At 55.2% G+C, this 128731-nt stretch overlaps 38 protein-coding genes across 38 annotated transcripts in view; 17 read left to right on the top strand and 21 right to left on the bottom strand.

The window, feature by feature from the left end:
- GGS23DRAFT_615949 (uncharacterized protein) overlaps positions 1 to 4662 on the bottom strand; it is a 5055-nt gene extending 393 nt beyond the window's left edge. The window contains exons 1-6 of the mRNA XM_051520747.1: positions 4543 to 4662; positions 4233 to 4489; positions 3805 to 4193; positions 3253 to 3753; positions 146 to 3192; positions 1 to 88 (exon numbers count right to left, since the gene is read on the bottom strand). The exon at positions 1 to 88 is cut by the window's left edge and continues 393 nt beyond it. Coding sequence (XP_051368272.1) covers positions 1 to 88; positions 146 to 3192; positions 3253 to 3753; positions 3805 to 4193; positions 4233 to 4489; positions 4543 to 4600 — 4340 coding nt within the window. The 5' untranslated portion in view covers positions 4601 to 4662. The remainder of the gene's footprint in view (positions 89 to 145; positions 3193 to 3252; positions 3754 to 3804; positions 4194 to 4232; positions 4490 to 4542) is intronic.
- Positions 4663 to 9764: 5102 nt separating this feature from the next.
- Positions 9765 to 11214, top strand: GGS23DRAFT_313162 (uncharacterized protein). Its single transcript, XM_051512807.1, has 2 exons — positions 9765 to 10244; positions 10312 to 11214. The coding sequence occupies exons 1-2, from the start codon at positions 9854 to 9856 to the stop codon at positions 10968 to 10970; spliced, it is 1050 nt and encodes a 349-aa protein (XP_051368271.1). The 5' UTR covers positions 9765 to 9853; the 3' UTR covers positions 10971 to 11214.
- Positions 11215 to 11803: 589 nt separating this feature from the next.
- On the bottom strand, positions 11804 to 13032 carry GGS23DRAFT_607423 (putative 1-aminocyclopropane-1-carboxylate deaminase; the record flags this gene model as incomplete). The annotated part of the gene is made up of 2 exons (XM_051520050.1): positions 11804 to 12725; positions 12833 to 13032. 2 exons carry the CDS (start codon positions 13030 to 13032, stop codon positions 11804 to 11806), a joined length of 1122 nt encoding a protein of 373 aa, XP_051368270.1.
- A 2084-nt stretch (positions 13033 to 15116) lies between these two features.
- GGS23DRAFT_600258 (uncharacterized protein) lies at positions 15117 to 16528 on the top strand (the record flags this gene model as incomplete). Its single annotated transcript, XM_051519042.1, has 3 exons — positions 15117 to 15234; positions 15363 to 15880; positions 15917 to 16528. 3 exons carry the CDS (start codon positions 15117 to 15119, stop codon positions 16526 to 16528), a joined length of 1248 nt encoding a protein of 415 aa, XP_051368269.1.
- Positions 16529 to 17320: 792 nt separating this feature from the next.
- On the bottom strand, positions 17321 to 18271 carry GGS23DRAFT_313105 (uncharacterized protein). Its single transcript, XM_051512806.1, has 3 exons — positions 17915 to 18271; positions 17672 to 17742; positions 17321 to 17617 (listed from the first exon to the last, which is right to left on the bottom strand). Exons 1-3 carry the CDS (start codon positions 17963 to 17965, stop codon positions 17473 to 17475), a joined length of 267 nt encoding a protein of 88 aa, XP_051368268.1. The 5' UTR covers positions 17966 to 18271; the 3' UTR covers positions 17321 to 17472.
- A 1201-nt stretch (positions 18272 to 19472) lies between these two features.
- Positions 19473 to 21231, bottom strand: GGS23DRAFT_584952 (thioredoxin reductase). Its single transcript, XM_051517352.1, has 3 exons — positions 20538 to 21231; positions 19767 to 20463; positions 19473 to 19695 (listed from the first exon to the last, which is right to left on the bottom strand). The coding sequence occupies exons 1-3, from the start codon at positions 20736 to 20738 to the stop codon at positions 19601 to 19603; spliced, it is 993 nt and encodes a 330-aa protein (XP_051368267.1). The 5' UTR covers positions 20739 to 21231; the 3' UTR covers positions 19473 to 19600.
- A 1111-nt stretch (positions 21232 to 22342) lies between these two features.
- On the top strand, positions 22343 to 23945 carry GGS23DRAFT_615943 (PQ loop repeat-domain-containing protein; the record flags this gene model as incomplete). The annotated part of the gene is made up of 7 exons (XM_051520746.1): positions 22343 to 22387; positions 22649 to 22715; positions 22807 to 22918; positions 23019 to 23109; positions 23173 to 23359; positions 23422 to 23470; positions 23545 to 23945. The coding sequence occupies 7 exons, from the start codon at positions 22343 to 22345 to the stop codon at positions 23942 to 23944; spliced, it is 951 nt and encodes a 316-aa protein (XP_051368266.1).
- On the bottom strand, positions 23928 to 25442 carry GGS23DRAFT_584937 (CRAL/TRIO domain-containing protein). The gene is made up of 2 exons (XM_051517351.1): positions 24779 to 25442; positions 23928 to 24592 (listed from the first exon to the last, which is right to left on the bottom strand). The coding sequence occupies exons 1-2, from the start codon at positions 25237 to 25239 to the stop codon at positions 24145 to 24147; spliced, it is 909 nt and encodes a 302-aa protein (XP_051368265.1). The 5' UTR covers positions 25240 to 25442; the 3' UTR covers positions 23928 to 24144.
- Positions 25443 to 25920: 478 nt separating this feature from the next.
- On the top strand, positions 25921 to 27923 carry GGS23DRAFT_312898 (nitrogen permease regulator 2). The gene is made up of 3 exons (XM_051512805.1): positions 25921 to 26073; positions 26285 to 26728; positions 26822 to 27923. The coding sequence occupies exons 1-3, from the start codon at positions 26031 to 26033 to the stop codon at positions 27787 to 27789; spliced, it is 1455 nt and encodes a 484-aa protein (XP_051368264.1). The 5' UTR covers positions 25921 to 26030; the 3' UTR covers positions 27790 to 27923.
- A 931-nt stretch (positions 27924 to 28854) lies between these two features.
- GGS23DRAFT_584933 (uncharacterized protein) lies at positions 28855 to 31309 on the bottom strand. Its single transcript, XM_051517350.1, has one exon. It carries the CDS (start codon positions 30928 to 30930, stop codon positions 28915 to 28917), a length of 2016 nt encoding a protein of 671 aa, XP_051368263.1. The 5' UTR covers positions 30931 to 31309; the 3' UTR covers positions 28855 to 28914.
- An 82-nt stretch (positions 31310 to 31391) lies between these two features.
- On the top strand, positions 31392 to 32692 carry GGS23DRAFT_615935 (CybS-domain-containing protein; the record flags this gene model as incomplete). Its single annotated transcript, XM_051520745.1, has 3 exons — positions 31392 to 31982; positions 32084 to 32101; positions 32334 to 32692. The coding sequence occupies exons 1-3, from the start codon at positions 31802 to 31804 to the stop codon at positions 32690 to 32692; spliced, it is 558 nt and encodes a 185-aa protein (XP_051368262.1). The 5' UTR covers positions 31392 to 31801.
- Positions 32693 to 33480: 788 nt separating this feature from the next.
- Positions 33481 to 36227, bottom strand: GGS23DRAFT_607417 (Vps53-like protein; the record flags this gene model as incomplete). Its single annotated transcript, XM_051520049.1, has 2 exons — positions 33481 to 36092; positions 36188 to 36227. The coding sequence occupies 2 exons, from the start codon at positions 36225 to 36227 to the stop codon at positions 33481 to 33483; spliced, it is 2652 nt and encodes an 883-aa protein (XP_051368261.1).
- A 1160-nt stretch (positions 36228 to 37387) lies between these two features.
- Positions 37388 to 39644, bottom strand: GGS23DRAFT_312764 (glycoside hydrolase family 18 protein). Its single transcript, XM_051512804.1, has 4 exons — positions 39001 to 39644; positions 38571 to 38802; positions 37833 to 38401; positions 37388 to 37632 (listed from the first exon to the last, which is right to left on the bottom strand). Exons 1-4 carry the CDS (start codon positions 39181 to 39183, stop codon positions 37543 to 37545), a joined length of 1074 nt encoding a protein of 357 aa, XP_051368260.1. The 5' UTR covers positions 39184 to 39644; the 3' UTR covers positions 37388 to 37542.
- Positions 39645 to 47260: 7616 nt separating this feature from the next.
- On the bottom strand, positions 47261 to 48704 carry GGS23DRAFT_600248 (ubiquitin-domain-containing protein; the record flags this gene model as incomplete). Its single annotated transcript, XM_051519041.1, has 2 exons — positions 47261 to 48187; positions 48261 to 48704. The coding sequence occupies 2 exons, from the start codon at positions 48702 to 48704 to the stop codon at positions 47261 to 47263; spliced, it is 1371 nt and encodes a 456-aa protein (XP_051368259.1).
- A 1144-nt stretch (positions 48705 to 49848) lies between these two features.
- On the top strand, positions 49849 to 51803 carry GGS23DRAFT_312595 (uncharacterized protein). The gene is made up of 3 exons (XM_051512802.1): positions 49849 to 50215; positions 50355 to 50490; positions 50594 to 51803. The coding sequence occupies exons 1-3, from the start codon at positions 50183 to 50185 to the stop codon at positions 51442 to 51444; spliced, it is 1020 nt and encodes a 339-aa protein (XP_051368258.1). The 5' UTR covers positions 49849 to 50182; the 3' UTR covers positions 51445 to 51803.
- On the bottom strand, positions 51456 to 52820 carry GGS23DRAFT_312627 (beta-lactamase-like protein). Its single transcript, XM_051512803.1, has one exon. It carries the CDS (start codon positions 52522 to 52524, stop codon positions 51562 to 51564), a length of 963 nt encoding a protein of 320 aa, XP_051368257.1. The 5' UTR covers positions 52525 to 52820; the 3' UTR covers positions 51456 to 51561.
- Positions 52821 to 53187: 367 nt separating this feature from the next.
- Positions 53188 to 55635, top strand: GGS23DRAFT_584896 (amidase). The gene is made up of 3 exons (XM_051517349.1): positions 53188 to 53533; positions 53656 to 55039; positions 55103 to 55635. Exons 1-3 carry the CDS (start codon positions 53493 to 53495, stop codon positions 55361 to 55363), a joined length of 1686 nt encoding a protein of 561 aa, XP_051368256.1. The 5' UTR covers positions 53188 to 53492; the 3' UTR covers positions 55364 to 55635.
- A 380-nt stretch (positions 55636 to 56015) lies between these two features.
- On the top strand, positions 56016 to 57247 carry GGS23DRAFT_600244 (S-adenosyl-L-methionine-dependent methyltransferase; the record flags this gene model as incomplete). Its single annotated transcript, XM_051519040.1, has 4 exons — positions 56016 to 56051; positions 56102 to 56204; positions 56365 to 56505; positions 56661 to 57247. The coding sequence occupies 4 exons, from the start codon at positions 56016 to 56018 to the stop codon at positions 57245 to 57247; spliced, it is 867 nt and encodes a 288-aa protein (XP_051368255.1).
- Positions 57248 to 57582: 335 nt separating this feature from the next.
- GGS23DRAFT_312562 (uncharacterized protein) lies at positions 57583 to 59990 on the top strand. The gene is made up of 2 exons (XM_051512801.1): positions 57583 to 58616; positions 58761 to 59990. The coding sequence occupies exons 1-2, from the start codon at positions 57917 to 57919 to the stop codon at positions 59687 to 59689; spliced, it is 1629 nt and encodes a 542-aa protein (XP_051368254.1). The 5' UTR covers positions 57583 to 57916; the 3' UTR covers positions 59690 to 59990.
- Positions 59991 to 61163: 1173 nt separating this feature from the next.
- Positions 61164 to 63262, top strand: GGS23DRAFT_312510 (DUF1776-domain-containing protein). The gene is made up of 3 exons (XM_051512799.1): positions 61164 to 61397; positions 61539 to 62051; positions 62159 to 63262. The coding sequence occupies exons 1-3, from the start codon at positions 61365 to 61367 to the stop codon at positions 63077 to 63079; spliced, it is 1467 nt and encodes a 488-aa protein (XP_051368253.1). The 5' UTR covers positions 61164 to 61364; the 3' UTR covers positions 63080 to 63262.
- Positions 63263 to 63722: 460 nt separating this feature from the next.
- On the bottom strand, positions 63723 to 64953 carry GGS23DRAFT_312515 (uncharacterized protein). Its single transcript, XM_051512800.1, has 2 exons — positions 64893 to 64953; positions 63723 to 64788 (listed from the first exon to the last, which is right to left on the bottom strand). The coding sequence occupies exon 2, from the start codon at positions 64625 to 64627 to the stop codon at positions 63764 to 63766; it is 864 nt and encodes a 287-aa protein (XP_051368252.1). The 5' UTR covers positions 64628 to 64788; positions 64893 to 64953; the 3' UTR covers positions 63723 to 63763.
- Positions 64954 to 65010: 57 nt separating this feature from the next.
- Positions 65011 to 69537, top strand: GGS23DRAFT_584883 (glycoside hydrolase family 31 protein). Its single transcript, XM_051517348.1, has 8 exons — positions 65011 to 65448; positions 65499 to 65571; positions 65689 to 66616; positions 66673 to 67122; positions 67193 to 67456; positions 67510 to 68041; positions 68095 to 68839; positions 68891 to 69537. Exons 3-8 carry the CDS (start codon positions 65746 to 65748, stop codon positions 69134 to 69136), a joined length of 3108 nt encoding a protein of 1035 aa, XP_051368251.1. The 5' UTR covers positions 65011 to 65448; positions 65499 to 65571; positions 65689 to 65745; the 3' UTR covers positions 69137 to 69537.
- Positions 69538 to 75376, bottom strand: GGS23DRAFT_584878 (uncharacterized protein). Its single transcript, XM_051517347.1, has 2 exons — positions 70846 to 75376; positions 69538 to 70777 (listed from the first exon to the last, which is right to left on the bottom strand). The coding sequence occupies exons 1-2, from the start codon at positions 75271 to 75273 to the stop codon at positions 69596 to 69598; spliced, it is 5610 nt and encodes a 1869-aa protein (XP_051368250.1). The 5' UTR covers positions 75274 to 75376; the 3' UTR covers positions 69538 to 69595.
- Positions 75377 to 76377: 1001 nt separating this feature from the next.
- Positions 76378 to 78212, bottom strand: GGS23DRAFT_312353 (polyketide synthase). The gene is made up of 4 exons (XM_051512798.1): positions 77819 to 78212; positions 77622 to 77766; positions 77297 to 77565; positions 76378 to 77222 (listed from the first exon to the last, which is right to left on the bottom strand). Exons 1-4 carry the CDS (start codon positions 77978 to 77980, stop codon positions 76869 to 76871), a joined length of 930 nt encoding a protein of 309 aa, XP_051368249.1. The 5' UTR covers positions 77981 to 78212; the 3' UTR covers positions 76378 to 76868.
- A 5686-nt stretch (positions 78213 to 83898) lies between these two features.
- GGS23DRAFT_312162 (uncharacterized protein) lies at positions 83899 to 85979 on the bottom strand. The gene is made up of 5 exons (XM_051512797.1): positions 85250 to 85979; positions 85173 to 85192; positions 85012 to 85119; positions 84570 to 84955; positions 83899 to 84492 (listed from the first exon to the last, which is right to left on the bottom strand). Exons 1-5 carry the CDS (start codon positions 85470 to 85472, stop codon positions 84015 to 84017), a joined length of 1215 nt encoding a protein of 404 aa, XP_051368248.1. The 5' UTR covers positions 85473 to 85979; the 3' UTR covers positions 83899 to 84014.
- A 437-nt stretch (positions 85980 to 86416) lies between these two features.
- Positions 86417 to 87629, top strand: GGS23DRAFT_312146 (serine hydrolase FSH). The gene is made up of 4 exons (XM_051512796.1): positions 86417 to 86613; positions 86695 to 86713; positions 86782 to 86859; positions 86928 to 87629. The coding sequence occupies exons 1-4, from the start codon at positions 86572 to 86574 to the stop codon at positions 87437 to 87439; spliced, it is 651 nt and encodes a 216-aa protein (XP_051368247.1). The 5' UTR covers positions 86417 to 86571; the 3' UTR covers positions 87440 to 87629.
- Positions 87630 to 88864: 1235 nt separating this feature from the next.
- Positions 88865 to 90695, top strand: GGS23DRAFT_584854 (acyltransferase). The gene has a single exon (XM_051517346.1). It carries the CDS (start codon positions 89128 to 89130, stop codon positions 90559 to 90561), a length of 1434 nt encoding a protein of 477 aa, XP_051368246.1. The 5' UTR covers positions 88865 to 89127; the 3' UTR covers positions 90562 to 90695.
- A 3545-nt stretch (positions 90696 to 94240) lies between these two features.
- Positions 94241 to 95389, bottom strand: GGS23DRAFT_600235 (uncharacterized protein; the record flags this gene model as incomplete). The annotated part of the gene is made up of 1 exon (XM_051519039.1): positions 94241 to 95389. The coding sequence occupies one exon, from the start codon at positions 95387 to 95389 to the stop codon at positions 94241 to 94243; it is 1149 nt and encodes a 382-aa protein (XP_051368245.1).
- Positions 95390 to 96376: 987 nt separating this feature from the next.
- GGS23DRAFT_312042 (uncharacterized protein) lies at positions 96377 to 96972 on the top strand. The gene is made up of 2 exons (XM_051512795.1): positions 96377 to 96753; positions 96860 to 96972. Exons 1-2 carry the CDS (start codon positions 96468 to 96470, stop codon positions 96880 to 96882), a joined length of 309 nt encoding a protein of 102 aa, XP_051368244.1. The 5' UTR covers positions 96377 to 96467; the 3' UTR covers positions 96883 to 96972.
- A 1282-nt stretch (positions 96973 to 98254) lies between these two features.
- On the bottom strand, positions 98255 to 99315 carry GGS23DRAFT_584848 (Glyoxalase/Bleomycin resistance protein/Dihydroxybiphenyl dioxygenase). The gene is made up of 2 exons (XM_051517345.1): positions 98376 to 99315; positions 98255 to 98277 (listed from the first exon to the last, which is right to left on the bottom strand). The coding sequence occupies exon 1, from the start codon at positions 99110 to 99112 to the stop codon at positions 98465 to 98467; it is 648 nt and encodes a 215-aa protein (XP_051368243.1). The 5' UTR covers positions 99113 to 99315; the 3' UTR covers positions 98255 to 98277; positions 98376 to 98464.
- A 148-nt stretch (positions 99316 to 99463) lies between these two features.
- Positions 99464 to 101233, top strand: GGS23DRAFT_584846 (isochorismatase). The gene is made up of 3 exons (XM_051517344.1): positions 99464 to 100096; positions 100262 to 100726; positions 100852 to 101233. Exons 1-3 carry the CDS (start codon positions 99731 to 99733, stop codon positions 100906 to 100908), a joined length of 888 nt encoding a protein of 295 aa, XP_051368242.1. The 5' UTR covers positions 99464 to 99730; the 3' UTR covers positions 100909 to 101233.
- A 972-nt stretch (positions 101234 to 102205) lies between these two features.
- GGS23DRAFT_600232 (uncharacterized protein) lies at positions 102206 to 103364 on the top strand (the record flags this gene model as incomplete). Its single annotated transcript, XM_051519038.1, has 2 exons — positions 102206 to 102390; positions 102464 to 103364. 2 exons carry the CDS (start codon positions 102206 to 102208, stop codon positions 103362 to 103364), a joined length of 1086 nt encoding a protein of 361 aa, XP_051368241.1.
- Positions 103365 to 103428: 64 nt separating this feature from the next.
- GGS23DRAFT_311992 (pyrroline-5-carboxylate reductase) lies at positions 103429 to 104753 on the bottom strand. Its single transcript, XM_051512794.1, has 2 exons — positions 103997 to 104753; positions 103429 to 103921 (listed from the first exon to the last, which is right to left on the bottom strand). Exons 1-2 carry the CDS (start codon positions 104547 to 104549, stop codon positions 103617 to 103619), a joined length of 858 nt encoding a protein of 285 aa, XP_051368240.1. The 5' UTR covers positions 104550 to 104753; the 3' UTR covers positions 103429 to 103616.
- A 312-nt stretch (positions 104754 to 105065) lies between these two features.
- GGS23DRAFT_311986 (uncharacterized protein) lies at positions 105066 to 108140 on the bottom strand. The gene has a single exon (XM_051512793.1). The coding sequence runs from the start codon at positions 107929 to 107931 to the stop codon at positions 105145 to 105147; it is 2787 nt and encodes a 928-aa protein (XP_051368239.1). The 5' UTR covers positions 107932 to 108140; the 3' UTR covers positions 105066 to 105144.
- Positions 108141 to 110240: 2100 nt separating this feature from the next.
- GGS23DRAFT_615909 (uncharacterized protein) lies at positions 110241 to 111279 on the top strand (the record flags this gene model as incomplete). Its single annotated transcript, XM_051520744.1, has 1 exon — positions 110241 to 111279. The coding sequence occupies one exon, from the start codon at positions 110241 to 110243 to the stop codon at positions 110850 to 110852; it is 612 nt and encodes a 203-aa protein (XP_051368238.1). The 3' UTR covers positions 110853 to 111279.
- Positions 111280 to 112017: 738 nt separating this feature from the next.
- On the bottom strand, positions 112018 to 113621 carry GGS23DRAFT_600228 (uncharacterized protein; the record flags this gene model as incomplete). Its single annotated transcript, XM_051519037.1, has 2 exons — positions 112018 to 112594; positions 112876 to 113621. 2 exons carry the CDS (start codon positions 113619 to 113621, stop codon positions 112018 to 112020), a joined length of 1323 nt encoding a protein of 440 aa, XP_051368237.1.
- A 1928-nt stretch (positions 113622 to 115549) lies between these two features.
- On the bottom strand, positions 115550 to 117355 carry GGS23DRAFT_311927 (WD40 repeat-like protein). The gene has a single exon (XM_051512792.1). The coding sequence runs from the start codon at positions 117235 to 117237 to the stop codon at positions 115645 to 115647; it is 1593 nt and encodes a 530-aa protein (XP_051368236.1). The 5' UTR covers positions 117238 to 117355; the 3' UTR covers positions 115550 to 115644.
- Positions 117356 to 118178: 823 nt separating this feature from the next.
- Positions 118179 to 118880, bottom strand: GGS23DRAFT_600226 (cornichon protein; the record flags this gene model as incomplete). Its single annotated transcript, XM_051519036.1, has 4 exons — positions 118179 to 118271; positions 118325 to 118391; positions 118466 to 118621; positions 118780 to 118880. The coding sequence occupies 4 exons, from the start codon at positions 118878 to 118880 to the stop codon at positions 118179 to 118181; spliced, it is 417 nt and encodes a 138-aa protein (XP_051368235.1).
- Positions 118881 to 128731: the final 9851 nt, after the last annotated feature.

Here is a 128731-nt window from a genome sequence, read left to right as displayed (position 1 = left end):
CCCCCGAAGGGTAGTATAAGCCACCTCATGTAGCTCTTCCCTCCCGCTTCGTCATTTGATAGGGCTGAAATAAGCCATCCACCCAGGTCTTGATGGGTTATAATGTTAGTTGAGTGTAAGTCGAATAGCACACAATAACACTTACCAAATACAAGCCTGATCACGTCCATTGCATTGTAAACGGCTAGTAGAGCTAGCCAAGCAAGGGCGAAAAGGGGGAAACAAAACACTCCTAGGACCAGGTTTCTACATTCGGGCAACGAAAAGGTGCCTCGACTTAAAACACCGCAAGCAATGTCCACTCTCCGAGCTGGCAGCTCGAGAACAACATATACCACAAGGAACCAGAATCTTGAGAGACGGACAATTCCGAGGCCCTTGTCGTAGTACTTCGCATAGACGCCTCGGTGTCTAATAGGTGACGAATTTCTTGGTTGGGGTTGGGTTTCCTCGTCGTCTTTCGACTCCTTCTTGGCTCCTACGATAAGCACACTTTGTCTCATTTTCGATTCCGAATACCGTTGGACGAGATCCACCACACTCCGCACAACGCCCGCCAGTGTCTTTGCGTTGAATAGGATAGAGACCGTGATGGAAAATGCAGTGACGGCATATATTACCAGACTTTTGACTAGGTCTGGTGCCGGAACCGCGTTCATGCTCAAGATGCTCGAAGCGAAGCCAAGGGGTAGGAAGACCACCGTAACATAGGTAAAAAATCGAATGTTCTCCGACCCACGAAGCGACAAGTCGTCCCGTATTCGACTTCCTCCCTTTTCCAGAGTTTCCTTCTGTGACTTGACTTTAGCGTGGAGAGTACGTAGATCCCTAATTTTCTGGCTTGTCGAGCGTTGACACTTCTTGAGGATCCCTCCGTACCGACGCTCGTCGTTCCGAGTCCACCGGGGCTTTTCGTTTCCACGGTCCTTCTCACGAGCTTCCCACTTCAACACCTCTGACTCCACACCTTCTAACTCTTCATAGACAATTCTCAAAATACTCTCGTACCTCTGCCATTGTGCGCCGAAGTAGAAATAATCTCCACTGCTCCAAGTAGCAAATGGAAACGCATTTTGCTCCTGCCGCACTTCAAGCCCTGTTGTGATTTCAGTGAGAATCTCTTGCGTGCGTTGGATTGCTGTATTCAGTATATGTTCAAACCAGTAGAGTTCGAGAATTTTTCTTTGTCTCCAGCCTGGTTCACGTTCGCTGCATGGGAAGGGAGGAATCCATTCCCAACTGTCTCGGTCTTCTATGAAATGACAGGTCCAGTAGCGATCGAAGAAATCTCCAGTGAACCGAAATCCCATAGAGGTCTTCTTGATTTTCTTCTCTCCACTTGGGAAGACAGTTTCATTTAGGTGTCGTATACTAGTAAGAGAATCTCCCTCCTGCTCTGCTAGGAAATAGAAGCTCAGGTGGAGTTCTGTTTCCCACATATTCGTTATAATTGTTGGGTCGTCAAAAAAGTATTGCACGTGATTGTGATGCCGATGGAAAAAAAGAGATATTGCATGCTGTTCTGCCTCCGTGCTGCCAATTGTGCATATCAATGCCGTCTGGGGGTCAGCCATCTGAAGCCAAATGAGGCGCTTCTTCGCACTCTTCGCATTTCGAGGTTCGCAGAGCTTCTCTAATAGACCTTGGTTGGTGAAAGTAGCGAAAGGGCTGAAAGAGCTCTCGATTTGGTTCTCTCTTCTGGGTCCCTCCGACCCCTGAACGTCGACCCCTTGTGATCTCCGGACCAGGTTGTTCGCAGTCCAATCCCGATCTTGATTAAGATTCTGTATAACATAGTTGGCTTCTTTCGCCACAATATGTCTGTTGATATCGGCATCTGTGTACCCTCCAGTTTGGCCTTTTATAATTGCATATATGTCATCCTTTGTTTTTCCATCATTCATCAGGAAGGATGGATAGTTATATAACCATTCCTCTTCCATCTCAATGATATTGCTCCAATCCAAAAGGCGACCAAAAGGGATTGTCTTTTTCATGAAGACGGAGTTTTGAGCTGTGCCCTCATCTAATACTTTCTGGCGTTTTGGCTGGGTATCAGATCCCTCCGGAAGTCCGTTTAGGCGGCCTCCTTGTCTTTCTGTTTTTGGGCTCCCAGTGTTAGCAGTTGAGGATGCCGGCTTTGCCTTGTGTGCTTCGGCGATGGAAACGGCATCAAAGAGGAGGATGAACAGGACTTCGAAATTAGCATGGAAGAAGTAATCTCGATCTTCTTTCCTGGTATAAATCTCCGGTTCTTGCGTATTATCATCCAGAATCCCGGGGCAAAACCCGCTCAAACTCATACTTCGGAAGATGACCTGGAGGCAGGACCTTATCACATCAGGGGCAGGTTTCTTGTTGATGCTCACTCCCCGTAAACCCATCATGATACCTAAGGCGTATCGAAGTATATTGCCCCAGGACATATCCTGGTTGAATTCATATAGCCCTTGTGATTTGAGCGTGTTGTCCCATAAAGCTTCTTGATCTGGAGTCGAAATCCAGTCATATTTGCCGTCTTGGCCATAGAACAGTGCTGTATCCCGCGAGTGTAACAAGAACCGGGTCTCCCTAGAGGAACGAGTAACAGCGAGCATTCGCTTCTTCAAGGTTTCATTCTCAGTTGTGAATCGTCGAAGTATATCCTGTTGAATACCCCCTGGACGCTTCGATTTCTTCTTTCTCTCATCTCCTTTTGACCATGAGTCATAATCTTCTATGGTCTTGAGAGCCCTCCAAACCCATATGTTGTCGTCTAATCGGAACACATTAGTGCCTTCTTGTTGGTCGTGGGGCCAGGCGTAACACGCATGTTTATCCAACTGTTTCAAGTAATCGAACCATCGGTTGCCGACATTTTGAATGACCCTCTCCTTGAGATTCGAAACGGTGAGAGCCAAATCCGGATCGTTGCGGTAGAAATCTGCCCATTCTCCCACCTTCAGGAGTTGGAACGCCGAATTCGTAAAGAAATCATCCGGCTGCCACGAATATTCACTACGGTGCATATGTTTCCCAGTAACCCAATAGTTAGCGGTGAAATACCCGGGTTTCTTTTCTGCCGTTTCTAGCCACTTCATATGGCCCACACAGACTTTGGATATTCTGTCTCTTAGAGACATCACGTATTCATCCTCACTATCAAGCCGTTGTAATCTACGTGCGACTTCAATGAGGAACCGGAATGCAAAGCTGAAAACACTTAGTTAGCTTGTGTTTTCTGAGTAGAAAATGGAGAATAGGGCCTATTACAAGGAGGCAGGAGTACAGACACGGTGACCTGACATATCTCCGCATGTCAAGGCCGTCGGATACGTAAGGTTCTTGCCCTGCACTGGTGCCGTCGATAAGGGGATGGAACACACAGATAATACATGCTCAAGATGTCGTCGAATCGCAAACTCGATATGATCCATAGGTGATGATGTAATTGACGGTACCCCTACAGGATCGGTGACAGGCCTTTTGGAAGCCTCTGCAATGCAAAGGTCGGAAAATTGAGTGTCTTGTATAAGCTGGTTCACATCGACTGATCCCGCTGGGATTAAACCATCTTTCCAGCTATACCCCGACTCTGGAACGGATATCATACGGTATGCGGTAACGATTTCAATGGTGTTCCTGTCAGATTCCTTCCCTCCTACCTTCGCTTCCCAGTCTGGATTGTGTTCAGGTGGCCATTTCAATGCGTTACCGTCACGGAATACGGAAACAACAACCGCAACGGCCACTGTCGGTTCCGCGTTCTGTGCACTATTCTGAGTTAGCGAATGGGGCCCCTTTCGGGGATAGTCGTCGACTTACCCTGCTTCAACTTCAGGCTTGTCGAGTTTGTGATGTAGCACCCAAGAGGAGCCATGTGTACGTGGTTCTGACTCCCAATAGCCTACATATTCAGAATTAAACAAACTCCAATCGAGATAGTTTGAATCCCGAATGTACATGCATTCTTTCTTGGCTCGAAAGCGAAACTTGACTTCCACCTCAGCTTCCTTCGGGTTAGTTAGGACGCATTGTTGCAAAACTATGCCGTTGTGCACCATCCACTGAATGGCGAGCTCGATTTCCTCGGTTTTATACTCGTATCTCGGCCAGCGATAGTATAGGTATGTCAGCTTAGGACGTTTCCTGAGATCCAAATCTGGGAATTGGAGTCCATAGCACCGCTCAGATTCGTCTGCGTCGTTTAGGCCCTGCTTAGACAATGCCTCTAGGTCCATCGCTCTCTCTACCACATAATAGGGGCTTGGTATCTTTCCGTGGTCTGCCGAGAACAAACCAGAACATCCTATGCCGAGGTATGTGCTAAACTGCATAATGTCCCCATACATGTTAACACTTGCTATTGTGCCATTATCGCCGAACGAGGAATAGGTCTCCTGGTTCGGTGCATCGTCCCAAGACCTATAGGGATTGAGGGGGGGTTCCGTGTCGGGATGGGGGTCCCGTTGAGATTTCATTCCCCCATTGACGGGCAGGTCGCTCCCCCCTACATATAATTGTGAATAAACAAACACGGAGGCTGAAAATGAGGATACACACGTTTATTAAGTTTTTCGAATTCCTTGTTGACCTCTGCCGGGAGTCTGTCATTGGCCATAGGTGAAGGTCCTACTCAGCGGAGGTGAACCAACGAGTGTTCAAGTGGAGGGCAAGCTCAATTGGGTCGAAGATAAGTGATGGCGTAACGTTGTGGGTTGAAGAGTCCAGCCTAGTCTTATATAGCGTCAGCTATTTCACTACACAGATGCAAATCATCGACCCCTGTACTGTACTGCAACAGAGCATAATACCTACAAAGTGACATAATGGAGTCCCATTCTGCCTCCACCCACAAGTTCAACGTGGCAGCTGCGAGGATCTCTATATGGGTGTCGGGTATCCGAATCGAGAGGGGATCACGGCTGGGCGTTCGGTGGTGACAGAGTAATTCTTAGTATAACAACCTTTACCGCCAGGTGAGAGTCATATGAGGCAGGTGGTTATTGAATGTGCAAAAACATAAGCCGGAATTTCCATGGGTTCCATGCATCTAATCGCCGACTGATACGAAACACGCCCTATTAATTGTGATGATCAACGACTCGTCATCTAGGAGTAGTTATTGGTGGCCTTGTGTGGAATATGAGTCGTCGACGCAGCTACTACATTGAAAAGAAATTAAAAACTTGCTTTTACTCTTATTAATTCTCGTCGATTTTAAAGGAACTCCTCTCTACTAATTGCGTTTTAGTATCATTAAAAACGTCGCTCGAACACTACCTAGGTATTAGTCGTGCCGGGTTGTGTATGGGGACAACAGTAAGAGAAGCAGCGAAAACAGATTTGGGGTGACACAACAAGTAGGTACAACCGGAGAGTCTTTAAGAATAACTCTTATTAACCCGTCATCTTCTCACTAATCTACTTATTATAGTATCCCAACCGAGGAGATTTGCTGCCATGCCTCACCCCCCTGTTGCCGTTTCCGATCATTGTCCCGCCCCTCCGACACACACGGCACCATCACAGATCCGACATCCCACGTGCCTTTCGGGCAGCCTGCCATAGCTCCTTTATTTTATTTTATTTTAAATTTTTTTTGGGGGGGGGGGGGGGGTTGGCTCTGTGATGGTGGACAGTCCGGCCTCCTGCCTTAGTAGGGAATTGCCTCCGTGGTCCGGCTAGTCCATGTGGCGTCCGAAGACAAGGAAATCCTTGAGCATGCGCGGAACTTTCAGCAGCTAAGATGCCACAGCCTGCTGCTGCGCGAAGCCGAACAGGCGAAGCGAGGAGCTGAGGGATAGGATGTCGGAATAGGGTCAAGAAACCATCACTAAAGCCGTCTTGCACGTAGGAATGGGCTTTCAGCTTCTCGCAGATGTCGAAACGCTCGCATCCAAGCTCAAGAAACCCGGCGTTTCTGTCAACCCCTACGATGCTTTCGGATGGTGCCCCGTCGCGGACGAGCTTGCGGATGTCCCGCGCGAAGTAGCAGCCTGAGGACTTTTCGCCGGGTGGCACACGACGCAGAGCCTCGGGCTAGACGAGGCATAAGGCAGGCTGGGAAGTCAAGGGATTGGAAAAGTCCCATGCATGGGCACAGAAAAGCCTGGGGGTAGTTGGAGTCAACATGGTAACTGCACATTTCCGCCAAGACTTACCTACGTGTTCGAAGCCGCATCTCGCACTTGGAGGATGTGCCCGCAGATTTGTCTTCTGGGATCCCTGAGTAGCCTCGAAGAGCCTCCTTTGAAATCGCAGGAATTCCATTCCATTTGGCCTGGTACCGGTCGGCGTTTTACGACGCCTTGGTTCAGCTGTTCGCCTCGCTTCTGTACTTCGGTCACCAGCTGAGAGACAGTAGGGCCCGTCACTAGTTGGGGGCTTTTTGGGGGGAAGGGAGGGGGAGGGGGGTTCATTATGTTGCGTAAAACGTAGACGCCTACTTTTATAACTTTCGTATGTAGGCTTACATGGTCCGGTTCAACTGCTACGTGACAAATTATGATATGGATGGAATTTAAGGATCAACCGACTTCCTCGATGGTTGGATAAAATGGTCCCATGACTTGCATGTTATCTAAGGATGGAGTATATGCCGATCTTTTCTAGTTATATGTTACGTGGCAATTGAACCAGCCCTTATATGCCTACCTACCGCAAAGCGTAAATATAGGCGTCTACGTTTTACGCGACATTATATATTAATACTGTCACATAGAGAGCCACTTGTACATGGCTCCCTACTCCTTCTCGAGTTGCTCGCTTACCTAACATAGCTCCCAGCTCGCTTATGTAACATAGCTCGCAGCTCCCTATCGTCTATATATAGGTAGCTCGCATCTCCTTTGTTGATCTCCTTCCTTCTTAGATAGTCAGTCAATTCACCTTCTTCTTCCCACCTTCCGTTGCTCCCAAGAAGCAACCTCAGTGCCCACGTAGCTCTCCCGATCTACGTATCAAATACCTAGTAGAGTCTCTGTCCCTCTTTGCTTCTTTCATATCCTGATCCCTCCCACATTTAATGATACCTACCTTTGCGATAAGGGGTTGCATAAACGGACGTGAATCAGCCGCAACGGCATGTAGTAGTTGGCGTCTGCGATATTGCCGATTAGGCTCTTAGCGACGGTGGTTGCATGGAGATAACGGGCGGCATAATATCGAAGGGTTAACTCCATAAATTGCTCAACGACGGGCATATTCGGTACGCGTGGGAGTTTTATATGGATGTTACTTACAACATAAATGTATTCTCCCGTTATTTGAATCGGGAACGCGGTCTGTGTTTAGTTATCAATCTAACCTCTCAGACCTAACCAGTTCACGAAGGAAGCGAGATAGATTGGTGGAGAGTAACTGTTCACCTAGTCATTTAGGGAGTTAGCAGCCATTTTCTTTCCATAGCGCCCTAATCGACATGTCAGCGCGCGACGCTCTCGGTGACACTTTTTAGCGCTTACATCAGAATAATTATAATATGATCTGTCGCGTAAAACGTAGACACCTATATTTATGCTTTGCGGTAGGTAGGCATATAAGGGCTGGTTCAATTGCTACGTGACATGATCTCCATAGTGTGATCATTGACTTCGCGTCGACACCACTGAGGCCGTTTTTTTCTTTCTCGGTAGTCTTGATTCTCGGTGGTTAGGATCATTCCGCAGGTTCAAATTTATCGTCGCGTAAGAGTCTGTATCTGCATACACCTTACGATGTGCATCTCATGAGCTAGAACCACGCCCATTATCTCTTCTAGAGCCTTATAAGTTCAACAGGCTCTAATCCGAACCAACTGGTACACCCCTAATGATCCCAACACGATAGGGGATTACATAGAGTAGGTTGAGTTGAGTTGTGAAGGTGTCGACCTCACTAGCGGTAATATTCACTGGGTGCACCCCTTAGACTTTAGTGCGTACGATTTTACGTCAACCCCTAAACAACTCCCACCGTAAGCCGAAAACGCGCTACGCTTTGCCAGGCATCCTCTATCATTCACCCTAACTCATCCTCGTCGACATCCTCCTAGCTTTAATTTCAATGAGGAGGCGTCAGCATTCCACCATTGTCGCTGTTGTAATCTGAGATTATCCAAGCTCGCCCTATCGGCGAATCCCTTCAAGCATTTCGCAACAGGTTCCATTCTGCCCATCCAGAATGGAGCCCGGACACCCGTGATTCGGACACCATAACGAATCCGTAGCCCGCTTGCGGTGACTGGCAGACTGGCCAAAACCCTACCTCCAGAGTGCGAGGCCGGCGCAGCGTCAGCGCGATGTCGGCGTCATAAGCTACCCTGCTACCCTAGGGATATAAGGCGCTGATCCCAGAGCCTCGTTCCTAGGGGGCTGAATAGCAACCCGGAGCAAGACAAAGCCTCCGGGGATTGATCAGATCTTGCGAAATACGTCGGGGATGTATTCGCTGCCCGAGATACCCGCCACTTCGTCCTAGCCTTCACCCTCTGCGAATCCGTTATGCGCCTATGGGAAATCGACCGCCTCGGCGCCATCGCATCGACCAATATCTATGAAGAAGGGCTCCAATTCCTATCCGTCTTGCTCAGCTTCCTATAGGTGGACGAAGTAACGCTCGGGTTTGATCCTACCGTCGTTACGCCTGACGGTAAGCGGAACGTTACGATCCAGCGTGACGGTGTCTCGGAGCGCATTATATTAATTGACGGAGTCGTGAGGCGGACATTGTGCATTGCGGGACGGGCCACGACGTGTTGGAAGGCCCATCCGGAAAGAGACCGGCCGACTATACTCGTAGGTATTTCGGGGAGCTTTCTCGGCTTTCCGCTGAATCTGAACACGAACTGCTCGTGGGGCGCGCGATGTCGATTCTCGGCTCTGTTGGACAGTCCCTGCGGATTGCGTAGAGGGCTCCCTAAGCCCAGTATGGCCTTCGCTAAATGATACTACTGTGCGTTTTGGTGGCGGTTCCTTTCGTGGCCTCGCTGCCTTAATCTTAAGGCACGCAAGACGAGTTAAAAGGTAAACCTAGTTGATCAATTGAAGGTGTAAAAACTAAACTGCTAAAAGGGTTTAAATACAGCGTTTTACGAACAGTTAGCTGTTGCGTGTTTTTCTTCAATTCCACCAATCACAGGCCTCCATTCTGGATGCCTGAGGATCCACACTACTTTATACGTACATGTACATACACGTTGTATACATAGGGGCAGGTGATTAGTACGGTAGGCCAGGTAAGGTTAGTGCAACATGCAGGTACCCGCCTGGTGACAGATGTACATAGGTACATCGGGTTCGGTACCGTGTGCAACTCTCGCTCTTGGGGACATCAGCGATAGGCGCCACTGTGTGGTCTCTTAGGTATATGTACATATGTATGGATGTATTGGACCTAGCTGTGTACCGAAGACCTGCCGAAAAAGCCATTGACCAATGGTTTCGCTATAATTCGTGCCCCGGTATCCACCTGAGGCTGCAGCACACACAGTATGTATACAGTATTCGCACCTGGCTCCCAAACTAAGGCAGGTACGTAGATGTATTGATGCGACAACGCGAATGAGTGACATGTTTACCGTGCCGTGCATGTCCCGTTCCCATCTCTGGGTCAACCTCCTATTCCCTCCTCTTCCCCATCTTGCCCGGGCTTTGCTGTTGCTCATCTGGTTGTGCTTGGCCGATCTCCGTGGTGCTCTGCATTGGTGGTGGTAAGTCTGGTCCGATCTACCTCGACGCCAATCCTCCGTGTTAATCTGTCTCCCCAGCCTATCACGCGTCGGGTCCTAATACTCCATCTCTGGCCCTTTTTTTATCTCCTTTGGGGTATTCCGAGTCTTCCGCGTCCGCCCTCGCCCTTCGTATCGCCGGTGTAGAGAGACGGGACCACGACCATGTACGCGTCTCGTTCAGCCGTCGCCACGGCGTTGCTATTCTCGCTAGCCACCGCCGTACCCAACCTTCGTCCGAGACAGACCGACGCCGCCCTGCAGCCGTGGGTCACCATCGGTGAAGATGGCAGCCCGAGCACCGTCACGCCCGTTCTAAGCACTGTTGATGGGACGCCCACGGTTATATCTGGCGCGCCGCACGACCTAACCGCCACTGTCTTCACCACCACCAACTATGGCAAGGTTTCCACCAGCACCGGCACCGCCCCTCTGGCCACGCCCACCGGCGGCCAAGCTGGCGCTTTTCCCGTCTGCCACAACAAGGACGGCGAGTTCGCTCCGTGGTGCCAGCCGACCGACGGCACCGAGCTATTCCCGGGCACCACCTATTACTGTAGGTCTTCCGCCGCCCTGCTTTCGGCGCTATCCCCGGCATTCTTACTGACTTGCTTCCTACCTAGTTTTGTGGGATGCCACGTACTTCAAGATCCCGAACACAACCATCCTCGTACAGGGGAACTACCTGAATGAGACTACGGGCGAAGTCACCGATCAGGCCTTCGAATCGCCGAAGACCGCCGCGTCCTGGGGGTTCTGGAGCTACCGAATTGAAGAAAGCCTCATGAAGTTCCAGTCTAGCAAGAACATCACCTTACAGCTCGCCACTCTGACCTTGGACGGAACGCAGAGCGAGATCATCCCGGGTCCCCGGGTCCTGGTAACTCATTACCCCGGCCCGAAACCTGACCTCGGCAAGCCCGCAGACCAGTTGGCGCTCATGATCGCCCTACCCACCGTCTTCGGGTTCATCCTCCTCTGCGTCGTAGGCACCTGCATCTGGAACAAGAAGACCCGCCGGATCGACATCGGCAACATCATGTCGCGCAACCGGAACGGCTACGGCGTCGGGAAGAGCGCGGGCACCCGGATGGGCCTGGGCAAGAAGCAGAAGGCCCACGAGCGCATCCAGCTGATGGAGCGCGAGGTTCGGGCGGACGGCGGCGAAGTTTACCGCGACATGCCCGAACTCGAGAGGCGGGACAGCGACGCGCTCGGCAGCCTGGCCGGCACCCCGATCGAGGACCGGCGCATGGACTTCCACAGGCCCGGGAGGCGATAGGGCTGATCCTGCGGTCGACGGCGTGGTCAAGGCTTAATAACGAGAGAATCTAGCAGAGACAAGGGGTGAACTTTACTTTTGGAAAGCCGTACTCGGAAAGCCACATTTGGAAAGCCGCGCACGACAACGGACGGTGGAACTGTTCGCGAACGAAAGGTACGCATGGGAATAGAAACGCTAACGATGAAGATAATCTTACTGTACGCGCTATGTACGCTTATCAGGATTTACAAGACCCTGTACGTATGATGTTTTTCACGTCACTAGAATGAGGCCAAGGGCACGGGGAGGCCCAGACTCTGGTCTGCTTTAAGAAGCAAGCAAGCAGGCGATCTCGAAATATACGGCATTGATGCATCGACCTACCCGCCTACCCCAGGCTACCTTTACCCTTGGGATCTGCCTGGATAGGTCGTCCCTCTGGGCATTCTAGACCTAAATGCCAGTGTCTCGTGGCAGAGCAGAGCGTGACAGCGATTTTTCTAGTGATGGAGCAGTTGGGAACTTGGCACGTAGGTTATATTCTGGTTCGGGCAATCCTGATCAATGCTGTTGCGGGGTCTTCAATAACGATTCTTAATTGTGCCATCACTGGCAATCTCTTATGGCCAAAAAAGGAAACATTCGATATCCCCAGACCTGCCAGCTTTGGTATTTCAAAGGCTCGCTCCCTGATATTTTTGCACGGCCCGCGGTATCGGACGAGCAGACGTCATTCCGTCGCAGGCGATGAGCGAGTCCCCGTCGACTGCGGCGAATGTGTCTCCTTTGCTCAGCCGCAGGCAGTTCTTCCCTTTCTCTTTCTTCCCTCCCCCCACCTCTCCCTCACCCCCTCACTGGATATCGGGGTACGCATTCAGTGCGAGCTGGCCGCCGAGGTGGGCGTAGAGGACGTTGCTGCCGTCGGGGATCTCGCGGTTGCGGACGAGGTCCATGAGGCCGGCGAGGCTCTTGCCCTCGTAGACGGGGTCGGTGATGAAGGCCTCGGTGCGGGCGCCGAAGCGGATGGCGTCGAGGGTGCGGGCGTCGGCGACGCCGTAGCGGCCGCCGTGGTAGCGCTCGTCGAGCTCGACGTCGGCGTCGCGCACGTCGGCGGGCGCGAGCCCGATGCGCGCCGCCGTCGCCCGCGCGATCCGCAGCACCTGCGCCCGCGTCGCCTCCGGCGCCGCCGACGCGTCGATCCCGATCACCCGCCGCGCTCGCGACCCCAGCCGCTCCTGCGCCAGCCGGAACCCGGCCACCGCCCCCGCCAGCGTCGACCCCGTCACCGCGCAGATGACGATCGTGTCGAAGAAGAAGTCGTCCACGCCCCGCCGCCGCTGCAGGTCGCGCTCCTGCGCCTCCACCTCCAGCGCCCACCGCGCGAACCCCAGCCCCCCCAGCGGGTGATCCGACGCCCCCGCCGGGATGTAGTAGGGCTCGCGGCCGGCGGCGGCGAGCTCGCGCTCGAGCTGCGCCAGCGTCGGCTTGTGCTCGATGCCGAAGCTGGTCTGCGGCTCGAGCCGCGGCGCCGCGCCCATCAGCCGCGACAGCTGGATGTTGCCGACGGTCTCGTAGTGGCGCTCGGCCGCAGCGTCGGCGGGCGCGTCGCCGCCGTCGGCCGCCGGCAGGTCGACCCAGTGCTCCTGGACCAGCGCGCACTGCAGCCCCAGCGCGGCGGCCACGGCGGCCACGGCCCGCGTGTGGTTCGACTGCACGCCGCCGATCGAGACCAGCGTGTCGCTGCCCTGGGCCAGGGCGTCCGCGGCGAGGTATCTGTTGTTTTGCCCCGCCCAGGTTATTTGATCGCTCCACGCACACGCATCTGGTGCGGCACAGCTGCCGCGGCCTACGCTAGGAGAGGGAGGAGGGCAGGCACTTACTCGAGCTTGCGCACCTTGTTCCCACCGAACGCTAGGCCCGAGTTGCAGTCCTCGCGCTTGGCGTAGACCTGGACACGACCGCCCAGAGCGGCGCTGATGCGCGGGAGGTGCTGGATGGGCGAGGGCCCGAATAGTAGCGGCGTCCGGGGGATGCTGGCGAAGGGCTCGGGGAGCCGGAGGTCGAGCTCGACGTCAGTCATGTTGGAGGCGTGTGTAGGGCCTCGAAGGGGAGAGATAGTGGTGTGGTGGTTTGCGGACTGGGTTGAAGAGACAAGCGGTTCGGTCGGCGCGTTATGGGGGATCGAAAATTTGCAACACGAGACTCGCTGCCATTTCGGGGGTCCTCGTCATGGCCGAGCAGAATCTGTCACGAGTAATCCGCTATCCCGACCTCGGTCTACGCCTAACTCCACCATCGAGCCAAGACCGGGCCCCGAAGTCGGATGGCGACGATAACGCGTGGACTAGTACGTGAGACGGCGCCGAGAGCGGGAGCCGACACCACCCACCGGCCAGCAGCGGAATAGGGGAACGTAATACTCCACCAATAGTATCCAACAGCAATCTTGCCTTGTTTCCGGCGTAGACTGCTACTTAAGACGGCTATAATATCTTCTACAAATATGCCTCATATGACAGGTGTGGATTGCCTACGTACTTCTAATCGTACACCTAATACTGATTGACCTAAAATTGGTAAAGATGGGGGCCAAAGCTGGGAGGTTCAACAGGTTGTGTTATAATAGTATAATTAGCAAAGCAAAGAAACAGCCCAAATCAGCAACAGGTGTATATATACATCAACCTCTTCCGGAAATGGGAGTTCTAGAAGTATCGAATCTCAATAGCTGATCTAGCCTAATGAATAAGATATCTATTCGGTACTTGGCTGCAGGCTGGACTAGATGGTACAAGGGCAAAACGATCATGAGAAATTTGGCATATCTTTATAGTTGCTATTACTGCGGCCTTATATAACCATGTTTTTCCACCCCTGGCACATGTCTCAGATACCCCCATATGAATGTACGTACCTTATAACCTTTATACTACACCTTAGAATCGGTTCTGGATCAATATTCACTTGTACTTATTTGTCGATCCTGTGACTCTCCTGTCTCTATGTATTTCGACTTACTTGCCTATGTCTTCCCGTCCTCCTTGAGGCAGGTAGGTATCGACTCATCCCCTTTTTCATATTGATCTTTGTAGAACCCTCTCTCTCCTTTCTTTCTCTCTCTCTCTCCTAGCACAAGTATCCTGTACTGGTACCTGTTACAGTGACCCGTCCTTAATACCTATCTAGGCAGTATACCACGCCCCTGGCTCACGGTGTTTATAAAGAGGGACTGGATGGCTCCGAAGTACCTTTAGCAGCCTCAGAGAGCTACATGAGTGGAAGGAGCGATATACTGCCCAGAGAGTATGTCTAGGTGTTATTTCGTGATTCAGCGTCCCCCTTGTGAGTATATAAGACTACATCCACATCGAAAATTCCACAGACTAGATTTCTTTCCTAGTTATGTTAACTTCTGCAAGAACCTGCCTTTGTCACTAGTACCTCTAGAGTCCGTTGGAATGTTTTCCTGAGGCAGTAGACACTGCCAAAGCGAGTGATTGGAACATATACTCCCTGGCCAAAGCCGGGGCAGAGAATCCCCCCTCCCTCCTTCTTTCGTCTTCCTTTCTCTTTGCGGCGGTTCCACTTCCACTTCTTCATCACAAAACACCACCGCCCTCTTCCATTCCAGTCGCAACTGTTGCGTTGGCCTGTGGTTTCGATCACCTTGGTCAACGCTGGAACCTTTGAGCCACCGCAAACGAGCCCCCTTACGGTGGGTTTAAATTTACAGCATTCAAATCCCCCCACCCACCCTCAAGAAACCCCCAGTCTCAGTATATCTCAAGACCTGCCTGTCGACTGCAAGACGCCGCCGTGACGTACCAGAAGATATCCAAGCATCTTTGACACCGAAAAAACCAGTACCATCAGTCTGAGACGTCCTTATAGATGGACTCAATGGGCGATTGATATCCCTCGAGTTATCTTATTACCGCCTAGCACAACCTCTTAACGTCTATTCTATTACGACAGTCTGTTATTCGGTCACCTAGCCCTCCCATTTAAACCGTGCGTTTACCAATCCCCATCTCCCTCCGCCACCTCCATCCCTCTCGATCCTCTTATCTAACCTTGCTGTATTCTCGTGCTCACCCGTGAGATAGATATCGCCTACTAACGGATACTAGGACGATCTAAACTTCAACTCAACAGAAAGGCACCATGTCTGACAACAATGACAAGAAAACGGAGGAGGTGGTAGACGATTTCTCGCAACTAGAGTTGTGGGAAATTTTCGCCACTAAAAGCTACACTGCTGCCTCGGGCGAGGAAGACCAAGGTTCGTTGCGAGCCGAGGGGGGAGGGAGAACCCCTTAGTGAGCACCAACAATCACTACCCAACCGAATCCACTCCTCTTAAATCTAACCCGCTTCGCTTAACTAACGCTCGCTCCTCTCAACACACAGGCCAGGCTGAAGGATCCGCCCCGAAGCTCACCTCTATCCCATCGCAAACGGGCGTTGACAACAACAACAACGCAGGGGAAGAAGATTTAATCAGCTTCAACGACTCCCCAGCTGCCGCCCAGCCAGCCAACGCCATCCACTTGCCGGCTGATCTTACGCCTCCTTCGGGCAACCCCCCTCACACAACGCCGCCGGCACCGTCTCCTCCCCTCGGCGTGTCTTTGCTGTCGCACTTCTTCCCACAGCACACCCCCGCACCCCGCGTACCCCCCGACCTCTCCGCCCTAACCTCGCTCGCCGACGAGGAGGACGACGCCGGCCCCAGGCCGCCCATGACGCCCGAGGAAGCCGCAGCCTTCTACCACCTGCCGAGCGCGGCGGCGCAGCGCGTCGCGGCCTCGGAAGCGGGCGACGCGGAGGCGCTGTTCGCGGCGCAGGCGCGGCTGGACCTGGTGCTGTGGCGGGTGGCGGGGGCGCTGGGCCCGGGGCACCCGGCGGCGCTGGCGGCGCAGCGCGAGGTCGTGGCGGGCGCGTACGCGGGCGGCGGGCGCTAGCAGGGCCGCGCCCGCGACGCGTGGACCGCCGACGACGCGCGGCAGATGGACGCGGCCGCCGTGGGCGCGTGGCTCGCGCTGCGGGCCGCGTGGGGCGCGCGCTGGGCCGCGCTGCTGCCGCCCGCGCACCGCGCCGCCCTCGCCGCCGCCGACCCCGCCGCCCCCGCCCGCGCCGGCGCCCTCCACCCCGACGCCCTCGACGCCCTCGTCTGCCTCCTCGAGGGCCGCGCCCGCCTGCTCGCCGCCCCCGGCGGCGCCGCCGTCGCCGGCCCCCCCGCCCTCGACCACGTCCTCGCCGTCCTCGCCCGCACCCTCGGCGCCCCCGCCGCCCGCGCCCCCGATCGCCGCCACCACACCCTCTGGCTCTGGCGCCGCGTCGCCGTCGCCCTGGCCCGCGTGGAGCCGCCCCCCGCGGCCGATGTCGATGTTGCCGCGGTGTTGGCCGTGCGGGAGCGCGGGCTCGCCCTCGCGCGCGCCGGCTTCGCTGCCGAGGGTCTTGGTTACGATGGCCCAGCTGGTGCTGACGCTGACGCTGACGCCGACGCCGACGCCGACGCCAACGCCAACGTTGACGGCAAGCAGAAGGGCAAAGAGGCCGGTATAACGGACTAGACGGTGGGACCAGTGCGAGGCTCACACGCATCGCCTGCCCATGTCGTGCTGCGGAGATGAGCGGGGGGATCAAGGGAGGGAATGAAACGCATATTAGAAAAGGGGGGGGGAGGGGGGGATCAGAATGGGGGAATTTTCACTAGGCGCAGACGACTTCCCCCATCTTCCCCTTTCTATCAGACTGGCTACCCATAACGTTTACAGCTACACATCTCCTGTTCTCGTCGCTGTTGCTCCGACTGGGGATTCTATGGCATGTCCGGTTCAGGGCAGGAATCTCATACTCTTTCACCCGCAGACGGATTGACGACGTCTACTTGGCTACCATCGTTAGTGTCTTCACTGTTGCTGTCAAGGTACCTTAGAATATATAGCGCTTTCACACACATATATCGCTATGATACGTAATCCCGCGTTATGGCTTTGTGACATCGCCCTAGGTAGGTAATATTGACGACAGTAATAATACAGCCCTAGGTGTACGTTGTCTTACCTTTGCATATACTCGTACTGCTGGGGGAGTTTGGGGGTTTTTTGCAAGTGGCAGATCTGTAGTAATATCACACTCCCAAGGTATCTCTTCCACCACGGAATGGACGTCTTCTAACGCAAACACCGTGGCCCGTTGCTGTGGTATTTAAATCACCATTGGGGCCACCATGTCGCTGGCAGCGGCAGGAGGTAGAGGCGATCTCGAGCTTCGCATGTCAAGGCCATATTGCCGTCCGCGATGGTGAAAGACGCGTAGTTATCACATGAATAGCACAATAATACTGTTATATTACCCTAGCACCTGCAACAGCCTTTCAGGCTGTTTAGAATAGTGTGGGCGAAAACTCTCCTAATCACAGCATGGATAACCGCCCACTGGGGAACTGGTTTATTCCAACCTCCTGCGTCAGCAACTTTGCGGCGGTCATCCCCGCCACTGGCGACTCAGTGGACTATTTCTTGCCACCACTGCCACCGCTGCTGCCACCGTAGCCGGAGCTATGGGAGCCCCCCGACGGCGAGGTGTAGGTAGAGCCACCCTGGCCGTTATTATAGTAGGTGCTTCCATCCGGGTTGGAATAGTAGTAGGAGCCGTCACTAGCCAGTGTTCAGCATACGTGTACACCAGAAGGGGGGGGTTGTTTGGCTGACGTGTTAGAGTAGTGGTAAGAGTTTGAGTTGGGCGCATCGCTGCCGTAATCGCGGGAGCAATAGTGGTTGCCCTAGGATTCAAGTGCCGGTTAGTGTGAAGCATCCAACAGGTATGTTGTCCCGAGATACTCGGCGGGTAGTGTCGTCATGGACCGGGGGGGGGCGCCTAGCTGTCACGAGTTTTACGGAGCAAGGGTAGAGGGCGTCGACAGAGAGCTCTAGAGGGTTACGAAGAGAATTTACCTGGGAGTTGGTGCCCGAGCTGTTGTACGAATAGCCTTGGCCGCTCGGCATGGTGACAGCGAGGTAGCTGGATAGATCGGAGAGGCGTTGTGTCGTGACTGTTGTGTTGGTATAGGGCACCGAAGGCCAGACGGTCACAGTATCTGAATGACAATGGCGAAGGAGGTGGTGGGTAGTGGTGATGGCGGTGAGAGAGGGGGAGACGGAGGGGGGAAGAGAAGCTCAGAGGGAAAAGATGGTGAGGGGGAACTCGGAGGACGTGGCCGGCCTTTTAACCTTTCTCCTCCACCGCGAAGCAACTACCGCCAGACCAGCCTGCCGATAAGCCGGCGTGGGAAAGACCGAATAGTTTCATAATATCAAACGTGGAATCGATTATACGGTACTTCTCAAGGCCGTGCCCAATACGGTCCCCAATCTGCCTGTGGATCCTATAGGAGGTATCCTTATTGGCTCGTCTTTGTTGACTGCCCAACCATTGCCTATTCACGGTTCACAGCTCCTTGGAAGCTAATCGAATATGCACTGTAAAGGGAGCTGTATTTGAGCTCGTCAATTAGCAGTTCCAGTTCCTAGTTAACCTCCTAATTTATCAGCAGTTCAGGTTCAGCTTCTTACGTTTCGTATGTTTAGACGACTACCTAAGTGATTACGAGGCAACAGGAAGCGACCCGGCCAACGCGTACATGTCCGCCTACCCATGTAGTCTATACCTACCTGCTGCAGGAACGGGTTATTACTTTGGATCAGGGGTCAGGCAAGAGGAGGTCGGCACCTATGTAGGTAAGACGGGGTAGTAGCATCCGGAAAGCGATCCGAGAGGAGACCCGGCGGGGGAAATCGGTGTGCCAAAGACACAAGAGTGACAGTACGAACATAAGTGGGTGTAGAGAGCGCTCCGTGTACGGATACACTCTAGATATACAGACTTGTCGACTTTGGACAGAACCGTATAGCTTGACCGTGGCATGATGTTGTTGTCGAACGATAGGCGGGGTTATGCGAGGATAACAAGCTTATGTTGCGGTATAGTCCGGTTGCGCTGCGTCGCGCATGAAGAGAGGCGGGGTTATCTACTTGTGCTTGAGGCGACAGAATGCAATCGCTAGTCGCGGCATCATGCGTGTGTCTCGACGCCGCGGTCTGCTTTGCTAAATAAAGAGGCGTAATACTGCAATTAACAACACACTTAGAGTGTCCGGCGAGCAAGGTGGCATCCTAGATGGCAGGGTATTATTCCCTGCTGCGCTTGGACCGAAACGGACGCCAGGCCGATGGCGGGGATAGGATAAGGCGGTATGATGTTGTTGGACGATGAGTCCAGACCATCGCTTCCTCCGTCGATGCGCTAGTTAAGATGACGCGATACGGATTAAGGCCAGTGTTCCGTTGCGGTGAGAACTGAGTCGAAGCTGTTGTCGCGAACCGCAGCTTATCGTTGGGGCGGGTCCAAGAGGATCATCGGCCGTGAATCGGCGGATTACGCGGCCCCGACGTCTTCAGGAAATAAGAATGAGGAAGAAGCGCAGGAGAAAGTTGAGACGAAATGTGCCCGGAGGCCGCGATCGACTGCGTTCGATTCTCTTGATTCTGTCTATTTGGTATCTGTCTAATGCGAGCAGGTATGAAGGTAGGTAGATCTCTCTATCGCTGGGCAACACCCCTTTAAAGCTGGGCGGACAACAGTCATTCCGGCTTTCCTGCCTCGGTCCCCTCTCGCTCATCCGCCTCGTGCTCGGCCAAGAACTTCTCCGCGTCCAGGGCCGCCTGGCAGCCGGAGCCTGTGATCCCCTCCTCGTTAGCATGGTGTATGCGGTGCGGGGACTTGTGTTCAAGGGGTATATAGACGTACCTGCGCTGGTGATGGCCTGCCTATATCTCTTGTCTTGTACGTCACCGGCCGCAAACACGCCCTCGATGCTGGTATACGGCGTGCCGGGCTTGGTGACGATATACCCCTCGGCGTCGGTTTCTAGCTGCCCTTTGACTAGGGCCGTAGCTGGGTCGTGGCCGATGGCGTAGAACAGCCCATTGGCATCGATGAGCTGCCTCTTCCCGCTGGCGGTGTCCTCGATGACGAGGTGTGTCATCACCCTGTCGTCGCCCCTGATCTCCACTGCCCGCGTGTTGAATCGGACCGTAATCTTCGGGTTCTTCAGGAGTCGTTGTGACATGATGCTGCTGGCCCGCAACTTGTCCCTGCGCACTAGCACCGTCACATGGCTGCCGTACTTGGTCAGGAACGTGGCCTCTTCGGCGGCGCTGTCTCCACCGCCGATCACCACGAGCGGCTTATTCCGGAATATGGGGACGGCCCCGTCGCAAACGGCACAGGCGCTCACGCCGCTCTGCCAATATTTCTCCTCTCCCGGAAGGTTCATCCTCTTCGCCGAAGCCCCGGTAGCGATAATGACGGCGTCCGCGGTGTGCTCCTCGCCGGGCGCCCATTCCGTCTCATACTTGAACGGCCGAGAGGAGAGGTCGAGCTTGGAGACGGTTTCGGTGATGATCTTGGTGCCGAATCGCTCCGACTGCAGCCTCATGGCATCCTATAAGAAGCACCCCACAAGTTAGACAGGCTTGCAAGAGATGGTGGACTCTTCGGATATCGCAGCTGGCTCACCATCAACTCGCCGCCCATGATACCCTTGGGAAAGCCCGGGAAGTTTTCGATGTCGGTGGTGGTGGTCAACTGGCCACCGGCGGCGATGCCGTTGGCCATGAACCCCTCGTAGAGGACGGGCTTCAGCTCGGCGCGAGCGAGGTAGATGGCGGCGGTGTGGGCGGCGGGCCCAGAGCCGATGACGACAACCTTGCTATGCATGCCTCTGGTTGTTGCCTTGGGGATCTCGTTGTACTGTCGCGTGTATTTCTGGAGGCCGGCGGAGGCGAGGGCTGCAGTGGTGATGCCCGATGTGCCTGCGCGGAGTGACCTAGCGGCTTTGGAGGAGAACACTTTGACGGGTTTTCGACGCTCTATCAACTAGTGATAGAACACGGATCGGAGAAGAGATGGGCGACGAGCGCGAGGGCTACGGTGGCCTTCAAATAAGGGAAGTCTGCGATCGGCAACGTACGACGGAGCCCGGCAGTGCTACGGAGTAAGACTCGACCAAAAACCCCGCGGAATTAGGAAGACAGGGATGGAATCAGGTAGACTTAGTAAGGCTTAGGGGAGATGGGAGGGTATGGAATGTATGGAACTGTCACAGGAGAGCGGCTCTACATGTGGTTCCGAAAATAGACATCAATTTGGAATTATTCCCTAGCGGCGGTATGTCGTGTGTCGTTGTTCAGCGCCTGCTCATTTCTGTAGGTGAGGGGTGAGGGGGAGAAGGTGAGCGCCGGTGACGGGAGGAGAAAATCCCCGCATTATTCAGCAGCGCCATTCCGACGTCTCGTGTACGTAGGTACCTGAAATGTACCGATACTTCCTGCGCTGTACATACAGGCGGGGAGCAAGGCCAGAAGGTACACACCCTCAATGTACTCCCAGCTCCTTTCCCCACCCGACCTCTATACATGGCCCCACCGTCGAAGATCTGAGGTCCGAATCGGAGCTGACTTCCCCCCCCCCCTAACGTGATGTCTACCTGGTAAGACCGGCCGGGCAGGTACTCGAATATGTGGTTACCAGATCGACCAGAGGTAACGGGGACATATGACAGGACACGCAACAATGTCACCCAAGACACGCAGGCAATCCGCAAATTCCGCGGGCTATTCGTAGATGCAAGTCGATAAAACAACCCAGAAAGACTACGGATACCTAGATCCTGAATGAGCGTGAGCAAGTATTAGGTAGGTAGTAAGATAGGATTGTGGCAGATTGTCTTGTCCCATTCTCTTGCTGGAGATTCGTCCCGCTTATCGAAACGCCCTCGCCGGGTCGAAGCCGAGCGATATTTCCTCGAGGGTGCCGGCTTTCAAGCAATCGATGCCTTAACGAACCTGCCTACCTACCTAGGATAGTCTCGATACAGACACGGGATCTATCGAGCTGCTTTCAACTACACCTAGGTAAATAAAAGCATTCTTAGGCAATCTTTCGGACTCACGCGCCTGCTCAGCTACTCGTCCGGTCAGTACATATAAGGCACTTACAACGATATTTGCACGGTAGGTAATAGTTCTGCAGCTCTTTGACAAAGCGGCCGGTCTTCTCATATATTTCCCGTCATCGTCTCTCATCATCTACTGTCTGCAGGCTCCCTGTTTACATCTCTCTTCGTGACGTTCGCTAGCAGCAGCATTTTATTCGGGATTTGGAATACCCCCCCGCCACTGCGATCGTGTACCCTCAGGCCCACCACTCAACCCTGTACTAATGACCCGGTATCGCGGCTCTCTTCATTACGCGCGAAGCACTCCGCCTTCTACCGCCCACCGCTCGGGAACTACCGCCAGCCTCCAGTCTCCCCGAAAGATATGGCGCCGCAGCAGAATATCCCGCTCGCAGCCAACGTCCTCGGTGTAAGCCTCCTCTCCAAGCAGGACGCCCAAGACTACCTACCGAGATCACGGCAGCTCATATAGAGAGGCGATAATCAGACACTCGGCACCGTTTTCTGGTGCATCCAGTTGATACCTCAGATAGTGAGTGTGTTTCCCAACGATCACATCGACGGACGTAGGGCAGGCATTACTAGCTTTCCTGCCGTGTTCCTCGCGAATGGCTTATTCGTAATCATTGCCACGACCACTTTTAGCTAACCTAGCATGTTAATACCGCAGTGGACAAATTGGCGGACCAAGAAGACGGACGGTCTTCCCGGCGCCATGATGTATTTATGGTCCATATGTGAGGCCCCCCCGTGAGCCGCCGTCTCTGGACCCGGTCGATTGGGCAAGCAGAGATGGAAGCAAAGGTCTCGCTAACCGTACCCGACCAGGCGGCGTCCCGTTCGGGGTATACAACATCGTCCAGGGGTTTAACTACCCCCTGCAGCTGCAGCCGCAGATCTTTATGAGTCTCTGCCTCGTAAACTGGTGTCAGATATTATTGTACTCCAGGTAATCTAGCTGAGGCCTCTGCCCGCCGTGCTGCCACGGTGATTTCCTCAAACCTGGTACATACCGCTAACGATTGCTTCCCGAGCCGTAGTAAATTTGTCCTCTGGAAGGTCATCGCGATAGGATTAGCGAATGCGGTAGCTTTTGCTGCCATCGAGACGGTCTTGATAGTAAAGTTACGAGTAAGCCCAAATCGAAAGTGCATATATATCTATGAGACGGACATAAACTGACACCGCCGGTAGCCACAATACGATGCCGGGGACGGAACGGGCGTTTTGGCCATCGGTGTCGTCGCCAATGTCCTGTTGGCGGCTGGCCTGCTGCCGCCGTACGGCGAGCTCTGGAAGCGGAAGGGAAGGGTTGTCGGGATCAACTTCCTCTTCCTCACGATGGACTGGCTAGGCGCGTTCTTCTCTCTCATATCGCTAGGTACGGTACGCTCGGCTTCCCCGTGAGCCCGTTGCTACGTGCACATCGCTCACCAAATCCAGTGGCTCAGAACACTTTCGACATCCTCGGCGGGGTGCTCTACATCGTGTGGTAAGCGGCGATACGCGCGTCGCGCGGAATGGTATCAATATTCTCTGTGATTTCTCTACTGAACTGGGATGTAGCATGTTTCTCGAGTCGGGCATCTTCATCTCCCACATCATATGGCTCATCCGCACGCGGAACATCCGGAACGAAGCGGCTGCGAAAGGAAAGACCTTTGACGACGTCGCAGCTGAGTATAAGAAGCAGGGCATACCGTTCAAGTTCGCGGAGCGGGAGTATGTGAGGCAGAAGAAGCCCAAATTGAATGGCATAGAAATGGGCGGTGGTGATCGGAAGGCTCGCGGGATTACCTCTCTGGGAGTTGGCAGCCATGTGGAGCAAGAGGATGCCTGCGGGCAGAGCACGCCGACGTCTAGCGTGGGAGTGTGGGAGAGACCAGAAGACTTCTCAGACACAACCGCGAAAAGGGGACGAGGGACGAGCAGATTAGGGACAGGGTTAAAGGTAGAGATAGGGTGAAGATAAAGCTAAGGAATAGATATCTCGAAGCCTAACAGGAGCCTAGAATAATCAACGCAATCCGTTCGTGTCTCATTACCGTCATTAAGTATACCAACCGAGAAGCCCAAAACCAATCCGTCATACCTAATTACCCCCAATCGCCACACATGCATGGACGCGCATCCCGTCGGCTATGTCACTCCCTTTGTTCCACTCCCTTACTCGACGGACGGCTCGGTGCCCTGGGTCTTGAGATCCTTGCCCTTACCACCGTACTCGACCGGCAAGCGCTCGCCGAGGGCGGGGACCTTGCTGTCGGGGAACTCGAGGGCGAGACCTGCGCCGTTGGACATGGGATGGAACTTCTTGATGGTCTTGGGGGCGACGAAGAGCTTGATGAGGCCGTACATGAAGCCCATAATGGCAGGCACGTTGACGAAGAACTTTTCCTTGAGCAGCTCCGGGTAGGCCGTCGCGAACACGCGGATCGTCTCCGTGCTCGCCGCCTTCACCACCGGCGATGGCCGCAGGAAGCTGATGCTCCGGTAGTCGTGCACCTGGAAGATCTTGTACGGGTCCCACGACGCCGTGATCGGCTTCGTCGCGCTCGCCAGCGACAGCTCCTGCACCGCGAGCTCCATCAGCGCGACGCGCCACCGCATGAACCTAGTGTGGAGGCCTCGTTAGTAGAGAAGACGACGTCTTGTCTGCGACGTATGTGTAGGTTTATTGTAGATAGGCTAGTAGTGTCTCGCCGTTGGAAAGAGGGTGGTAAGAAGAAGAAGAAGAAGAAGAAGAAGAAGAAGAAGAAGAAGAAGAAGAAGAAGAAGAAGAAGAAGCACAACGACTCACTCTTCGAGGTCCCCAAAGGTCTCCTCCATCGACTTGACGCCGCCGTAGATGTTCCAGGTGAAGACCTCGCGGGCCTCGGGGTCTGCGTTCGCGTCCTGGCCGGTCTCGCCGTAGGTCGTGACGTAGCCGAGACCGCCGAACTTGGCGCTGGAGAAGCTCCTCTTGACGAGCTCGAGGGGCTGCATCTTGGCGCGCCAGGCGAGCGTCGCGGTCAGTTGCTCGCGCGCCTTGACGATGTCGCCGTCGTTGGCGTTGAGGTACTTCTGCAGCACGATCTGGCTCGGCACGTGGGTCTCGGGGTCGGCCAGCGTCACGCCCCAGATCTCGGCGTGGGCGTGGGCCTTCGCCGTCGCCCACAGCTGCTGGATCGGCGTCGTGGCTTCGTCCGGCTTCGGTGCGGGTGCCTCGGGTTTAGGCGCAGCGGCATCGGCTGCGACTGGGGGTTTGGCTTCCTCACTCATGGCGGTGGCGTGTGTGCAGACGCGAGTATCGAGAGATCAAGAGAGTGCCTAGATAAGGTCCTTTCTAGTACGGGTTACGCGAAATGCAAAAGGATCGACGCGGGTTTCGGTCTTTTGTTATTGTTTTTCCAGTATTTTCTCATAACCCCGAGCGATTCGGCGGTGGGAAACGGTAAAGTGACGAAGCCGCTCAGCTTTCTGCAGAGGCTCGGGGACAAGAGCTGGTTGGCAAGGGCAGGCAGGCCGTGCCATTTGTACCTGCCTCGTTGCGGCGCAGTTGCATCGCAGCTTCCCCGATCGGGACACCGTGACGTAATTCGACTGCATGGTGACTAAGCCGACCCTGATCCCTCTCGCTGCCGACTGATTGCAGGTGGTTTCAGGTGATCCGGTCCCCGTAGCAGCCTGTATGAACCTGAGTCGGCCTGTCACCTCCGTCTTTCTCCCTCTACCGCCTCTCTCGTCTTGTCTGTCTGCCAAGTCCAAGTCCACGATAGGTGCAGACACCCACCGACCAGCCCCCGACCATCCCACCAACCACATCCTCCCTTTCGACAACATGGCTTCCTAGAAGCGGCGTTACCGTCCCCAGGCTTACTGTCCGCCATCGAGAACACCTGCCCATCCATACGCCGCGCCCGTCGTTTCGCGACTAAAGCCAAGATCAGACCATCGACCCCCCGGTTGCGCCGCCCAGCACGGCGGTGGGTACTACCCGGAATAGCTTCAATTCGAGTGCGCGTCCGCCGCGATTGAATGGATGGACAGGCGACGAGTGAGCGAATGCCAAAATGATCCAGGGCATCTTCTATGCTAGATTCCTACCACAGGAGGGTAAGTCTGCCGAGCCGTTTTCCTGTCCCGCCCAATATGCGTCACGCCTATCTTCATTTTCCTGTGGTATTGTCCTTCTTATACCTATCTTCGTATGAACTGCATCGTTACTTGAGAGTGTGCCCCTCATATAGAAACCAGCTCACTCCAGGCCCTCGTACACACGTCCTAAATCCCCCTCTATGGAAGCATCCTCTCACATCCATGCCAGGAACCAAGATTGTCGCGCAGTCACCACCGGGATGCATCGTGGCAACCACCTACACGCCGCATATGAAGCCGCCGCTGGTGGACTTCGACATAATCCAGGAGTATATCATCCCGCGCAAGGCTTTCTTCAATCGATTCATCACCGTGAACTCCCCAGATACCAAATATAGCATTCTCGGGTTTCCCGTCTCCATCCCCCATGAGCGGTACCACCGCAACGAGTTCATCTTCAACTTCGGGCTCGTCGTCGAGGCCGACGCCGACCAAATTCCGTACGAGAGGCTTGTGAGGCGTCTCGCCGTCACCTTCGCCGAGATGGAGCGCCAGTACGGGTACTTGAGCTCCGACGGTAAACTCACCGACGGCGAGAGGCGGCCCATCGAGAGCCTGCTGGAGATTATCAAAGAGGACCTCAACAATTATGGCGAGTGCATGATACCCGTCGGTACGTCTTCCATCCCTCGCATAATCCTTCCCTTCCCGTCCCTATCTTGCGCGTCGGGAACGTCTCCGGACTACCTACTTACACAGCCCTAAGACGAGGTAAACATCCTCAACATGAAGCTCTTCCCTTTCCACCCCCCGCCCCCGCCCGTGCGCGGGTGGCATGTCCCGGTCCCTAAGATGAAGCTCGCCGACATCGTAGACTCGACATGGGACCTGACGTTGCAGAAGATCATCCCCCACACCGACGGCGTTAACGACGTGCGTCGCATCGCCTGGCTTGCCGACGTGTCCCTGCCGCTCGCCCAGATCGCCCTGCAGCACCTCCTCTACTATGATACCATCCTGCTGCTCGACATGTTCTTCTTCGGCAGCTGTTACGCGCCGAGACCCGGTATCCACGACTTTATCGCCAACCGCGGCGGCCTTGTGGACGAGTGTTCTGCCTATGTATGCATTAGCAACCCCGTTGCCGTCCCCGGGTCGGGGGCAAGAGAGGGGGGAAGCAGTGGCGATAACCCAGGATCTAATGCTGCTACCTCCCTAGCGCCCCCTAGCGAGGTTTCCATCAGTAGGAGCAGCAGCAGGGATGCGTTGCATGACGCCATCGGCCAACAACGACAGCACCATCACCACCAGACACCTCGGCAAGCAGTCTCGAACTACCAACTAATTAAGCTGATGACGACGTTCTGCATGGGGCGCAGCGTGATGGAGTGGATCAAGCTGCACCAGGACGCCGGGTTCGATGTGCTACGGCACGTGGACGTGCGGCGACTGGTACAGTTCGGCGTGATCAAGGGTCTTCTGTACCGCGTGCACAAGTACGTCGTGTCGAAGCAGTACCTTGAAAGCCTGGCAACGGGGCGGCGCACTCGGGCGCCGACGGGGGCGGGGCCCGGTGGAGCGGACGCGAACGGCGACGACGATCCACTTCTACGGTACGCCGACGGCTGCCACTCCTTTGACCAAATCATCACCGAGCAGAACCTCACCGACGGCGAGATCATGCGCAAGCTCAAGAGCCTTGGGGCCGGCGACCGGACCGTATTCTACAGGTAGACCAGTGGTCGGTTCAGCGGGCATCGTTCGGTTAACACACGCAATGCCGTGCGATAGCACCGGCGGGGGACGGCCGTAACCGTTGAAATCGCCGCGACAAAAAAGCCGCGATACCATTCTTATGACTCTATGTTAGGAAGTGCAAGGGCCTCGGCCGGTCAGGAGAGTATAACAAGAGATACTTCCTATACGCTTTCCGCAGCACTTCCCCCGGATGAGAAGGCGGGCCACGGCAAAGCAAGACTCCCAAAGCGCCGATCCCTGCGCCTAGCCGGAAGTTGTCGAAGACATGCATTTCATCCCAGAGGACCTCGAAAAAGCGAGTCGGGCAGACCCTGAGGTGTAAGGACCGTGCACTATCAACAGCCGCGTTTCGGGGGTCGGGGTTACACGTATGCGTCGTACGGCATATCTGCCCTGGGTACTGCCCAGAAACAGAAAAGAGAGGAAGTTCAAGCAGCCTTTGCTATAGAGCATATACAAGCCCCAGCAGAGACGTGTACATATGTATACCATATGCTACCTATCAAGATAGGAGGATTCCGAGAGAAGGTCTCAGACGCGGGACGAGTAGAGAATATAGCGTCTGCAAGTAGCCCGGCGGAGAAAGAAGAGGCTTAAATAGTCGGGTGGATCCAAAGCAGGTAGCTAGTTCGGGCTTAAGACCGATAAGCAAAGACAACCGCGCCCGACCTTGAAACGTATCTCGCGGAGGGAGCTGGCGATAGGCGAGTAGTTTACATGACGGCAAACTAGAGGATAGAAACGCGGGCAAGGGGACGAGGGAGTGGCGCGCGACGGGGGATAGGCCGTGACTTGAGAGCGATATCTATTATACAACGGATCGCCGTGGTACTATAACATGTCATACACAAGCGTACGTGGGTGCCTTACCTGCCCTGCGCCCCCTCCCCTAACCGTCCACCCGCCCAGCCAGTTTTTCCTCTCCTCCCCTGGCGATCGCATCTACGTCTCTCACTATATTATTTTTCTCGCGCGCCGTCCGCTCCATGTCCCCTTCCTCCCCTAACAAGCAGCTACCCCACGACACCCGCGTGGCAGCAGCACCACCACCACCACCACCACCACCACCATAGCCGGGAAGCAAGGCAAAAAAGCTATATACTACCGCCGCTTCACTTCTTCGTACATCAAGAGCTTCTCCGTCGCAAAATTCTTCATCCGCGTGTGCGCCTGGTCTATGATCCTGTTGATGGCCTCGGTCTTGGCCTTTTCGGTCTTGGCCTCTTCGGTCTGCGGCTCCGCGTCGGGGCTGACCTTGAAGGCGCTCGAGATCATCCCCCGCGCGCGTTCCAGCGTCATGGAGTGCGTGTTCTCCAGCGGGGCCCCTTTCTGGTGGCGTAGGAAGCTTTGCTCGACGCGCTCCATCAGCGTCTTGATGTTCTTGTGGGTCAGCTGGAGCCCCTCCTGGTCGGCCAGCTCCTTCAGCACCTTGCGCAGGACCCGCACCCGTCCCGTCCCCGGCTCCCCCGGGTACATCTTCCCGGTCCGAGCCCACTCCTCGTCGCTCACCATCTCCACCACCCGGATGAAGTGCTTCCCCCGCCGCAGGATCAGCAGCTTTCCGTCTATCAGGAAGTTGCGCGTGTCTGTCGGGAACCAGTTCTTCACCGGCGTGAACATCAGCTCGCCGTACGACATGCCCTTGTTGGTCGCCGCCGGCTGCCCCGGCGCGCCCCCGACGTAGGCGGCCTGCTGCTTCGTCAGGCGGTGGCCTTCGGTAATGCTTTCGGCGAGGCCGGCGGCGTGCAGGATACGACTGATGGATTTGCCTAGAATGAGAGACTCGGGGAGCTGGATGTGGGCCTGGAAGGACGCCGCCTTTTCAGCCGAGGCCGGGCCTTCTGTCGGGTAGGATTCGGTATTGGGTTTTGTTACCGAGAATATCCCACGGTGCTCCAGTTGGGTTGACTGGGCGATTTCGGCGCTGTGAACCAGGCTAATTACGTCGAACGCGACAGCGTGATGGGCGACGCGCGCGGGGGGGTCCTTGACCTGTTTCTCCATTATCTCGGCGATCTGCTCCGAGGACTTGAAGGTAAACAGCTTCAGCAGACTCTCGATCTCGTCGTCCGGTTGCCGCATAAAATAGCCGTACAAGTCAAACGGGTTTGTCATGTAGGGGTCAAACCAAAGGGCGTTGCCGGCGGTCTTCCCAAACTTGTTGCCGGCAGCGTCGGTGAGGAGAGGTACGGTAAAGCCGACAGGATCGTGTAGGGCGTCTTTGGGGAACCGCTCATGTGGATCCGGCTCGTGGTCGCGGATGTACTTGAAGCACTCGATGCCAGTCACGATGTTCCCGTACTGGTCGGAGCCGCCGATCTGCATTTGTACGCCAGTCGATTTGAACATGTGCCACCAATCCCAGGCCTGCATCGTGGGGTATATGAACTCGGCCAGGGACATGCCGTCGCCCGATGCCAGCCTCTTCTTGACGGTATCACGCGACAACAGGGTGCTGACTCTCACCCCTCTAAACAAGTCGGCCACAATCTCGATGAGAGAAAGGGTGTTGTACCACTGGCTGTTGTTCAGCAGGGCGCGACTCCAAATCTTAGACTCCTTTTTGTAACCGTGAAGGTTGGCTAATACATCGATGTTTTGCCATATTCGCTTCAGCTGGTAGTGGATCTTGGTGATATTCATCGTAATGTCCGCTTTCGCCATCCTCGGGCGAGCCTTCAGAAGACCGGTAGGGTCGCCGATCTTGACGGTGGCGCCGCCGATGACAGAAACGGCGCGGTGGCCGTGCATGTACATCCAGAACAGGGGCATCAGCGGGAGGAGGTGGCCGATGTGAAGAGAGGGCGCGGTAGGGTCGATTCCGACGTAGGCGCCTATCCTCTTCAGTCTCATGAGCTCGCTGATCTGTTCTTCGGTGCCAGCGATTTGCTTGACATATCCACGCTCCTTAAGTAGGTTCCAGAGATGAGGCACTTCGCCCTTACGGATCAATTGGGCCTTGGCCGTCCAATCCTCCTCCATCTTCTTCCGGCGCGCCAGGACGGCCAACGTTATCGGTCTGGACTGCTGTCGCACCCTAGTTAGAGATCGCAGGCGGCACTGCCGGCAGAGAGCGACCGGCGTGCCATAGCCGCTAGGGACGGATGCTGACAGCATTTTCTTATTCGATTTGGGAGGAGGGAGAGGGCGAGGATGAGGGCGAGGGGTGACGGAGGAGGACGAGGTATCAACGCATCACCAGCCCCCAAGTAGGGAATCAGTAAGCTGCTCTATGTGATGCTTTCGTAGAAAGCGGTAAAAGCAGGCCGCGTATCTTCTCTGGTGGTCAGGCAGATAGAAGGACCGTGTGGCATGTCGAGGCGACACGGCAGGACGTAAGAAGCCCGAAGGCGAATAGAGAGAGACACACAGACCACGAGAGAGGGAGAGTGAGTGAGTGAGAAGTAGAGAGAGGAGATGTCGAGTGAGCAAGTAGAACGGCCTCCCTCTTTTCTCGATTTGACGATGTCTGGTTTGGACCCCTCCACCAAGAAAAAAAACCAGAGCGAAAAAGTTTCAGTGGAGCCCCCCGCCGTCTCCCTCCGTCATTATTCAATTGAGCGGAGCGAAGCCGATGCCTCGTAGATGCATACAGGACGGCAAAGGGAGATATGCATGTATCGAATATACATCGAGTAATGTACCCACGGACCCCACTCGCCTTACCTAAGCCGGCAACGACCTCAGGTACGTACCTCAAGCAGAAGCACAGGCTTTTTCCGGCCGGCCCAGCCAATCAGAACCGCCTTATTTCCTTCGCTCCCTCGGCAATGCCATTCGGTCCATCGATCGAATTTCATCATCCATCATTCCTCACTCATTCATCGCCAGCGCTCCCAATTCTTCTCTCTCCCTCTCCCTCTCCCTCTCTCTCTCCCTCTCCGAGTCCTACTCCCACCCCCGTCTCACTTCCCATCGACGAGCCTACACCAGGGACGCGATACGCGAACACTACCTCAGCGAAGCCCACGCCCCCGCCCCCGCCCCAATGGCCTCCATAATGCGCCCGACCCTCATCCGGCATACCCTCGCCGCATCAACCCGGCGAGCCGCCACCGCCCCCACGCTCTCGAGACACCAGCTGATCCGGCCAGCCCTTGCCAGCGAAAAGGCCCGCGTCGCGGCTTTCCACGCTTCCAGCCGGAGGAGCCTCCTGCCTCCGGGCCCACGTACGTCGCCGCAGATCGCCGCCAACTCCGCTACGCTTCCTCCTACTCCAATTGTCGAGGGTTGGCATGCTAACGCATCTCTTCGCGCTCCACACACACAGAGGTCATCAAGGGAACAGGTATGCACAACCCCCGAATCTGTGGATATGTGCGGTCCACCATACGGCGGGGGAAATAGCGGCGGAGACGGCTCCCCCGGGGCCGCTAGACGGATATATGAGAGACGGGATTCGGCATGTGGGAGGGAGAAAGAGACGGGAAAGGGAGGAGGCCGCGCGTAAAATGAGGCGGCAACGGTGGAGACCAAAAAGGAAAAGAAACCCAGCCCGCTAACCCCCGCGATCTGCACAGTCAACGACCCGGCACCGGTCCCCGAGACGAGCCCGAGCCACGGGTCCTACCACTGGACCTTCGAGCGCGTCGTGGCCGCGGGGATCATCCCGCTGACGGTCGCGCCCTTCGCGGGCGGCTCGCTGAACCCGGGCCTCGATGCGGTGCTGTGCTCGCTGCTGCTCGTGCACAGCCACCTCGGCTTCCAGGCCTTCGTCGTCGACTACGTCCCCAAGAAGCGCTACCCGGCCGCCCGCCGCTACACCATGTGGCTGCTCAACGCCGCCACCGCCCTCGTCGGCGTCGGCCTCTACGAGTTCGAGACCAACGACGTCGGCCTCACCGAGGCCGTCAAGCGCGTCTGGACCGCCAAGCCGTAAAGCCCCCCCTCGGGAGATGCCGAGACGGCCGCGGGGGTGTGAGGGGGGGACGGCCTGCGAGTTGATAAAAGCTAGAGGTGCTGCGGAGGCGCGCTGCGGGAGGACGCGAGTGGAGGGAGCGGGAAAGAGACTACGGAGACGGAACTGTTTGAGTACATGCCCTACGACGACGAAGTGACGCGGGTGGAGCACAACGACGAGCAGGTGTTGTGGCAGGTGGGGCGGGGAGGGAGGAGAGAAGAAGAAAAAAAGGGACGCGCACGCAGCACGACGAAGCTGCGTGGGAATAACATTCTCATCGCGCAGATGAGGCTCCCTCGCGTCGAGCCGTGTTGGGCCGACCGAGGCATACCAGCCGAGCGGCACCTCTCCGTCCGTGTATCTATCTACAATAAAGCTCCAATAAATCACCCCATGCAAAGATTACCTGTACATCGCTCCTCGCGGAGCGGGGGGCGGGGGAGGGATGATCCGCGTCCTCCGTTTCAGCAGACAAAACGCTTCCGGCGCCTGCTGCACCGAGACCCGAGCCGCCGGGATCAAAAAGGGGTTCGTCCCTTTCTCGGAGGCTTCTGCCGTCCGGAGATACGCCGTGGTACATACACGCGCGCATTCCTAGCCAGGGGGGGCAGACAGTGCGGTCGGCAGAGGCGCGCGGGCACACACATCTATTCCCTACACAACTCTCTCTATTACCGCTCTCTACTGCGCTCCGCCCCGCTCCCTCCCTCACTAGGTAGGTATAGAAAGGAGAGAGGGAGAGAGAGCTCCCCTCTCCTCCCCTCCCCTCACCGCCCCGCCTGCCCTTCGTCCGCAGCGTCCCTCTTGCCGAACCGGACGCCGAGCCCGCCGATGTCGCGGCGGAAGAACTTGCCGAAGTTCTTCAGGTTCTCGTTGATGGTGGCGGCGCTCTGGGCCGCGCCGCTGGTCCCGGCCCCAGCTCCGCCGGGTCCCCCCGCGCCGCCGCCGCCTTGCCCCGCCTCCTGCGCCTGCTGCAGCACGCCCGGCGTGCCCATGCGCTCGACGCCGTCGCGCGCCGCGTTGAGCAGCTTCTCGCCGAGCGCGGCGGCGTCGAAGCGGGCGGCCGCGCCCTGCGCCGCGGTCGACAGCGCCGCGCCGGGGTTCGCGGCGAGGCGGTCGAGCGCGACGAGGTTGAGGTTGAGGTTGTTGCCGGCGCCGGCGCCGCTGGCAGCGCCGCCGCCGCCGCCGAGCCCCGTCGCGTTCATGAGCGGCGTCAGCAGCGGGCTCTGCGCCGCGAGCCGCCCGCCGCCCGCCGACGCGCCCTCGCGGTGGATCGCGAACAGCTCCATCAGGTGCGCCTGGTCCTGCTTGCGCACGCCCTTGAGGTCGAGGATCTTGCGGAAGTTGGTGTCGGACCGGTCGCCGACGTGGATCAGGTACGCCTGCACGAGGCCCTCCGGCGGCGACGGCCGCACCTGCAGCGTCTTCAGCAGCGGGTCGATTCGCGTCATCGTCGCGTTGACCCGCTTGACGAAGCCGGCCGACGGCACGTGCGGCGTCGTCGCCGCCGTCGTCGTCGTCGCAGGGTTGTGGTGTGACAGCAGGTTCTCGAGAGACTTGGTGAGGACGTACTTGTCCAGCAGCATCTGCTCGGCGCCGACTTCGGATATGGGCCTGCACTGGACGATGTTAAGGATGTACGCGTTCGCGAGGTGTTCTACTAATTTATCGGCGAAGGCCCGAGCATACTGCTGCTTGGCGATGACCTCGAGAATCTCTTTTGCTTTCGCGTTGATGTGGCTAACTAGCTCGCCGACGTAGGAGCTCTGGTCGCCGACGCTCTCCATCCTGCTCCAGTTCGTATTCTTCATCTCCCTCCAGGCGCTTTCGCAATCCGCCTCGACCTTGTTCACAAGTGCGATGATCGCGGCGCTGGCAACACCCAGGAACGAGTCGGCTTGCGAGGATAGATCTACCTTGGCAACGAGCTCGCTATCGATGCGCTTCTTAATATTCTCCTCGAGCTGCTCCGTGTTGGCATGCCAGAAGTCTGCCGTGTTCAACACGAGCACGATGTCTTGCAGAGACACCCCCGTGTGCCCGGACCTTTGCAGGATCGTGAGCAGCACCTGTTGCGCGTACTCGTCCAAATACTTGGCCAACGTCTTCGCCAAGTCTAGCAGGCGGTCGCTCGTAGAGAGTTTCGCGCATTGGGATAGGGTAAGTTTATAAAAATGGAAGAGTTCGATAGCGGAGCTGATGACGGCCTGCGGCGAAAACTCCTCGTCGGCCGGAATTAATGGTTGGGTTTTGTATCTGGGCATCATAGCCGCCAACGCCCTGTCCTGGGATTCTACCCACAGGCTGAGGTAGGGTTCGAATGCGACCGAGATGGACCCGTTGAAGCTTTGTGTCCTCTCATCCGAGGAGCTCAGCGTATCGATGCTGGCTCTGGGCTCGTTTGCAAACCTGCGCTCGAGGGTTTGTTCAAAGTCCATCGTCTCTTGCAAACATCTCAGCAGGAGGTTAACATCAATCTTGGTGCCGTCCACCTTTCTCATGCTCTTTTCTAAGATGCCCTTGTAGTCATCTCTCGTGCCGTCGCAGAAGGCCATAGCCAGCGTCTCGCCAACCCTCCAGTGCGGTGGGAAAAGACCGGCATGCTCCTCCTCGTATCCCTTCACCGTCCGTTTAAACCAGGCGTACCGCCTGCCGATGTTATCTAGGCTTCCGGCCTCGTCGTTGCCCCTGAAAACCTGACGGTATTCCCTCAGTTCCGTATTGACATACCAAGTCACCAGCCTCGATCTCGCTGTTTCCCCGAGCGCATCCATGACGCCGCAAGCCTCTACCAGCGTTGCCTTCCTCGGCGCGACCTCCCCTTTTGCAAAGGCGATCTCGAAATCTTCGCACACCTGCTCCAGCAGCTCCCGCTGCAGCTCCCCGACGCCCCGGCTCAGCGTAGCAATCTGGTCGATACTCCGGTAGCTATTAAAGTGGCGCATGAGCTGCAACACTGCCTGGAGTAGGCTCGCACATTCCCTATACTGTCTCGTCTTGGCCAGGCCCCTGAGTTGCTCATATGCCGTAGTCAGCATCTGCAAGCGCTTCAGGGCGGTCATGGAGAGCGTCAGGTTCCGCTTCGTGCCATCTAGCCTCTTGATATCGGCGGTCATGGAGGTTATGTTCTGCTCAGTCTGGATAGCGCGGGAGCGCACCGTCTCGATCTTGCGGAAGAGACCGGCCAGCTCGGCCTGGGCGGATTGCATTCGTTCGAGGGAAGAATCGGGTCCATACGCCTGGGTCGTCTGCAGGCTCGAAATTTCGGCCGAGAGGTCATCGTGCCGGGACTGGAGGATAGAGGATACGTCGCTAATAGAGGACACGGTGGAAGGGTGGGAGAAGAGGAGGTTGAGGTGCTGGACAGGGTCGTAGTCGGCTGGTCCTCGTGTATTAGCTCACCGAACGTCTTCTCTTGGCCGGCAGCCTCGTATCGACGCGGACAGAGTTGGAGAGAGGGGGGAGGTAACTAACCCGCGTCCAAAGACGGTGGTTCGGCCATAAAACCGTTCATGGCGGGCAGCAAGGACGGATTCTATGCCGACGCATCCGGCTTTTCCAGGTTAGATTCCCAAACTTGTTCCCAAGCCTGCAAAGGCCCTTGTCATTGCGCCATCCGCCGCGTATTCTGCAGGTATGGATGGGTATGGCTTCGCGATGTCAAGCTAGTAGCTGGAGAGATACTGGATTTGTGTGTCGTGTGTTGTGGTATGGTACGGGTAGTATGGTGGTAAAAGGCAGAAGAGAGGGATAGGAATGCCCTGCCCGAGTACATACTCATAGGTAGGTAGGCATGTCGCTGCGCTGCCGCACGGTAAATCAATCACGTGTCTTTAATGCGCGTCCTTATCGATAGAGCTCACCTGGGGCTCTCACCTTCGCGACCATACCGATATTGCCCGGGTCTGCTACCTTTCCCCACCAGGAAGGAATCGGCAGCATCCGAACCAATAAACGACGGCAGCATCCCCTGCATTCCGGATACTACGTACGTAGTACGTACTGAGCCCACCTCACTTACCTAGGTGACTGAGTCTCTTCACCGGTTACGGTCAGTGGAATATAGGCATACCTATAGTATCTGCTAGGTGCTACGTAGGTAGGTAGGCTAGGTACCTAAGGTAGGAGGTAGGTATATATGGACGACGTTCCCTGTTACCTTTCCACCATAATCGACCCAAACCACGTATCTGTTTCGACTCCTCGTGCCCTCTCAGATTATCGAGATAGTGCGAAGTATCCGCATTCATATTCATGTTGCCTTCAGATATATAAACCGATTCCCCCGTCATTTCTCCCGTTCCGTTCAGCTTCGACAAAGTCCAACTACGACCACAACAACGGAGGCAGCCCAGAATCCCTTCCTCTCCCCTCTCCCCTAAACCAACCCGTAATCATGCAATCCGCACCACCGTATGAATGCATATATGCTCCTATCTATCCAACGGAATCCCCTGGCCCCCCATCGCGACGATGTTTCTGGTATCTTGGTATCAAAGAGCCTTGTGCCTGTTTATGATGATGGTATGATGATAAATGGGAAAGATGACCCCACCCTCCCAAAACCGATTCCAGGGAAAAGAAATGCGAGGATATAATCCAGACGAGAGGAGAATCGATGACATCTCAGCCTAACAACTCCCCGAGCGAGCGATGCAGATGCGTAGGTATAAAGAATGCCGCGTGAAGAAGATAAGGGAATGCTGAAAATAGATTGAACGACGCCAATAAATGCCACAAAGAAAAGACCACGCAATCTCAACTCCGTCCGTCCGTTCGTCGAGTGGTGAGAGTAGGTATGTAGTTTCGGAGGTGTTGGGAGCACGGCGTCACGAGCTGTGTAGCGCCCGGAACCCGGCCGCGATCAGACTACGAGACTTGTCCCGGGAGTCGGCGGGTCCGGTCCAGTAGAATAAACCCTAGGTTGGTCCGAACGGTGTCAGATAGATCACAGGCACGGAGGGCGTATCGGAAGCGGGAGCAGAGGGGCGCAAAAGAGGGGGCGAGTAGGTTCCGACGGCAGACATAACGGCAACGGCAAGAAGACGGGAGAAGGAGGAGAAGAAGCAGATGTGACAGAGAAGCGTGTTGCAGGGAGAGGGATGTAGGGAAGACTTACACCGAGCCCTTTCTGCTTGCAGAAGGTGGCCTTCATCTTGACGGTGTCGGGGTTGTCGTAGGTGACGAAGCCGCCGTCGCCGCCGACGCAGAACGCGGCGCCGACGCGGCGGTCGACGCCCTCCTTGGCGTTCTTGCGCGGCAGCGTGTTGTACTCGAAGGCGCCGTCCTCGCCGCCGGCGCCCTTGTGGCGGTGGCCGGGGCCGGTGACGCCGAGGAAGCTCCGGCCGTAGAGCGGGATGCCGAGCAGGATCTTGCGCGCGGGACAGCCGTGGCCGACGAGGTACGCGACGCCCGCCCCGCCCGACGCCTCTTCCTTGTGCATCGCGTACAGCTGCGCCTGGTGCCCGCTGCGGTGCGTCCACGGCCCGCAGAAGTCGTACGCCACCAGGTTCACGAAGTCGAGGTACGCCGCCGCCTGCGCCACGTCGATGTTCTGCAGCACCGCCCGCCCCGCCGGCAGCGCCGCCGTCACGAAGAACTGCTCCTCCGGCAGGTGGAGCCGCACGCTGGCCAGGAGCGCGACAAAGTCGGCGCCCTGCTGCGGATCCATCGGGTATTCCCAGTTGACTTTTGGCGGGGAGGGGACAAATTCACTCGTTAGCCAGAGGTGCTCTGGTAGATTCGCGGAAGCGCGGAACAGACGGGGACGTACACGGGTGTGGCAGGAGGAAGAGCGAGCAGGGGAGGAAGGGGGAGGCAAGGGGACGGGAGAGAGGAGGGAGAAGGGACGTCGTACTATCAATGCCATCGAGGCCGGATGCCTCCACCAGGCCTCGTGCCGATCGCGCGAAGTTATCTCGCAACAGGGTGTCGGAGGCGACTATCGGGAACGTCTCGCTCGACGTCCCGCCGCCGATGGACAGGGTGACCTGCAAATGCGGGTGCTTCTGCTTCAGGTGCATCAAGGACCCGAGGCCGCCCTGAACTCCGTCGCAGGGAGCTTGGGTATCTGCCCACTCGTCGCTTAGCTTTGGCCTAAACATCAGCATATTTTTTTTCTCTCCTCTTCGCTCTCCCGCGCACGCTGGATCCTTCAGGATGAAACTGTGTATCATGCAGCTGCGAGCAGCTAGCAGCAGAACACTAGCAGTCTAAGGCAAGCAGGCAACAACGAGAAGGATGGAAAGGGGAGAGACAGGGAGAGAAGGAGAATCTCCGAGACTCACAAACACGGATCCGTCCGCTGCCACATTGGCGAAGGCGTAGTAGACATGGTTCACGCAGGCGTAGTTCATCATCCCAGGCGTCGCGCCGGCGTATATCTTGTAGTTCGGGAAGTACACGGCGTTCGTAAACATGACGTTCGACGTGCTCGCGGTCTTGCGCCTTCGCGACGATGAAGCGATCATGTTGGCGGAGATAGGACCTAGACCTCGAACAACTAAGGCGAGGACGAAGGGGGGTAGTGGAAAGGCGAAGACGGAGAGGGAGCGGCGGTTACGATCGGCTGCGAGGGGGGCCCGGCACGGGAAGAAGATTAAAATACCGTCGAAGGGGAGGAGAGTATATAGGTGCGTGCGTGCGTGCGTGAGTATATGAGAGAATGCGGTCCGCCACAGTTCAAGGAGAGCAGGATAAGCCAATATATCTGACGGAGGAGTGCGAGTGCCCAAGATAGTACATGATGGAATCGCCTCCACGGTGTTATGGAGACGGCTCTCGGGAAGAGCGATGAAGTATTCTGGGCTCGAATTCGTTGTCTCAAGGACCACTATTGAAGCCCAACAAGACGACCAACCTTGTGTGCGAGATTCTTATATGGGAGTTGTCTCTTGGGGGGTTTTTTTTTTTTCCTTGGACGAGCTCCCAGACGCGGGAGCGGTGGAGAAGGGCGCAACATAGCCAAAAATTTTACCTCGAGGGACCATCCAGGTAGATATGTATTCGGATACCCTCACGGAGATCGTCCCCTAAACTAACCCTGCATGACATAATTGCGACGAGGGGGTGTGGTTGGTCTCGCGGAATACAGGGTCTGTCTATGGCCGGTTCGAGCGGAGATGGGCAAGACGGCACTGGACATTTGGCATGCTAGCAAGGCAGAGCGGGATTGGAAGGGGGGAAGGAAATTGGGTTTCTATCCTAGTCAGCTCGTGAGAGATCGCTCGCGAGGCAGACGAGGAGGGAGAGAGAGTTACATACGGCACAGCAAAAAGTTGCTAAGCCTAGTAGTAGCCGGCCGGCCAACGGACCCAGCCAGAGAGGAGAAAGAGGAGAGACAGGAAGAAGCGGTAGGGAGGGGTGGGAGCAGACGATAGGCATGGACCTGCGTGTTGCGGGCTGCCGCGTGGGGAGAAGGGGGTTAGCCTATCTTTGCCAGACTAACAACGGCGCAGGGTATAGTAATAAGGCCGTTTGGGTTTGGTGACCTGCCTCGATAGGGAGTCACCAGCCGCTCTCCGTCTGGAGCCTCTCGGGTTGGTGATGCCAGCGGGCCATCTGACAGAGGGCGGGGCTCTGGAAGATCGTGGTCGACAACGAGGGCAAGAAAGCTCCGGGGGCCACCCCCCTAGCTATTGTACGGTATATAGCCTGTCACACGTTCAACAGACAGTTGTACGTACGGCATCAAAATCAGACAAGCAACAAACGCGGTGCTCTCTCCTTGGTCCAAGTGAGCCGATCTTGACCTCTCTCGGCCATGGGAATGCTATCGGCCATCGTGCTGGAAAATGTGCCACGACATGCTAATTTGGGCTACGGGCAAGCCAATCTTTTACGAGCCAGATCCCGTTCTCGTCACTTTTCGCCTCCTGGCGGCTTTGAGTCGTCCGCTTAGAAATACTCCCACCCAATAAATCTGGCGGTCCATTCGGGAGGTGAGGGGGTGGAGGGAATCATCTCGCCCATTGGAGCGCGGGATGGATATGTACGGAAGGCTCTACAACGTAGTATGCAACGTTTAGGCGGCCTGGACGAGGATCGCTCAAGTACCGAGGTAAGAGGCTGGTCGATATATGGAGAAGAGTAGAGATGCTGTACATAGTGCGAAATCTGGCGAGACGGCCTGGCCGCCAAGGAGGCGAGAAAAAAAAAGAGAGCGTGGTTATGGAAGCGGATACGTAACCGTATAATACCAAGCCTGCCGCTGCATCGACTTGACCTGGTTTTCTTCTCTCGATCGTCAGTCGAGCAGAGACCGACAGGACCTGGGCGGACCGGGATGCCGAGATTTCACCAAACCCTGTCCCGGGTGGAAAAGACGTCCCAGTCACGGAGAAGAGCGGAAAAACGTATCATTTCAGGCGACGCTGCCCGAAGAGGGGGCGGGAAGAGAGAGGAGGGAACGAGACGGCTCGCCCTCGTGAGCTCATTTGCAGAGGTGAAACCTAGGAGCACTCTCCCCACGTCATCAATTGGGTCCAAGTCAGTCTGGCGAGAGGGGGACGGCTCTAATAAGTGGTGTTTTTAGTTCGTAGCCAGGGCCGCGCAGTGCATAATAGCCCGGGCTTGGAAGATGAAGACAAGGATGCTAATATGGTGTCAAGGACCCTCTCCCCCGTTCAGCCTCGTCGCGATCTCACCTCGCTAGACGTGCTGCAAGAAAACTTAGGCCCCGAGATTCGGATGGTGCAGAGGACACCACGAGAGAGAGGAAAAGAGGGGAGGGAGGGGGCCGAAGGGATCGTGAGTGAGAACTGCAGATATGTAGGACTTCCTCCCGCGCCACCCTCACAGGTAAGCAAGCAAGCTACATCGGTTGGCTTGGCTGATGGGGGGGAATGGGCCTGCTGCGAAGCTGGCGGCGACAAGTGCTAACGGCCCGGACACCTACAATCAAGGCTCGCTCCTATGCGAAGGGGGGTGTGAGGGCCCTTTGGACTTGCCTATTCCAGGTCGGTGCTCGCATTGGGTCGTGATGCTTGATGGCGACCCGATCGTGAGATGCCTTCCCTGTTTCCTCCGCTCGAAAACTTCGAGAAGGCCGCCCCGCTTCCTTCTAGGCTAGATGGCTAGCGAGACGGCTCGGGGTATCGGGCCCAGTTGGACTAGGTCGAGGAGCAACGTTGGTCCCCTGTCTTGGGCCTCATGAGATTATGGGAAGGGCCCTAATTGGCAACGACTAATATGCAGCAGCCCTCGTCTGCGGGAGGGGAGCTAGGTCGACTGTAAGTGATGGCAATGACGCATCTGGGGTACATAGGTAGATCCAGCTCGGCGCGACCGAGACGGCGACGAAGGTGTGCGTAGGTCGGTGCGTAGGCTGGTGCGTATATAGGCGCGTGTATAGGTAGGTATACTACGGAGATATAGATCACGCATCTGAAAGACTGCTGCGTGGCTCCCCGTCGATCTCGGCCGAGCGACGAGGGTTAGATTGGCTGCGGTAGAGGCGAGTGGATATCGAGTGGTCCTCGAGGGGAATAGTATAGCACCACACAGATCCTGTTAGTCAATGTTTTCCTGCGGAGTTTCATCTCAATTGCAAGGAGCACTCGAGATGCGCCTAAGAGGGCAAGCATCGGCGGGCACATGGAGCAATCCCTGGTCTGACCCGGGGGTAAGGAGAAAGGCTAGGCTATAGAAAGAAAAGAGAAGTAATAACGAGCCGGATAGGAATAAAAAGTGAGAATAATACCAGACGAAAAAGTGCCGTGGGGAAACTGGACTATGGGTCTCATGCCCTCGATGTCATCCGGCGGAAGAACATTACACCACGGTAGATCACCACCAGCCTCCCGTGGGTCCCTTCTGACTTCGGCGAGCAGGTTCCGAATCCACTTGGCAAATCGCAAATCCCTTGGCCGTATTCCCAGAACACCGGGATGTCTCAGCGCCACGCTAACTCACGAAAGCACCTGATGAATTGATGTGACAGGTCAGGTTCGTGGTCGAATCAAGCTTACCGCTAGCTCCATCGACGCTCACCGAGACGTCAGATGGGTGGTCAGTTCGCCGACGAGATGGATGTGCGGAGGGTGAGAGAGGAAGAGAGAAAATCAGGAGGGGAGGGAGGGAGGGAGAGTAACTCCAGTAGGCCGCCCTTTCAAGTCCAGTCAGTCCCTCGTCTCTCTTCATTTCCTTCGTCCTTCCCAAGCGGACAAACACGTGGATCCACTTGGATCGTCACCGCCGCGATAATTCGCTCGCCCGGACGAGACAAGCTTGACCTGGGCTGCGAGGTCGAGAATGGCCGAAGGATAGTGTTGGGAAGTCGGGAGCGAAGCCTAATCTCTTCCATGGCGGATTGTCCTCTCTCTCTCTGTCTCTCTCTCTGTCTCTCTCGCTCTCGCTCTCTCGCCCGCTACTCCCCCCCTCTGCCTCCGCTAACTCGAGACAGGATCATAATCATACTTGACGACCTTTTTGTAGACAGCCCAGACCGTAGTTAATGGGACATCGCAGTAGACGCCCGTGACATACCTACGGTGCAGCACGAACTATGCTACGTTGTGCACCTGGCCGATGTTCGCGTAGGCTCTGCAGCCTGCCTGTCAGTTGGGCTCGTTTCTTCTTTGGCTCCGTCTCTCCCTGGTTCGGCTTCTGCACATGGTGCTGCTGCGTGGCGTTAGTGTGTGACCACACGATATCCTACCCTACCCCTATTTAGATAGGTACAGAAAGTCTTGGCGGGGACGGCCCAGATGGGCCCTTGAGCACCACCCAAACTCGTGCTGTTGTGCGCCAGTATCTGCCTATTACCACATGGCAAGATGGATGTCCGGATAGATTGAGGAACAGGGTCATTCAGGTAGGCGAAGCCGCAACTGGCAACGGGGACGCCTTTGGCCCGAGGGCGACACCCTTGAGGGACACCATTGGCGCGACGACGACGACGGGTCGGCCGCCACTAGAAACAAGACGCACTAACCCAAGCGGCGACATGGCCACTGTTCCGGGCTCCCGTTCCTCCGTTGAGCCTCCACCCCCAAGTGCAGGATGTAACATTGGTCGAGCAGGAAAAAAAAGAGATGACTTAATAGTACCTAGGTGCCACGGTAATATGTGGCCTGTTGCCAGCACCTCTCTCTTTCGTCTCCAATATTCGTAGCCGAGTCCTCTCTTCCCGCGGATACGAGAATGAGCATAGGCGCAGAGCGATTCGACTCATACATACATATCGCGTGAACCTGGCCTATCCGCCGGGTTCCGCCAGCTGCAGCTGTACACAGCTCTTGTTCCAGATACAGGCAGGTTCGCATCACGCCGCATCGGCGGGTCTGGCAAGGCCTGGGTATTGTGAGTAGCATTGCAGATGAAGGGAGAGGGGAGGGGGGGGGGGCGAACGAAAAGCAGAGCATGGGAATTGGAGAAGCGTCGAGGTTCCAGGAAGAAGATATGTTCGCCTGCACCGGAACCTAGGTACGGTGCATGGCACCCCTTGTCTCATGCGCTGGATCGGAGTGGTTCCAACCACAATGTCTACCATGGGAAGCCGGAAAAAGAGAGAGAAAAAAAGAGATTCATCTGACTTCCCACCCCCGCTACCGTACTCATATCGGTGTACGTACACACATATCGAAATATCGTCGCGCTGTCTCCTTCTCGTTCACCTCTCCGTTTCTCCTCTCCTTGAGACGTGCGCGCGTGTGCGCGTATCTACAGATTGTACTCACAATAGCGTTCGCAGGGCCCCCCCTGTTAGCTGAGCCGCCACGCGCTGAGTGAGGCGGGTTAAGTGAGGTGACAACGGCCTACGGCTATCTGGGAGGGGTCGAACAAAATGTGATATGTGACGATCGTCGGGCAACCCACTCGAGACAATGTCGTCACCGCTGCCGAGGACCACCGAAGATCGACGCCCGGGCGTGAAGCCTCGACCGTCAGGTGCACCGCGTCGACGGGGGGGGGGGGGGCCTAGATGACGAGGGGCCTGGACGAGCAAGGACCCAGAGGCAGGCTGCCGGCGGAGCTGGTGTCGTGAATGCGCACGGCAAAATCAGAGCCTTGCTGGAATTGTCTGCCCACAATGACAACGGATTTGGGGAAAAGCAGGGCGCGCGCAGGCCGACTGTTCCGCCGTCCCACGCGGGCGACATCAGGTCGAGAAGTACGGGGCTCGCGGGATCGCTTCGAGGACCGGCTCCGCGCATTTAAGCGAGACTCACGCCAATCACGGCTTCAGCACGACAATGAACACGACCGAAATGGTGGTGTTTCGAACCCAGCCACGTTAACGCCCGAAACGACTTCTGACGGCCTCGACCTGTGTGGCGTCCTGCTGCCGATTCTCAATGGCAACTCGCGCGCTCGGCCGAAGGAGAACCGCCCAAAAATAGACAGATAGGTACGTCGAGTCTCGCTCCAGTAGGAAAGCCGGCGGGCCGGGGAACGGGGTTGCTGTCTACGTAGGTACCTAATTGTTAAGGCCTTGCTGCGATAGGGGAGACGGCCAACATTACTGGGCGAAGATTACGGCACTCGGCTGACCATCCTCGACAGCCATTCGTGCTTCTATTATAGGTATATCTCGCGAGCGCCGACCCGATGTATGAGACGATTGCTCGCCGCTCGGAGACACCTCGACCACACGGAGAGGGTCTGCAGGTTGTCATCGCAACCCTGTGGGACCCTTCTGGCAGGAATAGAGCGGCGCCAGCACGCCTCTCGGCTGGCATTCGCCGGCAGTTCTCCGAGACGCGGCGAATCACGACGGCGCGGCCGCTCCAGCCAAACGCCGCAATCTATTTAAATACAGGCGCCGTCGTGGCGTTCGGCCAACGGACGCCAGAACCCCTTGGGCGCAGCCGCGCAGCCCAACCCCGATCACGTACCTATAAGACGCGATAGGATCCCGACGCAGCGGGCCGCGGAGCCCACGCGAGGCCGGAGACATACCAACGAACGACAGCGGAAGGGGAGCATCCGGGATAATATTAGAAATCAGCTGCAGCAGCAAATACGTCGATACACATGGCTGGACGTCTTATAATACGGACCGAACGAACGAGACGCGCCACACGTGTGTGTGGACAGACACCCGATCGGACGATCTGAGGCGCGGCGCGCTCAGTCGGCGGCTCGGCCCCTCGGGACGCAATGTAGGTATGAACAGCGATGAAGTGATACGTTGCACGATCCTTGGTGACATATACCGACGTGTATTGACTCGAGGGTCTACCCCCCTCCTCATTGTAGTTGGTCGTATGACGAAGGAAGTCATCCCCATCTTTGACGACACGTCCGACGACCACCTTGTCTCGCGCCGTGCCTGGCGGCTACCGGCATGGCTACGACGGCGACAGCCTGGCCATTGCTGTCACCATCACCACAACCATGCTCGTCGGACTGAAGTGAACCAAACAACGGAGCTGCTTGGAGAGGGTGCCGAGGTGCCGAATGTAGCTTTTTAATATCCCCAAGAGGTCCATGTTGCTTACATGCCAGCGTTAGCGATAAAGAGGCACCGTCTCGTACCAACTAGTACTATGCACTGTTACGGACCGTAGGTATCAACCAGTCTACTAGAGCTCGCAGTATAATGCGATCCGTATAGCAAGCCGGGATGCGATACGACGTATCGTCTTAGGGCCACCTAATTTTCCCCTCCGTTTTCTTCTTCGCTCGACGAAGGGCGGCCCCAGAGGCGTGGGAGCGTGGAGATCGGATCGCCGATGGGCGCACGGGAGTAATTATAATCGTGGCCGAGATGAGCAGCCGGATTTGCGTAGGAGAGGCAAGGCAGCCAAGGGAACACGCGAGACACTGGCTCGGAGGTATTGGAGTAAACTGTCAGCTTCGAGGAAAATCCAACTTGCCTGTATCTTGAATATGGCTACTTCTTTTTCAACAGCACTGTGCTGTTCCCTCGGGAACCGCCCGTGCTAGACGATCCCTAACCTATCTACATGCCTATGACTCTGGTGTGAAAATACCGACTGCAGGTATTGACGTAGACGCAACCCCCGCATGAGAGAACTAGGAGGCCGAATGGACAGGGCAGCCTTACTTCATCCACGCTTCTAAGTCGCTATCGTCAAGAGAGAGGAGGCCTCGTAGGGCAAGCCTACAGCCCCTAATCCGGCTTGATCAATTTACACGCTCCAAAAGACATTCAGTCGCTGCTGGTGACAACATATGGAAAGAGCCCGCGGGTTCAGTTTCATTCCGGCGATTATCGGCCTACGATGGCGTGAAAAAAGAATAAAGCAACCGCGCGAGTCGCCGTCAATGCGGCGAGTTTTCAGATAAGTACGGACGAAGCCGCCAAATATCTCGTTGGCTTCGCGCGGCGGATAGTAACCGTAATCATCAACTCGTGGATGTTCATTGGTATAGCCAGTCCTAAAAACACGCACGCACTTCTACGATCCACCTCTCTCTCCTCTTCTCTTCTCTTCAGCGACGTCACCAAGAATTCCCCGTCGCTCGGCTCTCGTTATGTAGAGTGTCCGACGTAAGCAATCATCTACTTCGGGTGACATTGCGCCGTCGGATCAAAAGGCAAGAGAGTGCCGAGTCTAGGCGTGTAAGAGCTCTCCTGAGTTACGAGTTCAGGAGGTGCTCGATAGCGCCTTGTACGCTCCCACCGCTTCGTCGCAAGGCGGCGACGTTCCTATCGAAGTCGTAGAAGCCCATCTCGTTGAGTTGTCTCAACTGCTCCGCGTATCGCTCCTCCGGAGGTCGGTTGTCTGGCGGAGCGGAGGGGTTAACTCCCGATCCCATACCCAGCGCCTGCATCATCTGCTGTAGAACCTCGGGCGACATGGGCGGTACGCCGAAGGGATTCGCGCCGGCTCCTGCGCCGGCGCCAGGAATGCCGCCGGGGACCGCACCACCGAAAAGGCTGGCAAATGGGTTAGGTGGCTGACTTGACGGGCTCTGCGGGTTGGAACCCTGGCCTGCACCAGCATTAGCGCCACCGCTTCCTGTCTGCGTGCCGCTTGCGGTGTTTGCGCCGGGACTAGCAGGTCCTTGGCCAGCCTGACCCGTAGCTGGGTGCGGGTTCCATATTCCAAACGGGAACGGAAGCGCGGCATTATCGCCTGCGGCGCCGGGGGAGGGGAAGTTTCCCCAAGCCGCCGGGCTGAACGGGTTGACGTTGGCGTTCGGCTGATTCGGGCTGGCGCTGCGGGCGTTGGCGCCCGTCGCACTATCGCCCGCGGGCGCATCTCCAGGGGTGTTGTCGGTGACACCGGGCATAGGAAATGCGTTCTGGGCCGCCTGTCGCCCTCCGAACATGCGCTGGAGCCTAGCCGCGTTCCGTAATGCGTCGGGGTTCGTAATCATCTGGCGAAAGAGGGGGGATCGCACGATTTCGCGGGCGTTCGGGTTATTCCGCAGCATAGGATTCGATTGGATCATCATATCGATGAAGGCGTCATTATTCATCATCTCGTTCATCTGCTGAGCCACCTGAGGGTTGCTGAGCATGTTGGCCAATTGCTCCTCGTCCATCATAGAGCCCACCATCTGCGAGGAGGGAATTGGAGTCAGCGAGAAGAGGATCGCACGGGGGTCGAGGACATAAAGGGGCGAAACTCACACCACCGTCTGGGCCAAACATGTCGGCGGACGGGAGGTTCGTCAAGCCAGCGTATCGCGCGCCCGTCAAGCCGGCCAAGGGGTTGTTAGCAGTACCGGCAGCCATGTTGGTGGGAATCTGGGGAACGGCGGGTGTCGACGACGACGTGGACGAGGAGGCGGGAGCTGGCGTCGGGTTGCTCGCGGCGCTCTTGACCAGGTGGATCGAGTTTCCGGACTTGATCTTATACGTGCTCAAGGGCTCCTCGTTCTTCATGACACGTCCCGAGTAGATCAAGCGCTGCCTCTCGACGGGGATGTTCTCGTAGTCCGGGCCGGCAAGCCTCTGCTTGAGGTCGGAGACGGTGGCGCTCTCGGCAATGGTGATGGTGTACTGAGCCTCGCCCGAAGTTCTCACCTTGAAGGTGATCTGAGGGTCAGAGCCGCCCTCGGCTGATTCGGCCATGGCTGGTGGCGGCAGACGGGCGGTACCGGGATGAGAAGACGGGAAGTTGTGCTGACCAGGATGACGGGGGTCGCGGAACGGGTGCGGGAGGGGGTTATTATTAGATAAAGAGGCCTGGCTTGAGGAGGTTGAGGAGAAGGGGAGGGAAGTCAGAGCGACAGGAGATGCACAATATGTTTTGTTTTCCACCAGCGCCAGATGCCGGAGGAGGGGCGTTGGCCGATTGATCGGGGGAGTACCAGGTACCTTTCCGGCCGCCAATGTGCAGCTTGGCCCGTCAGGTACTGGGTACGTCAGCCTAGGTCCTTCTCGAACGGTAGATTACTAAGATCTGATGTTGGACCGTCGCTCTATCGATAGGGGACTTGCCTATTGTCTGTTATGTACTTACGACGTGTGGTATGCGTATAGCGGAGTATCCACGATTCGCAGTTCTGGGTAGGCCGATACCTACGTTCCGTTATGCACATTATGTACGTGCAATGCATGTATATGTAGGTACCTGATGGGTGGTATCAGCCTCACGGAGCAGGAGCCCCGCTTCCACCTTGCCGACCCCGATAAGCGGCCGCCTCTGCGATTGCCAATGCGTGGAGGCGTCTGACATCAGCGGATCCCCCTCCAGCCACCTCCATCACGCCGCCCACCGTGTACATCCTCAGGTCAGGTACCCGGGTAGAGGTACCTGCTGGCGACCTCCAGGAGAACGAACCTAGGTACCTAAGGTAAGAGATGCACTCCACTGTCCGCCTTAAGAGGTACCTACCTCTATAGCCTGACCTGCCTATACTGGCATAGGAATTACTAATGCGCTCTCAAGTACCTCCCTACCTCCTCCCAGATCGATGGGTTACTTAGTGGAGGATAGGTTCGATTCCTAACAGCGTTACTCGGCAGTCTTCGTTATTTAGCTCATCTCTCCCTACGGCGCCTGCTCTCCGACGGTACCTCCTATACGCCTGCCTTAGGTACCGTGTACGTGTCTCGATCCCTCCAGCCCCCTCTCCCGAGTACCTAATCCTATCCCGAGGATAATTACAAGGACACAGCGCTTGATCTTAGGTAATTATTGGACTTCCCGCGAGGCGCATCGACGTATATCAACTAGGACCCACACACATGCCGAGGTTCCCCATGGGCAGCCGCCGCGGGTCCTATCAATTAATTACCTACTGGCCCAGCAACTTATTGCTGACTCCGTCCAGTCCGGGGCTCCTCGTCCGGTGCTGTCTCTCTCCTACACACGCGACAAAGCAAAGCATCTCTCTATCCATATGTGCTGGCTCGTAGGCTGTCATTAACGAACGCGCATTTCTACCCACCGGAGAATACTACCCTCTGGTCCTTAGCGAACGATCCCAGCCAGGGCAACACTACCAACTATTGTGCTTGAACTCCCTTACCTCTTACACACCCGCTCCCGAGTGTCCGTCTGCTATCACTGACAAGCCTCTTACTAAAAGGCGCAGACCGCAGCGATGCGGGGTATCCAAGTTAACCAATATGTCAAGGTGAGAGGCCGCCGGTGGACGGACCCTGGTGAATGAGAGAGAAACGAAGAGAGTGAGGGAGAGGAGGGAAGCGAACGGATGAAAGCTACGGATTCTCGAGATATGCAGCCAATTGGGAACCCACTAACGCCAACCGCAGGGTCCGAAAGAGCTTCAGGTGACAGAGTTGCCGGACCCGGTGCCGCGGCCGGACCAGTACCTCATTGAGGTGCACGCCGCGGCGACCAACTTCTTCGACATCCTGCAGATCCAGGGCAAATACCAGAACCAACCCCGTACGCATATCCACCCCCCCCCCGGCCCCAGCCCGGTTCCCCCCCCTCTGGGTGTGACATTAGCGTAGCGCGGCCATTTGCTTACGAGACGGATGAAAAACAGCCTTCCCCTGGGTCGCCGGCGCCGAGTTCTCCGGCGTCGTGCTCGCCGTGCCGTCCGCGTCCTCGGCCGCGAACCCGCCGCGCTTCCCCGTCGGCAGCCGCGTCTTCGGCGCGTCGCAGGGTGCGTACGCGACGCGCGTGTGCGTCGCCGAGCCCGAGCTGCTCGCCGTGCCCGCGGGCTGGTCCTTCGCCGACGCGGCGGGGCTCTTCGTCACGGCGCCGACGAGCTACGGCGCGCTCGCGCTGCGCGCCCGCCTGCGCGCCGGCGAGTGGGTCCTGGTGCACGCGGCCGCCGGCGGCGTCGGGCTCGCCGCCGTCCAGGTCGCCAAGGCCCTCGGCGCCACCGTCATCGCCACCGCCGGCACCCCGCGCAAGCTCGAGGTCGCGCGCGCCTTCGGCGCCGACCACGTCGTCGACTACGGCGATCCGGCCTGGCCCGAGCGCGTCCGCGCGCTGACCCCCGGCGGCCGCGGCGTCGACGTCGTCTACGACCCCGTCGGGCTCGTCGATCGCAGCACCAAGTGCGTCGCGTGGAACGGCCGGATCCTCGTCGTCGGCTTCGCCGCCGGCAGCATCGAGAAAGTGGCCATGAACAAGGTATTGCTGAAGAACATCAGCATCGTCGGCATCCACTGGGGCGCGTACGCGCGCTTCGAGCGCGAGACGATCCCCGTCGTCTGGGAGGGCATTGGCCAGCTCATCGCGCAGGGCAAGTTCCGCGGCACGGTGTTCACGGACCGCGAGTTCGTAGGCCTTGAGAGTGTCGCCGACGCGCTGCTCGCGCTCGGCGGCCGGGAGACGTGGGGGAAGGTCGTGGTCAAGATCCCGCAGTCCGGGGAAAGCAGATTGTAGTAGGTAGAACAAGCACGCCAGGATAGAAACGGCGCTCATAACGTACACTGGCCAGCTCGGCCCGAATTTTCCTTCTCACATGCCCACTCACCCCCCTTTTGCGTCACTCGATCGCGTTTAGTTCGCCGCCTCCTTCAGGAGCGCGTGAGTGCTGTACCCCATCGACCTGACCTGGATCTGCATGCTGTCGAGGACCCTGCGCCGCATCTCGGAGGGAGTCTTGGCAATGTCCATGCCCGGAAAGGCTCCGTGCGTGCTGCCGAACTCGTACTTCCTCAGGATTCCCCACATACGGCTAAGCTCGTCGGGGGCCAGCGGGATCATGTTTGGGATGCTCCACATGAAGGCGTAAGTGTTAAGCCCGGCCGGCCGCCCCGCGCGCGCGGCCCCCGTCGCGTCCGCGTCCCAACTGCCGAGCCCCGCCGGCGTCGTCAACAGCGTATCGGCGATCAGCAGCCGCCCGTCGTACAGTGCCACCAGAGACCCCGGGAAGTGCCCGCCGAGCTTGAGCACGGTGAACCCCGACGGTGACGCTTCCGCGCCGAGCAGCAGGCTTAGCTCCGTTTCAGCCACGAAGACCTGGTACGCCGACTCCTGCGTCGTCCACTGCCGGTCCTCGGCGGCGAGGTATACAGGACAGCCGAAGGCGCGCGCCCACTCGACGTGGGTGCTGTAGTAATGGGGGTGCGAGATGACGATGGCCGCGAGGCCGCCGATGCGCCGTATAGCGGTGATGGTGTCGTCGTCGAGGAGAGTGAGACAGTCCCAGAGCACATTCCCGTACGGTGTCTTGACGAGGATGGCGCGCTGGCCGATGGCGACCTTGGGTTCGGTCCGGACGGAGACGAACCGGCCGTCGTCCGGGAAGGGCGTCCAGACGTTGCGGTGACCCGATGCGCGGAGCTCGTCAAGAGAGGTGAAGGCCTGGCCGGTCGGCGGCGTGAATTGGCGCGGGTCGTCGCAGATGAAGCACGTCGTCACCTCCCGCCGATCTGCAGTGGGGAACTGGGTGCCGCACGCGGTGCAGACGAGCCAGGAACCAGTCCTACCCGGGTCGTACGCGGCCTCATCAGGTGCCATGATGGGGAGGATGTCTATCCGATATCTGGGCTTCGCTCTGGCGACTACCTAGCGAGTTCGAAGCGGCGACGTCGGGCCTATGCGCTCGTACGCTCGGATGCAGATATGGCTTAAACAAAGGCAAGCGAATTGTGCCTAGAGGTCGAGTGGGCTCTTCTCGGATAACAGTATCGCTTTCCGGCATGGACCGACCTTCTGAGAGATCTAAAACAGATACCCCCACGACACGCCGGAGGATAGTAGGTAGGCATAGACAGCTTACCTGGGCCAGCTGTATGGACTAAGTGCATCTCGGCGCCGCTGGATGCGAGTGCATCGCCAAGAGTGGAGGAGCCCTGGAGAAGTGGAGGGGGGTTGACGGTCGGGATCCACGGATGTATTACCTAGTAAGAACTGCCGAAATAGAGGGATTGTGCATATTCACCTATCCGCCGAAGCCGTTCACCTCAGATATTTGCATACGTGCTCCCTAGGTGCATACAAATACCTACGTACCTGAGGTAGGTACCTATTGTAAGCAGATAACTCAAGGAGGTACCTCCTATCCATCCGTCTCCTGCCCGCACGCCGAGGACGACCTAGGTGAGACTGGATGCCAGCCCGAGCGACTCCGTACCCGATAAGCAATGCGGGGAGGGCGGGTACTTACTTGCCCCTCCCCTCGACCCCTCCACTCCACCCCTCTATCTCTTCCTCCGTCCGGAGCACAGGTGGGCAACGCAGCTTAGGTAATAGCTCGAGCGGCTGGACCTCCCTATCTCGCACATCCAACACCTTCCCTGTGTCTCCCTATCTGCGAGGTAGAGCAGCCCAGCGTTGCTACCTCATGGGTCCCCTACCTATCTATCTATATAGTAGCAGCTCGTCCCCTTCTCTTATTCCCTAAACTTCCTCTCTTCTCTTCCACGTTTCCCCTTTTCCTTTACTATACCCTCGTGGTTTCTACCCCAGATCTTTGTAGCCCAACAATGGTGTTCTTCCTCGATTATATCCAGCACAAACGGGACTGGTAAGTGGCCGATCCCTCTCCCCCCCCCCCCCCCCCATCCGCAAGTCTACCCCGGATTCTACCCGCCCGACCTCGGGTATACCAACGTGCCATCGTGTATGCCTTATCTCACATGATAACAGCAAGTTCAAGCAGGATGAACGCGCCGAGAGGATCCGGGCCTTAGCCCAATATCACGGCCCCTTCACCGCGCAGGACCGCGACATTATCAACAAGCCCATCGAGCAGCTCGTGCAAGGCGTACATAAGGGCGAGCTACAGCCCATCGACCTCTTACAAACCTACGGCAAGGTAGCGCTAAAGGCACATGAGAAGACAAACTGCCTTACTGAAGTTATGATCTCTGCAGCCGAGGGTTGGGTCCAAGACGGTTCCATCAACTTTAGCGGTCCGCTGGCCGGCATTCCGGTGAGCTTGAAGGACACTATCAATGTCGGCGGCTTCGACTCGACTGTCGGATACAGCAGTTTTGTGGGGAACAAACCAGATCAGGACGGTGCCACCGTCCGGCTGCTCAAGGATGCTGGCGCTGTGCCCTACGTCAAGACTAACCTGCCCATCACGCTGCTCAGCTTCGAGTCCACGAACGACGTCTGGGGGCGATGCACCAATCCCCATAACAGCAAGTACTCTCCGGGCGGGTCAACGGGGGGTGAGGCCGCACTCCTAGCGCTGGGCGGAAGGATCGGCATCGGGAGTGATGTCGCTGGGAGCGTCCGAGCTCCGGCCCACTTCTCCGGCATCTACAGCCTCCGGTGCTCGACCGGGCGGTGGCCCAAGGCCGGCTTCGCGACGAGCATGCCCGGCCAAGAGGGTATCCCGAGCGTCTACAGCCCCATGGCCAGAACCCTCAACGACCTGACCTACTTCACCGGCGCTCTGATCGGCATGCAACCTTGGAAGTACGACGGGTCCGTGCATCCTCTTCCCTGGAGGTTGGAGGTGGAGCAGGAGTACCTGACAAAGAGCAAGTTCCGCGTGGGTGTGATGAGGACAGACGGGGTGGTGGACCCGAGCCCGGCATGCGTGCGGGCGTTAGAAATAACGGAAGCCGCCTTGAAGCAGGCCGGGCACGAGATCGTCGAGATCGACCCCCCGTCACCGTACGAAGCGCTTTATCTTGGCGCACACCTACTCAACGCTGACGGCTGCCAAATGTTCAAGTCCTTTTTCCGGTACGGAGAATGGGACGATCCGGGAGCTGATCAGATGGACTGGCTCATGCGGCTCCCACGGCCGTTCAAGTTCCTCTACTATCTGTGGGTCAAGTACGTCCGGAAGGACGACGTCTGGGCCGGCCTCGTCAAGGACTGGCACCCGAAGTCGGCGTTCGAGAACTGGAAGCTGGTAGCGAGGCGAGAAGCCTACAAGGTCAAGTGGTTCGACTGGTGGAATAGCGTCGACGTCGACTTCCTCATCACGCCCCCCAACGCGACCCCGGCGGTTCCTCACGACGGCATGAAGGACGCCGTCAGCAGCTGTGGCTACACATTCCTCTTCAATCTTGTAAGTCGATCCGATCCGCCCCAACACGCAGTTATATCGTTGGAAATGCTAAGTGACGCCCAGCTCGACTACGCATGCGGTATCATCCCAGTGACCCACGTCGACAAGAACCTTGATAAGCTACCGTCCACGTTCAACATCAAGAAGCTGAACGGGGTTGCCCAGGGCGCGTACAAGCTGTACGACGCCGAGGCCATGCACGGACTGCCGGTCGCGATCCAGGTCGTCGGTAGGAGGCTCGAGGAGGAAAAGGTGCTCGCTATCATGAAGAGAGTCGAGGATGCACTCGGAGATGACAAATACGACCTACTTGACATCGACTGATTCATCGACGGATACGTATATAGTCCCCGTCTGGGGTTGTAAGAACTACACGGAGTAGCGTTATATACCGGTGCCGTGAGATGCCTACCTACCTAGGTACCCATCCCCTTTCGGTATCTGCCCCTATTCGTAGAAGTTCAAAGGGGGTTGGCTCAGCAGGCAGGGCAGCTCAGCACCCTGCTGGGAATAAACCAAGAGAGCTACACAAAGCACAAGAAACCAAAAAAGAGAAAATAATTGGTAACTACCTAATCTCCATTCCATTTCCCATGCCACCATGCGTCAAAACACTCGCGACTGGGGTACTCTGCCGCCCAGGCATGTAAGTGGGCGAGGAGAAGAACTCCGATCTCGGGCGGCTATCCAACCGCACGTCGCGCCCTGGGTTCGGCGCCGAGACACCCCTCTGTTCTCTACACGAAGCGGAACAGCGCAATAAGATCGTGTATATATATGTATATACGTACCTACGAAGTGAGCATCCCGCGTGTAAGTCAATCTCGGATACAATTACTAGCCGCCTACCTATATCTATTCTCCTCGGGCGCGCACACACTGGGAACGGCGGCGCATCACGATAAGCGCTTCTCTGCTTCGCTCTTCGGGTAGTCTCGGCACATTATTCTCTTCCTACGATCCGTGCCGCGCCGCTATGGCGGAGGAAAAGGAGGACCACTGGTCTTCCGAGGTGCGACTCCGCCGCGCGCACCGCGATGCCGCGACGCTGACCCGCCGCAGGCATACCAGCACTCGGCATCGTTCGTGCCGAAGCTCGCCACCAAGATCGTGCAGTGGCTCGACCCGCAGAAGGACGACGTGATACTGGATATCGGGTGCGGCGGTGAGTCCTCTCCCCCTCCCCTTTCCGGGCGCAATCTCTCGTGAGCATGCGCGCCGTGTGCAGGTGGTGCGCCTACGCGCCGCAGCTGTCCTCATACGCGGCCTGCCCCGGAAACGCAGTAGGCACTTGCCTGACTCGCCTGCCACTCGGCCTCCGCTAGACGGCGTCCTCGATATCCAGATGCACGAGATCCTCGCCCAGGGCAGCGGCAGCATCCACGGCATCGACTCCTCACCAGCCATGATCGCCGCCGCGACGCAGGCGGCCCAGGCGGCGGGCGCTTCCAAATGCACGTTTGAAGGTACATATCCCGCTACAGGGCCCCCTTTCGTCGCCCCCCTCCCATTCCTTCATCTACACCTCACCTTCAGCGGCGTCCGCGCCTCCCCAACCCCTACCAATTGTCCTCCCTCAGGCCGCTCCCCAGCAGCGCAGCTAACACCACCGCCACCCCAGTCTTAGACGCGCTCGACCTCGCGCGCACGCCGCACCTGCAGCGCGGGCAGTACACGAAGGTGTTCAGCAACGCGGCGCTGCACTGGATCCTGGGGGGCGCGGGCGCGGGGCAGCAGGCGGGGTTCTTCGCGGCGGCGGGGGCGGCGCTGGCGGCGGGCGGGCGGTTCGCGTTCGAGATGGGCGGGCTGGGCAACGTGGCGGAGGTGCGGGCGGCGCTGATCGGGGCGGTGGCGCGGCGGCTGGCGGCGGCCGAGGGCGTCGCGCACGCCGACGCCGTGCGCCGCGTCGCCGCGCGCCACGACCCCTGGTTCTTCCCGGACGAGGCGTGGGCGCGGCGCGCGCTCGGCGGCGCGTGGCGCGTCGAGCGTGTCGAGCGCGAGTACCGCCCCACCACCGCCGACCCCGGCGGCGTCGAGGGCTGGATCCGCCTCTTCGGCGCCCGCTTCTTCGACGCCCTGCCCGACCCCGCTGACCGCGAGGCCTGCCTCCGCGAGGTCGCCGACGTCCTCGAGGTCGTGTGTCGCCGCCCCGACGGCCGGTTCCAGCTCGGGTACGTGCGACTGCGAGTGCTGGCGAGGAAGCTGTAGGTAGTCTGTGAGGGGGGTCACGCTAGGTCGCGGAAAGGGGCTCGTGTCTGTAGGTGCGCGCTATCTACCTAGTGAGGGAGGTAGAGAGAAGAGAGGCGAGATGGGTAGAGGTTCTAGGGGAGGAGCCTGATAAGGTGGCATCCCGTACACGTATTGTCAACTTGAGCGTTAGTCGCCCCTTTCTTAATATCGGCAGTGTCCCTATATAAAGCTGTCAATTCATATTGCCCCACGAACACGCACGTAGGTACATCTTGACAGATGGATAAGCTGCCCGGCGCCGCGATGAAATAAAAGCCTGCTCTTCCAGTGCTCCCATTGTTTACCCTCCAAATGCGACCCCATGCATCACATGCACATGTCTGCCGAATGGCCTCCACGGAGCTTCAGTCTTCCGGGTGGCTGCTACGCCGCCGGTCCAGTAAATGGACGTAAGCATGGAGGAGCAGGGTGGGATATGGCCTCGCAGCCCAGCAATGCAATGGCACCCTTCGAGAGACCTGCCAGGCTTCTCCCCAAGGGAAAGATAGAAAAGGTAGGTATTTCAACAATAAAATAGGTCGGATGGGGTGAGATGCCCGACAAACCCGATTTCCCTCGCTGCTCGGCCATTTCCGGATCCGTATACCTACCTCTCTGCTATCACGGCTTCGGTAGTCACTAGATGAAATGTCCGACGCAAACAGCATCCTTCGGTGGTTTCACCTTGGAGCTGAAGAAGATAGCTCTAACATCTTTTACGGCTGCCTCACGACGATTCTGGCCAGCACTTATTTGGCGCTGCATCTCAACATACCCCCTCCATATCCAGCGGTTCGATCTTCTCGTACGTTCCTGCAGCGATGGTACCGATCGCGGATGCTGTGGGAGTTAAGGCGACAGCTCTCGTGGATTTTGGCACTCGTCATAGCCCCCGAGCTGCTCGTTAGTTTCGCTTTCGGCGATTGGCGCGCCGCTCGACTTGGGTTGAGTATCCTGCACGAAAAGGGACGAGGAAACGTCAGAGACTGGACGATGGCACATGCTCACTTCGCCAACATGGGAGGTCTCGTGTTCTCAGTCCAGCACCGTGGCAGCGAGGTCCCGGATGCTGCCCCCTTCAAGTCCAGTGGTGGAATTGTGGTACTCCAAGAGATTACCGACGCCGTAAACCTCTCGACGGTCAAACAGCTTCAGAACTACCTGGGAGCGATGGGCTCGAAAATCGCAAAATGGATAAAGCGTGTACTCACGAGGTATGCGAGTTGGCCCTGGTCTTTTGGTTTATCGCGCTCTTCTCGAGCGCCTCATCAAGAGGAGATAGAATTGGATAACCTTGCCGCTCGGGATGCCTCTGTTCGGAATTCCCCCCCCGAACGTACTGGAATCAGTATGCAACCGAACCCTACCAATTCGGGCGAGACTCACGCCGAGACCGCCGTCGATCTTAGTTATGTTGATCTTACTACGACGAACTATGAAACGGCCGAATCAGCTGAAACTTTTGAAACCATAACGTCTAACACCGAGCAAGATACGGGCCAAGTAGATGTGAGATCTTCAGGCCCAGCAGCAGGATCCAGACATAGTCCCGACTCCGCCAGCCCAGTCGGTGCGACTGAAGCACTACCAGAGGCCAGGATCCAGCTCCACCTCAACGTGGTGCAAGTCGTCGCAGCGCAAGTCCTCGGTGTCCTGGGAGAGGTTCCGCAGATTGACATGGACGGGATCGAGGCAAGGAGTAAAGTCAATCCCCTGATTAAAGCAATTGCGGCTGTGAGATTGCTCTGGGTGTTCGCTACAGTAATCATCCAGGGATCGATCAACTCCTCGCTGACCCAAATAGAACTTTCGACCTTCACGTACGTCCTTTGTGCGTTGGTCTCCTATGTGCTATACTGGTCAAAACCGCAAGGCGTTGAGGAGCCTGACAAACACATTGTCGCCATCTCTGACGGCGTCAGGCCCGTCACAGATCAGGATATAAAGTATATCCAAGCGTTTGGTGGTAGCCCGTTTCTCCTTCGGAATTTCGTGCCGCCTTTCGGCATGGATAACCTACAACGCCACCCCACGGAGTGTATCCCTACGGATATATCGCTTACAAGCTTCGCCTTCTTTGGGCCTTCGGGTCACAAAGTCTTCTTCGGCGACTCGGACGTGGCGGGTGTCCTGGTCGGAATGATCTTCGGGGGGCTGTACTGCCTGGGGTGGAACCACTCTTTCCCGTCGCTTTGGGAAGTCTGGCTTTGGCGTGCCAGCGCTATTGTTATCACGGGATCCCTGATCCCTTTCTCCCTCGCCAACGCGGCGTGCACTATTGCGTTTTCCGACTTGACCGACCGGAGCAAGCCATTGAAAACACACAATATCCACGTGCTCGTGCTATATTTTCTGTTGGCACTTTACGTCTTCTGCCGATTTTTCATGCTATTCGAGATGTTTAGGACGTTGTTTATTTGAGGTAAAAGGCGTAGATATCAGCGATTGTGGGGATATCGTGGTGATGATACACCCTGGATCGTCTTTCGCCGTAGAACGGTTGCAAAAGACGCTTCAGGATGTACACGTAGGTACGGAATAACCCCTCCTTGCATAATTTCGCAGAGTAAAATAAAGAGGTTTGCGGATATCGGTAGAGAATGGGGGAAGAAACAGGTTATACGGGGCTGGCCTACGCATCAGTATTGGCCCTGTTCTAGCTGGCGCGTCTTAGCAATATCTCCGATAGCCGATGATGGAGTGAGTTTTCGTGTGAGACACTGGTTTCGGCGTGCAGGCCCCAGGTCACGATGGTCTTGGCTCGATGGGACTCGCTAGATGATATTGCCCTTTAGGTAAACTTCGGTTTCGGTAACCGGGCCGCCGCCTTGTTCTCCCAGGATGGATATAGGGAAGCGCTATTCCCTCTTTCGTACACGGCACAGAACCCGCTGGTTTCCTGTAAGGTGGGAATCACGAGCCCACTCTGCGGGGCTGGCGATCTAATACAGATGCTTTCTACACGTAGATCGACGGGCGATAGAAGCAAGGACTAAGGTTATAGCTCGAGCGTCCAGGTCGTGATGCTCCGGCTCGGCCGAGGTCGATGTCGTGAAGGCTCGAGTTCATTATCGAGGCGAGGCGTTTTCGCATCTAACCTAAATACTAGCATATCGAGCTGCAGGAGGATTGTTATGTCTGAGCGAAGGATTACCATCCTCTTCTCTCCCTTTATCTCTTAGTCTTACGACGCGACGGAGAGAACGATAGACGTGGAGAAGGCGGTGAAGCGAGGATGGGTTTGGTGGCTGATTCGATTCGTGAATGAAATATCCAATCAAATTCAAGCTCCGCCTGGCTTCAGCTGGCAAGCCCCGCCAGGCCCTATTTTGGCCAGTGCGCACTTAGGTTAGATACCTAGATACCTAAGCCTGTAACAGATACCTAACCGTAACAGGTAGCCGTAACAGGTACGCCAAAGCACATGATGATGTGGGAACCTTGTGGATCCTCAGGAATCCAGAATGGAGGCCTGTGATTGGTGGAATTGAGGAAAAACACGCAACAGCTAACTGTTCGTAAAACGCTGTATTTAAGCCCTTTTAGCAGTTTAGTTTTTACACCTTCAATTGATCAACTAGGTTTACCTTTCAACTCGTCTTGCGTGCCTTACGATTAAGGCAGCGAGGCCACGAAAGGAACCGCCACCAAAACGCACAACCTAAGCTTCCGCAACTGGATTGTGCAGTTGTGTGATATTCCCGTAGATGAGCTCTTGTCCGTATAAGTGAATATGTGTATGTAAGGACTGTTACCTCCTGTGGAGTACCTAGGTACCTAGGTTAGAGGTAGGTAAGGTAGGTACATATCTGGGTAGGTGAATAAGTGCTGTTACGCGTGCTAGAATAATATCTCAGTGCTACGCAATCTGGGAAATCCATTCCGCCGGGTTCAATGAATTTTCACCTTAGGTAATCAGCTACATCGGTACCTCTAGTCCCTACTTGACGGTGTTGCGCACGCCCGTCCTTCCCATTCCCCTCCAACCCACTGTCGATAGAGCCCATCGAGTTCGCTCGCTCGAGACCATATCGGTACTATCTCTCCCGTGTTCGAATCACCACTCCACGTATCCGGAGGGGCTTGACATCCGGCCATGTCCGCTGACGACCAGCAATTCCTGGACTTGGTCAGTTTCGTTTTTCTTCCCTTGCCGTGCCAAGCTTGAGGCCAGCTCGCCCTACGATTTTAATCGGGGGCTGGAGGAGCGCCGTAGACGGACAGGGGAAGAAAAAGAATGCGTAGCTAACGGCGGAGGCATGTGACACAGCTTTCGTCCATCCCCAACCAGATTCGACGATATTCTGGTGAGGTCGCCGAGTATATCGACAAGGCCGTCGACCAGGCCGCTGACAATATTCGCGATGCTCTGTCCTCGGCCGAGTGGGTGCCCGACTACCTGAGACCCATACCCCCGGCCCGTCCGCCTCCTGTCGAGATCGTGCCAGCTTCTACCTATGAGCGACTGCAGAATTGGTTCGCCCGCAACAAAGTCCTCGCTGGCATCGTAGTGGTGGGCGTGGGATATGTCACCTATAGGACAGTGCGCCACGGCAGGTTAACTCGCAAACCCCGCCGGGCGAAGCGTGCTCGGAATGGCGGAAGACTCGAGGTCGTCGTCATCGCCGGCTCGCCGTCCCTGCCGTTAACTAAATCACTATCTCTGGATATGGAGAGGAAGGGCTTTATCGTCTATGTTATGTGCAACACCATCGATGAAGAAGTGATCGTGCAGGGTCTATCTCGGCCTGACATCAAGCCGCTGGGCATCGATATCACCGATGTAAGTACCCATCTCCGCGACCACGTGGTGCACGCATTTGAGGGTTGCTGGTTGCTCCAGTGCACCATGAGACGAGCCCGTAACTGACCGAGCAATCCCAAATCTAGCCTCCCAGCGCCGGCTCATCCATCGAACGATTTGCTACTTACCTACAGACTCCACATGCCTCGGTTCCCCGTGCCAAAACTGGTTATCTATCCTTGAAGGCCGTTATCCTCATCCCCTCGTTAAACTACCAAACGTCGCCCATCGCTACCATCCCCCCTTCGAGCTTTGCCGACCTATTCAACACCCACCTCCTACATCCGATCCTCACCATCCAATCCTTCCTACCACTGCTCACGTCCAGACTAACGCCCCATGGCGAGACACCGGCGACACCCAAGGTGCTTGTCTTCACTCCATCCATCATCTCCTCTATCAACCCACCGTTCCACGCCCCAGAAGCTACCGTGTGCTCAGCCCTGTCCGCATTTACGGAAGTGCTGACGGCCGAGCTGCGACCGCTTGGTATCCCTGTCACGCACATCCAACTCGGAACCTTCGACTTCACAAGCTTTACTCCATCTCGGAACTTGTCGGCCCCCGAACTGCTCCCCGCCGCCGAGGCTCGCCAATGGCCCGAGTCGGCGCGTCAGGCATACGCTAAGAACTACGTCAACCAGTCCGCGTCGGTCATTTCGGGAGGGCGCATCCGCGGCTTGCGCGGGAGCTCGCTCCGCGACTTGCACAACACCGTATTCGATGTCATCGACAGGTCTGAGCAGAGCGACGTTGTGCGCATCGGCCTCGGCGCCGGCCTGTACGGTTTCGTCGGCCGCTGGGCTCCCCGGGGCCTCGTCTCCTGGATGATGGGCATCAGGAAGGTCGACGAGCTCAGCGCCTGGGAGAGCTCCTACACCGGGAGTGGCAGCGAGAACGGCGGGAGCGAAAACGGCGAGGCCAGCCAGAACGGCGAGGCCAGCGAGTTCATCCCCGTAACTAAGGAAGACGAAGTCGTGCACGGCGCGCACAATGTCTGGAAATAATAGGAAGGGTTTTTTGCTTATACAAGTAAACTCGGTAGTATGCAGGCGCTTGTTCGCGGGGTATCTAGGGTGGTTACGAATTGTATATACGAAGACATGACACTCCCTGCTATGCTTGGGCACTCTTCACCTCTTTTCTTACACGGATAGGAGACTGCTAGGTCGAGGATAGACTTCCGGAACGATGAATTGAATGGTCTCTACACTAGCCGCTGAAAGATGGAGTAGTGAGGACTGAAGACTGTATAGGTGGTCGTCGAGGTCTGTATTTGAGGATACATCCCTCCCTGCGATGATGCTGAAACGCCCATCTAGAGTAGTCTATCATCACTTACCCGTAGTCCTGCTACCGTATCGTGCCCATCGATGCTATTCTACCACGGAGGTACCTTTCTAGGGCAGCTAGCTACATATCTATCCGCGAGCCATTTTCTTGGCTCGCTGTATTATACCGTGTATTGTGCCATACTTTTGGGAGAGCAAATCAGCTCAACGCGAGACGAATTTGGGCGTCATTTGCATGAGAGCGTTGGCGGCAAACGGGGGCCTGCGTCTTGTCGGGCCATGTTCGGCCCGAAAGCATCCCCCTCTGGCCGGGTATAGCATCGCAATCCTATCATCTATTTTTTTTCTCATTCCCCTGTCCACGTAGAACTTCACAGCCTTGATCATCTTGAGCCTCCCTTAGTGATGTCCCCTCCCCCGTCCGAATTTCCTGTCGCCCCTGCCCCTCCAGCGGCCGCCCCGCCCGCCGAACCTCTCGCCCCTGCCGCCCCTGTCGTCGCGGTCGCCGCGCCGGCCGCCGAAGTCCCTAGCGTCGTCGTCGGCGCCGTGGTCGTCGCGACGGCCGAAGCCGGGCGGCTGCTGGGGGTCGTCGGGCGGGAGCTCGGCCTTGGCGACGGGCTTCTCGAGGTTGGTGTCCCAGCGGGGGTGGGCGCCCTCGCGACAGGCGCGGCCGTCGGGGCAGAAGCCGGCGAGGTAGCAGGGGCAGAGCTTGCGGCGGACGTGCTTCTTGCTGCAGGTCGGGCCGAGGGGGCAGAAGCCGCGCTCGTAGTGGGGGCAGGGCGGCAGCTTGGACTGCGGGTCGATGTGCAGGTAGAGACACTCGTCGCCGTTGGAGCAGTAGCCGTTGCGCACGAAGAAATTGCACTCGGGCATCTTGCGCAGGTTGTACTCGTGCAGGAACTCGCAGCTGTCGCCCTTCTTGCACAACGCGCGCAACCAGTGCTTGCACACGAGCGAGTTGTAGCTCGTGTTGTTGACGCCGCCGCCGCCCCCGAGGTACCCGCCGCCCCCGCCGCCGCCCGGCTGCCCGTTGGCCGCCGACACGTGCCGGTCCGGGCACGCCGCCGCGCCCAGCGGGCAGTGCCCGGCGACGAACGCCTTGCAGATCGGCCGGTTCGGGGGGAATCCGTGCCCATAGGTGGCGCGTAGGAAGGGCGAGAAGCTGAACGTGTATCGGGGCGCCCGGTGGTCGAGGATCTGCTGGGCCAGCTGCGAGGGAGCGGCGGGAGGCGGCGGTGCGGATGTTTTCGTGGTGGTCGCCATGACGGGCGATTTGGTGTCGTGCGTTCGTATTATCGGTTATCGGTTGCCGGTGTCATTTACGGAACTAGTGCTAGACGGAATCCCTCTCTCTAGGTGGAATCGAGTCGTCGGGATGTGGACGCGTGTTTAGTTTGGTATCGACGAACGCGACACACGAATTCCTCGCAGATGGTAAGTAATGTGTAGGGAGTTAGGAGGTTGCGCAGAAGGTTAGAAGGAAGACCTGTCTGTGTTGCAGGCTTGAATCGAAGATGGAGACACGTACCTACGATAAATGCATTTCACGCGGATACCCACATATCATTTTACTAAGAGATTTATTCTACCATGGGAACTTTATACGAGATATTTGTCAAAGCCAAGATTGCATAAGCAGCGCGACACCCACGTCTATGAGTACTATCCCCTTGACGACAGACTTTCCAAGCTACGTACTCCAATGCCGCCCTCGGCCCTCCGCTCCCCCAGTCTCCTGCAGTCTTCCCCAGTTCAGCGGGACACGAAGCATCGAAATTCGTAAACCAAGCCTTCCAAGACTTGATCCGCGGACGGGATCGGCATTGCATGAAGGTGCGGGGATGGAGACGGACAGCTATTTCTTTGCTGGCTCCTCTCAGCGGCCGTCTTGCGCAATCCCCTTCCAACAACATTACCCTTCTCCACGAAGCCGCTGATCTCGAGTTACGAGCTGTCCCTATATCCTCTATTTCTCTAAGACATGATCAACTCAGTGAACCTTAGGCGGGTGTTTCAAAAACGGTTCACCTGAACACTCACTACCTAAGCCCCTAAGCCTTACCCATGAGCTAGGTACGCAGGACGTATGCTACTACCTTTAATCCGCCCGTCTTTGCTAGGCTCACTTAGGCAGGTATTCGGACGCGCACATGCCCAGCTTGCCATCTCGGTACTACATCACCTCCGGATAGAGGCCCTATAGGTTGGTGTGTGCCTGATCTCAGACTAGTCCCGCCTTACTGGCCGACGACCAGCCTCCAGCTCGACTCTCGCCGACTGTATTATACGCTTGCCTCTCTCTTGAGCTAAACCTCTTCATCCAGGTTGCATCGGGTTACTAAGTGTAACAAAACGCACAAGTGGTTTGTCTCTAACTCCTGATGGAGACGGTCAAATCAATAATAGGCCGAGGCCTGCTGCCGAGCGACGGGGACGGCCCGTTCCTCGCCGCCGAATATTTTACCGAGCCTTCTTGGATTGTTGCATCTGCCAGATCCTCTTCTAGTTGGGCCGCGGCCTGGTACCTTCAGTTGGGGTCCTCATCGCGGATTCTCTTATTTACGAGCGTCGTCTGCTCCCTCTCTCTCACCGTGGCATGGCGCCGTGGAGCATTGAATCGAAGCACGATGATTCGAGCTGTAATCATGATCTTCCTCACCCTGCTCCTCGTTTTCCTCTCGGAAGAAAATGCTCTGGTCACCGCCGAAGATGAATCGGACGTCGGCCAACCCGTGATTCCCAATGTCATCGACCCCGAGGCTGTGAACCCCCAGTCTGTGTGTCCAGGGTACACGGCTTCCAACGTGCGGACCACCAACAACGGATTAACGGCAGATCTTACACTGGCGGGGGATGCCTGCAATGTCTATGGGACTGATATTGAAGCTCTAAGCCTCACCGTTGAATATCAGGCGGCAGATAGGCTACATGTCGAAATCCTACCTCGCTATGTTGGTCCCGAGAATTACACATGGTTCATTCTACCCGAAGAGCTGATCCCCAAGCCACATGCCGAAGGGGACGACGACTACGCCTCGCGTAGCGATCTTGAATTCTCTTGGAACAACGAGCCAACCTTCTCTTTCAAAATTACTAGGAAGAGCAGCCAAGACGTATTGTTCTCCACCGAAGGCTCCGAGTTGGTGTACGAGGACCAGTTCATTGAATTTGGATCATCCTTGCCTGAGAGCTATAACCTCTACGGCCTTGGTGAGGTTATCCATGGCTTCCGGCTCGGCAACAACCTCACCCGTAGGACATCCATCTTCCCCTACTGCGCTAGTTGCTGTGTTGTCTAACCATTTCAGGGACCCTTTTCGCTGCGGACGTGGGTGATATCATAGACGCAAATATTTACGGGAATCATCCCATATATCTCGATACACGTTATTTTGAAGTAGATCAGGATACCGGAGCATTGAAGTACGCCCCTAACGCGACGGATAAGTCGGTTCAGTATAAATCATACACCCATGGTGTCTTCCAACGCAATGCACATGCGCAGGAGGTCTTGCTACGGGAATCCAACATTACTTGGAGAGCCCTCGGCGGCGACATTGATCTCTACTTCTACCAAGGCCCATCTCAAGACAAAGTCACCAAGTCGTACCAGAAGAGCGCCATCGGATTGCCGGCTATGCAACAGTATTGGACCTTCGGGTATCACCAGTGCAGATGGGGCTACGCAAATTGGAGCCACCTTCAAGACGTCATCAACAACTTCGCGAGGAACGAGATTCCCCTCGAAACCATATGGAGTAAGCACCCTTCGTGCCGCTATTTGCGCGGGCAGGTTGATTATCGTAGTCTCTACTGACTGGTTGGAAGGCGATATCGACTATATGAAATCCTACCGGGACTTCGAAAACGATCCGATCAACTTCCCGTACAGTGAGGGCGCCGACTTTATATCTCAGCTACACAAGAATAATCAGCACTACGTCCCTATTATTGATTCGGCTATCTATGCCCCCGACCTTGATAACGAGGACGACGCCTACCCGTCTTTCAATCGCGGTCTGAAGAATGACGCCTTCTTGCTGAACCCGGACGGATCCGTCTATATTGGGATGGTCTGGCCGGGCTACACTGGTATGTTCTCTTGTCTTTTGACTTGTGTGTCCGTTTGTGCTCATGATGCCTAGTCTTCCCAGACTGGATCGGCTCTCTCTTCAACGGCACTGGAGCGAATGAATGGTGGATCTCGGAAGTTGCCGAATACTTTAACAAGATAAGATTCGACGGGATATGGATCGATATGTCGGAGGTCGCATCGTTCTGCGTCGGTAGTTGTGGTAGTGACAACAGACATATCGACCCTGTCCACCCTCGTCTCCCATCACGAGACGACAAAAAAACCACGGAAACAATTCCTGCGAAAGCGTCAGCGTCCGCAAAAGATTCATATCTTCGCACGACCCCAACTCCAGGCATTCGTAACGTCAATTGGCCCCCGTATACCATAAACAATTTCCACGGTGATATGGCCGTTCACGCTGTCAGCCCTAACGCAACCCACCACGGTGGTATTCTGGAGTACGATGTTCATAACTTGTATGGACATCAGATCCTAAACGCTACTTACCATGCGCTCCTGAACATCTTTCCCACAAAGCGGCCATTCATAATCGGGAGGTCTCAATTCGCTGGCTCTGGAAAATGGGCTGGTCACTGGGGGTAAGGTAAACCGATATGTTGACGTCCGCAAGGTTGCTGACTATGTTTCATAGCGGTGATAATTACTCTCTCTGGGCGTACATGTTCTTTACCATCCCCCAAGCGCTCTCCTTCTCCCTTTTCGGTATTCCCATGTTTGGCCCTGACACGTGTGGGTTCTCAAACGACGCCGACGCGGAGCTGTGCTCTCGTTGGACACAGCTTTCTGCATTCTTCCCTTTCTACCGGAACCATAACGTGATCGGAGCCGCAAGCCAGGAGCCATACGTGTGGCCGGAGGTGGCGGAGGCCGCGCGAACAGCCATGAAGATCCGCTATGCGCTACTCCCGTACATATACACTACCTTCTACCTCAGCCATTCGACCGGCTCCACGACAATGCGTGCCCTAGCTTGGGAGTTCCCTAATGAGCCCTGGCTTGCGGATGCCGATCGACAGTTCCTTCTGGGCGATGCCATTTTGGTGACTCCCTGCTTGGTTCAGGGTGCCACCACCGTTGATGGCGTTTTCCCGGGGGTGGGATCAGGCACCGTCTGGTACGACTGGTACAACCAGACGGCCATCACGGGCGTCGCAGCTGGGCAAAATGTCACTATTGGCGCGCCGCTGGGTCACATCCCGGTCTATATTCGAGGTGGGAGTGTGATACCATTACAGGAACCGGGTCTTACTACCGCGGCAGTCAGAGCGAGCCCTTGGAGCCTGCTCATAGCTCTAGATGGTAACGGCCATGCTAGAGGGGGGCTCTATATTGACGACGGCGAGAGCCTCACCCCCAACTCTACCACGTGGGTTGATGTAAGTACTCCGCATCTCACACCGCTGTACCATTTATTGATTCTAGTTCAGTTCCTGGTCGAAGACTCGTTGTTGAAAGCATCCCCGCGGGGAGACTTCGTAGATACGAATGCGCTGAGCAACGTGACGATTATGGGAGCAGACAGCTCCATCTCTAGGGTTACATTGAACGGGAAGGAGATCGACGCCAGTGCGTGGGATCTCAAGAAGGCAGATGGTGCCCTGAGGATCACGGGCTTAAATGCGTTGACGGCGGGCGGCGCGTGGAGCCGGGAGTGGACTCTGAGCTGGTCCTAACCCCAACCAGAACGACGGCTTAGAAATAAGCCGAGACACTGTTCACACATTCCCGTCAGCAACAGATCGATGGATTATACGTAAGCATCCGTTGCCAGGAGCGCAACCAATCGGAGTGTCAACATACGGGCAGAGTCTTCCTAATCGGGCAATATACGTGGATGACGTTACCTGGGAGTTGTCAGTTGAAGACGGTGCCGACTCGGTATTCAGTCAAGTCTCGTCCTCGATTCGTGTTCGAATACTCGAGGTGGAGCGAGGGAGGTCTCAGTATGAGTATTTATGAGTTGTATTGATATTTAGGTATCTGAGTCCCAAATAGCCAGCGCCGCACAATTCACATTCTGCTAAAACAGCATACACCCGTTACCCAGGTCCGGTTACACCCAAATAGAACCACAACTCCGATCAAGACAAACCTTCAGCTAACCCTTTCTCTAGTCAACTACCACATTCTTACTAAGCCTTCTTAAGAGCGCTCTTCGCAACAACCAGGTCTCCGATAGTCGAGATTGGCACGTTGCCCATGATGTCGAAGACGGTGACGGCAGCCAGAAAGTCGCGACCGATCCAGTTGCGTAGCTCGACCGCCATCAGCGAGTCGACGCCGTAGCTAGATAGCGGCTTGTTGAGTTCGACATCGTCGGGCGAGATGCCCAGCGATCGCGCTAGCTTCAATGCGAGCGCCCGGATCACCACCTGGATCTGCTCGGCTGAGTCGCCAGCCGCGGCACGGAATGCCCCCGCAGGACCCTCGCCTGCGTCATGATGCGCGGCCTCGCGGCCGCCGAGGACGAACGAGAACGGCTCGAACAGCGGGCGCGCGAGCATGACGGGTGGCGAGATACCGCGCGAGATGAAGTCAGCCGGCTCGCGGAACCCGAACAGGCGCTGGCTGGAGGCGCGCTCGGAGGATGCTGAGGCCGGCGAGGCCGGCTGTGGCTCCGCGGGGTCGCAGCAGAGAGTGAGCAAGGCGAGCAGCTCGCTGTCGTCGAGCTTTTGCATGTCGTCCTGGTGCTTCCGCTGGCGCTGGTATGCCTGGTTCTCGGCGACGATACCTATGTTGCGCATCCAGCCAACGTCGATGGAGGTCGCGCGGCGGCCCCGTGCAACGCGATGCCGCGCGACTGCGTCCTGGCACGCGCACCCAGCGGCGTAGTTGGACTGGCCGAGGGCACCGATGACACCGTTGAGCGAAGACAGCAGGATGAAGAAATCGAGGTCCTCGGGCAGGAGGCGGTCGAGGTTGACGGAGGACCAGACCTTGGACTTGATGGTCAGGTCCCATTGGGCGTGCGTCATGTTCTCGAACACGGCATCCTGCAGCACCATCGCGCCGTTGATGCATCCCTTGACGGGCGGCATCGTGGCCGCGCAGTCCGCGAGGACCTTGGCGAGCGACTCGACCGACGACACGTCGCACTTGGGCGCGACGATGTTGACGCCACGCGCCGTCAGCTCAGCGATGACGTCGACGGCCGCCTTGCTGGATGCGCCCGATCGCGAGGGCGCGATGATGTGCTTCGCGCCTCTGTCTGCCATCCACTTCATGATGGCGCGACCTAGACCGCCTGACCCCCCCGCAATCACGTAGGACGCGTCCTCTTTGAATATCCACGGCCGTCGCTCCACGAGGAATTGCTAGATGAAATGAGTCAGTTTACTGCTACCGCCCTAAGAAATTTCGCGCGGAGATCGTCGTTACTTACCGGGACTACGTCTGAGGGCTCGATGTTGATGATAATACGCCCTATGTTCTTTCCATCTTGGAGAAGACGGAAGGCTTCTTCGGCCTTAGACACCGGGTAGGGATGTAGAGGGCCAGGGTGCTGCACCTCTCCCTTGGCCAGCAGGTCGATTGTGGCCTTTAGGAGCTCCGAGGTCAGATCGGGGTTCGTGATGACGACGTGGCGCAAGTCGACCGCCGAGTAGCTGACGTTCTTCGCGAAGCCGGCCATAGGAAGGGAGGAATTAGCCCTAATGTCCACAACGCCGATCTCCACAAAGCGACCAAAGGGTGCCATACACTCCCATGTCAGCCGCAAGCTATCTCCAGAGAGCGAGTTGAGCACGACATCAACGCCATACCCGTTCGTAACTCGCTTAACGCCCTGGGCGAAGGAGGTATTTCGACTGTTGAAGATGTGGTCGTCGGGGATGCCGAAAGTATCTTTAAGGAACTGTCTCTTATTCTCGGAGCCGACAGTAGCAAAGATCTCGGCGCCCCTCATCTTAGCCATCCAGACGGCCATCTGACCTGTGCTTCCCGCGGCTGAGTGGATGAGGACTTTATCCCCCTTCCGTACTCGGGCAATATCGATCATCGAGTAGTAGGCCGTCATGCCAGGCACCAAGATGGAGGCGGCCGCATCGAAGGATATGCCGTCAGGGATCTTGATGACGGCCTTATCGACGGCACGCGGATGCGTGCGCATGCAGTCTATCGAGAGCATGCAGACTCGGTCACCCGGCTTGATCTCGGGATCGCAATCGGGACCTACCCTCGTCACGACACCGGCACAGTCGACTCCCAGCTCGTTCTCCTCAAGGCGACCCAGCGCGCACAATACGTCGCGGAAGTTGAGGCCAAACGACTTGGCCTCGATCTCGACATCGTGAGAGCCAAGGTCGAGCTGAGTTCTGGGGTCTTCCACGAGCTGGAATGAGTCAAGGGTTCCGGGGGTGCCGACAACCAACTTCAACGCCGGTCCCTCGGAGAAGGGCCTCTGCCGCAGCTGCGGGACCAGGAGGGATCGCAGCTGTTCATTCCTGTCGACGTCTTCAGCAATGCGACCGGTTGTCAGCTGTCCCTTCTGCACGATATACTCGAGCTCGGGAGCCCCCGATTCGAAGCCTGCTCTGTATGCCTTGGCGATGTACTGCGCGTATTGCTCGGCGGTCTCGCCTTGGGATTCAATCGAGAGCGAGATGACGTGCTTGTCGCTTTCCTCGTTCCGAATGGATCTCAAGAATCCTTCCGAAACCCAGTACTGGGGGTACTCCTCGTCCTTATAGTCTGTCGAGGTAACCCAAAGTAGCTTATGCGTCCTCTTTAGCATGTCCTGGAGGAGCCGCATTGTCTCTTCGGTTAGCGTGGAAAGGAAGGGCTTGCTCATCTCGGCAATATAGATGACAGTATCATCCTTCTTCAGCTCAGTAGATCGAACCTGGCTCAACGGTACAATTCGGACTTCACTTTCCGGCGACTGGACTATGGTAGAGTGAATCAAGTTGGCCATCTCAGTCTGCGTGTCGGACTGGCCATCGACGACCAGGACAAGCTCCGGCTTAGTTTTCGAGTCCGGCACTTCTTCGACAGCCTTCGATACGATGACGCTAAACATGTGGCACGCCTCGCTCACGTAGTCTCTGAGGACAATATCATTCCCGGAGAAGCCTGTCCACTTCAAAACATCGTCCCATTTCTCGTCAGGGATCACAGGAGACATGCCTCGCCACTCTTCCCTACGGCCCCACCATCCAGGTACCAGGCCGAACGTGAAGTTCGTCGTGACGTCGTGAGGCTGGATAGCCTCGAGTAGGAGCAAGTGCCCGCCCGGCTTGAGAACTTTGCGCACGTTCTTCATCGTCGTGAGCAAGTCCTCGGTCGCGTGTAGGACGCTTCCAGCAATGACCAAATCATACGAAGCGTGGCCAATGCCCTGGCTGTCAGGACTGCGCTTCATATCGAACGTCTTGAAGGTCATCCGGTCCTTAAAGTCTCGCCACTTAGCAGTGGCCCTCTCGAAGAAGGCGGGCGAGACGTCAGTGTACGTGTATTCCGAGAACTTGACGGACCCGCTCCTTTTCTCGAGTTCATGTAGGGCAGCGATGACACGAGCCGTCATACCACCGGTTCCGGCTCCGACTTCGAGGATGCGCAGACCAGGGCGCTCGTGGCTGGCTAAGTCCAAGAAGTTCAACATCCGCTGGTCACAGACGTGCTCGAACATGTCCGCATAAAATCGGTCCGCCAAGTCCGAGCCGAAGATAACCTCGAGGGCTTCAACCTTACCAGTAAGAATATCAAACAGACGGCGGACGACAGTCGTGTATAGCTTCCAAGGCGGGCTGTCGGTTTCAATCTCTACCAAGAGGCGTTCCAGTTCTTCTTCGCTCAACTCCTCGGCAATTCGAGAGCTCGGGATCTTCTCAAGGTGATGTTCCAGCCAGTCCACGTGTCTTTTCTGGGACTCGGGAACTTTCTGTCGATTTTCACCAGACAGCTGCTTCACTGTTCTAGCGACGACCCTGTCCAGCGTGAGAGCCACCTTTTCGTAGTGGGCCAGCACGGCGTCTTCGTCTTTAACGACGGTGTGAACATTGATTGCGGCGGCCAGCTGCTCCGGCTCTAGCAAGCTTAGCTGAGGCTTCCACTCGAGGTTGTACATCAGCTTCTTAGCAGCCTGACTGCCTTCGCTAATTCCCGAAACCGTCGCAAATACCATCTTCCCCATAGTGCACAAGACAGTCCCATCGTCTGCTAGGGCATAGATGATACCGCCATCACTCTCCCGGTCACCCCTGACCTCTGACGCGGCCATGTAGCGAACGGAGGAGGTGTGAGGCCGCTGCCATCCGGTAGGCGAGAACCACGCGTCGTGGAGGCGGACGGGTATGGTTGTAGCAGACGACAGGGACAGTCCCAGGGTGGTGCTCACGCGCAGCACGTGAAAGGCGGTGTCAAGGACGATAGGGTGGAGAAGACTGGTCGTCTGCTTCACTCTGGAGAGGTCGACGCGTGCGATGGTGTTCTCTTTACCGTCCCATCGGATATCATCCAAGACTCGGAACGCATCCCCATACTCTAAGCCGTGCTGAGAAGCATCGTCGTAGAAGATCTGCGAGTCAACTGGCCTCGTGCACAGCGCTTCAGTTCGCTTGAACTCGCCGGCGACACGCACGTGGGCCTGCCTGCGCTCCTCCCGGAGATCGGCGTGCGTGGTGTCTTCATACTCGACTTGGATGCTCGCTTTGAAACACTCGGTCCATCGGTTCTCGTAGTATGAGTATATCGATATATCCGACCAGGTGGACTCTTTCTCGTACGGCCTCTTCACAGGCCGCAGGTGAAGCATCGTCTCAGTCCTATCTTCCCAGGCCTCCTTGACAATGATTGGACTCATGAAGTGAGCTTCTTTGACAAAGTAACCGGATATCACGCGGCCGGGAGGGCACAAGTGCTGGACCGCTTCCATCGCCATCACCAGCATACCAGCCGCAGGGTAGATGACGGTACCGCTAATTACGTGGTCGCCGATCCATGGCGTCGACTCGACGCTTAGGAAGTTCCGCCATCTTGGCTCCAGAGGGTTCCAGTCAAAGAACCGCGCGCCGAGCGTCTCCCCCACCACCGGCTCGCGTGTTCTGAAATCGCGACTCAATCGCGACTCGGCCCAGTACGTTTTCGAGTGGTCAAAGGGATATTCGGGGCAGTCGACTAAGAAACGACGCGGCAACTGACCAGACACGTCATGGTTGGCCGCTGGAATGGAGACCGAGTAGCCGAGCGAAAACAACAAGCCCAGAAGCTCTAAGGTGGTTTGCAATGCCGAGTGAGATCGATGTAGAACGTAAGTGTAGCGGACCTGCTGCTTCTTGTTTCCTGCCTTGGCCAGCGTATCCTGAACCGGCCTGCGCAGGGCTGGGTGAGGGCCGACCTCGATGAGATCCGTAATGCGCCCTATCCCGACTTTCAACGTAGAAGTCTTCTGTGTGAGAAGATGGACAGCGTCGGAGAATCGAACGGGAGATACCATATTATCGACCCAGTATTGAGCTGTCGCCAAAGTAGCTGGCCGAACTGGCTGGCCGGTTACCGATGAGACCATCGGAATTGACGTCTTGACATTCTTGGAGTTTCCGCCATCTAGAGAACCCATCTGGCGCGCATACTCATCCGCGATCTGAGACATGGATGGCGAGTGGTACGCAACCCCAGTCTTCAGTTTCTGAGCGAAGATGCCGTCCTTGTCAAGCTTCTTCTTCAATACGTCGATGGCCGCCTCGTTTCCAGAGAGCGTACAATTTAAGGGGCTGTTAACGCAAGCAATGCCGATCTTAGCCACCACATCGGCGTTTCCGGTGCTCTCCAGGTACCCCTTGACATCCTCCTCAGTCAGGTTTACAGATATCATGGCCTCGGGAGTGAAGCTGGTGGCCCTGAGCTTTCCAGCCAGCTGTCCACGGAAATAGGACACCTTGCATGCTGACACGAGTGATAGCGCGCCGCACGCGTAGCTATTGAACGAGTTATGTTAGAACAGTCAACGTCTCATTTGCGATAGGAAACTGGAAATGGCTTACGCAGCGGCGATTTCGCCAGATGAATGTCCAACGACAGCTTTAGGAACCACACTGAAGTCCTTCAGCAACTCGATCAGGCCTATCTGCACGGCAGTTGACAGGGGCTGGCTGTATTCGGGACGATCGATGTGGTCCTCGTTACGGAGCTCATCTATCGAAACATTAGCAGCTGCGTGTTTTTGCTCAGAAGCTAGGCATCCGCCTACCAAATATCGACCATGTACATCCCAGACCCCGGTATATTTCATCGATCCGGAGAATGGTCTCCTCGAAAAGAGGATACTGGAGCAGATCAAGACCCATGTCAACATACTGTGCCCCCTGGCCGGTAAAAACAAACGCTATGCCAGTTTCGGTCGGGCTTCGTGTTGGTTTGGAGGTCGCTAGACGCACGTCCTGACCCGCAGGCCCATCGTTGACAACAGCGAAGGCCTTCCAGAGCATATTACTTCTCCGGGTAGCCAGGGTGAACGCGAGATCGTCGAGCTTGCTTAGGCTACCCAAGATTTCGTCTTTGTAGAAGGTCTGGTATTGGTCGATCACGCGTCTAAGCGCCTTCTCGTCCGCAGCGGACCACACCAGGAGCCTGCTCGTAGGTCCACGGTGATGGAACCCATTCGTGCCATTCGTTCCACTCGTTCCATTTGTCCCGTTAGTACCGTTGGGCTTCCCATTGGTGGCGTGAGCTTCACCGTTGGTTTTAATAGCACCATTTGTATGCGAGGCTCCATTAGTCCCATTGAGATGAGGTGAGTATTTTGATCCCGAGGCTGACGCGATCGTGCAGTGGTTCCCGATCAGTCTCTTGTCCTGCAAGTAATGAAGGGCATCATCCAGAATAACATGGACGTTGGTTCCGCCAAACCCAAATGAGTTTACCGATATACGCCTCACGCCTTCACTCGGCCAGGGGATATTCTCGGTAGGGATCTTGGCTCCCGTCAGCGACACCCACCAAAAAAAAAACCCCCCTGATTGGAGTGGCCTACCTTGGTGTGGTAAAAGTCGGCGTCAATCTTGGGGTTGATTTTCTCGAAGTTAGCATTAGGAGGAATAATTCCCTTCTCAAGGATCACTACAGCACGATGCGTCAGTATCGACCGAAGACGACGGGAAACAGCGAAAGCAGCCAGAGGGATATTTACGAATAGACTTAAGCACGCCGGCTAAGCCACTACAGCCTTCAAGATGGCCAATATTCGCTTTAACAGAACCGCTGAAGAGGGCTGTCAGAAAATGCAACTTGTTAAGAGTTCCCGGGTTTGGACTTACACATAAAGAGGCTCCTCGTTAGACCGGCTTGTTCGGAAGACCTTGCCTATAGCTTTCATCTCAATGGGATCGCCAACAGGCGTTCCGGTTCCTTTGTTGAATCGCCATCATCAGCAGCGTGCACGAGGCCGAATTCGACCAGGGGTCGCCATCCTCACGACTTACCGTGCGCCTCGAAGTACCGAGTCACGTCAAAAGGTAAGTTAGCCTTCTTGTAAACGTGGCGAATCAAGTCCTCCTGTGCCTGGGGACTTGGCTGGGTTAGTGCTGGCGAATGGCCGTCTTGGTTGGAACCGGTGGATCTGATGACGGCCCGAATCATGTCCCCATCCCGCACGGCTTCCAGGAGTGGCTTGATGACGAGAGCGACGATTCCCTCGCCACGAGCGTACCCATTGGCACGATGGTCGAAGCTATAACATAGACTGTCTGGAGACAAGAAATTGAATGCAGACAGGAGCTGATAGATGGTGGGACCCAGAATCAGGTTCGACCCGGTGATAAGGGCCTTTTTTTTACAAGGACTATTAGCTGGCCTGTAGTAAGACGACGAGTCGGGTGGGGTCGCCTGGGTTCACTTACAGAAGAAGCCTCTCCATTCTGCACAGATTGGCATGCGAGATCGAGGGCCAGCAAGCTACTGGAGCAAGCCGTGTCTACGTGAGCACTCGGCCCGTGCAGGTCGAAGTACCAGCTCACCCGGTTGGGCGTAATCGAGCCAAAAGTTCCCGTTACCGCCGTCCGGGGTACGCTGTCGGGGTCCTGCGCCATCATACGTTTGTAGTCATCGGTCATGGAGGCAGAGAAAACTCCACATTGCGAGCCCCTGAGCCGTTCTACTGGGATTCCAGCTGTGGAGAGTCCATTAGCATCACGGCATATCACAGCCTTATTTAAATGTGCTTACCATTTTCAAAGGCGTGGTATGATGCCTCCAGAGTCCATCTTTGCATCGGATCCATGGCCGCCGCCTCTTTGGGGGTCACGGAAAAGAACGGAGCGTCGAAGGCCCCGGGGTCCTCCGTTATGAAGTGTCCTCCCCGACATTGGACCTAAATATGTATATAAGAAAGTGAGGACGAAGCCAGAGTGGTTCTCACATACTTTTGCATCATTCCCTCCGAGAGCACCGGCCTTGATACGGGAGTCGGGCCAGTCCGTCATAAGGTTCCTTCGTGTCCGAAGTACTTCCCAGAAGCTTGAGATGTCGTTGACATCTTGCGGGAGCATGAAGGAGAATCCCACGACTGCGATATCTTTTTCCATGGTTGGTATTGTCTCCTGTACAATCCGTTAGAAGGGTCTCTGCCTAACGCAACACAGGCCTGGTACGAGAAAGAGAGAGGAGAGGGGGTGGGAGAAAAGGAGGAGGAGCCTGGGAAGCTGGGACCGAAAGATGATAATGTGGGTGGGATGGTATATTGATTTCGCAATTGCGACGACCTTCACGCCACGACGCAGTCATTTATATGGGATTCCGAACTATTTAAACAAATATCGTTCAAGATTCCCACGACGAGCCGGAATCATCCGACGGGGCCCGCCATTGCTACGCGTACGTGGTCGAGAACATGGAGATTCACGATGGAATCATCATCCCGCAGGACCAGATAGCAAGGATAATCAAGAAAGGGAAGGGGGATACATGACGACACTGTGAGGTCCAAGGCACAGCGCTAATTCAGTCGAGAGAAGAGAGCCATGATACAGCCGCTCCATGGCAGTAGGCAACTAGGGTCTTAGCGAATCCGGCATTGCAGCCGAGTTGCAGAAAATTGAACTTGGACGACATCGATAGCAGCTAGTGGAGTTGTCAACATGTAAGTCTGTGTCATGTGGGCTACCGGTGACGCTGGCCTAACCGAGCACTCACCTCCAGGCTGTGTCGGCAGCACGGGTAAGCTACTACGAGGCTTCATCAGGAAGCCAGAGTTGAAGTTGTATTGCAGGCAGGTCAGCTAGGTTCGCTGCAAACCTCGCCTCCCCACGGTCCCGCTGGACAGGACCCCTCCTGAGTCTCCTCTATGTACGTCATGTAGTCTAGACCGGAGAGGACCCAACCCTTTAGCGGAAGGTCGATAGTTCGTGAGTCTCGACACTTATCGTCCGAGTGGCTGCGGTAGTTAGGGCAGGAGCTGGAATCCTAACCAGGGTAGCTTCTGAAGTACGCAAATCACGTAAGCATCGTTCAGCACCGGTATGGATATCCGCCTGTTTCCAGGATAGTGCGGAAAAGGACCTCACCTGGAGGCCGGGGCGAACCCCGTTTGCCTGATGCCATATACATATACATAGTACGGTCCCGGGAGGGAAGGGGGGTTAGGGGAGGGAGGGAGGGGCTACGGTAGACGAGAGATCCATCGAGGCCCATATGATCCTCAGCCGACGGGACAGAGACGTTACATCCCTCGCTGGCAGGAAGAGGAGGGCTGTTGAGGTCCTTTCCGCCGCAGAGGGCTCCTGACTATCTGCCCACGGCAATGGTAGAGAAAAAGACCATCCAGGGGTTCGATTTCGAGTCATCCGGCGGGATAAACATGTTGAGGGTATGTATTGTGGTACGTTCAGGATTTGCAATCTACGACACTTGGGCATGGTAAATCATTGTGGCGTGCGTATGCTCCGGTGGCCCAGGTGGATGATATACATGGATAGATACGAAGCGTATACATACGCGGCAAAGATCAAGGCGCTACCGGGGTCGGTGTGTGTGTTCTGTTCGCCGACTTGGAAATTATACGACTTTTGTGTAGTTCAACTTGCACATCAGTCAGTCCCCTCGACGGAACGAGAAAAGCGCGCCGAGCCATTTCTAGGAGCATTACCGGTTGCGGTAAAAGACAGGGTAGCTCTGGCCGCGGGGACGACATACGCACCCGAGAGCCAGGTTTACCGAGCTCGCAGCGGTTGTGATGGTCTTGAAACCGGACTGCGCATCCGACGACGAAGAATCTCCATGCAAGGTCCGACGCGACCGTCCCTGACGCAGAGGTCAGAATTCTTCAACGGTAACGCGGAATGACGAGAGGGGTGAGTCTGGAAGAATTGAGGCTGCCTGCAGGGACGACAGCGCCGCTTGTCGCCCTGACATAGTATACATAGTCGACATGGGCGTCGGTAGGGGAAGCAAATAGAGACTGTTACGTGCCGAGCTTGGCGCGAGCAGGGGGAGAGATCCCGCCTTCGTCCCAAAACACGGCGATGAAGAATTTCGCTTAGGGATTGACGTCCCGACGGTCTGTACCAGCCCTATCAGCTACATGACAAAGTGGCATAGAGCTTCGGGCCTGGAACCGCAGCAAAGACGATCTCGCTGCTGTCGCATATGTGTATATGGGGCCTCTCTCTGCATAACCCCCACAGGCGAACCTGGCTTGGGATCTACATACGTGTCTAGCTATCAGGAACACCAGCCAGGGAAGAAGGGGGGAGACGACCTACGTAGTCGGTGGAGATGTGGGTGGGTGGGTGAATGAAGCATGTACATGCAGACAGATGGGCGTATTACACACGGGTTTCGAGGGAGAGGACAAGGACGAGGACGAGGATGAAGACGAGGAGAGCAACGCCTAACAACAAGGATGGCTTTGTTTCTCTCCGCTTAGAAGCTCTCAGTAGGGTATAGACGGACGCAGGGAGCTATGTAGATGCTTGCACGTCATGCATACCTACCTACCTACATAGTCATAGTCATAGTGGTAGTCATAGCCACGGCGATATCCATCGGAACGTATTATAATACGACCCGGATGTGTAGTAAACAGCAGCAGCAACGGCTTGTCCGTTGCCCATACCGTATGATTGGCGTGCGTGCAGCCGGCTCGCTACAATGCTGGGCAGAGCCATCTAACTCATACGCACCTACACCCTCGCAATCATAGCCCTCACAGCCGGATCCCCTCGACGCGGGTTCCGCTCCTGGTACGTCGTGGGTTGGCCAGGGCCACGATGTGCGCAGCAGCAGCAGCAGGCCGCGTGTGCAACGCGCATCGTTAAACGAGGAATATCGTTATCGCGAACTCCGCGACAAGGAGGTTGCTCGCCTATATTCAATGAGGAAATGATTGGCTCCGCGAGCCGCACAACCAAGTTGCGAGCGTCGTTATGCTTGATCGGCTCTAGGGTCCAGGCGCCTGGGTGGGAGTTATGCCGCTTGTGTGCATTACTTGCATAGCCGTGCATTGTGGCTGGCGCCCGGCAGCACCGCGTATGCACATATGCGTATACGGATATGCGTGTATGCCGGTATAGGCAAGTAAATGAATGACGGAGAGCGAACGCGAACATAACCACCACGTACACATCATCACCACTATCTGTCTGCCTGTCTGTCTCGACCTGCCCTACTCGACGCACACGTACAGATTGGGCATCTTCGGCTCTTCTCGTACGCGCCAGCTCCGAAGATGCCCAAGCTGCCGCTGTCTCTCCCTAGCCCCGTGCCAGGGAGGGGAGCTATTCTTATTAAGGGGTAGCTGTCGGCGGGCGGGAGCGCTTCCTGCGCTACGCCTCGACTCAAACATAAGCCCGAGACCAGGGAGGGCCAAGTCGGACTGCCATATCCTCCTCGTCTCCGCCACCATACGATGGAATCCCCTGAAATCGCCTAAGCGTGCTGTCCGTGCGGCTACAAAGATCTGCACCAGGCTCTCTGCCAGGTCCGTAAGTCGCGCAACGGCTCCGTACTGTGTACAGACATACGTAGCTGCGTACGCGCACTAGTATGTGCTATGTGGGTATATGTACTATGTGGGTGGTGGCCCGCGTCTGGGGGGCTTGGGTCCGCCTTGGGGCTGCCGCTGTCTTCTTCCTCTCCCATAGCCAAGCCGCCTGTTGTGTTTTCGAGACCGGTCCTTAGCCTTAGCGGCATATGAGACGGGATAACTTCTACGCAAGGACGACCCGAAATCGATCTGAAGTCTGATCATATGTCGAGGCTGTAGTTTCTATAACCGCCTCTATCCTTACGCGCGCATATGCAGGGTTTTCTATGTATACTTATATTTGTGCCTTTTTACCTATGAGTACATATCAGGCGGAACAGGGGCGTGTAGAGAAGGTGATGACTTCGTTTTCCCTGCGGAGAGAAGAGGCTTTTTGCCATAGAGATGAATCACATCCACTTGCTGTATGTACGTAAACCGTTCACCCCCCCCCCCCTCTCCGCTATCACAATTAACTTCTGATTTGTGACGAAGCACTTTCGGCAGTTGGGTAGAGACCAAAGGCCGCGAGCTTCAACCAATAACTGCTTAGTGGGTATGCATACAGGAGCTCACCAGTCTGCTTCCTAGGCGATCTAATCGGCCGACTGGCGGTGCGTATGGAAATTAGCCATTCCCATACAGGCCCAGGCACGTAGACAGCAAAAAACCAGATTCACGTTATTGGCCAGCAGGTATGGAGGAGTGATCTCCGTGAAAAAGTGGGAGAGAGAAGGTTAGGATATGGGGTGGTAGGAAAGGTGAGTCCCGACGAACCATCCACCGTAACCTCGGTTTTCACCCCAGCTTACCCTGCCCCGAACGGGGAATTTGCTTCGATCACATCCAGGAGAATTCCAGAAGGGCTTCCCCCCCCGTCTCACGTACCCTGAGTGCCCCTGAAAAGCGCCGTCGGCCGGAATACGATCCGCCCTGTCACTTAGCTTATCGGTGCCTGAAGTGCCTCCTACGTGCATACGCAGCATACCCCCCCGGTTCTTCGACTAGGCCGTGTAAGATGGGTAATCTCTTTGGCACCATCCCTAGCGCACCCTTCACCTATGGGGTGTTCACAACGACGAAGGCTGGCGTTACCTGGGTACCTGCACACACACTATCACAACAAAATGGTCCCACAGGATGGTGGGATGGTGGATTCGGGGGCGGGCGATGCTACGGTGACAACGCTGACCTTGGCACAGGGTATCACGTGATCACCCCGAGCCTGGTGCGCTGCGTCCTGCGTATGTAGGTATGTTATTTGCCCCAGTCACCGGCCGGATGAGAAGCCGAAGTTGGTAAACGAGGGATAGAGCGTTTCCTTCGCGATGGATGGACTCATACGTGGGGGGGGACGTTCGTTACTTATCACACGGTGCAGAACAGGTGATGCCCACTACAAGCCGTGAACCCAGACCCGGTAATACCATGAAGAAACGTTGAAGAGAGCTACGATAAACTACCCAAGGACCCTCCCCCATTGCCCACGGGCCGTTCCGCCTCTAAACATCCAGTCTCTACGTAGTACGTAGAGCTCAGTCTGGTTTTCAAAATACCACTTCAAATCTGCCGTAATACCGGAAAGTTTGCACGCAACTTATAAGCGGAATTATTATCTGGTTAAGGATAATCCCAGCGGATAAAGAGACCGAGCCGTTGCCCCCTGGACACCGCCGCTCTTGTGTACATTCTTAGACTGATCCATATAGATTGCGCTATAATTGCTAAGACCCCAGTAGTCTAGCTTTTCCCTCGTAGTAGCTAGCACTCGGCGTCTGTGTGGAGCCGGAGTTTTTACCGCTCACTTCCACTTCCCTTACTATTGTCACGGTCACTTAATTCGCTCTTTTCCGAACTTCACTCCTCGGCACCAGTCGATATGCTAACTGCTTGTAGTGTCACTATTGTGTCCTAGTGTCGAGTATTGACGTGTTCTATGCACTCGTGGGGGAGAGGGGGCACGGAGGGGCGAAGGGGGATGGAGGGCTAGACGTTACGCAGTCCCGTTCGAACTGCTTGACCCGATCACAGCGGGAGATATGAGACCTCGAAGACGACTTTGCAGTGAACTCCATTATGAAACAAGAGCTACACGGACGAGCGGTTTCTAAACTGGCTTCTCGCTATAGATACACCGTCCACGTATGATGGTGGGTTAGGGGGGGGCCGCTGGGGGGACAGCATCGTGTAAGCTGCCAAACTTCATATTTCAACCTAGCGGAGCCGGACCGAATGGACTTTGGTGGATAGACCTAGAGAATATGCATACGATGCAGATCATAAACACGAAGACCAGTCCTAAGTATGCCAGCAACGTCAAACACCAGTATGGGTCAGCTGATCAAGAGGGGGAGGGGGACACGTAAGTCGTTGTCTCATCAATGTCAATATTAAATATTCAAGTTCTGTGATACACATTCCCGGCTACCTTGTCCCTATCGCATGGGTACCCCTAGCCTTTTAATTTTTTTTTTTTAAAGCGAAGACATCGCGCGGCCGAACGCGGGTATACCGGACCAAATAAATAGTTAAAAAGGATTCCTGAGCTATACGTAGGCGAGACAAATCCGTTACATCTCGCGTCGCGTTCGGACGAATTACACCCGATTCTGATCCCGCCAGTAGTCATTGTGACCCAGCACCTTGCCCTGGGCATCGCTGGCATATTCCTGCTCGACGGTAACGCGGGTAGTGCGGACGATCCCGGCCTCGTGCTTATCGTCGTCTCGAAGCTGTTCGGTCGACTCCGACGCCTGGAGATCCTTCATCGGAACCCCGAACTCGTCAATCTTCCGGTAAGTGCTGGTCGGGTTGGAGGATGCCGTGGTACCCTTGGTGTTGCTCTTCAGTGTCGTGTTTTTCAATCCCACCACTGACTTCAGTCCCTTCTTCATCGCGGCGAGAGCTCCCGTCTCCTTAAGAATCTTCGGCATCGAGGGCAGACACGCAACGATAAAGCCGCAAGTCAATTCTGCTGTGGCCCAGAAGAGCACGGATCCTCCGACATATGACACGTCCACGACACTGGTGTAAGACAACGTAACGGATAGTCGGAAAGCCGCCGAGATGCAAGCCCTGCATAGACCGTCAGTAACTGAGCCTCACTCCGGGGCAGTGGGCGGGGAAGGGCCAGACCACTCGAGATGACTTACAGCAGACCCAGAGAGAAGAAGACGGAAACACCGAATCTGTTCCTCAGCGACATCTGCAAGCTCCAGATGACCTTCTGAGGGAGGATCAACATTAGGACATCCGAGGTAAGATGAACCGCAGCCGCGGCAACCTCGACATCACCCTTCACAATGCATTTCCCCGGCAGCGTGAAATCCCAGATCTTCTCGTACGGGATGCAGACGAAGCATAGGGCGAACGGAAATGCGATAAGGACCATAGACTGCATGGCCATCAGGGCATAGCAGCACCACATGAAGGCGTTCCTCGTGCCGCGAGGGACCAGCAGCCGGACCCACTCCTTCAAGATGGCCATCTTGATAAGTGGCAGGCCAATCGAATAGAGGACGCCGGCATAATGGGCATACTACGCAGGGTTAGCTACCGCCGCCCAACCATGGCCCAAGTATAGGGGATCCTTACAAACGCAAGCGTAATCATGTCCCTCAGCCGGAGATCCCATTGATGAACAAAATACCCGATGTTCGCGGCGAACAGGTACGTAAATGTGATCCATCCCAGGAAGATTCCCTAACAGAGGTCAACGGCTGTTCGTGGGATGTAGGATAGCTAGATAGACAAACATATGTGACGAAAATCATGCCTAGGGTGAACACGCATTAGCCGAGGTCTCTAACCGACGTGGGAATGAGAGACACACAATCTTCAATGTTCACCTTGCCATAGAGAACTATCTTGGCATAGCCGCGAATGAGAAGACATATCGTGGCGATAGCCGTGCACAAGGTGAGAACGGCGTAACCTAGCCCGTTGTTGTTCGGGGGATTATCAAACTGGGGGGTGACGCCGTCGGGAGGCGCGAGGGCCGGCCCGTTCAGCAGCGCCTCTTGCTGTTCCTTGGGGAGTAAGGGGATCAGATCCATTATCGCTATACCGTCGTCGTCGTGACCGTCGTAAAAAGGAATGAATGACTCCGGGCCCCGTCCTGCGAGGGTAACTCTAGATCATTTATATAGAACAGACCGGAGTTGGTTTGGGTCGAGTAAGGGGCTGGCGATCAATACTCGCTGGTTTTGTTGTTCGATGCAGAGATATATAGAACCACAGGAAGAAACCATGGGTTGATGTGCTAGTGGCATGCCAGGGGGGTTTTGCACGCCATGGTAGAAACGGCTCTGTACATGGAAGAAGACAGCACCCCGCAGGATATTCTATATGTATACGACGTCGTGCAAAAATTTTCCCAACGTCTTGTCCTTTTCGCCATCGGTATGCTAGATTCGGAGGAGCACTGAGAGGCTCGTGCCAATGTGATCAATCCCCAAAAAGAGACAGGCCCCTTGTCTGATGCAAGCAGTTATAGCCTGAACTGAGAGGCATTTCCCCCTGGCAGTAGTGCGGTAGGGTTAAATCTCCTGAGCTATCATGTACATACATGCCATACATAGTATGTACTGCGAATACGGGGTCTGCTGGGCAAGCATCTGATCCTCTCCAAGCTGGTGGCGTCGAGTCCCCGATCAATGGGCCTCAGATGCCCCGGGCACTTCATTTCTCCACGGTACCTTGGCCCGGGTAGCGAGGTGGAAGGTAATCAAAGGGCATGAGACTCCCAATACCCAAAATGCGTTATGCGTACATAAGCGAACCACTGCATATAACAGCAGGGGTGTGGCTGCGTATGCCTTGTCTATGCAAGCCTGGGCCCTCATGGGTAATATTCCCGATTATCGTAACTGGAAGCCCAGTTGCGCCATGTCGGCCCTGCAAAGCTCTCTCCAAACGCATGATCATTGACAACTGTATCCCCCAAAGAGCAAGTCTTAACGGCACATCTTACCTGCCAAGCCAACAACAAAAGTCGGTCCGGGGGGCTGGCCTTCTTGAATACTTCTCAGGATTCGTTCTCGAATCGGGACCCTGAGCCCTCGTTACCAAACTCGCAGAAAGACCATACATGCACACGGCAGGGTTCTACACCATACCATACCAACATCAAGGAGAAGACCGAAAAACTCCAGGATGAGGTGGTTATGCTTGCATGGAAGGGGGACGAGCGCAAAGGTATACCGTTTCCCCCCCCCCTCTCTCTATCTCTCTCTCTCTCTCTCTTTTTCGGAGGGGATGACTAATAAATGTCGAAAGATCTTCGAGATGCAAACCGGTATCCCGCCACCCTCCCTCGGGCCGTTGATACAACCTCGCGTCTTTGATTAACCGCTACGCATATAGCAAGGATTCGAGAAGCCCTGGGTCGAGATCACGAGTTTGTCTTTGTAGATGGCACTGTGTCGACGGAGCCAGACACCGGTATGCGTCTGCGTCGTAAAATCATCGCACACACGATCGAGTTCAAAGCTAATCAGATATTTGTATAGGGGCCGAAGCCATCGCCGATGAGTTCTTCGGGTACGTTGCACATAACGTGGACCAGGACCGAGAACTATGCGATAGCATGATAAACCTCGTGGAGAGCCAGGGACCGTTCGATGGTCTCATGGGGTTCTCTGAGGGCGGTACCGTTGCGGCCATGATGCTTGTCGAAAACACAAGACACGGCTCGTTTAGCGGTATCAAGTGCGCAGTCTTGTTCTGCGCTGCACCGCCGTTCGACCCTGACCTTGCCAGAACGGGCGAAATTAGGTCTGTTGATCTGGACACAGACGGGGTTCTGGTAAACCTCCCGACTGCCCATGTCTGGTCCCAGACAGCTGGAGAGGATGAGATTAGAGCCCACCAGGCCTTGACCCAGATTTGCGATGCGAGTGTCAGGGAGGTGTTTCTTCATAATTTGGGCCACGATGTGCCTGGGGCAAAGTCGGAGGAGGGACTGGCCGGGACGCTCCGAGTAATTGAGCATGTCATCGAGCTTGCGATGGGGGACGCCTAGCAGCCACGCATATGACAGAGCACACGTACATACATACCGTACACCTCAGTCTGTATCTGCGTTTCTGCGTCTCGAAAGGGGCCTGTGGTCTTGTTGGTGAATTCTCCTCCATCCTGGACCATGACCTGGCTTATCGTCACCGCCGGGCCCGGTGGATGTATTGAGATTTGAAACTGCAGGGCCATCAGTCAGTAATACTACGTCTCCGGTCGACCACGAGAGAAAAAACGGATTTCTGTCCCAAGAAAAGAAAAAACCCGGGTGTGGTTCTAGTCATACCTGACCAACCCGGCACGGAGCCCCTGTCCGTGGTCGTATGCAGCTAAACAAGATGGGAAGAGGGATTCTATATACTAGCTGGGGTACCGTCATCAACATAGTTACGCAGCATGTGAGAGAAATGAAGGAAAGATGACAGACTTCTGTCCCAAATGAGAAGCAAGCGAGGATATATCGATTCTCAACATGCAGCAAGTGGGAATAGTGTAGTCTACTAGATGTCTTGCCTTACCTGACGGAAAATAGGGGACGATAGTCGATTTAGCGAACTGGCGGGAGTGGAGTGGGGGGGGAGGGGGGTGAATATTAGGCTGAGCCTGCATCCTACGCCCTTGAGATGATATTACCTATATCGCCAAGGAACCCCCAGATGTCGAAACAACGAAATCTTTATCACGTCAACAAACCCAGAGCTAGAGACTTGCCAGTGAGCGAAGAGATGATGCTCAGATCGAGTGGAAGCCCCCGGGAAACCATAAGAAACGTCTCAGCTCCTATCTATAGCCTGACTATGCCTTGACATATCACCACAGGGGTGAAAAGGATAAAGCGGCCAGCGGCCAGCAGCCCCCCGCGCAGCCAATGAAGGTAGTTGAACCGAGGTCAGGTTGCAATGCAGCATCGAGCATGCGTGCGTATGTAGGTAGAGAGCCCCTGAGCGGTATACTTGTCGTACCTGGGCTTCGGGCTCACATGGTTAGGATTCGCATAGTTTCTCTAGCTTCACCAAACTCGCTGCCTGCTGTTTTCGGAGCTCCCTTGAGGGTTCTCACCGCATCCAGGTTACCAAAATTCAAGCACCCCTACACACCACTTGCCCCCTTACCAAACTACTACGATATTAAAGATTACATTCATTAGATAATATGATTTTATAACTTAAATACCAGCTTATAAACATTTACATAAACTTTTATTATCAGTGTGGAAATACATTATTATACTTACCAAAGTATATAAAAATATTAAAAAAATATTTTATGTTAGTATTCTATTTTATAAATAGAAATTAGCTATCTTTCTAAAATATCTCATTATTTAGGGTATTTATTCGTTATTGATTTTAAAAATAGTCCTATATAAATATATTTAAGCATACTAATTCACCCTTACTTTACCGTTATGTGGTCCTAGAAATCCAAGTTACATTCGTCCTTGTACACGATACCTGTTCGTGATGTAGTGTCTGCTATAGGAAGTGAAGGGGGTAAACGGTGAGGGGTGTTTGGACTTGTCGCCCTTGGTGGCACCCGGTCGAAAACTCGCTGCTGGCCTTTACTGTATGTGTATATATTTCTGTCTGATATCTAGTTGTTAGCTCCCTCGGCTCGCCATTCTCCTCAGTGAGCTCCCTCAAGACTACCTCAATATCGCTGTCGCCATCCATCCTACTTGTCAACCTAGTAACTATGCCGAAGGTCGAGGAATACAACCTCCATCCCTGGGGCTACGAAAATGGCCCCGAGGAGAGGACGGCGAGGCTGTCCACGCTTGACTACCTAGCTGCCTGCACGTACAATAACTATACCCTTTTCTTCAAATTGGATGACGGGGCGGACAGGGCCAAGATTGCTTCTATATTGAAGGAAGGCCTTGAGCGGACTCTCGCCCAAGCTTGGCATCTTGTTGGGACGATCGAGAAGAACGAAGACGGTGGCCACTCGTTCGTCAACAAGAAGGACAGCACTGTTGGCTTCGTCGTCCAGTATCTCGACACGCCAGAAGACGACTACCCCTCTTTCTCGGACCTCGAGAAGGGACACTTCACTACGGCCAGCCTGGGAGACAAGATCCAGACCTTTAGCTGGCATGGGCTCACCTACGGGGAGAGGCCTGAGTGCCACCCGAATACAAGTCCATTCCTCTCCGCCTTCCAGGCGAACTTCATCCGTGGCGGTCTGGTTTTCAACATGCATTCCCACCACTATGCGAATGATGCCATGGGCTGGTCCCATTTCACCCACCAGCTCGCTGATAACTGTGCTGCTATCGCCAAGGGGACCCCGGCCCCGGCCTGGGATCCAGAGGCTGTTGAGCACACCCGATTCATCGCACCGGACGTCCCCGAAGAATCCAAGGTCGACGGCCCGGTCGCTGCCGAGCGGTACCCCCACCCACCGTTCTCTTCGCTTCTGTTCCACTTGCCCAAGAGCAAGGCTGAGGAGCTGAAGAACAGCGCCGCCCCTAGCGACGGCTCCTGGATCTCAACCTACGACGCCTTCTCTGCCTTCCTGTGGCGGCACTTGTCGAAACATCGCGCCGCCTACCACAAGTCGGACCTTTCTTCATCGACCTTATGGGGCGAGGCTGTTAACATGCGGCCCCGACTCACCAACCCCAGTGCGCCGACGAGGATGCAAAGGAACGTCTTCTTCGCGGCCACAACGGCCACGGCGCCGCAAAAGTTCACCACTAGCGAGGTGATCTCAGAGGCTCCACTAACCAAGCTCGCAACCTATATCCGCGGTCTCACCAACGGCGTAACTGACGCCGTCTTGGCCGCAACCTTGGCGGCGGTGGCACCGATTCGTGACAAGTCGTCGCTCTTCATTCGCGTCGACTCCTTCCCGCCCTTAAGCGTCCTTATGACCGACTGGCGTGATGCTAAGGTTGTCGAGGACGACTTCGGATTCGGACAGCCGGTGGCCTTCCGCCATCTCTTCGCCGGCAAGATAGACGAGGGGCTGGTCATCATCTATCCGCCTCGCAGGACCGGCAACCCCGATGAGGGATTCGAGTTCATGATCCCCTTCGAGAAGGAGATTGCCGACAATTTGATCAAGGATCCGGAGTTCGGGGAGTTCTTCGAATTCAGGGGTTACGAGACCAAGGTGGCAGCATAGATTCCCTGATCCTTGGATAAGGACGATATAGGAGGTTGTGGCAGGCCCATAGAGTCTTTAGATCAATATTACAAGAAGTTAAGAATACTCGTTGTGTGAACTTTTACGTGAAATGTGTGTTATGGGATCAGGGCCGTCACCAAGGCCCAGAATCCTCTCTGTCGAGCAAGGTCCCTATTACCCCGGGTCCCGATCTGGGAGTTGATTCCTCGATCCCTCGGATCGTAGTCTCGATAGTACCAAGACGTCTGCCATCCCTCTGACTTTCCAATTTCAGCCGTGCCGACAGCACATACAGCACCAAGCATCGGCCAATCCGGCTATATGTTACCAGACCGCGTGAAACGTCCCGTACTCCAACAGTGCCATTTTCTCCTCTCACTTTCCTCTTTGTCCCATGTTCTCCGAATATTTCTCCTCCGAACGCCTCAATACTACGCTCTACGGGTGACAGGAGAGCCTACTGGTGCTCGCGAAGACGGACAGCGCCTCCATCCCCGCCGTAGATAGACATCGATTCATCATGTACGCGGGACATCGAGATACGGGCATACATAGGTACTCGAATACAGACGTACGTGTGTACGTCGGTAGAGAATATCCACGATGGGAATGATCCGTCCCCGAATTCTGTACTTACACTGTGGACCCAGCGGGTCCGAGATATAGACATGGGTTAGGATTAGCACTGCTACGATACTAATACCAACAACCAAGGACAGTTGCGTGATGTGGACCCAGCCTATCCCTCCTGTCTTCCACCCCCCCTCACCTCCCCTTTTCCCTACCCGAACGGCTGGGGTTGGGGTTGGGTGCCATATCGGGGCATTGGCTTACGCCACCGCCAGTTCGTAGAGAGCAACACCTCAGACGAGTATCTCTCTTCCCATGGATTCTGGCGCCAAAAGCCCACTCGAACACCCTGATGCCGAGCGCAAGTAGCGATCCCACCCGGGATGTCACCCTATATGTTCCCTATAATATCCAGTCATATCCAATAACCATCCTCGCAGCTTGCCGACCGGACCATCCGTCCCGTTCCGGTTCCCAAGAGTCTTGAGAGGTAGCAACTGTTCCGATTATACGAACTCGGCGAGAGATGCATAAGGGTGAAAATAAGCGAACGCGCGATTCCGAAAGGGGTTGTTTATGTAGGTATGCTTGTGGTAGTTGTCTTATACTCCAGCGGCCATACCGTGTACTTGGGCCCAAATATTCGTGGACAACCCTACCCCGACGCATCGAATGTCTCGAGAAGCCTGCGCACGCGAGTGGAAGGGAGCGACACGACAATCGAGGACCCTAGCCGCTCCTCCGCGATGATCATTCAATGCATACTCTGTAGGCATGTATGCAGGATCGATGTGATAGTCGTGGTTCCAAAAATCAGGGGTCTGCTCGCCGACGATGGGGAAATGAATCGTGGTCAGGATAGAGTGGTGCCGGCCTGATGGGTCTGCTGGGGAATTCACACAGCAAAAGGCAGCGCCTTGACTGCTAGACGGCCTTAGACACGACATCATTCTGCAAGACTGCCCATCAGGCGCTCAGGACGTTTGGCCCCGTCTTCGTACCTCGCATCGCAGTCAGACCCGTCTGACCAAGTACCGTCTCCTCTACGATTGGGTCTAACGCACCGGATCAGCACCTTATCGAAACGGCGGGTTTAAAAAAAGAAGGGGACACGCGCTGTCAAGAAAGGAGAACACACACACAGACACACACACAGACAATATCGGCATATACCCCAGAGGGAAAGGGAGAATATAGGTACCACGTACGCACGCACGTACTATGGCAAGACTCTGGGGCCCGACACTATGTGAGCTACGACACTTCCGGCACTTCCGGCGGGCTTGCTAAGGGAAGCTATTCCTCAAGTATCCTAGGCGGCTCGAAGCCCCTAGGGATGACTTTATCGCGAAGCCTAGTTGCAAATATGAATACGGTGGCGGGAATCTTGCTGTGAGGACTTCGCGAATGAAGAAGAAAACTGGACGGATGGGCGACCTCACGTCCACTAGTTGCTGGCCGACGACGCGAAGTCCTGGTTCGCCGAATCCGAACTAAAGCATTGATTCATGCCCATTGCAGTATACGAATGGAAGATCCGAAGGCTAAGCCCAAGCGAGATCTTGTCAGGGGAACGGAACCCTCCTCTCCCTCCCCCCCTGGCAATTGGTGACAAGCATGCAATGTGTGTCGAATTCCCCGGTCGGTTGTGGCACAGAGGCGTTCTGCTGGCGGCGGAGATAATTCATACGCATACCTACCTGCGTCCCTAGATACATATGTGTGGGTGAAGAGCTGCATCGGAGATTGTCTCCATACCGCAGAGAGAGGAGTGCTCGGAATCGACACACACACACAGACGGATAGATATTAGATACACGGCATGCATATGTGCATATTGAATCAACCCCTGCCCTCACACCACACCGTACCGTCAGCCGTCTTTCTGTGTTTATGCCATTATGTCTGCTGGTACAGCCTTCATTCGGGATGCCTTCTATGAGTATAAGACTCATCGGTCGCCCTAGCCTGCCGTTTGAGCACTTTGCCATGCCTGCGACGACCCCCCACGCAGTGGTGGGAGCGGCCGCCGCTGCGCCCTAGGGGCCGTATCGGACGCGCTGATTAAGGATCTAGGGCGGAATGGTTTCATTTTAATTGCTCGTCGTTGAGTGAATAACGGATGCCGAACACTTGCCTGCCCGTCCGAACGCCTATCCTCCAAGCGGCTTGGTTGCTGCCTATCACATTCTCACCGCTGGGCTGGGCTCAGTTGAGGTCTCGACGTCTGCCAGGGATCGGATCTCGGGGGGGTTAGGATAGACGAGGACGAGAGGCGGGTTACGGTGCCGAAACCTTGGTCGTGTCACAATCCGCTATCGAGTCGTCGATCACGTTTGGGGCGGGAGGCAGTCCCGAAGGCTAGCTGCTCATTCTTTGGGAATAAATAAACGAGGCATTTTTTTTTTTGCCTGCTTTCTGGAAGGCTGAGTGCTGTAAAGAAGCAGGTCCATGGCCGAAGGAACACGAGTCCCCAGGCAGCCGCTCTAGCTAGAGAGATTACGGCGGCGAGACCGAACCGCTGGGCTGGATAATCATGTGTTAGTAAATGTCCACGGCATAGCGTGCGGCACAGCCTTTATTGAGCCATAAGGATGGAACGTTGTCGAGAAACTAGTAAGTAGCCGGCCTGGGCGACTTCAGTCACTATGGTCGATTCCCCAGCCAACTTGCTTCTAAACGCGTTGTCCAGAGCAAAAGACAGCTCAATCTGCGAGGGCGATAGGACCAGTAACTGCGAGCCACAATGAGCATGACTTGTTTTCCTACTTCACTCACACTTACTTACACCTACCTTAACGCCTAATCTCAGAGTAGGCGGCACAAATCGCGACGATCGAGTCCAGGGGCAAAGGCACCGGTTTATGTACGTTCAACTCGCCAGCATAGTGACAGAATGGGTTGACATTTGAATTGAAGAATAGATAATACAACATAAGTACTTTTACTTATCGAACACGTCATGAACACGTTATAACCCCCATCCTCCCGAGCAGCCCGTTGCCGCAAGGTTCCCTATATCCACGAGCCGACGAGCCCAGGGGGTGGCCCTGGGGCCAGGCCGAGCTGCCTGCGTGCACGTTAACGCGCGGGCGCGCGGCGGCGTCTATGTGTGGCCGATGAGGCCGGCCTTGGGGGCGTTGTCGGGGTTGAGGTCGGTGCCGGCGAAGCCGAGGGCGGCGTTCCAGGCGTCAGCGGTGGTGGCGTCCCTGGTGGCGGTGCCGAGCTGGGCCTGGGCGTCGCGGCAGGCGGCGACGGCGTCGTCGGCGGCGTCGCACACGTTGCCGAGCTGGTCGCAGATCCGGTTGAAGATGATGTTAGGGTTCAGCGCCTCCTGCTGGCCCCGGTTCACCACCGGGTCCTGCGCCTGGAACGTAAACTCGCCCGCCTTGCGCCCGTTCAGCGACTCCTCGAACTTCACCGTCGGCGTGCAGGTCCCGAAGTCGAGACCGAGCGACGACGCCTGGAAGCCCGCAAAGGTACCGGTCACCGGGTCATCGACCGCGCCGACGCCGTTGCCGACGCTGGCATTTCCGCCATTGTTGTTGTTGTTGTTCCCGTTGTTGTTGTTGCCATTGTTGTTTCCGTTGCCGGTAGCGGCAGTAGTGGTAGCGGCAGGGGCGGCGGTAGTGCTCGTGGTCCTCGATCCACACCCGTTGTTGTTATTGTTGTTGTTGTTACCGGCGTTGTTATTTCCGTTATTGTTGTTTCCGTTACCATTGTTGTTGTTGTTGTTGCCGTTCCCTCCAGCAGCAGCGCCGTTCACAGTGAAGTTCGAGAAGCCTTGGGCGATCATGACATCGGCAACGCTGAGCCCGTTGGCATCAAACGGATTTTGGAGAGAAGTCGCCGAGTTGGCGTTCTCGATGTCGGAGCCGCCGACAGCAGGATCAACTAGAGGAACAATACCGCGGAGCTCGGCGGTGGCAGGGAGACTGGCATCGCCGCAGATGTTGGGAATGCTGACGGCAAAGGGGTTGAAGTTCTGCTCGGCAGCAACAAGCTTCTGCGCCGCAGCAATGACCTGGGGATCGTTACCGAGAGTTTCAACAATCGTGTCGGCAAGGGTGAGCTTGTTGCACGGGTTGGCGGCGGCGAGCAGAACACCCGGGACCTGGCCGGCGAGAGTCGGGGCTTCGCCGGCGTTGCCGAAGTTGCCCAGGGCCTGGATATCGGCAACGGGGAGCTGCTCTTGGCCGAAACGGGCCTCAGCCACGGCCAGGATGGCCGAGATCAGAGTGGCCTTGGTATACATGACGAAGAAAAAGTACGAAGTTGGAGTCAAGCGACGGGTTGAAATTCTCTGAAAGAAGGTAAGTGCCGTTGACGAGTACTGTCTAGGGCAAAAAAGGACCGGCCGAGCGGTGCGTAAGGAATTAGAAGCAAAAAAAAATGAGGGATCTAGAACGAAAAAGTTCACAGAACTGGAAAGAAGTGGATATCAAAGAATGAACCGAAGCTTGATGGGAGGGAAGGGAGAAGAGACATCATGATGCGAGGCCTGGGGCAAAGCGATTATATAGATGGCATCGCAGGCGAGCTCGAAGACCAAAAGGGCGCGACAAGCCAGGATAGCTGATCCCGAGAGACTCACAACGTGGTTGACGAGCCCCTTCCGTGGGTCAGACTAAATCTTAGCATTGAGATCAGATGGCAGGCTAAGATGGTGTGGCATGGGCTTGACGTATTCGAAGCAGCCCAACCGCGATATCTTACTACCACGGATGCCGTGCTAAGTCCCCTCTAGTAGGGCATCCCTCTCATGCCAGTTGCCCTACGAAGCAACCGAACGATGGATGAACGGGCCGGTGATGAGCTTTCCCCCATCACCATCCCCTAGCAAGTTGATCCTCTCCCGCTCTCAGGTAGCAAGACAGCAGGGGTGGGGGGGAAGGAAATCTGGTAAACTCGTCACAGAAGCGCTGAAATGCTACTGCAGCCAGTGCGCTCAAACGCCCTCGATTGTTTCGCGTTGCCCGGTACCGTCAAGGAGAACTCTTTGGGCGGTTAGCAAGACGGTAAGTGTAATGACAGGAGAGACTCTTGAGGCACTTGGCACACGTCTGTGTCCGCACCTAAACGGTCCTGGGGAATGGGGTCGACAGGGGTCCGCAAGAGGTGTGGTGTTTTGCTGTGAGGCCTTTGCTTGATTGATGACGGCTTGTTGCCGTAGTCTCCCACGGATGCAGTCCAGTCCATGTAGTCAAGCTTAAAATATTCCAGCTGAGGCGCGATCGAGGCTACCCAGAGATCAGCTACCAGCTGGGGGGAGTTTTTTTTTTTTTTTTCCTTTCAAATCAACCCCATCACGATTCTCGCAGTCTCGGGTCACGATGCGCGCATGGGTCCGCGGATGGGTAATATGCGAGTTACTTAACCTAGGTGCGCCCGCAATATGGTCATTCTACTCCTTTGCCAAATCTCTTTCGCGGACGGAGGCGCGTATTCGGAAATTCGCAGACGGATTCCGCCCGAAGGGCTGCTACTTGGTAGGCGGCCTTGGACAGAGACGGCATGGCATCATGCCCGAACGAAGGAATGGGATACGGCCTCGGGCCACCAGTAGGCCGAGCGCACCCGCGGCGGTAACTGCGTTACTGCGTAGAACAGATGATGAAGGCTAGTCCTCCTTCGATATTGGCGCTGGCTTTGGATGGCAGCTTGGCCTCCCCTGACGGCGAGAAGAGCGAGAATGGCCATCGCCAGGCCCACTAACTTCCTCAAGTGATCCTCTCCAACCTCTTCTAGACCGCCGACAACCCCTGCGCCTGTCGCTTAGTCCATCCCGTGCTAGCGGACGATCAAACGGCTTCGTGAGGAGCCCCTGAGACGGGTTCAATACTCTCCGGGTTTGATCTACCAAGCTCTGGCCTTCGAGCGGGCTTCCGCCAGCACCGTAATTGGCGCACGAAGAGCGCAACGAACACAATGATATTACACCGTAAATATGTTCTCTCGCAGCCTTTCCACTCGCCTCCTATGCTTTCCGGTTCCAAGCTGGCGGTTCCAACACAATCAAGCGTCGAGCCAAGCCTGCCTCCAAGCTTGTCTCGAGCCCCCCTAGCAGATGTACATACCCCGGCGGCGGCAGTGGGCCTCGCATCATTGAGATTATTCGTTGCAAGGACCGGAATCCGGATGGACGACTACGCAGTAAGCTGGCTCGGAGGGATGATAGGGGAAATAACCAGATGAGAAATGTAACCTGGGGATAGGGGTCGCTAGATTGTCGATGCGACTTTAGATGACAAGCACGCGTTACGTATGTGTGTACCTAGGTAGGTATGGCAGTCCAAAACTTGCGCTGGGTATAATACCAAACCTACCGCGATCCTCGTGAAGAACTCTACAACCACGCCGTCGATCCTACAGGTATTATGTAGTCGAGGCATATTGACTCGATTTCCCTCGAAGGTGAGTTGATGCTCACATGGATCCGCGACGAACAGCCTCATGCGTTGATCATTGACGTGACGAGGTGACTCCGGCTTTCGTTTCATCCCATCTCGTCCCATCTCATCGATCACGCGTCTCCCCATACCGACAGGATCTTCGGGCACTGCCTGACGACGCCCTGGTGAGCGTTGCGTCGTCCGGCCCAGCGAAAGATCATACCGGATGATCATATTAGCCTCTCTGGAAGGGCTTCGGATTCTCAATGGGCGAAACCTTCCCCCCCCCTTCCTCTTTCCGCCCCTGTTTTTTTCTTTTCGTTCTTCGGTCCCGCATGGGATCGCGCGCCGACGAGATCGAATAATAAGATCAAAAATATAGCAATACAGCATCATCGTCATCTCTGGATTCATTGCAACTAATTACCAGGGCCAACTCGTCGAGCAATTCATCGTGCACCGGCCCCCACCCACCTCGACGATCCCCGTATTAGCCCTCTCTGGATGACTTGCAGATATGCAAAGCGAGCTAAGGCGTATGGGCGGTTTCAATGCCACATTACCATTACCATAACCGCCGTCGAGGCCGAATACATGGAAAATTGATTGCGTGCAGGCAAGCAGAGAAAGAAGAACAGCCGACATCGTTAAGGGAGAAGCATGTATCCATAAATCATCAAGATGCATCAGCCGCCCCTCGAAGCCTCGAGAATGCGGCCGCGTCTTCTACCGCCTGACAAAACCGTTCAATCTGCGCCATGTAGGTGAGAATACGAGGTGGAGATACTTTTGCGACACCATGACAGAAGAAAAAGAGGAAGGGAAAAGAGGGAAAAGAACAATCCATACAGGAAAGAAAAAACGTCGTGCCAACAGCTCAGTTCTTATACATAGGTAGGTAACATGCGCCCGCCTCTTACCCGACTGCAAACGGCGTATCAGACGGCGCCCTCGATCGGCTCGTAGCTGTCCCTCACGACCGGCGGCGGGGGGTTGAAGATGGGCACGGTCTCGATGGCGCGGGGCCCGCTGACGGGGCGCCTCTTGATCTGGGCCTCGGGCTCGCCGGCGCGGAGGCGGCGGACGAGGTGGTCGGGGTCGAAGTCGACACCCCAGGGGTTGGCGGCGTAGTCGGGGCCGAGCATGAAGGCGGTGGCGGCGGCGGGGTCGTCGAAGTTGTCGACCTGGGTCTCGAGCAGGTTGCCGTCGGGGTCCTGGTAGTAGAGGCTCGTGGTCGGGCCGTGGTTCGTGCTCCACACCGGCACCATGCCGCGCGCCCGCCGCTGCACGTACGCCGCCGCCAGCTCCGCCAGCCCCCCGAACCCGAACGCGATGTGCTCCAGCCCCGCGCTCCCGCGCACCTTCTCCCCGCACCCCGGCACCGCCGCGATTGCGATCCGGTGGTGCTCCGAGTCGTACGTCAGGAACGCGATCACCGGCGTCCGCACCACCACGTGCGCCCCCAGGAACGCCGTGTAGAACGCTACCATCGCCTCGTAGCGCGGCGTCCGCAGCACCACGTGCGCCATCCGCGACGGCGAGATGACCTTGCCGGTCACGTTCACTTCGGCCATCTTTGGGGTCATCCTCGCGGTCCCGAGGTGTTTTCTGTTTTATTTATTTTCCGATGGAGATGAGAATGCGTTTACTAGAAGGTAGATATGCCCAGGCAGAAATTCCAAGCTCGTAATGGATGAATAAACGCCGTCAGGTCGCCAGCAATGAGCATAGGTATTGTATTCCTATCTCGTCCTTACGAAGTTGTAATCGTTGTAATCGCGAATCGCGTGATCCTGTAGCCACGTCGACGCCCCCAAGTCTCGACCTGTCCCCAACAATCTCCAAGCACAATCCCAGGCGCACCTCGGACATGCCCTCACCAGCTGGTTGGTCGAAATCAGACCTCACACGGATTTACGACGCATCTACGCCTGTCTCGACACCCTTTCGACAGGCCGTGGCTTGCAGGGCTCTAGGCGTAGATAGGCTACGCTCGTTGTTTTTGAGCCAGTCGGCAATCAGGCCGCACCGTCGCCTCCAAATTGGTCGTCGAACAAGTGCGACCACATCTTCCTTGCTGGCCGTCTGTCACGGCCAAGTATCAGTGACATTCGTTCTTGGTACCCGATAACTCTTGGTGAAGCGATGTCGGTGATGCTGTGGCTACCCCCTTCACTTTGCCTACCCCGCCTCTGTCTAACCCTATGCGTTCTGTTGTCAAGAGCGCCGACGAACCACGTATTACCGCGTCGTTGAGACAGGCAAAGCGTCTCGCGAGTGAAATGCCGCAGGCTCTGACATTCGGGCCCGAGGGCGACGGTTGGGTTTACGACAGGAACACCAAGTCCTACGACTTGGCGCGCGGGGCGTCCTCGGCGCGATTCACGATCCGCACCACGGCGGGTCCCCCGGACACGTCCATCACTATAGCCCCAAGCCGAAGTGCGCTGGTCGTAGTCGACATGCAAAACTACTTCCTCCATCCACGATGTAGCGCTCATCCTAGCGGCCTCGCTGCCGTAGAACGAACCCTGGAAGTCATTGAGAGATGTAGGGACATCGGCGTTAAGGTAGGTAGGCAGGTGGGTTAAGGAGGGGCATTATCAAGCTACGTAGATCCTATCAATAGCGCGTTTCTACTCTTCCCAATGCCTGGAATCTACTAGCAGCGTGGTTGGGACAGTAGCATGGGCGAGTAGGCTGCTAACGAGGCCTTTTTACACCGCGTCTCACAGATCATCTGGTTGAACTGGGGGCTGGCCGAGGAGGACCTCGGTGCCATGCCCGCGGCGGCTCAGCGCAGCTTCGCCAGCAACCTCATCCTGCCGCCCTCGGGCGCGAGCACGCCGGCCAGGAACGGCTTCGGGTCCGACATGGGCGAGGGCAGGGGCCGGCTCCTGATGGCGGGCTCGTGGAACGCGCGCCTGTACGACCCATTGCAAGTCGCTAGCCGGGCAGACGCGGACCTCTTCTGCGACAAGGACCGCGTCTCGGGCCTTTGGCACGGCGAGACGCCGCTGGCGCGGGCGCTGGCCGCCGGCGGGTTCCGCACCCTCCTGTTTGCCGGCGTCAATACCGACCAGTGCGTGCTGGGAACGCTGGCCGACGCCTACTACCAAGGGTGGGACTGCGTCATGGTAGACGACTGCTGCGCGACGACGACCCCGGGGGGGCAGGAAGTCAGTGTTTACAATGCCGCGGTGAGTCGGTGATTTCATTTGTATCTTTCGTCCAGGGTGTGACATCTAAGGCCTCTACGTAGTCGGCGGAACGTGGTTGCTGTTCCCTATTTAGTCGACATGCTAACACTGTCTGTTCGTAATAGAAGGTATACGGCTTCGTGGTGAATAGCAAGAGTATTCTCGAGGGGTCTATCGCGTGAAAGGACATATCCGTTACGACAAGAGATACATAAACGAGAAATGGCATTCTCGAATTACCATGGAATGGCCCCCTTTCCAGTCTACATTTAGGGACTTGTATGAGCCTTTGGAGCTGGTTAACTTGTTAACAGCTGTGTATAATGAGCTGTAATCGCTCGGCCGCCTTCTCACTGTCTCCTATTGATATTAACAGCATATATCAAGCTATGTATTTTAAATACGCATTTACTTTACTGTCCACGCTTACACATCCCAAGATGACGATACATTGGGAGACTATAAGAGTATAATAATGCCCATACCTAAGAAAAACTAGCAATTTACCTACATCCGTAACAAATTCTCGCTGTCGAACCTTTAAGCTGCCGATTTCACCCAAACCTTCATGACGGGAACTCTTATCTCGTCCATACGGAGGTGGAAGCCGTCTCCAGCGCGACATCTTTGTATTCTATTCTCGGCGTGCCCTGTTCGGTAGTACATGCTGACGAAGTGTCCGAGAAGCACGACGTCGCCGTATGGGGCATCTACGGCCTAACATCGCCGGATTTGATGTGCTGGGCTTATCAATCCGGTTCTTGAAGACCACCCTTCACACTACATCCCCTATTGGCCATCCACATTCCTTGTAATGAGGTGTAATATACAATGGCCCCTCTCTGGCTTGCATCCGGAAATATCAGGATTGCCCCTATGCGGTTCACCGTCTCAACTGCAGTGAAGAACGGCCCAGGCTCGGTATTGATATAGGCCGAGGCCGCCTCAACATTATTTCATATTAAGGGGCACGTCGGCTACGTTAGGCTAATATTAGATCCCGTGTACATCCCTCTACTGCTTATCATGCACGCGTACGACATCTATCGGGGGTGAATCTGTCTCAGATATACATGCCATACATATCTATTGTCTTGCTATCTAAGATGTGAAGTTCATTAGGATGAGATTATCCGAGTAGCCTACTAATTGCTCTCTCGCCATAGGAGCCTGGGCTGAACCATTGTTACCAACATTCCGGATCAGTGAAGGGGTGGGAATGTCTTTCATACGAGCCGTCCAACCCAACTATGGTAGCGATCAGTATCCCGGAGGATGCGGGACGCCACTCCGCGCCCACCCGGGAGGGGGTGACCCACGGGTCTACGGTAAAAGTCATGGGACTATTGCGTAGGGACGTGGTGTTGAGTAGAATTTCATAATAAGGGAGACGGCGGTTAGGCTAGGGTTTTCCCTGTCATACAGCCCATGAGACGCCATCTCCTCCTCGACCCACCTTCTCCCCTAGTGATCGCGATCATGCTGCTATTATACCTCTGTTTCTGGATTGCAGCAATAGCGCTGGCTGGGGACGCGGCAGGGCGCGGAATCGCGCCGCCAAACGAGTGCCCGCCGTTCCGAAACGGGTCGATCGTGATAGAATCGTACCAACTATACCCCGAGAATGCCGACTTTGATCTAAACGAGTGCCTCCTGTATTTCGGGTTAGTTTCTCCCGCCCCATTAAGAACTGTGCGACTGGGGGTCATAGCTGAATATGATACCCTGGTCTGGTAGCTCACTTTTCAACGCCTCGGTGGTCGTGTACGACCCGTACAAGGCCGAGACGGTGCTCACTCTCGAGTTCGGGGGCATCACGCGCACGAGGCCCTTCCACGTCGGCGGCGTCGCGTGGGATCCGTACACGAATCTGATCTCGATCCTCGTGGATTCCGCGACCCCCCACGAGACCCCCGATCACCAGATCGCGGGTGACGACTACCTTATCCGCTACGACCCGGCGAAGCGGGAGATCGTGTGGTCTCTCAACATCACGGAGGTGACCCGGGGTGAGTATGGCGGGCAACAGGACGTGGAGCACGATGCCCGCGGCCACGTCTACGTCCTGGGGAGCTATCCCGGTACGATCCTGCGCGTCGAGCCCGACGGCAAGAGCATCAAGCCGTGGTATCTACCCCCCGAGATCGACCATACGGTGTACGGGCTTACCGGGTTTGCCGCGGCCGGGGACATCCTCCTTGCCAGCGACATCAAGAACAATAGCGCTAGTGGCGGCTCGATCTACCGGTTCGACCTGGCGGCGGAAGAGGGTGTGCCCGTAGTCGTCCCCAGGACGCCGGAGGACCCGATCCTGTCGTTCGACGCCATCTACCTACCGCCCAAGTATGGCGGGACAGTCCTGCTGATCTCGGAGCACGAACGGGGGGTGTCGGTGCTCCGATCCGCAGACGGCAGATGGGAGGCAGCCGAGTATCTCGGGTTGATCCCGAATGACCTGTCTTTGGTAGACGATGGCGGCGCTAATACTGCTACCGTCGAGATCGCCGGGAGCATATACACGGTGAATGAGTGGTTCTCGGACCCGATCGTCCCGGGGACGTCCGCGGGGAGCAGGACCAAGTTCCCGCTCGTGGATATCTCGGCGCGTGTTGAGGAGCTGTTGGTAGCTGCTAAATAGAAGATGTAGTAATGAATACCGTGCCCGGCCCCCTACTGATTTATATCCTATGTGTTGGTTGTTTCGAATATTGCTACATCCTCGAGGATGATATAGAGTCATCGCATACCATATTTGTTCTCCTTTACCGTGAAAGCAGATATGAGCAGATAGTCTATCCTGTTTTTTCTTCTTGTAACAACGCTATCTTATCGGAAACCGCAATTAATATAGCTACCGTGCACTCATTTTCGAGATATTCGAAGGGCGCAGCTAAGACTGTGCGAGGGTCTTCCCGAGCTCCTCTCCTCGGCTGGTAGCCGCCTTCACAGCCTTGTCGACGGTCTCCTTCAAACCAGAGGTATCGAAGCTCTTCAGCGCGGCCTCCGTCGTCCCCTTGGGACTAGTCACGTTGATCCGCAGCTGCGCGGGCTCCTCGGACGACTCGACGAGCATCTTGCCGGCGCCGTAGCACGTCTGCTTCGCTAGGCGCGTGGCCTGCTCGCGCGTGAGCCCCAGGCTTATTCCGCTTTCGATGAGGTGTTCCACCAGGAGGAAGAAGTAGGCAGGTCCGGACCCTAGAAGTCATTATTATCCGTGGACAGGCTTCGAGGGTCGAGTTCCGATTCAGGTGGAGGGTATGCAAGTCTTACCGGACAGCCCCGTGACGACATCGATCAACTCTTCGCGGTCCAGCAGCTCGGTTACCTTGCTGACGCTGCCGAGGAGCGCCGCAGCCAGATCCTTCTCGGCCGGGGACACGTCGTCGCCGGCGAAGAGGCCCGACGCACCCTCGCCCAGCAGGGCCGGGGTGTTGGGCATGACGCGGATGATGTGAGGCGAGCGTCCGTCGGGCAGGCGGAACCACTCCTTCAGGCTCTGCAGGGTGATGCCGGCGGCGATGGAGACGATCAACGGCAGGGACGTGCGGGCGGCCCAGCCGGCACCGAGCTCCTGGCCCACGCCCTTGGCGACCTGGGGCTTGACGGCGAGGACAAGCAGGTCGGCGTCGGTCGAGGCGTCGACGTTAGAGGCGGTGGTGCGCACGCCGAGGGCAGCCATCTTGTCGCGGTTGACCTCCCACGGCTCGGCGACGGAGACGTTCTGCTTGTCGATGCCCTTGGCGATAAGACCGCCGATGATGGCGCCGGCCATGTTGCCGCCGCCGATGAAGCACAGCTTGCTCTTGTGCAGCTGAGAGGTCATTTTGGCGGGTGCTTCGAGTTTCCGGAACGCCGTCGGGGGTTGGGGTTCAGAGCGAGTTTGACGAGGGCGAGTCTACTTAGGTATCACTTGGTCTCTTCCGGTTCGGCGCGGCCTAATTTTCTATAGGTAGGTAGGTAGGTAGGTAGCTATGGTCTTCGCTAAGGCGAGGGGAGGTCGATAGCTTCCTCCATCCCAGCATTGAGTAGCATAGATGCATATCGCTACCGGAATACTACTGTTTGGGGCTTATCTTGGATTCTATTCCTTTATCCCTTGATGATGTGCATCTATGAGGTAGGTAGGTAGGCAGGTATCTTCTGGGAATAGGAGCAGTGTAGTGTACCTCTTGGGGGTAGATACACTGGGTTGGCTGGCCACGCCGGGCATTAGACAGGCAGTTAAGGTACTCCTAGCAAATAAGTACCTGCCCAAGGTGCCTGGCTGCCGCTGGTAACCGCACCGCCTAGTCCCGGTGTTTATTCACTGAAATCTAAGACCTGACTATTAAAACGCACTCCCAGGACAAAGATATATAGGCAAGCAAGTATCAATTGCATAAATAATACCCTACTAGTCTTTATCTACTACGTCACCCTCACCCCAGCGCGTACCCGATCTGGGCGAGGTTCGCGATCCCCGCGAGCCCATACAGCGCGACGTCGTTCGTCGTCACCCAGGCTGCCTCGTCGACGGGGAGCAGGACGTCGCTGCCGGCGATGCGCTCGCTCGCCCACGGCGCCGTCGGCGCGAACCCGTCCGTGCTCAGGAACTCCTTCCACGCGCGGGCCGCCAGCTGCGCGTCCCCGCGCCGCGCCGCCGCGTACGCCGTCAGCCGCGAGTGGCCCTGCTTGAGGTTCAGTTTGCCGAAGGTCACGCCGTAGCGCGCCGTCTGCTCCGCCGCCCCCGCGCCGTAGTAGTAGCAGTAGTCGAGCCACGCGTCCTCGAACCCCGCCGGGAGGCCGTCCGCCCCCAGGTGCTCCGTCAGCTGCGCGACGATCTCGGGCAGCCCGAAGCTCGCCGACAGGTGCGACAGGTCGACCTGGCCGAGGTTCTGCGGGTCCGTCGCCGGCGGCGCGATTTCCCCCGTCTCTAGGTTGTACAGCCCGAGCCCCGTGACGAAGCCGTTGGTCAGGTTCGCGATGCTGCGCATGGTAACGTCGAGCTTGGTACGGGCGCGTTCCGCGAGCGGGCCGCGGCGCTCCCACTCGATGAGCCATGCCGACGCTAGACCGGACCAGTCGAGCCCGACCGAGAGGTCGAGCGCGGTCGGGTCGATCACGTAGGTGCCGTTGTCGCGGCGTACCTTGCGGCGCGGGTCAACCGCGAGGAAGGCCCGGTCCGCGTCGGCGAGCTCGTGCAGGAGTTCGCCGACGCGCTCGTCGCCCCCTGTAAGGTAAAAGAAGGCCTGCCGGTACAGCGGTGTCGATATGCGCACCTGCTTCGAGCTATCGCTCCAGTGCAGCACCCCGTGCCGCGTGCCGAACCCGGCGAATTTGCCGGCGTGGTACACGTCGACCTCGCCCGTGTGTCGCGCGTGCGCCTCCGCAAACCGGTACGCGTCCGCCCGACCCGTCCGCAGGAAGTGGTTCCAGAAGAAGAGGTTCGGCGACAGCTCCGAGTTGTCCCAGGCGTAGCCGCCGACGTCGTACCGCCACGTGTGCCGGTCCACATCGTACGTGTGCATGATGTCGCCGTAGTCCCAGAACCCGTACCACCGCCGCTGCTCGATCTGACTCTTGGAGAAATCGATCAGGAAGTCGAGGTGCGCCTCGATGGCCCGCGCCGTCTCCGAAGATGTGTTGCTGCTTTCTGGGGTCGCCCAGTACGTTCCGATCGCCTTCGTCTGCTGAATATGCTCCGGGGCCGCGGCGAGCGCCGGCGGCTCGTCAACGTAGGTGGTGAGGGCGGCAAGGGTATCCGAGGGCGGCGTCTTGTCAAACGCAAACAGGAATATCTCGTTGGTCTGGGCCACGCCGTACGCCGTGTCGTAGCCGCCTTCCCAGTCCTCGTAGGTGATCTCGAGCGCATCCAGCTGGTCTTCGTATGTGTCCTGCCCTAGGCCGTCGTGGAACGGTCGAAGGTCCATCGGTTCAGCAGTTGGGCTATAGAGCCATAGCGTTATCTGGCCCACGTCCGTCGCCGCGTTGGAAATATCGAGGCCCGTGGGGTACTTCTTCCAGAAGTCCCGCTGCGCGATGGCGAGACCGCCTTGCGTCGCGCCGCCCAGGTATGCGAGGCCACCGGCGCGTGTGCCGCCGGGGATCTTGACCCAGCTATACCCCGCCTTGGTCCGCTTCTTGAGCGTGAAACCGTCAGGAGAGAGTTGTGCCAGGCTGTAGTCATTCCACGCGGGAATCCATTTCAACCTAGAAGAGACCCGGGTATCCCAGGTGGAAATGTCGGGCGTCTCCTCGCCCTTGAATTGGGCGGTGCGAACGTTCTGACCGGGGTCCCGTCTCAATCCCGTGATGCCCTGCACGGCCTCGTTCAACAGGCCGCCGTCGGGGCCGGCGAGACGGATGTGACGATTGTACAACTCTTCACCGGCGAGCGGGACGTCGAATCGGAGCCCGATGCCGGTAACAAAGTCTGCGCCAGGTTCGCCGTCGAAAATGAGGGTGTGGACAATGCGAATGGCATCCGAGTCGGCATATAGGTAGAAGCGGAGGATGAATGGCAGCCACTCGGGATGTGCGTCCGACGCGTCCCGATGCTTGCCCCGGACGGTCACCAAGGCGCGCACCGGACCGTCGGCGTTGACGGTTGCCTCCTCGACATTACTTTCGAGCCGAAACTGGTTTATTGATGGTTGGTCGCTGTCGCCATCGTCCGTGACTCCAGACTGGGAGCGAAGGACTAGTCGTCCGTTTTGCCCGATGATCTTGCCGCTCGATGTTCTGATCGCGCTCACAAGCACGTTTCCCGACTTGGCAAACGTTGCGGTGAGCTTCCCCGTGTCGACGGTGATCGCGTCTGCGGAGTCGGTCACGTTCAAAGACGACTGGGGTGCTGCTAGGGTGGATCGCTTCGTCGAGTTTGTCCTAGTCGTCGACGCGGTGACTTTGTACTGGGAAAACACCGTGTCGGAGGCCCCCAGAGCGTGCCCGGTCCACTTAAAAGAGCCGTCAGGCCAGTATGCCGTCACCCAGGATTCAAGTTCGACTCCCTGGTCGTCGCCGGCACCCTTGAATGTAGTCGTATCGGCCGGGTATTTCCCCTTTGGCCAGGGCAGCCCGAACGTCACACCTTTGTTAAGAGCTGGTGCGTCGCCGATCCATCTCACCGCGACGTCTTCCGAGCTGGTCCCGTAGCGGGAATCCTGAGCGACGGCGATGCTGGGGAGGCCGAGGAGGGCCCAGGGGCCAATGGCGCGTAGATGCATAGCCGCACGAGTGGTCTCAACCGCTTCTCTGACCAAGTTTCGTGCTCTTGCCTCTTTGTAGACTGAATGAACGTTGGCTGGCCGTCCCGTGCATGGTATTTATCCCCTACTCAATGCGGCCACCTCGTCGGCCCTGCGGAGGTTGTTCTCCAACTCGCGGCCCATAGATCCGGGACGATATCACCCAAAGCTCGACGATATATCCAAGCTATGGTACTCGACCCGCGTCGTCCGTTGGTACCTCGGTAGGATGTTGTACCGGGCATGCAGCCAGCACTGTGCCCGGCCGCGGCCCCATGACTTTATATCGGGACTGGATGATGCAAGCAGGCTCGTCAGGGGAAGATTCCACGAATGGTATAACGCCGTGGGGGGTTGACCCTCATACCTTAACGACGGCCCTAGTATGGGCATACCTACCGTGCGGAGAATGCGGAGATGGGCCGGGCTCGACGTGGTGCCGAAGGGGTTATGATTGCCAATGAGGCTATTCCTAAGAGAACATAACAGGACGGAATGTTGGGGGTCAACTGCCACACAGACGAGGCGGAAGAGGTTCCCCGCAGGCCGTCCCTCTTCCCCCGAAGCCCGAGAGGCTGTCTCCGAACGACGGCTGGAGAGGCACGTATTCGACATCTTGGTGATAGGTATGTTGTTTATATTGGATCTTATTTTCACAGGTCTGTTTCTGCCTTCCCCGATTCGCCACCACATTGTACCGAACCCGTGTACCTAGTGTTAGTGTTATTATTATTATTATTATTATTATCATCATCACGGTAGTCTTTAGTAGGCACGGCGTGAACGGAAGACGGTCTCCTTCCAGTTAGGCCTCCCCGGCGAGACCTACATAGCGCCGCCGAGAAGCTCACCTGTGCGATGCCTCTAACTTAGCTAGCAAGTCGTCATTTCCTCGATACCTGCCGTTTTCTTACTAGGTGCCTCGTTGCGCGACGGCATCTGCCGTTTGTTGCTCGCGCACGAAGAGGGTGTGCGCAGGGGTGTCGTAACAGGTACCGATATGTGTTCCTGGCTGGACACAGGCACATGGCTGTCACGGAAGCTCGGTGAGAATTTATTTGCTCCGATCCAAATTTTGGCCAGGCTCGGCTCGGAGGCGTCGCTTGAAAATGGCGTGGAGGTACTGCCTCGTGTCCTCATGTCCTCATCGGCAGCAACATTCACGTAATAGATAACCTGCCTAGGTAGGTCGATAAATGCGTATGCTCGGTAGCGGTATATCCTGCTAGAACGATGCGTGCAATATCGTATAATGCAGCATGTTACTGGGTGGGAGTCGGCACTTGGGTACGTAGGTAGATAAGTACCTACGTAAACATTGGAAGTATTTCGTGCGTCATAGCTGCCTAAGAGGTAGGTACCGGCTGTCACCGTTCAGCCTGGTCGCTTCTCGCGACGCGTTTCCCGAACGCGACGGCAGCTGTGGCTTGGCGGGTTTTTATGAGGTCGCAGACCAGCCTAACTCATCCCCCGTACCTGACCCCAACGTAGGTACAAGGGTCATGAAAATTTCCCCTCAGACGCATTTCTAGCCACCGCACGGAAGTGCATTCAATTGATTCTTTTTCGCAATCCAAAGTTGTCTGAGAACTGGAAGCATGTTTTGAAGCATTTAATTAAGTGGTGGTAGTGGTGGCGGTGGTGGCGGTGGTGGCAGCTTACAAGTGCCTATAGGTAGACAGTAGTAATTGAGGAAACCTCATCGCAACTACTATACCTAGTCAATGGAGTGCGGTTATTTTGGAACGAGTCAGTAGAATCTCTAGGAAGCCGTAATCTGCTTGGGGGTAAGGTGCGGGGGACTAATTGGGCTGGTCTGTATATATGAGACGACGCCTTTTTCATGGCGTTTTTTCCCCTCACCTTTTTCGTTCTGGGTGTGTTCAAGATCCATCACTTTTCTCCCGCATAACTACATTCCCGGAGCGGAGGCATTCCCGTATTTTCTATTTTCAACCCGGCGTTCGTCAGACCCCGGAGCCGAAAAGAAGAGACTCGTCCTCTGCTCGCCCGATTATAACACCGACCCAGGCCTTCCCTCTCGTCGCCCCGGGTACGGACGGCCCGCCATGCTTCGCCCCGTGTCGGCGCGCGCGAGGTGCGCCCTCTCCCTCTCCCGGCCGTCGCCATCGCTCCCCTGCCGCCGCCACTACCCTCGGCTCGGGGGCTGCGGCCCGCGGCGAGGGCACTCCAACTCCGGCGGCCCGGGCGACTAGGACCCGCCGCCGCCGCCGCCGCCGCCACCGCCGCCACCACCGCTGCCGTCGTCGTGCGTGCACCTGCGCGACATGGCGCTGGGGTGGGCGCTCACCGTGGGCGCGGCCTGGCTGGCGTACCGGAGCGTGCAGCTGCGGGCGGGGCAGCGCGAGCGCGAGGCCGAGGCCGAGCGCGGGAAGCAGGTGCATAGCAAGTTCGCGGCGCTGCTGGACGAGGCGCGGCGGCGCGAGGACGCGGCGCGGCTGCGCGCGCTGACGTTGGAGTACGCGCGGGAGGCGCACGCGGATCCAAACGGCACCTGGGCCGAGCTGGGTGCGCTGCCGGGGCTCCCGCCGGGCGACCGCGACTTCGGCAAGGAGACGATCCCCGCCGAGGACACGCTCGTCTTCGTCCGCACCGACGCCCAGCCCGGCCGGTTCCCCGTCCACATCGCCGTCAACGTCGAGGCCCGCCGCGTGTGCCGCGTGCCGCCGACCCCGAAACACCCCGCCGACCCCTGGGAGGGCGCCCTCGCCGAGCTGTTCGCCCGCGTCAACTTCCAGGCCGCCCATTGGCGCGACGAGGGCTTCTTACCAGACGGCACCGAACTCGCCGTCAGCTTCATCTTGCAAGATCGCATCCTCTCCATCTCGTACATCTGCGACTCGTATTTGCTGGAGACACGCGACGGCCAGAAACCTTGAAGGCTGCGAATCAGACAACCGCGCCACCTCACACGCCGGTCGCGTTTGCGGGTGTCGGGTCGGAATTCAACCCGACCGACCCTGGTGGGGATGGCCCGCTTTGTTGTTGTCGGCGCATGGTTTGGCTTCGCTATCACGGTTCAGGCCGGGAACGGGGGCGCTTGCATATGCATTTAGGTGGTGTTAGAAGAGGCGTACTTTGCATTGGGATCATGGAGCGCTCCTGATGGGATGCTCATGTCGAAGTAGTCAGAAGGATAGACATCCCGTCCTAACTACGGATGACACAGCGATGTAGTGCTAGAAACGGGGCAGGCTTCACTGATTACATATCAGCGTTAGGGATGGAAGATTCCAAAACAATGAATAGCGAAGTATGGATTAAACAGGAGAGAGCAGTATACGCTTTCTACGCATGTGAGTAATCTGTCCTAAGGTTCCTATCATACGGCCTCGTTATACCTACGTCAATTGAAACCGAGGATAAGGAGAACTGGTGCCATATCCAGGGCATGGACTTTAGACTTCCGGGCGGGCGGTACAAGCTATATGAGTCAAGCTCACGATGTCATTTGCTGGGGACCGTGGGCCTGGTGCAGAGATAAAACTACCATTCACACTGCGGAGGCTACGCGTGTACCACGGCCAAGGGACGGCTCCGTCCACTTCTCTCTCCTCTCTACATGGCATACGAGGACGAGGTGGCGGTGCTCTAGCACATACCTGCCGTCTATTCCCGGCAGCCATGTTCTCTCCGGCAGACATGCACACTATGCCGTATTACAACCCGGCACGAATGGCCGGTGTGGATTTCGAATGGTGCTAGGGTACGGAGAATAGCGCCGTTCAATCTTGATTCCGATCCATCGCTGTACTCTGCGGGTATAAGCTGGAAAGCGGCAAAAAACGCAATAACGAGAAACTAGCTCTCTCCATCCTGGGCATCGCTCCCCCTTTCCCCCCCCTCTCTCTTCCCCTTCTTCGGTCCAGCGCCGCTGCATTCTGGATATCTGCGGGCGACGGACGGACCAAAACGGCAACCGATATCAAGGGCACATAATCGAAAGCACACCGCACGCGCACGCCCTTTCCCCCTCCCGCTGCATCCCTACACCACCCCTTTCTCCTCCTTCCGGTCCCCAGCCCGGCTCGCTCGCTCGCTCGCTCAAGACGAAGAGGAGCCTCTGCCTGCCCTTCTGGGCTTCTTGCCGACGATATCCACGACCTCGGGCTCGACAAGCTCGGAGTCGTGCTGGGCGTCGGCAGCGGCGCCCAAGCCGCCAGCCGCCTCGGGGTCGTCGCGGTAGGGTGCTGCGGCCGCGGCCCTCGCCGCGACCTCCTCGTCGTTGTCGTCGTAGCGGCCGTCGCCGTCGCCGTCGTGCCGCGCCTCGGCGCCGGCGAAGAGACGCGCGTCCTCCGCGTCGTCGTCCGCGGCACCGCCGCGCCGCCGCGCCCACCACGCCGGCGTCTTCCACGCGGGCGCGCGCCACGCGGGCCGCCTCCACGTCGGCCGCTTCCAGGCCGGCACCGCGCTCGCCCAGCGCGGCCGCGGCACCGCCGGCAGCGCCGGCAGCACCGGCGCCTCGCGGTACCACGGGAGCGCCGGCAGCGCCGTGGGCCGCAGCCGCCGCCCGCAGTCCGGGCAGTCCGGGTCCACCACCTGCCACGCGAGCCACGCTGTCAGCTCCCGGATCGCGAGGCCGCGGGAGAATTCGCGTACCGCCAGGTAGAGATGGATGAGGCTGTTGTTCGATCGAGCGCGCGGCGCGCGCGGAGGGGGGGTAGGAAGAGGAGGCGACGGTGGGGTTGCGCCCCCCCTTTCTCCCCTCCGAGCACCGGGCAGCGAGCGTTAGCCAATCTTTCTTTTCTTCATTTTTTCCTTTATCGAAGCCTCTCGTTCCCATGCACGCTTCCCGGCTCGCAACCCGCCCTTTGGGGCAGGCGGGAGCGAGAGGGGTGAAGGATTGGCGAAGGGGGGGGGAGGGGATGAGAGGGCGGACGAAGCAGACGGACGCTAACTTACAAATTGACAAACAGCGGGATGGTCGCGTACGCGGCGAGCATAGCCGTCTCGGCGGTGGCGCCGTCGCGCCCCGCGCGGAGCCACGTGAAGACGAGCACGACCATCAGCGCGGTGGCGAGGGTGGTGTCGGTGGCGAACACGAGGACCGGGTAGCGATACAAGGCCTGCGTCGGCGGCGGCGGCGGCGGCGGCAGCGTCACTGACACCTCTGGTGCCGCGGCTGGCTGGGGCTGCGGCGCCGGCGTGGCGGGAGGCTCCTCAATGCCCTCGAGTAGGGCTCGCCGCTGCGTGTCCTCCTGCGCCCACTCGCGCGCCTCCTGCGCGCGCGCGTGCTCCTCACTCGGCTCGGCGTACTCGCTCTCGAGGCCGCCTAACTCTTGCGCGAGGTGGTGGTGGTGTTGGTGGCGCGGATGGCTGCCCTCTGGCACCGGTAGCCGTCCCACCTCGCTGCGGAACTGCTCTTCGACGACGACGGCGGAGGCGTCGGACCCTCGCTCGGGGTCGTCCTGTAGTAACTGCTGCGGCTGCGGCTGCGGCTGCTGCTGGTCCTCCTGCTGGTTTGCGGCGGTGGCAGATCGCTGCTGTCGCGCGAGTAGGAATACGCCGGCGGCGGCGGAGAAGGCGAGCGGTACGAGGCCGACGGCGGGCGTCGGGCTGCCGGAGACGACGCCGTGCGCGATGCACAGCGGGAACGCGGGTATGAAGGTCGCGGCGGTGACGACGCGCAGCGTCCGTTGGTCGGCCATTGGGCGCGTGCGGGTACGAGTTCGGGCCTCGATGCCTGCGCTAGGTCGGGAGATAGATAGGCAGATTCTGAGAGCTCCCGCAATCGGTGCGAGGAGACAGGTGTTGAGGCCTAGATATGGCTAGGCAAGGGAGGCCGTCGACCAGGACGGAGATGAGTACTGATTCGTGAATGCAACGAAAAGAAAAACAAAAACTGAGATGAGATGGAGAAGGGATAAGGGGGAAGTTGAAGGAGGGGAAAACGGGGATCGGCCAGTTGAACCACCCACTATTATTTTTATTACTACCTACTACGTACCCAGGTAGAACAGACCTCTTCTCTTTTTTTCCGGCCTACACGAGGAAGACGAAAAGAGGCGAAGGCGGGCATCCCTAACCTGTGCTACCCGTCCGCTACCATCCATCCTTTCGCGCCGCCAGGGGTCGTGATTCGCCAGCCAATGGGGTTACATGGTTGCATCACGGCCAGTCAGGGCCAGCATTGAGCACGAGCTCGTAGCCGAGTCCCATCCACGTATGCCCAGTCCGTACTTACCAAGAGGCCATTCGCGGCGGGCGTTGAAGGGCACTGGCTGGAGACCCGCAGTGGGGAGCACCTAACGATGCCGGCCAGCTTCACGAGCTCGCAGCTAGGGAAATCCCTTTCGTTGGTTACCGCGCTTGGCGATGTTGCGTGCCGGAGGCGAGCTGTTGAAGAACGGTTTACGTATGTGCCGACACCATGTGCGTCGTTAGATAGTTGGGCGTGTCGGCGAGCGAGCGTCATCGGCAGGCGAGATGAAAGTGCTATGAGAACATCGTGGAGGCATCCACATTCCGGGACCGCGTCGTATTATAGGCGAAATCACATGCTTAGAGGGCCAGAGGCAAGCCTTGCTTATCTACCTCCCTGTCCCCCCCGCTAGCTCACCTCTGGAATTTACGAGAGGTAAAGAGGGCTGACGCCTCCGAATGTGAGCATAAGAAAAAAGGAAAGAAGAGAAAAGAAAAGAAAAATTATTATCAGCATTCTAAACAGAGGCTCGATAGTAGAAATCTTATCGACGTTCACCAACCCGGATATCCTCCTCTCGTCTTGCACATCGCTTTCTTAACCTAAGCTTATAATCGGCTGCCACTGCGGCTGTGCAAAGCCATTCGTCTATAGTAGATGTGTCTCGTCTGCATATACTGCGCGTGCGAAATCGCGTTCAATCTACGTGCTTATCCAGTATTCAACTCGTGGGGCCCATCAGAGGGCGTGTGGAAATCGTCCGGGAGCGGAAAAGAGCATAGAATGCTGAAAACCCAAGTCTCCGTAACCGTTCAGTTGCACCTCGCGCCCTCAGCTACGGTGAACCCGTTGGCTCCTTGTTGATTATGATTATTTTCTAACCCCTCTGCGGCTTCCCTGCTATACTTCCGTCTGTCCATGAAGCTAGGGCTTTGGTCATCACCATATATTTGGCCTTAGGCCCTAGCAAAAGCCCCGGCCCTTCGCTCGCGTCCTCTCGAGTCTCCTTCGGTGGCTATCATGAGATGTCGGCACTGCGGCCATCGTTGATGACTACGGCGACATTGGGTATGTGGCCGCATAGCGTTGTGCCGGCAAGCATTCTATGGCAGTGAAGAAAGAAGGATGTGAGAAGGGGAGGACATAATCCCGTGAGCGTGCCGGCTTTGCAACATATCGAGTAAGATGGCGTGTGGCCGAAGCTGGTTCGGGTCGTTATGTACTGCGCTGGTTATCCGTAGATGCGTGTCGACAATTTCCCCAGACTGGGGGGAACAGCTTGGTGATAAGTAATAGCTGCTAAATCCTTGCGAAGTTGTATTATCGGGAGGGAAAAACATAAAAACATAGTAAGATCGAAAAAAGGCGACTTTTCAAATATTCCTTCCTAAGTTAGACTCTGGTATCGAGAATGCCCTCTGTCCGCGCTTGTCCACCCCTTTTCCCCGAAACGCCGTGTTAATGCAGATCGAGCCGTCCGGCCAGCCATCTCGTCCTTCTTTCCCCCTCCGCTTCTTCGCTTCCGTTCCCTAATCCCAATACCGAATGATGCCGTCCAAGCCGGCGGCGACGACCTTGCTCGTCTCCTGCGGATGCCACTGCACGCATGTGATGGCCTGGTCGCCCGCCTGCAGCTTATGGTACATCTTGCACGTCTTCCAGTCCCAGAAGCAGACGAACCCGGCGCTGTCACCGCTCGCGAGGAACTGGCCGTCGGGACTGCACGCCACGTCGATAGCCGTGCCCGCGTTGTTGTGGCCTCGGTAGCTCTTCTTTCGGTTCTGGCGGAATTTGTCATTCGCTCCGTATACCACGATCTGGTTGTCCGACGACTGGTACGCCACGTACTTGCCCGACGGGTGCAGACACGCCCTCGTCATCGGGTACATGTACGGCTCGGCGATGTACTTGATAGGAACCGGGATGTTGTAGTCCCACGCTCGCAGCGACTTGTCGTCGGATGTCGTCATGAATCGGCGGTTGTCGTCGACGAAGGTGATGGTGTTGATGGCGTTGAGATGGTGGTCGTACTCCTGGACGAGCTCCCGCGTCCGCGTATCGAACTGGACAATCTTCTTGTCCGACATACCGGCAAGGAACTCGTGCGAATGCTCGGGAGATGGGTTGAATTTTATAACGTGAGGCGTCTTTCCAGTAGTGAACTTGTTGATGCAGGTGCCGGTTTCCGTGTCCCACAGCTTCATCTGGCGATCGTACGAGGCCGAGAGGAACTGGGTGCCAGAGGTATTGAAGCATATATCGGATACGGCCTTGGAATGGCCCAGATAGCTGCGCAGGAGCTCCCTCTTGTGGTACACATCCCAGATCTTTATTGTCGAATCCGCACCGGCTGAGAGGAGTAGGTGTCCCGAATGTGGGAAGAATCGCAGACCCGTGACAGCCTTGTTGTCGTGGTTCTTCCACGTGTGGAATAGCTTCTTGGGGATGTAATTGGTGACGCTGCCGACTTCCTTCCGCAGGTCGACCTCGAGATCCTGCGGTACGTGCATGTAGCTTCTTCCTTGGTAGTCGTATTGCTGCTCGCCGTGGAATACGGTCTGTTCGTCTCCCAACTCTTCGACCTCTTTCCGTCTCGCGATGGCACCAACCGGCGCAGAAATAACGGTGCCGCTTGCCACCACGTCGTCCTCGTCCTCGTAGACGTACTCGACCTCTTCGTCGCTTGCCAGCTCCTCGTCTTCCGCGACCTCCTCGTATTCGTCCTTCTTGTACTTGGCCCACGGTCCGACGTAGGCGCCATCGCCGTCGGCGATCGTCGCGTCACCCTTCCTTTGCCTCGATGCCCTCAACTTGGCAGCTTCCTCCTTGGCCTCAGCGCCCGATTGGTACTCTCGTTCGGGACCGCCCTTGCGCTCGATTGCGCGGTGCTTGCTGCGGAATGTGTGTTCGCTAACAAAAGTCTCCTCGGCATGGCCGGTAAGCACATTCTTTCGCTTCAGCAGGTTTGTTTCGTCCTTATATGGGTTGAGCGGGCCCAGCCGAGGCCGCGCGAGATCCTCGCCGGTATATGGCACGACAGCGTGGTCGGGTTCGGCCTGTTCGCGCACGACGAGCGCGTCTTGGGGCGCCATATTTGGCGGGTATTCCCCGAAACCCGACATGGTGGTGGGCTTCGCGCTGTGTTGGGGCCGCGGGTCAAAAGGGAGGTAGGTTGTGGGCGGAGTGTTGGAGGTAAAGCGATGAAAAAGAGAGGATCCAAGTTTGGGAGTTCAAGTCTAGAAAACAACGGTTCAGCTGAGCTCTTCAGCAGGTACATTGGAAGCGATTAATATGGGGCGAATTCGCTCCACGCATAATAATTGATAACAAATAAAGTATGTAATTAAACAGCATAGGCGACCATTATTAGCGATAGGGGCATACCTTAGATACTTGTCTATCTGGGCACATTACTCACCTAGGTGAACTTGTCCTGCCTGCTCCGCATATATGATTTCGGGTTGGACCTCTGGGCGCGTCCGCACCACTAGACGGGAAGGCTTATGCAAGACAAGAGGGCAGAGATAGCGGAGTTCTTGTACAAACTATCGGCACCGTTTCGCGCCGAGTAACTATATAGAAATCCGTGAAATCATTCCCACCTCCGCAAGGGTATTATTCCGGGGTCTCGTTACGTCAGGTCAAATCTTCTGACTGGAAGAGAGGGGAAGCGCGCGTGTTGCCCACCGAGCCCGGTGCGTGTGGGAGCTCGTCTAGGCGCTCGCATACACTCTCTCCCCTCTCCTTCTCGCCTCAGCCGCCTGTCTCTATTGTATTAGGTACGCAACTCCGAAAACGAAACCGACACAAGCGCGCCCTTCCGGTCCCAAATCAATATAGACGTCCCCCCTCTTAAGTCTCATCGATTCGTTTAAGTATTCGTCCTCGTTCCACAAATCCACCCACGGTCACTCTCAGGCTGCGTAAATAGACATCATCCCCATCGACACATCTGGTACGATCCGAATCGTCGTGTCTCGTGAGAAGAGTGGCGTCAAACCTGTCGCGTGCGCACCAAAATATTGCCGTCGTGCTCGTTCCACCGCGTGATAGAGGAGGCCATCTATTTTGTCTCGTCCTTGATCAAGGCGACTATCATGCTGTACAGGTAGAAGAAAAACATGACCAGATGGAAACCCAGTTTGATGAACGACTCCTATGTCTCGCGTTAGACGGCGCTCTCCATCGACGCATCGTGTGGACTCTTACCTTCTTGTGCACGTTAAGCTTCCTAAATATCTCCGTCGCGTCCAAGAGGTGGGTGTTTTCGACGATCCTATACTTGGGGGTTAGCGGGGCGTCCCAATAGATTCTCCAGCGAGACACCAGTCAGGGATCGGTGGGACGTACTTCTTAATGTTCCAGACGAGGAGAGGCAGGTTGAGCGTGAGCGCGAGCCAGTATCCATTGACGAGGAACAGGACTGTCAGGAACCCGTGCACAGCAGCCTCAGGGATGATGTAGGTATTCAGGCGGTTGCAGAGATCGATAGGATTGATGTAATCACTGGAGAAGAGGTGTTAGCTCGTCAATACCACCGGGAGAAGCAAGAAATTTGGGGTGTAGAAACATGATTGGTGAACGCGATTCCCGTGGTTTGAGAACAGGGCGGCAGAAATGGTAAGTGTGCCGATCTTGCTCGTCCGAGACGCCGGGTTACGTACCATTCTAGATCGCTGTACATGATGGTGAAGAAGACCTGGAGGAATAGGTTGACGGCATTTATGAGCACGGCGAAGAGGTATAACCACGCTTCGCCCGACATCTTGGCGGCTGGGTGCTGGCGAGCTTGGCTAGAGGGAGGAGACAGGCCTGCGTGGTTGCGCTACGAGATTTTCGAGGGAGTAGAGCCGACGCTCGACTGGAGAGTTCCGTATGCAGTGTCGACACTAGCAGCGATGAGTGCACGAGAGGAGACGGCGTTGTCTGAGTGGACGAGCGTTGGGCGCAGGGCGAGAAGAGGAGGGAGGGAGAGATATGGAGAGAGAGGTCTCGACAGGTGGGTGACGGGACGGTATGCCGAGATAAGGCTGCAGAGGATTCCGAGGTGGAAAGGGAGAGCAGGCGAGGCGGAGAACGACAGGGCAGGGTATTATACAATACGTGTCGTTGTCGCCGGGATGGGAGGCGACAGGCGACGAATAGAGATGTGGTGTCGGGCGGTGGGGGAATTAATTAGGCTGACCAGGCGACGACGCTGTGCTGTCGGCGGATGGGTAGAATTTGAGTGGCGGTGGTGGGTTGGCCGGGTTTTGTGTGGGATGATGAAAGCGGCTCGGGCAATGAGAAAGGAGGAGGGAGAGGGAAAAAGGGTGCTATCGAATTTTTTTCCGCCTCTGGGATTGGCGAGGAGATCCGGTGCGGAAGGATGGGACGGGATTACGTGTAGAAGGGGGGGGAAGAGGTCTAGAGGCCACGGTAGCGGTGGTTTAGTGGGAGGGATAGCAGAAACCGTGGCGGAGAGGGAGAGTATTAGCAATGCTGGCATGTCAGGTACATGGCATGCTAGGGCTGTCTCACGTTACTTAAGGGACCTACCTAGGTAGGTCTATTCCTCTACAGAAGAGAAGTATACGTCTCTGGGGGGGTTAGATAGGTGCCTTAGGTGCCTAGACAGGCTTGCGTCATGTACCTAACCTTAGCTAACCTCGGAATCGGAGCTTCAATCGAAGCTGCGCGAGAGCTCCCCCTACCATTATCGCGGTCACGGCTACCGTAATCAGGAGGGTACTTAGTCTGCTGCCCTTGCGGTTCGGAGCGAGGTATGCAGGACCTCGTTCGATGCGGGCACGGTACCTTGACATTCCTATGCACGTCCGCCCCGGCGGCATACGAGCGTCCATGTAGCACTAGCCTGGTGGTTATTGTACCCAGCACTTCCTGATATCCCACATTGACTGTGTTGCATGTACCTCGCTGATGCGTATTGTCATCCCCCACATTGAGGGGCAGTCATACCTGCCCCGTTGAGAAAAGAGCTCTGTCCTTCCTCCCCCCATCCCCCGATACTGCAAGACCTCGTTACGCAACTAGCCCGCGAAGCAGCCGTGTCGCATTAGATGCTGCAAGTGTGCGTTCTGGCGGTTCACTCTCGGCCTCGCTGCCTTAATTATCAGGCATGCAAGACGTGTTGAAAGCTGAACCTAGTTGATCAATTGAAGGTATGGCCATCTAAGGAAAGGGTAAACAGTTGATTGAATTACAGTTATCTACGTGGCCTTTTAGAGCCGTTTTACGTGCCTTTTATATCCCGATTAGCCCTCGTTAGGGCAGGGCTTACCCTATGGCTATACGTAACCGATTACGTACTTACGCGCCTATACGCCTTCTTAGCCTAGGTAAGGCTATCGTTAGGCTCTTAAATAGCGTAAGGCCCTAATTCCGTAGTATTTTCCTCCTTTATCGCTTTATTTATATAATTATTTCGTTTAAGGAGTAAGGCTATTACGGGTTCTCTAGATATAGTAACTTAATAAACCTCTAGTATTCCTTCGCTTCTAAGGGCTTCGTAAGCTTATTAGCCGCGTTCTTAACTAATGGTACGTATCTTAGCTTAACGTACCCTTTTTCTACCTCTTACCTTACGTAATAATAGTCCTTTCGGATATACCGCTTTTATTTATTTATCGCGGTTTCCTTTACTTACGTATTCGCCGTCGTATTATCGTATCGTAGGGTAATAAGGCCTACGGGTATTACGCTTAATTCCGTAAGGAAATTACGTATCTACGCGGCATTTACTACCGCCGTCGATAAGGCTATATATTTAGCCTTTCCCGAGCTTCGCGCGACTACCGATTAAAGCTTCGATATCCATACGATCGGGACTCTTATTATAAAGAATACGTAATTATTCGTTAACTTAATTATAAAGATATTTCCCGCGTAGTTCGAGTTTACGTAACCGTAAAGACTTATTTCGTTATATTCTTTATAAGGATAATTCTCGTTTAATTACCGATACCGGATCCCTCGGCTTACCGTTTCCTTAAGATATCGCATTACGCGCTTAATTCCCGTTTAATGCTCCTATAAGGGATTATTTATAAAACGCGCCTAGGTCGAGGCTACTATAGTAGTGCGGTAAGACATGCCCTCTTGATGCATTACGTAATACGCTACGATAGGCCTTATGCCTATATAGAGTAACCATAGCTCCCGTAAGTACGGGATATACCATGCTTATTATTTAGTTTATTACCTAGCTAAATTACTATCTTTATTATTTTTACCTTAATTAAAGATTCGTTTTTATTATTAGATTCGTCGTTCTTCGATTAATATATTTATTTTAGTTATAGGCGCTTAAGTTACTTCGTCGTACCGCTATAGCCGAATAAGTAACTTTTACGTTTTACCTCTTTTCTCCCCTTACTTCTTATACCTTCGGGCTAGCGACTACTATATCTCTACGACTAAAAGGAATAGCTAAGATATAATAACTATATTAAATTCTTTGCCTCTCGATTAATATAGCGATACTAGTTTTATTTATCCTAGATTATCGTACGTATTATAATCTTCGATAAAGTATACTTTCGAATAAACCTATCCGGGTCTTTAATATCGCGTACGCTCTACTCCTCCTTAATAGCGACTACCTTATAACTTTTCGACCCCTTAACCTTTAGTTTACGGAGTTTTTATTACGCTATTAGGATTTAGAGGATACTAAGGAGGAGTAGAGCGTACGCGATGCTAGAGACCCGGATATATTTACTCGAAAGTGCACTCTATCGAAGACTATAGGACGTACGATGGTCCAAGATAAATAAAACTAGTATCGCTATACTAATCGAAAGGCAAGGAATCTAATATAGTTATCGTATCTCGGCTATGCCCTTTAGTCGTAGAGATATAGTAGTCGCTAGCCCGAAGGCATAAAAGGTAAAGAAAGAAAAGGGGTAAAACGTAAAAGTCATTTATTCGGCTATAGCGGTACGACGAAGTAACTTAAGCGCCTATAACTAAAATAAATATATTAATCGGAAAACGACGAATCTAATAATAAAAACGAATCTTTAATTAAGGTAAAAATAATAAAGATAGTAATCTAACTAGGTAATTAACTAGATAATAAGTATAGTATATCCCGTACTTACGGGAGCTATGGTTACTCTATATAGGCATAAGGCCTATCGTAACGTATTACGTAATATATTAAAAGGATATATTTTACCGTATTATTATAGCCTCCTTAGTTTAATTATACCGTAAGGGATCATTAAATTAAAAAGGGTAGTACGGTAAGTCCCGATTAATATCTCCCCTTAAAAACTACCGCGAAACTTTATTCCTCCGGCTACTATCTAATTATTACGGCCGCGCCTTTAACTTCTCGTTTAATATTATAAGGAAGCCCCTTTATTACTTTACGATTAACTTAGCCCGGTTTACCTTCGCCGATCTAACCCGATCGGCGTTCTCCTTCTCCATTTCGGCTACCTTCTTCTTAGTCTCGTCCTAGCCTTCCTAATTAAGGGAATAATAAGGAAACGGGCGCGTCTTAAGGGTTAATTAGATATCTCTTCTTTACCTATACGGTATAGAGGTTTCCCCCGACTAGAAAGCCCTAATCCTTTCTAGTCCGGGGGAAGGAAAGGGACGCGTTATAACCTTAACGAGGTTATTATAACGGAGGTTTATATCCGCTAATACGAAGAAATAAGGGGGATTAAGTACTAAGGCTATAGAAGAACGACGGACTTCGGCTTATGCGATAAACCGAACGGAGGATTTACGGCTAAAGGACTCGCCGATCGGCGTACTTTAAGCGGATACTATAGCGTTAATAAGGTTAATTCGCTTCTAATGATTTACGGCTTACCGAAAACGCTTAACGATACCTACCCCCCCCTTTAAAACTCGAACGCTATAAAATTACTCTACTACTTCGGCGTATTTTCTTATAATATTAAAGAAATTAAGGCCCTTATTTTCTTAGGCCTAACGCGCGACTTCGATCGGTCGTTTAAAGATAAGATACGGTAAAATACCGCTTTAAAACCCGTAACTAAAACTATTTTATTAATTTATTAATACGATATAATAAATAAACTAAAAGGTTATACCGGGCTCGAGGCTACCGTTTCCTTAGGCTCGTTATAACTAACCGAACGCGTACGCCGCCCGATCGAAGGCGCCGTCCCTAACTATATTAAAACTATATAATCTCCGAAGCTTAGGAAGATATAGCGCTACGGCGAAGTAGGCCTAGGAGAACTTCGTAAGGTCGGTAATAACTCGTTCGGGGTCTACTAGGTCCGTATAAATCGTAAAGATTAAAGTAAAGGCGGGATTATCGAGGAGGTATTAGCGGATAAGGAAATTAAACGATCCTATCGATCGGTAGTTTATCGTTTAATACGGGTCTACTTTAAAGGCCGCCTTCCTATTTTCGAAGTCGTAATTAGTTATAATATAAAGGGCGCGGATATCCTCGTTAGTAAGGTAATCGTAATAAACGACGTAAACGAAAGAATTAGCTAGGGCTACCTTCGTTTACTTCTATAACTATTAGTCTATAGTTCGGAATCGATTAGCGGATAGCCGGAGGACCTAGGCTATATCGGATCTTAACTCGATCGAATCCTTTCCCGAATCGTAGTTATTTAGAATATTAAGTTAATACTTCTCTATATTATTTTAGTTATTTTTACTACCGTAAATCTCCCGTAGGAGTTTAATTAAGTCGGCTAAATCGGCGCGACGTACGTCTTTATAAACGAAGGAAAGGAAGAAGGAGAGGGGGATTCCGGCGGAACGAGAGAAAGATATAATGAAAATAAAAAAAAGAATTAAGGAAAGGAAAAGAAAAGATAATAAGTTAAAGGTAAAAATAAGAATTTAAATTAATAATAAAAAAGATAGGCTAAAGATTAATAAGAATATAATAATTATAAAGGGAGGGTTTTAGAATAGGATACCTAAAGAGAAAAAAGAAAGGGAGGAAGGGAAACGTATTAACGATATAATTAGATATACCTTTACGGCTAACGCTTTAAAAAAGCGCGTTCCCCCGCGTACGTATAAAGCTATAATAGGAAACGCGTTAGCTTATAGCTTCCTACTATATACTTTTAGTAAAGTAATAAGTACGTACGTTCGTAGACTCGTAATTAAACGTAGGCTAAGGTAGGTACTATCGAGACTCTCCTAAGTACGGTACTTACGACCTAGGTAACGTATTCGACTCTCTCGTTTTCGTCCGACCTCCCCTTTTATTTCTCGTTATTTTACGGTTCCGATCTACTTCTTTTCTTTTATTCCCTAGGTCCTCTATCTTTATTTTAATTCGTTTTTCGATTTTTCTTAATTCTAGATTTATAATTTCGTCGTTCTTATTTCTCTTTCTTATATTTATATATATATAATAAACCTTATTATTTAGAAGTAACTCCTTAAATTAAACCGAGCGACCGTTCTTAAGCTACTCGAGTAACTAAAGGCTACGGGAATTACCGACGAAGAGATTATCGGGGCGTTTAAAAAGGCTAAGGAGGATAAGAAAAAGGCCGTAACGTATTAACGGGTTAAGTCGATACCGCCGCCGGTAAACCTAATAAATAAATAGCCCGACGAATCCTTCCGCCGCCTACCCTTTACCGAGAAGTTCCGGAACGTTAATTAGCTAATCCTTAAGCCCTAGTAGGTACCGTACGCCCCGTATTCCCGCCCGCTAAACCAAAGCCCGAAAGTAATTATCGGCCGGTAGCTCCGGGGCATCGAAAGAATTCGGGTAATAAACTAATAGCGCTAGGTATATAGCTCTTAATATTAATAAGATTTATTAATCGAGGGTTATATTAATTAATGATAAGATAATTCGTAACGTCCGGTTTTATTTTCTAGGTAGGCCGGCGGCCGGCCGGTATATCGTATAGGAAATTATAAGTAAGGATTTTTAAGAGATTACTTACCTCTAGAACTACGTTATATTCCTCGCTCGTTACGTTTAATCCTCTCGCCGTCGGACGTTATTTATAAAGATTAATAATAAAGGCCCGGTTAACGAATATTTCCGTCGGTTAACGACGGACCTTAATTACGTCGCTAGCTTATTCGTTTAATAATATAAGGTACTTAACGAGGTACCTTATTAATACTACGAGCGCCGGCTCGCCTCTTCCGATACCGCTAAATACGCGGGCATATAATCCTTCTTTTCCTACCGATCCTTAGCTCCCGATCGTATCTTTAGGTACTCTTACGATATCTACCTTTTTTCTATTAACGGGATACGTTATAAATTCCGGGACGAGCGGTTTACTTACCTACGGATAAAAATAGATCGTAACCTTCCTCTAATAAAGGATCTAAGTTAAGCCGTATATCCGTTTATAATACGGATAACGAAGGAGGAGTTATTATTTATAATAAACTCGAAGATCGTTACTTTCCGAAGGTCGGGAAGTAAGTAAGTTTTTAGTTTTCTTAGTAACTAATAAGTAAAGGATAAGGTAAGAAAGTAAAGAGGAAAAGAGAGGTATTAATCGGCGGATATACGTTACTTCTGGCTTATTTTTAAACGCGTATTCCTTTCCTTTTCTTTTCTTTTTCTTTTTCTTTTACTAATATAAATTACTTTCCTTACTTTCCCTTTAAATATTAAAATATGCCTATATTAAAATGTAATAATTACGTAATACTAGGATATTAATATCCCGGATTTCTAACGATAAACGTAAAGGATAACTTATCTAAATATAGGGACGCGTTAATCGGCGCTAATAATCTATAGAAATATACTTTCTTTTAAGGTAAGAAATAAAGAAGGGCGTATCTATTAGTATTATAATTTAAGGTACTAATTTCGTATATAAGCTACCGGTTTAATAACTATATAGGAATAACTTCTTTCCTCCTTTACTTAAGAAAGCGATTATATATTAAGCTCTTAAGTTCTATTACTCTTCGATCGGTATAGGTAGGTTATTTTAAGGTATTATAGCCTTATCGTATTATAATAAGAGGATTATTTATTAAGTCAGGTCGATCTTCTTAGTCCGGGTTTATCGTTAGGTATAACTTCGTATCCTTTAAGCTTTTTATTTAATATTTCTATTATAATTCGTACCTTATCGTTCGGGGCTAACCATTCTTCTTTTTCGTCGTCGATTACCGAGGGTATAAGCTCTAGGCCTCCTTTAGCTTAGGGGTCGTTAATAATCGTCGATTCCTAGTCCTTATATTTAGTCGGTAGTAAGCGTATAATCCATTCGTCTTCCTCCGGGTTTTCTAACTCCTAAAACCCGTTAATATCTTAGATAAATTTCCGTAGTTTATGGCCTAAAACCGGGTATAATAACGTAACTTTATTCGGTTCTTTAAGCTTATAACGGCTATAGCTTAAATCTTCGGCGATTAAGTACGGTTCCTTCTAATAATACTTTAGTTTTACGGCTATCGACTTATTTATATATCGTAACGTATCGTATAATAGTACGAGGTCGTCGGTTTTTAGGGGCTCTTTTCGTATCCGGTAAGCGTTTTTTTCGTCCTAATACCGGGTAACTTCCTTATATTTAATCGCTAGAACCTTAGCTACGGTTAATATATCTTCTTAGCGTCTCTCGATTAATCGTACGCGTATAGCTAAAAGCGATTCTCGGTCCGGGATATTCTTTTAGTTTATAATACGCTAGGTTAGAATAACGGTTTCTATCGGAATAATAGCCTTACGCTTATATATTAATTCGTATAGCGATATTCCGTATAAGCGCGTCGAGGTCTTATCTACCTATACGATTACCCCTAATAAATTCGTTTATTCCCGATCGCTACCGTTTATACCTTTTATAAGGCCTCCGCGAATTACTTTATACCTAACCTCGATTATATCTTAAGATTACGGGAAATAAGTAATACCGACTTTAACTTTAATACTAACTAACTCTATTACTTTACGAACCTTCTTTTTATTCTCGGAACTATCATTATATTTAATTACTAGGGGTACGCCGTACTATAGGAATATCTACTTTTAAAGAAACTTAACGATCGTTTTAGAATCTATCTTTCTAATGACTCGGGCTTCGAAAAAACCGGATAATTCGTTTCGTACTTCGATTATTACGATAAATCCGTTATTTATTAATATATATTATACGTTTATTACCTAATAGGTAAGAACGTTAATTAACTCGTTATATAAGGCGGGGTCGACTTTCCGGGTATTATTTTCTTTTTAATATCTAGGATACGATTTAACCTTTCGGGCGACGTATTCGAATATACCGCGTTAGTAATATAGTTTAGCTATCCGATCGTAGGTCGAAGTACGTCCCTTATAGCCGAAATCCTCGTAGTAATCCTTAACTATAGCTTTACGTAGTTTCTCTTAGTCGATAACTCGTCGTATATCCTTATACTTTTCGGACTTCCTCCATAGGATATCCTCCGAAACGACGTATTTAAACGCTTCCTTCTTAAACCGGGTCTACCGCTTTTAATATCCTATTAATCGGTTATCTCTTAATCGATTAGGTAATTAAAATCGCATAAAAAACGTTACTATTTTTTACGACTTTATCGATTATTCTTCTAGCGGTTATAACGGTAGGGCTTTATCGCTAGATTACTCGACGACGTTAAGTAATACGATTATATTCGCGTATATTATATTAAGCTATATATTAATAAAGTTCTTTATATCGCCTTCCTATTAATCGTCGTCGTCGTCGCTTAAGCCGTTAGGTTTACGTAAGAAACCGTCCGTAACGGAATATCTCTTACCGGATATATACTAAATATCGAAGCTAAATATCTTAATATAAGCTATCTACCTAGTAAGGATAGCGCCCGGGAAACTAAAGAATCCGTCGTTAAGCTAAGCGATTAATACTTTAGCGTCGGTTTTAAGTACGAAGTAAATACCGTAAAAGTAGTTTCGAAGCCTTCGTAAGGATTTAACGATTCCTAGATACTCTCGTTTCGTAGCGTCGTAATTTAACTCCGCCCCTCTTTAAATCCCTAACTTATATCTCGAAGGTCTAAAGTTACCTTTATCGTTATCCTAACTTAATACGTAGCCTTAACCGTCTTTTAATACGTCGACTTTTACTCGGATTAATTATTCGATAATATAGTTTAAAATAATTAATATTAATACGTTAATAAGAGTAATCTTAAGCGAATTTATAACATATTATTAATCGATACCCTAAATAAAGTATACTTTCTTACGCATTAATACTAGGAGGGGTTTAGCGACTATGGCATAGTAATCGATCCATATTCTAAAGAAAACCGTAATACCGATAAAAGACCTTACTTCGTTTATATTCTTATATAACTTCTACTTTAAAATCTTAACTATCTTCGCTTCCGAAGGCTTTCTACCGTTTATACCGTATAAATATCCGACGATTACTATACTACCTTTATATTAAGTAGACTTAACGGCGCTAATAATAATACCGGCTAATTCGAAGTTTAAAAAGACGGCGTCGATATTTTCTAAGTGCTTTAGGATAAAGCGTTATATTTCCGGAAAAGCCTCTTAGTTATCGTATCTCGATACTAGCCCTTTAATACTAACGTCGTCGAAAAAAGGCTCGTACTTAATAGAAACTAAATCGTAAAAAATTCGTATAACGGCTCGGAAAAAGCGGTAAT

The sequence above is a fragment of the Durotheca rogersii genome, assembly GCF_024521655.1.
Source record: "Durotheca rogersii strain YMJ 92031201 chromosome Unknown GGS23scaffold_31, whole genome shotgun sequence".
Classification (NCBI taxonomy): domain Eukaryota; kingdom Fungi; phylum Ascomycota; class Sordariomycetes; order Xylariales; family Xylariaceae; genus Durotheca; species Durotheca rogersii.
This window is presented reverse-complemented; position numbering and strand designations above follow the sequence as displayed.

Coding starts and splice junctions, on each gene's coding strand:
- GGS23DRAFT_312162 (XM_051512797.1), bottom strand. CDS start 85,472: ATGGATCTGATCCCCTTACTCCCCAAGGAACAGCAAGAGGCGCTGCTG. Junction 85,193..85,249: donor CAAGGTGAACATTGAAGATT/GTGTGTCTCTCA, acceptor TGTTCACCCTAG/GCATGATTTTCGTCACATAT. Junction 84,493..84,569: donor TTCTTCTCTCTGGGTCTGCT/GTAAGTCATCTC, acceptor CGGTCTATGCAG/GGCTTGCATCTCGGCGGCTT.
- GGS23DRAFT_312146 (XM_051512796.1), top strand. CDS start 86,572: ATGAGGTGGTTATGCTTGCATGGAAGGGGGACGAGCGCAAAG. Junction 86,860..86,927: donor GTCGACGGAGCCAGACACCG/GTATGCGTCTGC, acceptor ATATTTGTATAG/GGGCCGAAGCCATCGCCGAT.
- GGS23DRAFT_312627 (XM_051512803.1), bottom strand. CDS start 52,524: ATGGCACCTGATGAGGCCGCGTACGACCCGGGTAGGACTGGTTCCTGG.
- GGS23DRAFT_313162 (XM_051512807.1), top strand. CDS start 9,854: ATGTACGCGTCTCGTTCAGCCGTCGCCACGGCGTTGCTATTCTCGCTA. Junction 10,245..10,311: donor CCCGGGCACCACCTATTACT/GTAGGTCTTCCG, acceptor CTTCCTACCTAG/TTTTGTGGGATGCCACGTAC.
- GGS23DRAFT_584848 (XM_051517345.1), bottom strand. CDS start 99,112: ATGACCCCAAAGATGGCCGAAGTGAACGTGACCGGCAAGGTCATCTCG.
- GGS23DRAFT_584937 (XM_051517351.1), bottom strand. CDS start 25,239: ATGAGTGAGGAAGCCAAACCCCCAGTCGCAGCCGATGCCGCTGCGCCT. Junction 24,593..24,778: donor ACCTTTGGGGACCTCGAAGA/GTGAGTCGTTGT, acceptor CCTCCACACTAG/GTTCATGCGGTGGCGCGTCG.
- GGS23DRAFT_584952 (XM_051517352.1), bottom strand. CDS start 20,738: ATGCATAGCAAGGTTGTCGTCATCGGCTCTGGGCCCGCCGCCCACACC. Junction 20,464..20,537: donor TCATGGGCGGCGAGTTGATG/GTGAGCCAGCTG, acceptor TGCTTCTTATAG/GATGCCATGAGGCTGCAGTC. Junction 19,696..19,766: donor GCAGGCCATCACCAGCGCAG/GTACGTCTATAT, acceptor AGGGGATCACAG/GCTCCGGCTGCCAGGCGGCC.
- GGS23DRAFT_584846 (XM_051517344.1), top strand. CDS start 99,731: ATGCGTTCTGTTGTCAAGAGCGCCGACGAACCACGTATTACCGCGTCG. Junction 100,097..100,261: donor GTAGGGACATCGGCGTTAAG/GTAGGTAGGCAG, acceptor CGCGTCTCACAG/ATCATCTGGTTGAACTGGGG. Junction 100,727..100,851: donor TCAGTGTTTACAATGCCGCG/GTGAGTCGGTGA, acceptor TGTTCGTAATAG/AAGGTATACGGCTTCGTGGT.
- GGS23DRAFT_312898 (XM_051512805.1), top strand. CDS start 26,031: ATGATCCAGGGCATCTTCTATGCTAGATTCCTACCACAGGAGG. Junction 26,074..26,284: donor TAGATTCCTACCACAGGAGG/GTAAGTCTGCCG, acceptor CATCCATGCCAG/GAACCAAGATTGTCGCGCAG. Junction 26,729..26,821: donor CGAGTGCATGATACCCGTCG/GTACGTCTTCCA, acceptor CACAGCCCTAAG/ACGAGGTAAACATCCTCAAC.
- GGS23DRAFT_312510 (XM_051512799.1), top strand. CDS start 61,365: ATGTCCGCTGACGACCAGCAATTCCTGGACTTG. Junction 61,398..61,538: donor ACCAGCAATTCCTGGACTTG/GTCAGTTTCGTT, acceptor CATGTGACACAG/CTTTCGTCCATCCCCAACCA. Junction 62,052..62,158: donor TGGGCATCGATATCACCGAT/GTAAGTACCCAT, acceptor TCCCAAATCTAG/CCTCCCAGCGCCGGCTCATC.
- GGS23DRAFT_312042 (XM_051512795.1), top strand. CDS start 96,468: ATGCGCGCATGGGTCCGCGGATGGGTAATATGCGAGTTACTTAACCTA. Junction 96,754..96,859: donor GCGTAGAACAGATGATGAAG/GCTAGTCCTCCT, acceptor AACTTCCTCAAG/TGATCCTCTCCAACCTCTTC.
- GGS23DRAFT_584854 (XM_051517346.1), top strand. CDS start 89,128: ATGCCGAAGGTCGAGGAATACAACCTCCATCCCTGGGGCTACGAAAAT.
- GGS23DRAFT_584883 (XM_051517348.1), top strand. CDS start 65,746: ATGGAGACGGTCAAATCAATAATAGGCCGAGGCCTGCTGCCGAGCGAC. Junction 66,617..66,672: donor GCTCGGCAACAACCTCACCC/GTAGGACATCCA, acceptor TAACCATTTCAG/GGACCCTTTTCGCTGCGGAC. Junction 68,042..68,094: donor AAATGGGCTGGTCACTGGGG/GTAAGGTAAACC, acceptor TATGTTTCATAG/CGGTGATAATTACTCTCTCT.
- GGS23DRAFT_313105 (XM_051512806.1), bottom strand. CDS start 17,965: ATGCCGAGCGGCCAAGGCTATTCGTACAACAGCTCGGGCACCAACTCC. Junction 17,743..17,914: donor GCTCGGGCACCAACTCCCAG/GTAAATTCTCTT, acceptor CTTGAATCCTAG/GGCAACCACTATTGCTCCCG. Junction 17,618..17,671: donor TCTTACCACTACTCTAACAC/GTCAGCCAAACA, acceptor AACACTGGCTAG/TGACGGCTCCTACTACTATT.
- GGS23DRAFT_311986 (XM_051512793.1), bottom strand. CDS start 107,931: ATGCATCTACGCGCCATTGGCCCCTGGGCCCTCCTCGGCCTCCCCAGC.
- GGS23DRAFT_311927 (XM_051512792.1), bottom strand. CDS start 117,237: ATGTCGGGTTTCGGGGAATACCCGCCAAATATGGCGCCCCAAGACGCG.
- GGS23DRAFT_312595 (XM_051512802.1), top strand. CDS start 50,183: ATGCGGGGTATCCAAGTTAACCAATATGTCAAG. Junction 50,216..50,354: donor AAGTTAACCAATATGTCAAG/GTGAGAGGCCGC, acceptor CGCCAACCGCAG/GGTCCGAAAGAGCTTCAGGT. Junction 50,491..50,593: donor CAAATACCAGAACCAACCCC/GTACGCATATCC, acceptor GATGAAAAACAG/CCTTCCCCTGGGTCGCCGGC.
- GGS23DRAFT_312764 (XM_051512804.1), bottom strand. CDS start 39,183: ATGATCGCTTCATCGTCGCGAAGGCGCAAGACCGCGAGCACGTCGAAC. Junction 38,803..39,000: donor CAGCGGACGGATCCGTGTTT/GTGAGTCTCGGA, acceptor TTTAGGCCAAAG/CTAAGCGACGAGTGGGCAGA. Junction 37,633..37,832: donor GCAAGCAGAAAGGGCTCGGT/GTAAGTCTTCCC, acceptor GGACCAACCTAG/GGTTTATTCTACTGGACCGG.
- GGS23DRAFT_312515 (XM_051512800.1), bottom strand. CDS start 64,627: ATGGCGACCACCACGAAAACATCCGCACCGCCGCCTCCCGCCGCTCCC.
- GGS23DRAFT_584878 (XM_051517347.1), bottom strand. CDS start 75,273: ATGATATCTGTAAACCTGACTGAGGAGGATGTCAAGGGGTACCTGGAG. Junction 70,778..70,845: donor AGCCCTCAGACGTAGTCCCG/GTAAGTAACGAC, acceptor CATTTCATCTAG/CAATTCCTCGTGGAGCGACG.
- GGS23DRAFT_312562 (XM_051512801.1), top strand. CDS start 57,917: ATGTCCGACGCAAACAGCATCCTTCGGTGGTTTCACCTTGGAGCTGAA. Junction 58,617..58,760: donor CCCCGAACGTACTGGAATCA/GTATGCAACCGA, acceptor ACACCGAGCAAG/ATACGGGCCAAGTAGATGTG.
- GGS23DRAFT_312353 (XM_051512798.1), bottom strand. CDS start 77,980: ATGGAAAAAGATATCGCAGTCGTGGGATTCTCCTTCATGCTCCCGCAA. Junction 77,767..77,818: donor TCGGAGGGAATGATGCAAAA/GTATGTGAGAAC, acceptor ATACATATTTAG/GTCCAATGTCGGGGAGGACA. Junction 77,223..77,296: donor AGAATGGAGAGGCTTCTTCT/GTAAGTGAACCC, acceptor TGTAAAAAAAAG/GCCCTTATCACCGGGTCGAA.
- GGS23DRAFT_311992 (XM_051512794.1), bottom strand. CDS start 104,549: ATGACCTCTCAGCTGCACAAGAGCAAGCTGTGCTTCATCGGCGGCGGC. Junction 103,922..103,996: donor TGTCGTCACGGGGCTGTCCG/GTAAGACTTGCA, acceptor AATGACTTCTAG/GGTCCGGACCTGCCTACTTC.
- GGS23DRAFT_584933 (XM_051517350.1), bottom strand. CDS start 30,930: ATGCTGTCAGCATCCGTCCCTAGCGGCTATGGCACGCCGGTCGCTCTC.
- GGS23DRAFT_584896 (XM_051517349.1), top strand. CDS start 53,493: ATGGTGTTCTTCCTCGATTATATCCAGCACAAACGGGACTG. Junction 53,534..53,655: donor ATCCAGCACAAACGGGACTG/GTAAGTGGCCGA, acceptor ACATGATAACAG/CAAGTTCAAGCAGGATGAAC. Junction 55,040..55,102: donor ACACATTCCTCTTCAATCTT/GTAAGTCGATCC, acceptor AGTGACGCCCAG/CTCGACTACGCATGCGGTAT.